The sequence below is a fragment of the Pagrus major genome, chromosome 7, assembly GCF_040436345.1.
Source record: "Pagrus major chromosome 7, Pma_NU_1.0".
Taxonomy (NCBI): Eukaryota; Metazoa; Chordata; class Actinopteri; order Spariformes; family Sparidae; genus Pagrus; species Pagrus major.
In genome coordinates this window covers 8,038,520-8,165,888 of record NC_133221.1, presented here as the reverse complement: position 1 = coordinate 8,165,888, position 127,369 = coordinate 8,038,520, and the positions used below count along the sequence as shown (strand labels likewise).

Sequence of the window (127,369 nt, the reverse complement as noted above, 5' to 3'; positions counted from 1 at the left end):
ACAGCGTTTCAGCATTGGTAAGCGTGACACAGCTGGATGTTCTTTAAGCTGACCTCTGGACCATTTCGAGCGATGTTTGTGGCAACCAAAACAGGTATTTTAAGTCAAAACATGATCTTTTCCGAACCCCCTTTGTGCTTAGCCTAACCAGAGAATAAGCACAGCGTTGTCACAACATAAAATTGAATAGTTGAACCTAAAGAAATGTAATGTTGCAACGTAAAGAAACGTTTTCAACATACAGTATGTGTTTTATTCGAACGATTGGGTTGAAAATAGAGTCTTAAAAAGAGTCTGACAATAAACGCAATAACACGTGTCGGTTTCACAGGATGGAGACAACTTTGTGGTTAGCCTCAAGTTTGCTGTTCTTCTGGACAGGTAAGCTGCTAACTTACTTTTCCTGTTATATTTCAGTGTGTAGTTGCGTGGTTAGGTTTCTCAGGTAGATTGACCAAAAAGGAGGTAATGTGTGTCTCTGTTGAATGTTAGTAATAATTAAGCCTTCTGCAAACTGTAGCCAAAGACTCATGACTGCAGCTATTTCAAGTTCATGTTAATGTAGCCGGCTAAAGCCTCGAATCACATTATGTCATCTCAAAGGTCTTTCCAGGCCCACAGGTTTACAAAGAAAACAGGACAGTAATTCTCATAGATTTGCTGCTTCAGAAAGATACAAAGATATCTGGAACACAATCATGATCAAGAGGATTGAAATGAATAACTTGTACTTGTTTTTTTTTGCCAGAAAACCGCCTACTCCAACTTTAACAGCAACTCCACATAATTATATTCAAACTATTTCCAGGAAATTCATCACAACAGTAACAGAATGTGTGTTTTTTTCTTCTATGTTGAGAGAGCCAATTACGAGCAACAAGTTGTTGCGCACAACTCCATTCCCCCCTTTTGAAAATGTTTATTTTTCTGTGTGCGGCATAATTTATCATTCCTCCTCCTCTGCTCCTTAAATAGAGAAACTGAGAAGAGGGAGGGGGTTGCCTGGTGACGGTTGCTGTGGGACCTTTGTGGGCGATGAGGCAGTTGTTAGGATGAGAAGCGTAGTTGCCATGACAATGTATTGACTGTTATTACCACTGAGGTGGGTGTTGGAGATGCTCCACAGGTTGTGAATGACATTCTACATAATACTTCTTGTTATCAAAACAGACAGAATGTGTGTGCAGAGTGAGCCAGGCAAATACAGGATTGTCTGTAAGTTTACTTTATGAAAAATGAGCGAATAAGAAGAAATTCTGCCTTCCTCCGAGCTGTTTAAAACGGCTCCTATTAAGGAGTGGAAACTAGCCACATGAGTGCCTCTGCACGGTGCCAACAGGTAGACACAAGCAGGGACTCAGCTCCACTGTAACTTCCTGCTACGCACATCAGCAGGAGCAGATGGTATTTTCATTCAACTGAGTCATGGAAACCTAAAATAATTTCAACACGACTTTAAGAGAGCTGTCAGCCAGGTTTTCATAAATCCGCCTCTGAATATTCATAACTGTTTCTTGGATTGATCTGACCCCTAAATCCTTCTGAAACCTCAGCTGTCATCCGTTTCTGCTCACATCTCATAAAGAAGGAAAATAATATCAAGACAAGAGCGATAGTTTTGTGCGTCCTCAGTGATTTCTCCATGGTCTTTATGCTGCAAGACCTGTGCAAGTATCACAGATCTGATTGTTTTCCTCTGAGTGTTAGGAGGAAGTTTTCATGCGGCAGTATATACCTACCAAGAGTCTCCACGTATAGTGAAATATTTGATAAAGAAATAGAGGATTTCTGTTTCACCATCGATTTGACTTTCCTATGCAATGCTCCGCAACCCACCTACATGTGTCCGCATTAAACAAAACTTCTCATTTGGTTTTGCCCGCAGCTAGAGCCAGGCAGCAATATGCGGTGAGAGACAAGGTGAGGATGATACGCGAGTAAAAAAAAGTTTGTTGTATAAAACATGAGTGTGGCCATATCGCAGCTGGCATCTGCACCTCATTACTTATGTAAGAAACCCTGTATTCCTGTTACAGTGCCAGAGAGAGAGGTGCTCTCCAGAGACTCGCTCATAAAGACCAGCCCCAGAGTTTCACTACCTCCAACCATTTAATTGGAGCTGAAACAGATGGTTGGAATCTAATAAACAGGGGAGTGATGAGCTGATGGTGGTGAAAGCGTAAAAGATGTGGGAAGAAACTGACAAGAGCTCCAATGAGGGGAAAGTGAACGAGTGTGCGCCGGCTAAAGCTCAATGTCAACTCCATGCAGTCCCCTGCTGATCATATAATATTGATGTGCTGACAGTGTGCATGTGCGTATGAAAGAGCAGCGGTGGGTCCGACTCTGCCAATCGAACCCTCAGCAGGACATGGAGGCTCGGGGATTAACCTCTCTGCTGCCTGCCAAGGAGATGCCAATAATTGCATCGACCTGTCTGTTGACTCACTTCCACCCGAGCATTGACTCGGTGTAGTTATCTCATATCCTTTCTAATCTCTTCGTGATCAATTTTTGCCATTTGTTCCAAAGATTATCAGCTAATATAAGGAGCCCCAGCGACCCAAATTTGGACTTTGAGTGATAAAAAGGAGCAGAAAGGGCTACAGCAAGATGCCAGCTCGTTACCCCAGCCAAGGAGGTTAAGTTTTCACCTGTGTCTGTTTGTTGGTTGGTTTGTTACCAGGATTACACAAAATATACTGAGCGGATTCCCACGAAACTTGGATGGAGGATGAGTTTTGGCCTGGAATCGACCCCTTTAACTTTTAGTAAGGATCCAAATAAAGGGACAGATCGAGAAATTTTTCCTCACTTACTTTAACAATGAAAGATAAAGTGTTTTTTGCAGCCCAGTCGCCCAGATATAATGTTATCAGTTTCTGCAAACCACAGATACGTCCAAGGTCGACATTTGTACCAAACCTGGCATGGGATAGTGTTGGTGTTATTACAAGCCACGAGGCTGCCAAGTGGGCGACCGCAGTTCGAGTCTGTGGGCAGATTTTCCAGCCCTTTTTGTGGCGACCAAAGGCAGCTGTTTTGCAAGGGAAGGCGGACCATCTCCAACCGTTTTTGTGGTGACCAAATAACCACAATGTTTTACCAACCATAACCAAGTGGTTTTTGCGCCGAAACCTAAGCAGACCATAAGCACAGCGTTGTGATGAGAGAGAAAAAGAAAACCGAACCAAAACAAACTGAAAGTTGTGACACAAGGAAACCATAAAGCATTGATCTTGATGAAAATAATCAGCCTGACATCTGTGAGTGAGTACAGTTTGGTAAAAAAAAAAAATAAAGGCTTGATTGAATTAAATGGGGCTGTTGGGCCTTGGCGGAGGTATGTGTGCAACTGAATGTCATCCTAGTTACTTTGATGATATGATTGAAAAACACAGTGTTTTTCATTTTTCTATTTTTCCATCATGACAAATAAATCAACAAGCTGTATTCTCTCTGTCACATGTTCTCCCATTCTTCCAAGCGGAGAAACTGAAAAGAAACAATCACATCATTCATGGGTCACATCGGAGCATTCCTCCACCGCCAACACTCTTCTGCCACTTCACCGTCTCAAGCTGTGAGGTTCCCATCTCACACACACACACGCACACGCGCGCGCACACACACACACACGCACTTCAATTTCTGTGACCCAGACCCTCCAGTTCAGAGCTCAAACAAGCTCTATGTTTATTTAATGAGTCCAGGTGGTGACAGAGAGGTGCAACTGTATTGTTTGCATTGCTGCAGAGTGATGTAGCTGATATCTGGCAGTGTTTTGTAAGCGTGGAAATTATCAGAAGATCTCTGGCACTGAGGCGAAGAAGAATGAAGAAACAAGTCTTGTATAAACAGGCAGGCGGACGAAATATATAAACCTTCATTACAGAACGATCGTCTGACTTTCGAGAGGCTACCCAGTGACAAACCTGTGATGGTTTTGGCTCGTGCACACATTTCAAAGTGCTGTCTGCAGACCTCCATTCTTGGTTGATGAATCTGCCTCGAGGCCATTCAAACCAACATGACAAAACATTGTAGGAGTGTTTGTTATTGTAACTAATTTACTTGGAAGTTGACATTGAGTTGAAGCAAGTATGGTTATTGTTCTGCAGCTGTATGCTGCGTATGCATTTTCTCAAGAGTGACACCATTGACAGGCAGGTTATTAAGACTTTGATTGGTATGTGATATGTCACCTGGACGGCATGTACACACAGGTGTCTGCCAGTAGCCCATTTATCAGCCCATCCATTGTCAGCGCTTCATTTTAAAACATACCTAAAAAAGCACTTAAAAGACACCATTTATCTGGTATTTCAACCACTTTCCCTGTGTTTTTCTGTCTGTCTGTCTGTAATGATTAATTTTCTTTTTACCAACACACACACACACACACACTTGTGATCCACAATACAAACCACATGTCATACATCACTGAGGTGTAGATGACTGTACAAACATTGGTGTAACAAGTATCATCTCTCACTAAAAGCTCTTTTGTGTTTAGTATGTAAAAGAAAAGTGAAGAAAGCCGAGTTCTTACCATGCTGCTACTGTCAGAGAAAGGTCCCACACTAACTGGAGCAGCGTAATAACAAACACACCCTCCCTCCCTCTCTTTCTCTCTCTCTCTCTCTCTCTCTCTCTCTCTCTCACACACACACACACACTTTCACATTAGCTCTTGCTCGCCCTGAAAAGCTGTACAGGCTACATTCTTGACTTGTCTTTTGACAGCTATGAACTCCACTCACCCTGCCCAGCTCTTTTACCCCCCTCCACCCTCCTCGGCTGCACCAGCTGACACACGCACAGTCACTTTATTACACAACACCAAACCAAACACAAGCACGGCACGACACCACGGACAGTAAGAATAGACAAAGAGACACATGGAAGAGGTGCATTTATTTATTGAAAACAAAAGGGGGAGGAGAAATGTAAGAAGTGTTTTTATCTTTTGCTTTTATATCCCACTCTTAAGTTAAATGTATGAAGGGAAACATCAGTGGTGGGCCTTGATGTCTGCACTGTCTAAATGGCTGCAGGTGAAAGCAAGGGCACATGAGTAGTGGCTTCGTGCGGCTGAGATAGATGACGTGGCTTTTAGTCAGAAAATGAGACATAATGAGTGCGGATAAAATCGACTGCATCTTTCTGTGATATGTGAATACTATGTGTTGTAGATGTTGGTAAATCATGCTCTCTGAACTTCACTAGTTCGTATTGCTGCAGTGTACACAGATAATAAATGTCCTGAGAAACAACAACTGCAAAGGTTTCATTGTAAACCATCAATTGGAAGACTTCATGGATGAATTATTGAATCAAAAGGTAATATTATTTTCAAGGTTTGTTTTTACTCTTAAACGAGTGAAAAAAAAATCATGCCAATAACCCTTTTTCACAGCTATACGTACTATACAGAAATGTCCTCTGCAGTGGACACCATGCATCAATGGTATAAAAAGTGATTCTTGAATAAATGATGGATCCTTTTATTCTTTTATTCTCAGAAAACCAGACAGATAAAAACTTTTTTTTCATCTTAACGACCAGATTTTCACATTATTTTTCTTGTGTAACTTCTTGTCGTTGACTCAGTTATGCACCAAAGTGCTCTAACTATTGAACCTATATTTAGCTAAAATCTGAAGACTATTCAATACAGATATTAAAGTCTAAATTATACCATCATTTCAAATAAAACCTGAAAAATAAGGTGGAATCTAAATGTCAGAAGATACTTTTTGGCGTCTGCTGGAGTGGACACATGTATACTCAGTCACAGAAAACAATGTACAAGACGGATTTTATTCAAATCTGGATGACATAGTGTGAGAACGAAAACAGCAACATATGAAAAACTATAGGGCTCTTTCCTGGCCTTACTACCATCATTACACCCTCTTAATGCCTCTCACATCCTTACGTTGTGTTATATACTTTTCCAACATACGGAGGACCTCACACCTTACTTGATTGTATTCTATTTTCATTGTTCAGTTGTGAACGAGGGAGTAGTTTCTACAATACCAGGGTTGTGGGTGGGCGATGGCTTCAAACAACAAAACTGGAGTAAAGTATTTATTCCAATGTATTTAGTTAATAAATATTTTACCTGTCTGGCTTTCTGAGAATACGACAACTTAACAATTATTCCAGAGATACTTGGCGCATGTCCTCCTCCCTCCGCCATTTCGAATTCATGCCAAAGCTAAAAATGAAGGAGATACAAGCACAATAATCAACTGGAATTGTGAACAAGGCTCTAGGGATCCACCACCTGGTGATTAGGACATGGTGCTCCAACTTTAATGGTTGAAAATGGCCTCCAAATATCTGGAGACCAGGCTTGAAGGGTTTAAACAGTCATCTGGATATGTAGAAAATTGTAAAACTGATTCTCTTACAAAGTTGACACCAGTGGAGACGCCAACTTTAGCAAATAAGCTAATCAGGTTAGCAACAGTATCGGGATACACACTGCAGGTTCTGCAGGGGAAAGCATTCACATTCAGGGTTTATGCGGCTCCACACGATCAATACATAACTTAAAATAGAATTCCTATGATGAATTTTTTTGCGTATGGATGAGTACATTGCCCCGAGGTGGAGATGAGTGAGGTGGGTGTGTGTGAGCGACATTCCAGCATGACTGAAACAAACACACGGCAATTACAGCAACACATATTTCACCTTCAGGCATTTTAAAAAGAAAGAAAAGTGTCTTTAGGAACTAGAGATCTTTATTTTGTTTAGAGTTAAATCAACAAGCTAAATAAATCTCGTCAAGGTCACGAATAAACATGATTAGGAGATGAGACAATAATTATCCGATGTGTAGGAAACAATCAAATTAACATACGATTAATGTCTTTGCATAATAGAAAGAGGCTGGCTCATCTGACATTACATAAAGGTTGGTGACAGGACTGTATGGCGATTTGCACAGATAACAAATGGTGACTACTGAGCACATCCGAACTGACGTGACTCAACTAGAGAACCCAAGATAAGCATGAACGCGACAGTAATGAGCGGACGACGGTGATGCGCTCTGACAGCTTGATATGGCTGCAAGAAAAGGAACAAATAGCAAAGAATAAGGAGAGAAGACAACATCAACAGTCTTAAATTAAAGCACAAACCACGTGATACATGAATAAACCAATGATAGCACAACTGTCACAGAGACCACAAGTTGCATGCACGTCTGTTTTTCCCCCCCCCTCCTCTAAAATGCTTTGAAAAGAGTTTGTTTTTTGGTACACAGTGAGGTCTCCGTTTTTTTCTGGCAGCATAAACCGTGATTGTCTTTTCACAGGTAAATGGGCGAGCGAGTTGTGGCGCGGTCAGTCACACGTCAGCTCAGCGAGAGGAGGGGCTGCTGCAGCCTGAGGCAGGGCAACAGAACTGATGGGCGCCCTCGTCCTCACCCTCCTCTCTTGGAAAGCAACACGGGACGGGTCAAAACAGAAAGACAGAAAAACACAGGACGGCAGACAGACGAGACAGAGAGAGACAGAAGAGAGGAGGACAGAGTGAAAAAGAGCGTGAGACACACGACAAAAGCAGCAGAAAGACAGCAGAGAGCAAACAGGTGGAAACTAGAAAAGCCTGGCACTGTCTGCATTTTTAGCTCAAACAGGGACATAACAGGCTACATTATTAAAAGTGTGGTAGAGTAGATGCACATCACAGCTGTCTAATGCCATTAGATGGCAGTGTTGGAGCATCATGCGCTGACGTGTCTGAGAGCAGCATCAGGTGGAGGATAAATGAGGGAAGGAGAGGAAAGAAAGTGAGAATTTGCCAGGATCACTTGTGACTCAGTCCACCTCGGTCCCATAGCTTATTGAAGATGACTGTGTGAGGAGCTCTGTGTTTTTCAAGCTGGTAGAAAGGGCCTAACTCTAGCTATTACTCACACCTGGGAGTGGTAGGAGACTGAAGCACAGGCTCTTAGTTTGGATTAGGAGGTGGGTGTGCAGAAAAAGGAAAAGCAGGAAAGCAGGCAGACGAAGGATGAAGTGTAAAGAAAGAAAGTGGTGGTGACAGGCCACTGTGTGAGGGAGAGAGATCTGGAGGTTGTTGAAGGGGTTCTTTATTCTCATTGTGTCGTACTCACTGAACTCAGGCCCTTGCAGTGGCCCTTACCTGTCCTCCTGCTGTAAGCTTTGGTCAGTGGAGGGGCAGCAGTACTGATGGAGACTGACGAAGCTGTGAACAGTCAGACTGGTGGGGAACAGAGCGGCATAGGCGGCGCTGCCCGCCGCCGTGGGAGTGGAGGGAGCCGAGGTGGGCTGCCCTGAGATAGACGATGGCCGGACACTGACAGGAAGGACCAGAGACGGACGACACACACAGAGACATGGAGAAAGCAGAGAAAACAGACACACAAACAGTCAGCGGCAAAGCAGAAAGAGAGACACAAAGAAAGAGAGAGAGACTGATTTGAAGCTGCACATTGATAGTGACAAGTCATAGAGCGACAATGGTAGTACAAGGAATGACACATTTAAAAGGAGAAAAGAGAGGAAGATGTGTGACAATTTGTACAAACTGCAAGGTGACTAACATCTGCGAGAGTCTCTGCTGAGTTAGACTCCTCGCAGATAGTCTACAGGTGCGTTAAAGAGTTCAAGGTCAAGGTTCGGGAAAGAAACGCACAGAAATCCTCACAGCCAGAGTTGTTAAAATGAGAGTTTTGTTACATGAGAGCTTTGTGCGAGAAACTCCAACCACTCTGACGGATTATGTAAAGCTCTATACTCGTCTATAGCGGGGTTCTTCTGCGGATCATCCTGCAGGAAAACCACTTTCTGTAATGCATGCAAAAGTGCACATATAGCACAAAAGCCTCTCGGCCGCCCCTCCACTCTGGCAGGAATTAGAGATGTTCCATCTGCAGATTTTGAGTGAGCAGTGGTTGAGATTAGCATGTAAATGGCTGGTTTCTCACTGGGGCCAGCTGCTGTCAAGGACACGCAGTCCCCATCATTTTAGCATGGAAACACTCTCAGAGAGGCACGAGGACGGAGAGGAGACGCAGCAAAGAGAGAGCGAGAAAGGAAGTGAGATACTGTGGCACCCGAGCAGTTCGCTGTAGTTTACTGTAGTTTGTTTTGTCGCCAGTTGTGTGAATTTTCAAACTGTGTTATATTCACTTGCTGGTTGCATCAGCAACACCTAATTTTAAACTGTTAAGGGATACGTTTGGTGATATTTTCTATTTTTCGTACTGTGAACAAATCCCAAGAAAACCAACTGATCTGACTAGCAAGTGTTTCCTGTGTAGACAGAGGCCCAATCCCAATACACTATCCCACTCCTCTGCTTAGGGTGCGAGGGGCTACATGGTCCTCCAAATGAAGCTTTATCAGAGCCACACTTCAAACTGAGGGTTATAAGAACTCCGTCCCTTCAATTCATTACGGTCATTTTCTCTATAATAAGCTTAAACAATTGCTTCTAGATTGCTGAAGTCTCGACGAGCTGAGCTGTAAAGTTGCTGCACTCGGCACCGCTCCTCTAATATCAGTACAGACTGGCAGGGTAGGAGCACGGGTTGCTAATGTTAGCCTATAAAAGCACCGCTAGTGGCCAGGAAACGAAGCTGTGTTCTTTTTTACTCAATGATTTGATTGATGGCGTGAAGGTAGAACCTAAATGTGAGCCTCCATGCCTCTCTATCGGCACAGCTAAATGGCAAGTGGTATTGTTATAATGTGAGGATTGCCATAGTAACGCAGCTGAAGACAGCATATTGGAAATTGCGCCTGCTTCCATAAAAAGCCCTACTGACGATGACTGACGACGTGTGACGTTCTTGAAGGGTCGTCCCATTTCATAAGGGGAGATTTCAACCACTTACCCCTCGTGACTCTGTGCCGAGGGGCAAGCGGGCGTTCAAAACCGAAGTGTCGGGGTAAAAAATTGGAAGTCTCTTATAGCTTCTTTTACTCTGAGCCATAGAGCTCCACTGTTTTGTTAGGAAAAAAATTAAAAACACATCAATAACCCACACTTGCACTGTGTAATACAGTATGTTGCGTCATTACACTTTATTTTTATTTTGAGTCAAACCCACATACACTCTCCTGCTGCTGCTGTAAATACTGACTAGCGCACCAATTCTGCAGCTGAAACGAGTCCCCAACAAGTATTTTACTGCCGTTAGAGTAACGTCTGCTAAAAGCTACACTGCCCAGCTGCTTGAGGGAGCTACAAAGTCTTTTTGGTGACACTTTATTTTACAGGTCCAGAAATTTCAAGGTGAGTAGGTGGTAATTATTAAGCAACATATTTGAAATGTCTCTGAAATTACCCCCAAATTACCAAAATACTTACCTTTAACTTCATTGAAAACATTACCCAATATCATTGTAGAAGCTGACTCGTTGGAAATGAAGCTGCAAAAACTCTCTTCAATTTAGTGGCCTGCTGAGGGGAAGTTAGGCAGAAACTAGTTGGAAGTTTCCTGGAAATGTCTTAAAGAAATTACCAGCTATTTATTTACTGCTTACTGGAAAATAACAGAATATGATGAAATCATGTCAGGGTCATTTCAATAGAGTTTGAGGTGTTTATTGTAGTAATTTAGAAATGAAATTTGTGGATCTGTAAAATTAAGTGTTTTATACTTGTGACCTTTTCTTATATATAATTAATGCCACTGTGTTTCAAACAACAATGTGAAAACAATGTGAAAGGGTTCACTCACTGAGATGAACCTGAATCTGCAGCTCAGCTCGGCTTCATGAAGCTTCACAGCCAGTTTTGGCACGCCGTTCGGCTGTCAGCCTGCAGCTGTACTGTTTTGATTCACTATCAGCACTCTTACAGCGATGACTTTGCTGCAGCAGGCATCTGTGAAGCTCTCAAAACCCACTGCACACTACCTGCTCAGCACCGAACAGCAGAGAGTTAGCAGTAAGCTATCTGTTGAGCATAGTGGAGCATTTAGCAGCTACAGAGGCAGATATTTCCCTCAGGAGGGGGGGGGGGGGAATCCATACAGCTCATCCAGCGTAATCCAAGTCTATGGAAGACTTGATTCGATTGATTAGAAGAGAGGTCATTTACACCCTCGACACACAGAGCTGCTGATGCTTTTAGCCTACTACAGTGAAGATTTCAGATTTTAAAAGGGTGTAAATGACGTCTTTTCAAATCAATTTGGGATCTTGGGGCTTCTGGAGACTTGTTGGATGTTGGATGAGCTGTATGAAGCAATTTTATCTTTTCTTTTAGTTGTTTTTTTTAGATTTTAAAACAAGTCCCCATCTACTTCAGTTGCTTAGGTGAATGCTTCAATGCTGTTTTTGTGAAGCTCCAGAAATGTTTTGCGAAAACACAGAATATCACCATCGTATTCTTTAACACCACTCTTCACACAAACTGCGATACAAGTCCTCTTTAACTAACTGAGTGCCAAACGAAGACACAAGTCTACGACACTGAGTCGGGCTGGTAGAAGGAGTTGAAGGGTTTCTAATCAGAGTGGTAAAAATGAGAGCGTTTAAGGATGTAATCATGAAGGCGGAGCACCCGTTTACTGAGTGCAAATGATAAAAAAGTTCCAATTAGATGAGAATAAGCTGTCAGTGGCTATTTTAACTGTGGCGTGTTGAACAAGAGCGCCTTGCTCATTCCTATTTATGAAGATTACACAGAGGTTACAAGTCAGCGCCATGATGAGAGTTTCAGGCACGGATTTTAGTGTCATATGACCCGTGTGTTTTTAATTTGTCTTTATTAACCCTCTGTAGCACAGAGAAACAGAACATTCTGAACAAATGAACCCGCTGACCTGCTCAGCTTTGGATGGAGATGTGGAAGAGAGGCAGAGGTGCTGTTATGTAAGCCTGAGCCATGCTTGTACACACTGTGCGGTCTTGCGCTGCCAAGATTTGTATTTTACCAGCGGTAACTAATGCCTCCTGTTAAGAGTATCCCCCAGTGTGGCAAAGTGTTGACAGGCTCATCTAAGATCTGATTTTTTTGCTTCATGAGCAGTTGTGCCTGAATCCCAGAGTGCCATAAAATAACAGACACACACACAATGCCCCAAACCGTCCTCCTCCTCCTCCTTCTTCTTCTTCTTCTTCTCCTCCATGGACAAACAAAACACACACACTACCCACACACACGCTTAGTGTATTTACATTTCTCTTGCTGTCATTAGCAGGCGCACACAGACCGACAAAATAATTTTAAAAAAAGAGATTAAGACATGAATCTACACATTGCGGGTCATAAGATATTAGCGTGAGGACACAGGAAGTCCAGGCCAAGAGAGAAAAGTGGTACATTGGGAGAAATGTGTGAGGTGTATTTAAAGCGGCGAGTTGACAGAGGCTGGAGGCAGGAAGAAGAGTGGGAGGAGAGCGAGCTGCATGAGAGTGGGAGAGGTTGAATACGGAGGAGGGCAAGGGTGAAAATAATCAAGAGAGGAGGAATGGAGGGGAAGAAGGACGGCGAGGGGAGGAGGGAAGTGAGATGGAAACGGGAGCTGCTGCTGGAGTCAGTGTTTCCTCGAACCCGTGCAGTGGCATGGGGGTGTGTAGCGTGTAGGTGAGGGCTATGTATAGACGAGCGAGGAGAGTGGGAGCAAGGCGATCACATGCGGCGATCACAGGAAGACATCGCCAGCCTGCCAGCCAGCGGCAGGCTTTTTCAGCGCACTTACGCACACACCACAACAACTGTTTCGTGAAGTCAGAGAGCGCCTTCCATTTACATCCACGTGGTTTTTATGAGGGGGGTATAATCTGTCCGTCCAATTTCAGCCATTGGTACGACCCACTTCAAACTGTGTGTGTTTTTTTTTCCTCTGTTGCCATTGTCTATGAAATAAGAGTGTGGGAGCGCACTGCGTCATCCCACCTCCAGCGCGTGACCCGCCTGACTCCTGCTGACAAACAGAGACGTTTGATAACCACACACGCTGCGTTGTAGCCTAAAGTTAAGTGTGTTTTTATACACAGCACCCCCCCCACCCCATTTTTTTTTCAATTTTTTTCCTTTCCATTGCTTTCCACCAGCTCTTCCACACATACACACCCCCCCCATCTCGCTTTCCACTGTGAGCTTGAGTCTCCTGCTGCTTGGCAACAGTGCGGGCTGCCTGTGTGGGCGTTTGGCGTTGAGTGCCAGGCGAAAGCGCTGACGAGGAGGGGCACAGTTACAGTTACGACTCGACTACGCACGCCCGGCACCTGCTGTATACCCTGTGAGTTTGCGTGCACGTGCGTGTGAGGTGTGCGCGTGTGTGGATATGATTCACTCAAATGAAGAATAATTAGACTTCATTTCAGTGCGAGGTGGGAGACACAGAGGGAGTAATTCATGGAAAACTGATATCCCTGCAGATCACCACGGGGATGTTCTGTAAAGTCTGAAAACAGATCTCCGTCACAAAAGGATGACTAATTGCCTTCGTTCGGAGGAACCACGTCCAAACTTTTTTTTTTTTTCAATGAGAGACAACCTGTAACCCGCGATAAATGAAAACATCGCGGCGCTCATCCGTCTTCAATACGTCTCCTCCGTCCCCATCAAGCAGTCATTCAATCCTGCTTCTGTCTTTCACCCTGCTCCTGCTCCCACTCCTACCCTCTCTTCTCTTCACTTCTCTCCATCTCTCTGTTCGGTGTCTCTCGCCCACAGAGTTCTTCACAGAAGAGCTCACAGCGTTCCCACGGTAACCAGTCTCCCTATTCTGCTCCAGAGAAACGTGTTTGACAAACATCCCGCCTCAAAAGTGCCACTTATCTGCATCTGAACGGTGAAAGACAATGAATAAAGTCATAGCAGCAGCTGGAGGGAGGGAGGGAGGGGGGGGACACTGTGGATGCGCACGTGTGTTCATCACGCGATGACCCACAGGGTTGCGCGTACGACGCCGCGGGGGGTCACCATTACCATGTTCAACCCACTGATCAGCGGACAAGAAGGCTCAGAGCTCGGGCCTCCTCCCTAATAACAAAGCAAGGCCGCTAATCTCAGCGCTAATTTAGCACGGCTGTTGTTGGGACTGTTATCTGCACACAGCTGCCCTTTAAAGCGAAGCTGCTCCAAACTGACAGGGCGGCCAGGAGGAAGAAAAAAAGGGGGAGAAGGTTGAGTCAGGATCTGGATATTTAAGCTGCAGTGCCCTCCCACCCCCAGGAGAGGTGAGGCGAGCTGGAGGTGGAGGTGGAGGGAGGGAGAGCTGCTGGACGGAAATACAATATTACAACTGCCTTGAGGACAGCTTTACAGTTTCCACAGCAACTATAGCTCTCTCAACAACTCCCGGTACAAGGACATTTCACTTCCTGTAAATAACTTTACACCACAGCTCTTCACTTTGTCTCCCTACCGTTTCAGAAATCTCAGGAGGGATGGTAGACACAAACAGAGGGTGAGTAAATGAGAGAGAGAGGCAGGGTTGAGTGTCTGAAGTTCAACATACTGTACAATTCACTTGGAGTTTTCATTCAGACACAGAACAAGCCGTCTGTCTGCTGACGTGATGTTGATGTTTCTGTCACACAGAGTCGTTTTTTATGAGTTTTTTATGAGTTTTTTATTTTTTATTTGCTCATGTAGGCCTATTACACCATGTAATCTACTTAGTTACTTTTAAAATCATAACTGAGTACTGAATACAATATGAATTAATATCTAAACCTTTCTTCTTCATCACAAACAGGCCAATGAAAACCCAGATATACGGACAAACACAAAACTCTGCAGCCGGCGATGGTTTGGTGAAACAGAAACCTCTTTGATTGAACGCTTTCTACTGATAATGCATCAATGGTTATAAAGTAACTTTGAGTTGCATTTGAGAAGAATACTATGTAGTTTTACTTATTCATTACTTTAATACCAGTAGTTTTACTTGTAATTGAGTAATATTTCAGTAATGTAACTGTACACATACTTGAGTACAGGTTTTCAGTACTCTTTCCACCTCTGGTTGTTTGGTTCAACATACACTTTATTTTAATTTTGCAAAATATCAGACACGAAAATAGTTATAAGCTCAAAATATATTTTTATATAACACAAAATGAACAGTACGATTTATTACCGTACATAAGCAAATGTACACGGTTTGATAATCGTCCATTACCCTTATCGGTATATCGCTGCAACCCTACAGTGCCAACATATCAGGGCTCTAGGGTTCGGCTAGTTTGGTCGCACATGCACCCAAAAATCTGTCAAGTGCGAATTGAAATTTTCGTTGGCCGCACCGGTGCCGTGGCATTCATAGTTAAATTTTAAAAAATGTCTAAAAATATTCCTGTTATTGCAATTTCTTGGTGCGTGTGCTGTGATTTAAATGAATAAAATTGTTGACATTGTTGTGTTTACCTAAATGAAAAAGTTGGGCGCACAAGTGCAACCAGTGTAAAAGTTAAGTCTGGGGCCCTGTTGTAGATGCTGCCAAGAAACATTAGTGAGACCACCGTAACATGTCAAATCCAACTTTAAAGCAACATTATGTAACTTTTTTTTAACCTTATAACAGCTTTAAAATCATGTTGATGGTACAGTGTCTTGTAACAGGGTGAACGGTGTTCACTATCATGGTCATGAGCAGGTAGGATCACAGCCTTACATACATGTTTACTTCAACATACAAGTTCTTGTGTTTACCACAGTGGTGTTGCACTCAGAAACTGTGGGGGGCGCCAAACCGCACAAAATTTCTACTTGATGTTGCTTTAAAGCCTGTGAAGCCTTCTCCCTTTACATTAGGGCTGCAACTAATGATTATTTTCACTATTGATTAATCCATCTATCAATAAATCTTGAGATAAAATGTCAAAAAACGCTAATCACAATTTCGTAGAACCCAAAATGAGGTTTTGTCCAACTAACAGTAACCTGTAACATTTATAAACAAGAACCAGCAACTGTTTAACAGTTTTGCTTGAAAAATGACTTAAAAGAGATCAAAATAGTTATCGATTAATTTACCTTTGATCAACTAATCATGACTCAAGCTCTACTTTAAAAAGGTAAAATGTGTTTTTATGCATTAAGCGTAAAAATCCTGAGTTCCTCATTGTGCTGACCATGACCATCTGCAGAGACAGCCAAGGGTCATTGGTCAGTCTTCCCTGGGGACGATTGAGCCACTCATACTTTAAATATATGCATCCTCATGAATCCTGAGCAACACGTGACCAAATATAAACGGAGATTATGATTTTTTTTTCACTTGCGCACACTGCATGAAGCCATGAACACTCACTGCACTCAGAAATGGCGAGGAGAAGGCAAAAAAACACCACCCACGTACACTTGCCTCCCACACACACATCCATCATTTAAATTTACGTCAAGCTAAACTGCATCACAGAAATCATTAGCGCTCCTGCGTTATTTTAATTCGGAGGAGGGGGCCCCCAAAATTAAGCATTGTTTAATCCACTTCGCATCCCAAAAATAGAAAAATGTAAAGGAAAGTGAGATTCTTGAGTGCAGCTCTCACTGTATTTCTTGGAGAAACTCACTGTGAGTCCACAGAGAATAGATTAGCTCCCATCACATCACACAGACTGTTTGGAGCAGGTCAGCACAGGCTCAGCTGAGCTAACCCACACATTCGCCTGGGGCCAGTTCATCTCTGTAAGTTGTATCTGCGCTATCTTATAGCTACAACAGGATGGAACATACAGCTGCAAAAAAACACCCACATTTCTACATATCATAGATGTTTGATTAGCGAAGAAAAACAAATATTCAATCGGCCCTGATCAGGAACAAAAAAGCCGTGCTTCGGTTAATAGCAGGAAAAGGAGCGGGCGAGCACGGAGGGGAAGAGAAAGAGAATAGCACAAAAGTAATTTCTGCAGCTTCTCTGAGTCATATCTGCAGCAGTGGGAAACAGAAACAGCGAGGGGGAGAGAGTGAGTGTGTGTACGTGGGTATGTGAGAGAGAGAGAGAGAGAGAGAGAGTTAGAAAGAGAGAGAGAGAGGGGTGGAGAGGGGGTTGTAAAGGGGATGGGGTTATGTGTAGTAAGAGCTTAGCAGAATTGGCAAATTAAGCTTCTTCTGAAACAAAAGTCCATTTACCGTCCTCCCAAACTGAATTAACATCAATTGCAGAGAGAGAGAGAGAGTGGAGCACATGCCCACGATGGCCTGCGTGGAGAGAGAGCGAGGTTTGGATGGAGATGGAGATGGAGATGGAGAGACGAACATTAGACGCACAAGCACCTTCTCAGCGCTCCTCGGGGAGATTCTCACTGTGTCCGTGAGAGCTGCGAGCGAAGAAGGGGAACGATAGCGCCCTTTTTTTATTCTAGCCCTTATGTAATGAGACCGCTTTGAGTATCAGCACCACCGGGGCTGTCGCCAAGACCTCTAGCTGCCCCTGCCTCTCGGCCTGTGAGCTGCAGGAGGGCACGTATGGAGCGCATAATGAGGGATTGTAATCTCTCACCCATGCTGTTGGATCTGTCACATCATCATAACATGACAGGATGTACGGCAGACTGCAGGGTCACATTAGCTGTCTAATAATGGACATCCCAGGTTTTATCCCACAGTGCACACACACACGCACACTCTCGCTGCAAAGGCGCACAAAGCACACACACTTACACACACGGCAGTAATTATCACCCCTGGGCTAGTGGTAATTATACTCTGGTCACACTAATTAATCTCTCATGCACTCTGTGTGGACCTCCCTCCCTCTTTCACACATTTTTGTGCATATATGATATATAGATACACTGACACACACACACTTGCGTGACCTATCCCAAAATAACAACAGAAAACATCTGCCGCGCTCGCAGCGAGCCGTGGCGATTGCCCTCAACCCCGCTGCGTCTTGGAGGAGAGACTCGACATCAGAAATAATTTCGTCCCCGGGCCTCAGACTCGCATTGTTCACACTGCCATTAACAGGAGGACAGGGACGAAGCAGGGTAGCGTTTGGGACAGCTGTTTACAGCCTGCCTGCCGCTGGGAGGAAGGGGAAGCAGAGAGAGGCGACTTTTGTTTCGGATGCAGTTGCTGCACGCATGGTTGGAAAAAAAAACAAAAACATAAAAACAAAAAAAGGGGGGACGAGTTTATTCAGTTTTTCTTTGTCCGGAATCAAAATTGTTATGTGAGACGCAGAGAGCACCGGGCAGAGATGAGGAGTCCTGCTGGAGGAACAAAAACTAATTGGACAAAAACAAAGACAGCCCTCTGAGCTTTGCCTTTCTGGCCCAGACTCCCCTTTCCTCTCCTCTCTCCCTCTCCCTCTCTCTCTCTCTCTCTCACACACACACTATTGACAGATGGTGAGTCAGTGTGTGTGTTCCACCTTTTCTCTTTTAGACTGGGGCACGCTGAGTGAGGTCGCTCAGTCGCTTTCCTCCCCCCTTGTCACCCTTTTCCTCTCCCCCTTCCTCTCTCTCTCTCCCACATCTCGTCTTCTGATTGGAGTCAGCTGCCGATGAAGAAAATCATGTTCGCGTCTGATCCGTGATCAGAGGAGAGAGGGGTTTTTTGTCGCTGACCTCAGCTAATAGGCCAGTTTTGGTCGAAGGCTGAGTCACAGCCAGACAGGGACAATATGGCTCTGCCGTGCGGGTGACTCTTTATTAAATGTGACACTTTCATATGATCCGCTTGTCTGAGCCTGAATCCAAAGTCAGCTACAGGCAATCAACAAGGGAGGATCAGCAAGATCTACATCTGCAATTCATCACTGCGTTTAACACCTACATAAATCACCAATGTGTGCTTCTGTGCAATGACTAAGTCACCCCCCGGGGATGAAGGGAGGCAGACGAGCGGAGGAAAAAGACGACTCGGATCGATAAGGGATTTGGTCAAGTCTGAATCAATCACCGATAAGAGGATTGGGAGCGTAAGACAAACAGATAGCGAGCAGAGTCCGGTGATAATTGCTGAGATGACTGCGGGCAGAGAAATGTTATCACATGCACAATAAGACTGATGGGTTTCTGTTGCTAGGACTGCAACAATATATTTCACTGTGTACTTTTTTTTTCACATGCATTTGCTGCCTACTCACAAAAGCAAAGCCTAATGCTTCCGGAACAAAAGCCGGCTCTTTCTGTGCGTGGTTAAGTAAAAAAAGCGAGGACAGATGCACTCGCTGTTTGCCAAAGCTGTGTTTGTGCAGCACTCTTACTTCAGGTCAGCCTTGAGTTTGGGGGAGGCGGGAGGGGGGGTTGCAGGGGGGACGACAACCAGATTACAGTCCAGATTAAAGTGAAGGAAAGAAAAACACACTTTTAGCAAACAGTGGGTGGGTTTTTTTTCATACATGGGGACCTCGCTCGGTCCTGAGAGTTCAGATGAACATGAACGAGGCCCCTAACCCTCCTGCCTCGACTTGAGTTTTTCCTCGGCACGCTACTATGAAACTCCTACGCTCCCTCACATAATAGACCGTGATCATTACACAAATCAAACCTCTCTGCAGGCGTAATCACACGGCACGAGGAAATGGACACCTTGAGCACTTATCACTCAACCCATAATTCTCCAGCGCTCTGCAGATCTCCTCGTGGTGGTGGTGTATTTAAAAGATCTCCTCTTAGGTTTGGTCCCATCACTCTGAGGATTATCTCTAATGACTGCAGCTTCATACAGCCTGTCACTTATGTGGGTTTAGCATATAAATGTTCTGTCACATTGATATGAGGAGATGTCACCTGGTCAAGATCACTGACAATCATTCATTGGTGTGAGAGAGGAACTTACTTTCTGCGAATGGTGGAGCTGGTGTTGGTGTCGGTGCTGTCGGTGCGTTCCAGCCGGTCTCGCTCCGTGGTGTTGGAGCCGCAGGAGAGACCTCTGGTCAGCCTGGTGTGGGCCCTCCTCTCCCTGCTGGGCCCTGGAGTAGTGGTCGTTGCGGCTGCGGCCTGAGCCGGCGTCGCACTACTGTTCCCGCTGTTGCCACCGCCACCATGATGGATGGGGAGGGACATAGGCTGGCTGTGGTTGTGGTTCTGCTCAGGGGTGTCCGAGCCAGGGGTCCGCGGGCTGCGCTCCTGCCTCAGGTCCTGGTTCTCCTGGCTGACCCGGTCCAGCTGGCCCTCAAGCTCCTCGATGCGCCGCCTCTGGGTCTCCAGGAGCTTGGCCTGGCTCTCGATGATGTTGTTGAGCTCCAGGAGGTACTCCACAGCCCGGTTGGGGCTCTCTGGGCTGGTCTCCATGGTGGGCCTCTAGGGGTACGACCACCACCAGCCACCACCACAGTTTCGACCCCCCGCGGGGCCGAGATCCACCCCCCCCACCAGCCCTGATGAGTGGGGGGGAGGGAGGGACCTAGGCTCTAGTGAAGCTTAACTAATGTCTTCAGATCTTCAGAAACAGGAAGTAGGCGAGGTTAAGAGGTTGAAGTTGAGAAAGACTACATATCCCCAAATCTGAGGGCGGAAATGAGCATTATAGCATCTTAGTAGCCTTTAAAAACGTCGCAGTGCTGAGAAAAGAGATCAAAACTCAAAAAGAAGCCGCTGATTGTCTGATTGTTTCCTGAAGTCAGAGTCATTTTGAAGGACTCCAGATCAGCACGGAGCAGGTCAAGATTCAGGGGCGTCATGATGAATATTAACTCATAAAGCAAAAAAAAAAAAATATTAAAAAAAAACTGGCTGGAGGGGGAGAGTTACAGAGGTAAGTATTGTCTAAATGAGGCTGATTAAAGCTCAATAATGGACCTCAGCTTGCTTTAATCGTAAATATACAGAAGAATAAACAGAATATCAATGTGTGCTCCGACCTGTGACAGGAGAGCTTTGATATCAGTGATCACAAACCATCTCCTCGACATAAAGGGGAAAGGGGGGGATAGGGGGTGATGGGGGGGTGATGCTGTATATGATCTCCCTCTAACTATCAGGCGCTGTCAATCATTACATAACACAGAAAATTCTGCACCCTCCCACGTTGAACATCCCCGCAGTCTATCATCGTCGCTTTCAACCCATGGCTTGATGTGTCTTTACAGCGCAGAAAGTGAGCTCACTGATAAGTTCATTTTCCAGGTCCAGACCCTCCCCTCCGGTCCGGTCCGGTCCGACAAATAAACTACATCCCGGTGCGGTTATTTCTGATTAGTTCCCCAAACTGTGCGTCTCTGAGCTTTTTCATCCGAGGATAATGCAGAGTTTACTTCCACGTCACGCATTCATAAACACAGGGTCCTGGAGATATATATTTTTTAAAAAACCAAGAAACAAAAACGTGTCTCCTCTTAAAGACCAAAAAAAAAAACTATCCGGAATATTTATGAACAACCCGAAAGTCTTATAATAGCCTGTGGTAAATCTTTGCACTTCGGCGCTGATCTTGAAAAAAAAATCGGTGTTTAATCGAACAGGTTGAGTTGTTTCCTTACTTATCTGAGTCGACCCGCAGCTGCGTCGGCTCGGTAATCCACGCAGGTGAGTCTTCTTTTGCGGTGGCGCAGAAACACGGACGAGGTTTTCGCTGCTTGAGCGTCTTGAACTGCAGCGATGCGTGCGGCTTTTTCCTCCGAGCGCATCACCGTGAAGCCAGCCACAGTGATGTCACCGCTTCCGCCACGGAGAGTTTCAAAGTAAAAGAGTAGCCGGTGACTGCAGGTGGGGGAAAAAACAACAACAACAACAACAAAGAATGCATTTTAAGGAAAACATTAATGAAATCCAAAATGAATGAATGAAGTACTGTGTTTAAGTAGTACTTTACTTAAAGGTGCACTGTGTAGTTTTGGGGAAGACATTTTAAAGATCTTCACTGACTGATTTTTTTTTTTTTTTTTTTTTACGCCTCTCTTAGTTTTCATAACTGAATGAACAAACTGGCCTTAAAAGACAACACATTTTATAATGTTTTACTTTCTTTATATGTGGCGGACCCTGCCACCTTTCTAGCTTCAAACAGTGTCAGGACAGAGTCATGACAATTTTCCTCTGAGAACAGCTTGTTTGTTCAGTTATTGAAAAAATAAATATTTCTGAGTTTGCATTATTACCTTCATCATTTTTTCTCCAAAACTACACAGTGCCTCTTTAAGTATTTCCATTTCTGCTACTTAATATGTCCAAATATTGTACTTTTTTACCCATTACATCTATTTGATATAGCAACTACACTGAACAAAAATATAAATGCAACACTTTTTTCATGAGCTGAACTCAGAAAACCCGTCAGTATCTGGTGTGACCACCATTTGCCTCACATCTCCTTCGCATAGAGTTGATCAGGTTGTTGACTGATAGGAATAAATAATAAATAATTTCACATTTTACATTACATTTATTAGGGGAAACTTACTCAGAGACCAAGTGTACGGATGGTATTTTATTTTGAAGGTAAAATCAGAGTCTAAATCCATCACCTTTGTAACTTTACAGATTTCAGGAGCCTCGTTGGAGCGCCTGAATCCGGAGTGCACATGCAGAAACCAACACTATACTCTGCCATGCACTGTCTGTGTAAGAGAGTGAAACTGCCACATCCTCCTCTGATCATCCTGTTTCCCTATAATAGCCTGATCTGAGGTCTTTTGTACAGTTTACATCTACATATTCACGTCCTTGTGTGTGCAGTGCTGTTATCACTGCAGTGATATTATTTGTTTTTGCGTCTGACTTGAACAGAAGGATGCTGTGGCTTAGGACAACATGAGGCAGAGAGAGAGAGAGAGAGAGAGAGAGAGAGGCAGGCCTCAGAGCGCTGTTATTTTTAGTGGCAGCGCTTAAGTGCTCATATCTGAACTGAGACACTGGCTATAAATCCTCTCTGTGTGTATCAGCGCTCACACAGGTGATGCTGCTCTGCTGTACTGTACATGAATATTAGAGTGAGTGCATGGCAAATGTGAAATCTGTGAAAAAAGCAGGTTTAATAATTGATCAGTTGGATATTATCAGATTTGAATCCTCTTTGAGAATCTGTTTCCAAGGACAGATTTACAGTCTTAATTGTATTTCACTTCTGAGACACAAATCTTATCCTGCTTCTGAATATATTGCTTTTTTTTTATTTTATTTTATTGGACCCTTAAACTCACATCCATCTCTTCCTCACTCAAATCCATTCCCTCATAAATGCACTCCAGCCTATAATGCTGCTGCCATCTGCTGTCCGTTACTGTCTCTCTTCTTCTGCTGCTCCAAAAATAAATAAATAAATAAATAAAAAGCAATAAACAAGGAAAGACATGCATGACCACTGAGGAAATTGGTTCAGCAGTTTATTTGGAGTTTTATTAGAACGTGTTTACAGTCCGGCCATATAATCCCCCCTTAGGAAATGAAAGTCTAAAAAAAGAGCATTAGCAAACGTTATAAAATAAGTCTTACATATAGGCTACCAAGCTACTCTGCTGTATGGGGGTACAGGATGTCGGTTTGGTCGCCGTGCTGCCATTTCTGGTGGCTGCACAGCAATGCAAAACAAATGGGCAGGGCACACCAAGCAGTTCATTTTCAAAAACAGGTACGAATGAAGGGACGACTTCATCTACACAGCATCGATCTTTAGATGATGATGACGATGGGCTGGTAACAAACAGCTGTAACAGTCTGCGTCTTCTGATGTTGCCGTAAAGAATCAACATAACAGTGCTTTGACATTTATGAATCCCACTCTTGTGTTGTGAAAATGGCGTGAAGTCACTTTGTAAGCTCCTCTTTCTTCCTAATGGCTTATCTAGAGCGAAGAGAAAAACCTGAGTATTTCAAAAAAGGTCATTTCATAGAAAAATAACATCTCACAGTATCCATTCAGAGAGCAAAAAACAAAAAAGGATGTGCTATTTTGCCATCTTAGACGCGACACAGCTCAGATTCTGCGGAGGCTTGGATGTGATTATTATTATTTTTATTCTGGATTAACAATAAGGGCCTTTTTTTTTATTTTTGGCATGACTGAAAATTACTAAACGGCCCTCCCCCCCCTCTCTGTCGTATGTATCAGAGACCTCAGAGCAAAAGGGTTTTCACAGTAAGAAAAATCAGTGGTTAGGATAAATTGGTTGATGTTACCAAGGCAACTGTACGTGGCACGATGGGCACAGCACTCTCTAGAATCTAGATAGTGTTTTTTTTCTTTGTGCTGACCCCACATACACGATATTATAACAGTACGTAGAAATATGCACGCTGGATGCATACTTTTGGCATCTTTTGCTGACTTCTTGAAGTAGGGTGCAACACAGTAGAGGATCCTTATCCACACTCAAGCAGCATATTACGAAACATTCATTTATGAATAGGGCAGGTACAATATAGTTCTGTGTTTACATTTTATATACCACTTCTCATCACACGATAATAAATAATTTGAAACGGGTAGCTGTTGTATGTAATATATAGATATACTGCATATGTTTATATATATATAGATATATATATCTTCATATAGACTTTATCATGAGGCATTACAATACAGTCATACAAATCAGGGCTTTGCTCCAGTTAGTATAATATTTACAATAGGTTCTGTCATTTATTTCTCTACAAATATTTACAGAATATAGATTTCACACCTGCTGTCAAAGGGGATTTGCATTATCACAATCAAATATTCAGTTTATACGGGACAACATTACAAGTCGAGGCGAGTGTCCACATAAGACAAGAGAGGATATTGTACAAACATGTTACACCGTTCGCTCTCGGTCCACATCGGCACGCGGCAGCGGAAATGGATTGGCTGATCGTCTTGTACAATTGCATTATTATTGCTCGGTATCTTCATGAGGTATAAGTGAATGTCTGTGTAGTCTTTTGTACAGTAGAGGAGGACACTCCGCTAAGGTGCAGAGATGCAGAAAGACGTGAGTGAGACACAGGGAGGAAGAAGGATCAACAAGGTGTCTGAAATACCTCGTTGTCCTGGAAACAAACGCTGCAAACATAAGGAGAGGAGTTAAATATAGCGAGGGGCAGCGGTGCCTCGGAGGAAAAAACACAACGCTGTTTCACACAACTTTACCAATTTTTACATGTTCAAATGTGATATCGACACTTAACATCAGCCAGAGGTCAGCTGTAAAAAGGCACAAAGAATATGACTTCAGACTACTGTAGATATCAAAGTGACAAAGAGAAAATGTTGGTAGTGTGGGTAGCTGCAGAAAACAAGTCGAGGTCTAACAGTGTGAGACTGACCGAATCTGTTATCATTCAGCTGCTACTTCCCGTCAACGGTCAAGAGACGCCGCTTCTTCCTCCTCCCCGCTCTGTCCGGCTCCCAGGGCGCCTGCTCCCCTGTACCTGAGCCACCCTCTGCTGGCTGGGTGTGAGCCAGGGGCCCGGCAGCACCTTGGCCCTGCGCCCGCCTGCTTCTGCGGGGGCCAGAGAGAGGCCTGAGATGCTGGCAGCAGACACGCTGCCGTCAGATTGGCTGCCTCCAGACTCTGACTCATTGTCCCCCAGCTGCTCTACGGACAGCGTGGAGGTGAGGAAGGAGAAGGGCTTTCTCTGTGACACCGGATCTATCACAGCGACGCTTGGTAAAGGCCTCTCGCTCCGTGCATCGTCATCTCTCTGATCCTGGTTCAGCTCTGTCTCACTATTTTCACTCCTGTCATCATCCCATTGCCTTTCCTGCTCCTTCTCTGTCCTCAGCTCCCTGTACTCTGCTGTCACGTCCCAGTTTTCATCGTTCTCCGCCTCCCAGAGTTGTTTGGGTCTGGGAAGCTTTTGGTTAGGACTTGGAATGGGTAGGAAAACCTCATCATCACTCTCCTCTCTCCCTAAATTGACCACCTCCCCCACCTCCTCCACCTCCTCTACCTCCTCCTCCTGTCTTTCTTCCACTATTTCCTCAACAGCAGGTTCCTCTCGCTCTTCCTCTTGCTCTAAAGTGACTCTCTCCTCCACCTCCTCCATCCTTTCTTCCACCCTTTCCTCGACAGCAGGTTCCTCTCGCTCTTCCTCTTGACCCTTTGCCCTCCTCACCCTCTCCTCACTTCTACTTTTCCTCCCTCTGCTTTTGCTCCTTCCTCTCCTCCTCTCCCTTCTCGTTCCCCTCTCTGTCTCACTATCATCGTAGTTCCTGAGGGCATCTCTGGGTAAACTCTGAGTCTCCCGTTTTCTCCTCCTCCTCCTCTTCCTGTCCCTGTCTTCCCGAGACCCCTCTCCCGGCTCAGAGATGGGGCTTTGTAAACCGGAGCGCCCTCCTCCCTCTGAGCCCGGCCTTCTTCTTCTTCTTCTTCCCGTCTCTTTCTCTGTCTCGCGTCCATTTGAAGACCTGCTTCTCCTCTTCTGCTTGGAGCTGTGCCCCTTCCGCCCGGTAGAGTCTACTGCAGCCAAACCCTGCTCCTTGGGGTGACGCAGGAGGGAGGGGGGTGCGTTCCTGCGCTCACGGCCTGGACACATTAAACGGCGAGGGTGGAGGGGGGGTGAAAGGAGAAGGAGAAAAATGAGTGAACGGGCAAGTTAAATGGAGTAAGAACAAAATATTTGCAGAGAGCATTATGTAATCTGTTATTTAAGAGCTCTCAAATCCAGAAAGTTGCAGAGAAAGTTGTTTTGTTTTTGTTGAGGTGCATTAGCTTACGTAACAACAGCTGCTTTTCTATTTGAGTGCAACATCCGGATTAACCTCGATTAGAAATAATATTTAAATAATTCTGTGTGCTGACAAATTTCTGACGCTGGCAAAGTCTGTTCAGAGGAAGGACTGAGGGGAACTAAATTAATCTACTATTGTAAATTTCGACATCATTACTTAAAGGTGCAATATGTAAGAATTGACCACCAGCATTTTACTTAAGTAACCTCTAACTGCTGCTAACTGTTGCTGTCATTAGCTAGTAAGCTCAGTTAGCCGTGCAGTTAACAGTCCTGTACAGGCCTGCAGAAATGCGTCCTAAAACCTGAAATAAATTGGCAAATCACTAATGGGTTTTTTTAATTGGTTAATCGGTTGATTGGCTGAAATAAGATCTTTGGTTGACACAAGCTTAAAGCTGCACTATCTAGTTTTCGGGAAGACATTTTAATCAGAAGAGAAAAATCTTCACTGGCTGATTTCTTTATGCCTAAACAATCTAAATAAACAAACTCTCTTTGTTTTCATGATTGAATAAACTGAATAAACAAACTGACCTTACAGGACAGTTTGTGTTATTACCTCATTGATACTGTACATTGTAAATATTGTATATGTTGTAAATACAGGGCAGGCGTGAAGCAGGAAATGAGTGTGTGGGAGGTCGGCATCAGAGTTGGTGATTGTTGGAACAGAGCAAAGACTTTCATGAGTTTTGTCTTGTTTCTGTTAAGTTTGAATGAAGTGTTTTTTATGATGAGTAAGCGAGACAACTGAGCATGTGTCAGTTAGATTATGTATGTTTGTATTTTTCTGTTTAATAAGGAAAATTGGTGTAAGAATTGGTCCTTTCTCGACCCTTTATGAGGTTATTTTGTTTATAAAAAAAGCTAAAAGAGTTTGTGGAATATCGTGAACTTGCTGCCATACTCATCCAATCACACTAGCCCCTTCCTGAGGTACAAAGTGGTATTAGGAGACAGAACTGGCAGGGGCTAGCTGGTTAGCATGCTAACTTCAGTAGAAACCACTGCAGCACAATAGGCCGACAAAGACTTCTTTAAAATAATGTCAAAACTGTTATTTCTTCACATACTAGTGATAACTTTGGTTAATGTTTGAATGTTTTTAACTAAAATTCTTACAAATTGCATCTGTAAAGGTGCAGCATGTAAGAATTGGACACCTGTCTGATTCATACTCAAAACTACTAACTGCTGCTAACTGTAGCTGCCAATAGCCAGTTAGCTCAGTTAGCTGTGCAGCTAGCAGTCCGGACTAAGAGCTCAGGGACCAGGGGGTAGCACAGGAGGTTTGGACCTGAATGGGTCTTACACATTGCACCTTTAAGATGATAAAATCTTATCATGAGGAGGTCCAACACACAGGCTGTTCTGGTATCTTTCATCTAAGTCAAGTAAAGACAGGAGTGGTGACTGAGTAGAAGAATGTAGAGAGACAGAAAATGGGAGAACTAACAGGAACCATTACCAACCGCGTATTCTCTGTCCGTCCAATGACATAGAAGCAAGGCTCGCCTAGCTTGGAGTTGGTCATACATAGAGACAAACTGGAGAGCTCCACTGAGAGAAAGAGAAGGAAAAAAGACAAGAAGACAAGGGAGGAGTGGAGCAGGAAGGAGAGAAATGTTTGGAAACAAGGAAAAACAAGAGCGAAAGAGCGGTGTAAGAGAAGCAAAAGAGATCAAATGAACCACAGATGAGTGTGGGTTAAAAGGTGGGAAACACCACGAAAGAATAAAAAGGTAGAAAGTATTTTAGTTAGAATCAATCCCACAGAAAAAGACAGATCATCACACACCCAAGACAAAAGCACGTCATGCACAAGAAGGTTCCCCGCTCTAATATATCACAATCTCCCTTGTAAACACGTGGCGGCTGCCTCCTGAAATGATCCTAAATCCTCCGACTGTGTCTCACCATAGTCGGGCACGTAACCGTTTCCTCTCTTGAGCACCAGGTGGATACGGTGGCCTCCTCTGCGGATCTGCTCGACGGCCTGGCTGTGGGTCATCCCTGCTGTGCTGTCTCCATTTATCTCGACAAGCTGATCGCTGACCTGCAGCCACAACACACAAAAACACTTCTTTAAATATTGTATTTATTATCTCATTAAAATGACAGTGAATCCTGTAATGTGAACATGTAATAGTAACTAATAGAGGTCTTTTTGAGGAGCAGACATTTTGACTGAACACTCAGCATCCCAGTAACTCACAACAGTGTGACAGAGAAACGCACACAGCAATTGGACACACCTGCATTTTTTGGCTCCGTGAGGCCGGTCCCCCCTCCATCAGTCCCAGGACGTAGAGGCCCATGTTGTACTCGCTGCCTCCTCGGAGGCTGAAGCCGAAGCCTGAGGGGCCGCGATCCAGGTCCACACTGTAATACCTGGAGTCACGCTGGGAGACGAAGGAGTGAGTAAGAAGGAGGACTGATGAGCATCACCGCAGGAAATATTATACGTCGATAGTTATGCTGCTGCGCTCACCTTTGGACGCGACCTTTGACCCTTTCTGCTTCTGTGACCAGGTTCATACTCAGTGGGTTCTGAAAGGCTCGAAGAATCTGAAAAAGACGATTACTGAAGTTAGATTCAAAATTAAAAAACATATTATTAACACATTATGTAAACTTCTTGACACTGACATCCTCAGCTCAGTTTAGGATGACATTTAGGATTTTTAGTAGGCTACAGAAACACATTTCATAACTGCACTAACAGGAAAAACTCTAGTATCAGTTACAGAACCATTTCTTAAGTTAGGAATCCCAATTTCGGATGGCATAGACCAAAATAACTGCCAGTAACTGTGTTAGATCTTTATGGCAATGACAATGAAGACAGGGAACATAGAAAACTATTATTTAAGTTAGCCTTGATAACATTGATGTTAGCCTGTTGGAGAAGCTAACACAGGTGTTAGCCTGTTCCCTTAAAATTTTCCAGACCATGTAGCCTATTAATTGGTACAGTAGGTCCTCTCCTCCAACACAATTAATGCATCTGACTTATTCAAAGCTAATATTTAAAGCACATCTTTTATTGTCACTTGCAGCAAGCTAGCTCGCCAGTGACAAGTGAAGTGAGACAGCCGTCGTCATGGATACAGGCATCATCCTCATGGAGCCTACATTCTCAACACAGTTACAGGCCTGACCAGACGAGTGCAGACTGAAGAATCGATTTTACAGTTTTTGTCAGCATTTCTTAAGTTGAGATAATATAAGACATGGCAAAGTTTCCTGCAGTGAAGCCCCATATGTGTCCAGAATGCTTATGTCTGTGCTTACAGGTGCTGGGACGGGGGACGATGGTGAGGCGCAGAGTATTTCCAGCTCGACGAAGGATCTGAGCAAGCTCCCGATGAGGCAGCGTCACCACGGAGCGTCCCTCCACCGCCTCTAAACGATCTCCAGGCCGGATCTGACCGCTCTTGGCCGCCGGGCTGCCTCGACGGACCGTCACGAACCGGTGAGGGAGAAGTGAAGCAGCTGAGGAGAAAACAGTTACAACTTACTTTAATTACTTGTTGCTCGGTCACTTGTTGAGTCATTTAGTGAAGTTGCAGTTGGAACACGAAACGCCATCAAGCCCCCAAAACTTTCCTTTTAACAGAAGGCAGTGAGTAATGAATGGGGTCAGATGGAGACTCATTTAAAAGCTGGGAGATTTATTTCACTGGTGTCTTTGCCAGGATTCCTAAAACAAGCTGCAATTAAGCTTTGGATCATTTTTGGCAGGGTTTACCTTATAAATTACTTCCCACGGAAGCCTTTTCTTTACACCTCCCTCACTGTCTCCTTGAAACACTCTCTTCTTCTCCTCCATCTTCACATCTATCAACCTCTCTCTCCATCCTCCGACACACCGGGAAATGTTTTTTCGCTGTTCAGTGATTTGTCTCCCTCCTCAAGAACAAACTGTCATGGAACACTAACTTTCAAGCAATATTTTTCCTGTCCTGAATCTGTCAAAACTGCTTCGGATATTTACACTTCGGTTTGTACAGCGTCAGTGCTTCTCACACTCGGCTCCGTCTAAGATCCACAAACTTGCGGTCTGTCCGCATTAGTATGCCGCTAGAATACGTAACGCGCACAGACGCAGCAATATTTTAGATCTTTCTGCTGGTGCCACTGAATTTCTACTCCCCCTCGCTGTGTGGGAAAGCGCTGTCCATCTCCTCCCAGGGCCTTACACTGCACATAATCACTCCTGGAAAGTTAATACAGAGGAGAGTGCAGCTGAGGTCGCAGATGAAGTGAAGGGAGGACAATGTGCTTTATGTATCAAGAGCTCAATTTGTCTTATCTTCTGTACAAGGAGATCTCTCACAATTAAGCTTAACTCTGGTCACTGTCTGATGTCGATGGGAAAAGTATTGAGCCTGAAAATAAATTTGCCTCCATTAATCTCCTGCACAAAACTAAAAAAAGCTTCTTACAGTTTTTAGCTGGACAGTTTGTCTCTGTCATCTTCTGTTCCTCGTTTTGTGTCTTTGTAAACTCCCTATTACTCTCTCAATCTGACCCCTCTTTCAGGGTATGCTGTGCTTTGGTGACAGCTGGCCCCTCTAGAGTCTTGCCAGTGGCCTTATGTAACCCATCAGGCAGAATAAACATTTTGAGCTGAGGTACACAGTCAGTCTATATCAGCCCCGGGATAAAAAATAGCATCTTTAAATTGCCAAGACATGATCATTAACAGCTATCAGGGACTAATAATATAGAGATGAAGTGTGTGTCGCGCTGGAATGATAAATCCCATTAAAAGGTACAGCCTATAATTCACAGTGCAGAGACACACACATCTCCAATCTGGGCCTAATCTGGGTGACCCAGGCAGAAACGGCAATCAGGTCAAATCAAAGCCAAGGCAGCTTTGCAAATAGTCTTCTTATCATGCATAATACATCGCTCCGACATCAACAGTCGCCAAAACACATGCATACACATGCAAACGACCGCGCTCACACGCGCAGGGCACCATCATGTACACCACACACACTCACACACATGCACAGTGATTCACACGCAGAGGGATTGGGACAGATGTACTCAGCCACACACACACACACACACACACACACACACACACACACTCTTAAAACCACACACAGATGCATCCAAATGGACTGCTTTATATTAGTGCCTTTTCCTCTGGCTCTCCATGTTCTCCTGTCCAGAGTAATCCCACTGCGGTATGCCCAGCAGCCAGCCGAGCTCTGACGCGCTGCACTGATCACCGCTCAGGAGTGGTAGCGAGCCCCCCCCCCGCCTCGCCCCGCCATCGTAAAATCCCCCTCTGCAGCCCAGATGCATCAGCCGGGTGCACACATCACCACGGCAGCCTGCATCCACAGATGCTTAATGCATGTTGAACACCAGAGAGAGTACTGTTGCATGAATATACAGCAGTGTCTGTGTGCAGGTTAGTTAATTCTAATCTATTGCTTAACTTCATTCATTTTATGCACGTGTGGCTCATGAATGGCTCTAATACACAGACTGTTATCACATCACCACACCGTGATATGTGCTGCTTTAAGCTTGGCTTGGTTTAAAATATATCTTATTCTTTTCCAGCTGCTGTTGACACCGCAGTCTCGTCCAGCACGACCCTTAAAACACATCAATCAAAGGATCAGTCAGATCTGACATCCAGAACATGTGAGCCTGTGGATCCAACTTTCACACTGTCATAGTCAAACACATCTGGCCGAGCAAACTTTAGTGTGCAACACAGAAAATCCTACCCTGCAGCTCATGCACACAGCTAAACAGGAAAACACTGCACCAAACCAGCACCCTCCAGTATTTTTATGGAAATATGAAGCGAGAAGTGGAGCGAATAATTACGTTTGGACTCCTTCACACTTCTCAAAGCAGACTGTAGTCTCTCCAGCATGGCTCTCTGATTAGCATGCGCAGAAAAAAAACAAAACAGAAACAAAAAAAAAAACAAAAAAATCCTAAATTCCCGTGTCAGGCAGCTCGGAGGTGCTGAGATTCACGGTCAACAGGAGCTGAAACACAGGTTTGCTGTCCCCCCTCTGTTGCTCCGCTGCGAGGGAAATGTTCAGTGTAGCATTTCTCTTAAGCATTCAGAGAGCGATGGAGAGAGCAGGAGGTAGGTGGGAGGCGAGGGGAGGGGAGGGAGAGATGGAGATAGAGGGAGAGAGAGAGGGAGAGTTTTAATCTTTTGAATAACCAGACTGGACGCTTTTACTGCAGAGTACAGGGGTGTGAGAGGAGAGAGAGAGAGAGAGAGAGAGAGTGGGCGGGTGCTTGTGAGGGACAGAGAGCTGGAGAGGGGGAAGAGGAAATGATGAGAGGATGAGAACAAGATATGGAGAGACAGAGTGGGACAGCTTGGGTGAGTTAAAATGAAGGGGAGAGCGAGGACACAGTGGAGATTGGAGAGACTGCAGAGACAGGTGCACCTACAACCTTAATCTCACCATGAAAACATAAATGCTTGTTCGCAGTGTCCATAAAGCAAATTGAACTGCATCAAACTGGAACAGAGGGCAGCCAATGCAAGACAAAGGAAGGGGAGAGTGGGTGATACATCATAGGGGATGCTGCGGCTTAAACTGCTGTTCATAAGCACTACGCTAAAAGCTAATAAGGGCGGGATGTGTTCCCTTCACAGACAGGACATAAACAAGCGTCAGTGTCCTGACGAGTCAGAGTGAGAATCTGGTGATACTTTAAGCCAAAAAAGGTCATTTCTGCAGGACACACAAGAGCTGATGAATTGAATTTAAAAAAATGCAGGGCTACAGATAAAACCTGTAAATAGTGTGACATTCAAGGAAATACACTTAATCGCTTAGCTGAGAGTTAGATGAGAAGATCAATACCACTCTCGTGACTGCATGATGAATATAAAGGCAGCCAGTTAGCTTAGCATAGCATAAGGAAAAACCATGGATGTAAAATGAGAACTGGATAAAGGGTCAGAGGCTGCAGACTTCTGCTGGCTGAGATGGCTAACTTCCGGATTAGCCCCTCGGCTATGGATACAATTATCAAATCATGCGACTCTTTTAGACTTTCAAAATGTTATTGGACGAAATGGATCCAATTCTGATAGTTGAACGCTCAAAAAAAATGTATCAACCACTTTACGGACGCTTCTTTCGCCCACCGTGCATCATGCGATGTGATTACACAGTTTGGTCGCTGTGCAAATTGGCTGCTCGTCCTGGCGGCTTGGGAAAAAACAATGGGAAACAGCTATCCGTGCTTCATACTAAGGTAAGAAAATCCGCCAATCAGGACCTCTTAAACTCACTTATCAACACTTTATATCTTTTGCATTTGATCAGTGTTAAAATGACACAGTGTGGTTTTATGCGGGGCAATGTGACTTTTCTTTTGCTGGAACTTTAGGACGTTACATTGCTTGGCTGAGAAATAGCCCTTAAAATAACCCCTGTTAAACTATAATGTGTGGTTTTCACACATCAGTTTTTCATGAATTAAACAAAAAAAAAAGCTAGAAAGTGCTAATTAGTGAGCTTTAGAGGTGCTGGTAGAGGGATTTGTTACCTTTGTATAGAGCCAGGAAAGCTGTTTCCCACAGTCCCCACCATTAGCTCAGTTAATCTGATGCTGGCTCTAGCTTCATGTTTTCGAGTACAGACATGAGAGTGGTATCGATCTTCTCATCTGACTCCTGGCAAAACAGTGAATAATTATATTTCCCAAAATGTCTAACTATTCCTTCTAATAAGCCACTAAATCGGGCGTCACGTGTGAGATTCTGAATATTGATCCTGATGACAGCCTCTCCATCATGAGCCGAGACAGTGAGGTGCAGAAATATAAGCCTACGGGACGAGTATGGGTGTGTTTGTGTGTAAAAAATTAAACGTGGGGCTTTGCAAGATCGTTTAAAAACAGGAAAAGTGATGAATGTGTCAAGAGTGTGGGTGTAACCAAAACAACAACAAAAAACAATATTAGCGTAATATTATTTTTTGTTGTTGTTTTGGTTATTTATAGGGCCTATTGAGATACAACCCCTTTTCCAAAAAAGGTGGGACGCTGTGTAAAACTAATTGTGATAATTTGCTTATTCTTTACCGAGGCACTGTCGATGTGCCCTCGAGCAAGGCAGTGAACCTTCAACTGCTTGAAGCCCCGTCACTCTGACATTTCTCCAGTGAAGCCTAATGAAGAACAATGAGCAGTTCTAAGTTTTCCAAGACGGATTAACTTGTTCGTTGTGGCCAAACAAACGTACGTTGGCATTGAGCTTTTGATAAATATGGACAGAAAATATACATTTTGTAATTGTGCTGGCTGACCAACAGTGTACTCTATGCACAGTGACAATAATAGAGTCAATAGTTGGGGAAAAAATTACCTTACAAGAAAAGGGTTGATGATGCATCATGACTCATCCAATGGCACGTGGCCACGGTGACCACTTTTTAATCTGTAATTATCTAATGGTACGTCTGTCCACAAGGGCATCCAACTGAAATCTGTTTCCCTGGGCAGGTAACCAAGTGGTTTTACTGGGCCAGAAAAGTTCAACTAATGCTGCATAATGCCTGTCCAGTTCTACTTCAGATAATTGGATGAAAAAATACATTTTAAACGCCACAACATGTGCTATATTTATATCATTTAACCTATTCTTGTAAGTCCTCTCCATATGGTGTTTTTTTATATGACGGAAGACATATCATGGGTAAAATAAGCAGTCTACACAAAAAGGCTGAGCATATCTGAGATGAAGGAAGGGATTTAGTGCACCTCAGCAGCTTCACGTGGAGCTGGAAGTCTGTCCGGTGCTCTCAGTGACAGGAAAAAAACGGCAGTCCAAGGTAGACTGGAGCACACGGATACGTGCTCCAGTCTGAGTTGAGTTTTTTTGCTGAGCACATCTGCTTTGGAGCTGCAGTGTAGCAATGACAGTGTCAAAAAAATATGTCAAAGTGTCCTTGGGCAAGATACTGAACCCCAGTTAGCTCCCGGTGACTCTTCCATCGGTGTGGATGGATGAATGCTGATGTGTTGTAAAGCACTTTGAGTGGTTGCTAAGACTAGAAAAAGCACTTAAATACAGTCTGTTTACCATTAACCGTGTCATTAGCATAATGCTGCTGGGAAACGAGCGCTGTCTGAGGAGAAGTCAGGCACGCAAGGTGTGTCGGTAGTTTTGCGTTTAAGCTTCCCGACTTTCAAAAATGACAGAGACGTGCAAAATTAAAAGGAAAGATGGTGAGCGTTCATGCGTTACAAAAGGATCTGAAAACCCGTGAGAAATGGGCGCTGTTTAGGAAAAATCTTGATGTCCTGGTAAACTTCCAAAGAAAACTTGCATCTGCAGTACACATTTTCCAGAGTGCTGTTTTACCCCAAAACAGAGTATCTGCTGATTGTGAACTGTTTGGGAATCAATATTATAATATATATTTGTATCCGACGGTGATCCCACAGTAATGTTTTACAGCAGACCTATTCAACTGGCGACTCGAGGGCCAAATAGCGACCTCATTCTGGCCCTTATTTTGTTAGAAGGCTATTTAGCCCATTCATCAGTTCTGGCCCATAGGAATGTAAAAGTCTGGCCCCTTGGCATTTCCCTTTTTTTTTTGTTTTAATGTGGCCCTTCTATAAAAGTAGTTGATAGGTCTGTTTTACAGTATGGCGTGTCATTATGTACTTCTCTCTCACCTTTTCCATTCTCTACATCCTGAGAGGCAATGACGAACCCAAAGCCCTCTCCTGGCTTTCTCCTCAGCTCCACATCGAACCCCCGAAGCGGCCGAGTGCGTTCACCGCCCTGCCTCTCCAGACCCGAATCAGGCACTGTGACGCCGCCCGCCTCGTCCTCCAGGCCCGTGTTGATCCAGTCTTTGGGTTCCATGGTCAGGGTCACTGGAATCGACTCCAAGAAACTGGTGCTCTGGATCAGAGAGGAGCGCGTGGGGGCCGGGGAGGGAGGCGTGCTGATGGAGGTCCGGGGCACGGGCAGCGCCTCTGGGAGCAGAGAGGTGTTGTCTGATTCAACAGGTGGAGGAGGGGGGCGGAGGAGAGGCGGAGGGAGTCTCCGAATAGAGCCGGGGGAGACGGTTGAATGATAGACGCCTGGTGATGAGAGAGGAAAATGACTGTGAGATGAATTTAGCCACAGCGATTACTTGATTGTCAGTTACTAAAATCACACACTCTACAACAAATGTGAGTCATTTACCTCCTCTGTAAACCAACAGGACGACTTCTCCTTGTTTGGTGTGTTCCTGGAGAACTGACTGTACCTGTCGACAAACACATCGTTAAATTGTGACTCATTTGACACCTTTTCAAAGTGGTGTTCATCCTTCATTCTCTTACATACTTAGAGAGCGATAGCCAAAGGATGGAAAAATATGAACAAACCAAGTATTAATGAAAATATTAAGCATCTATCATCATGTATTGCTATTGAAAAACTAACAGACATTACAAAAGGACAGCTGGGAGAGTTTGCTGGGAGCGGTGGCGCAATTTGAATAAGACTGTAAGCTAAAGTAGTCCATTACTGTACACTGTAATTACTGCAAAAACGTATATTTACCTCTGTTTTAATGACTATGTTTGTATTTATTTGCCTATTTAATTGAATCATTTAATGGTAGACTGCATTTGCTGCCATATGTAATGTTATAATTGAAAACCTCGATAAAGTCAGAGTAAAAAGAGAGATTAAACCTGTTTTAACACACTGAAAATCTGGACTCAAGTACAAGTAGTAATTACATTAATTTGAGTAGTTGTAATTAGGTACTTCCACCCCTGAAGTAACTGTGAATCAACTATGAACTGCTGTTAGTTCACATTACTTCCCCTGACTTCCCTCCCATTACCTGTGCAAAGCTAAGACTCTGGACATCTGCTCCGTTGATTTTGACAACAGCATCCCCTGGCTGCAGGGAGTTGCACTGCTTCCTGTCCCAGACTCTCTTCACTATAGTCATCCTGCCTCCCGGACCTCCAGCCATCACGCTGAAGCCAAGTCCTCGGTCTCCTTCACTCTGGGCCAATGCCACTGGCACCAGCTCCCCTCCGCTGAAGCTGCCAACTCCACTCCCCATGCTCATCGCCCCAGGGGAGGACACACTGCTGGGACTCGCAGTTGGGCTGGTGTTACCATGGAAGCCATTGAAGCCACGGTGGTGGGGGCTGTCAGGGGTGGGAGGTCTGAGGTGAGAGGTCTGAGGTCTGAGGAGGCGGGAGTGAGCGCTGCGGGGGCCGCCGGGGGAGGACATGGGCCTCCTCGGCGACTGAGGCAGGGGCAGCCGGGAGCCCGACAGGTCGCAGGTGGACAGGTCGCTCTCAGATGACTTGGACGTGCCGTAACGAAAAGGATGAGGGGGTGTTGAGAGGGAGTTATTGTTGTGATTACGGATCATCGATGCCCTGATGAAAAAGAATGGAAGGAGTCAGTAATAATTCCAGTAAATATTTGCTTTGACACATTCTGATACAGCATGATTCCCTAGAGCCCTAATTAATGTCTTAAACGTCTAAAATTACTGATTCTAATAAATATTTGCTAGTTAATTGACTTAGAGACAGATGTTACCTGTGTGAACCAATAGCAGACACAACCTCACTGTCACTCTGGCTGGCAAGCGTTGGGTCGAACGACTGCAGCCTGGCTAAACTCCTCAGGGAACGAGGAGGACGCACAGGAGGGGAGGAGGAGGAGGCAGGGTTGCTCATACTGGAGCGTCTGTATGAGGGCGGCGGTCTGGTGGCGAAAGACGTGGCATTTCCGTTAGAGTCTAGAGTCACAGCTGTTTCCATGTAGCTCCGGTCACTGTAGACCCCGTTAAAGTTAAACTGCTGGGACTGGGGAGTGGGCGTTGGGAGGCGAGGTAGTTGGTGAAGAGGCTGAGGTTGGGTGGTGGTGGGTGCTAGGAAGGGGTCCCCGCTGTCCTGTATCCTTGGCGGGGGCTTCTTGGGACAACCGTCGTGGTTGTAGAGCATGGGATACCCTCTTCTGACCTCTACGTCAACACTGTGGCCCACAGGCACCGACTTGAGCATCTCTACCACCTCCTTGTGAGACACTCCCAACACACAAACGTCATTGATGTACACCAAGATGTCCGCTAATAAAGCACAAAAGAAAGCACATTGACAGAGATATAATTAATACAACACTCACCTTTTATACCTATAGGGTCACTTTTGACATCTTTTTTTTTATGTATTAGTGCTTCAACTTGACCATTTTCATGCGCTTGAGTGTGCAGATGAGTGTAGTTTGCAAATGAAAACACTGTCCGTGTGTTTTGTGTGGTTGTTGACTAATCCAACCAACTAATCCCTCTAAACCAGCCTATTAACAGATATGAACTAGATCAGTCCCTGCAGAGACAGCCTGTGCTTCGGCCTCCTAAAGTGGTAATATCTGCCTGTATGGGTATTTGTGTGTGTGTGTGGAAGTGGGTGCATACCGCTGCATATGCGTGGGTTAAGATAGCTTGATTATGGCGTGCTAGCCCTGAGGATTAAGGACTGATTGTGATATACACTTGCTGTTGGAGATCAAAATTCAAGAAGTATAATCCCAAAGAGTGGAGAACTAGAGCGACAGGCTGTTTAAACACACTGCACTGGGATTTTCAATGTAAATATAGCAGCAAATAACAATTTGCTATGTATAGAAAGTGGAGTAATGGCGTCCTGCAGTGAATTAAGTCACACTCCCTCTGTGTGAGTTGTAATCTGAGTTTCTCTGTTATTTGTTTAGCTGCGATTGTGTTTGTGCATATGAGTCCCTGAGAGGCGATCAGCTGAAAGTATTCACATTCAGTGGAAACCATCGAACACAACACGTTCTCATACTTAAACGACTGAATAGTTCGATTTACAGGAAAAAATATTTGGTTATGTTCAGGAAAACATGGTGGTTTGGCTTAAAATAATTATGTTATTTGTCTAATTTCTGTTACAAACGTTCTTCATTTACGTAAAAAGTCGTGACGTAACTTTCCTAAGTTTGTAAGTTTAAATAACCTTTGACTTTTGGAACCAACCTCCTCTGTATAAGGACTTGTCGCTCTTTACACTACTTTGCCTGACTTCCTCCTTTTTTGCCATAAAAATCACTACAGCCACTAGAGGTCGCCGCCGAACAAGAAACATAAATATGGGCTGTAATAAGCTGCTCTCACAGTCGACCTGTAGGCTTACGATCGTTTCTGATGAGGAACGACCTCATTATGTTACACGATTTAGGTCAGAAAAAAATAGCTCCTTACCAAGCTGAATACGTTAAATTAAAAAAAGTGTGGAGACCCAGAATAGTTCACATTTAACTCTGTGAATTAAGGGTTTATTTCTACCAATCCAGAGTTGGTGATTGTTGGAACAGTAGAAAGACTAACAAAGGCGGACTGGGTGAGTTTTATTTTGTGTCCGTCAAGTTGAATGCATGTAAGTGTGACCTGTTTTTGTCAATGGAGTCTGGTGGCTTTAAGGAGAGAAATATAATGGCTGTGTCAACCCCACCATGACATCACCAGCTGGTTTGTGGACTGTCATTTTGAAGCCTTGACTTTGGCGTTGTGGACATCACCATCTTGGTCTTTCAGAGCCAGACGCGCCCAAAAGCATGCCATGTTTTATCATCTATTTTACTCTAAATGGGACCATAATTAACAAAATTGACAACATGCTGATGTTGAGAAATAAATAAATTCTCATAAATTCTTTAGAAAAATGTTTACTGAGGAAATAAATAAAGTGAGAAGACGGGTCATTTTCTCATAAGCTTACATGCAAACAGCGTTCTTTTTGAACAGGTAGAGTCGCTCCCTGCTGGCCATTACAAAGGATGTAGGTTTACTTACTTTTGTTACTCAGTGTCTGAGATGCTGGTGTTCAAGTGCTACATCTAACCACAGTGAATGTTGCATACAGAACCTTTAAAATGCTATATTTTCTGTTCTGCAAGACTTCAGCAACTATAGTTAAAGCTCTTAGTCTGCTATATACCAGTAAGTATTTTGTAATTCTTTGTATGTGAGAATGTGTCCTCTTTATTTGATATTATAGCTAACTTTCTCGTGCGACAATCATCCCCAATTCATTGTATTTTTACCTGTCTTGAGCGCTGTGGGTCCACTCGAAGTCACACTGTAGACCTGGAGGAACTCTCTTGGCCTGCTGCCGCCGACGATATTGAATCCAAACCCTCTGGAGCCCTTGATCAAGTGTGTGTGCACCGGAAAACCCCTGAGCTCATCAGGCTGGTCTGTGAACCCTGGTCAGAGACAAAGGATGAGATGATGATGCTTACGTCCAAGGAAAAGTCGTTAAAGAAAAACATACCACTAGAGTAATATTAGAGAAAGAGAGTAAGAGTGATACGTTTCTTTCCCCGTGTGTTTATATGACTAAATGGATTGAAGTGGCAGGTTTTAAGAGTGAGGGAAAATGGAGAGAGAGAGCCAGAATTCTCCGAACCAATCGCCAGATGGCTTTTTACAAAAAATACTTAGAAATAAATAGACGTGCACACAAACCTAAAGTGTTTGGTGGAAAGATTGCATTAAAAGCAGAATCCATTACAGACTACCTCCTTAAAATCAGCAACATAATCCATTAGATTGACGCAACTCAGTGCTGTAATCTGGATCTTTTTTTATTTACTGTTTACTTCTGTGGAAAATGTACTACAGATTTGATTTTTCTCCTATTTTTACATCCTTTTTTAAGCAGATGTTTTTGTGAAGTGGAGCGGAAATCATTTCAAGTTGCATAAACTCAGATATTTCTCCACCCCTGCGTGTTATGACAGTCTCAGTGTGGATTCAACATGAACCAGATTTTACAGTAATCCTTCCACATGCAGGTAATTGCGGCCATAATGGAGATTACATCACCTTCTGCTGGTGACAGAAGTGTACTGCACTCTACTGAGACAAGCTGCAATCATGGCATTACAGCAGATGGCTTTCTTATAGTTTGCAATCAGCCATGTCAGACAAACATCAAAAACTAGATTATGTCCTTGTCCTTTTAACAGCGAGTCATGTGACCAAATTATAAAATGAAGTTGCCAGTCACATGCCATCCACGTGTCGACCCCGCCAGCCTCAGCAGTGAGTCTGGCCCCTCGCCAGCGGCTCCGAGCTTTAGGCCCTAATCACTTACATGTCTCTGTTCAGCGAAAAGCTCATTCCATCTCATTTGACTCTAACAAGCTGGCTGTCTGTTACTTCCGTTCTTGATTAATATGTAGCTTCATTTAGGGCTGCTCAACAGTTCAACGTGTCACCAGTGTTTCAATAATTACATCCAGAGAGAAAGAGAGAGAGAGAGAGAGAGAGAGAGAGAGAGAGAGAAAGGAAGAAACAAAGAGGCTCACATTCATTTTGGTAGACCGTCTCCCTGCTTGAGGCTCGAGGACTCTGCCAGCTGGTTCTCCTTGGGTTGCGACTTTGAGAGACAAAGGGGGGAAAAGCAAAAGAAAAGCCTTCCTCTTCAGAAACATAATAGCATGTGATATAATATGGCAGCATTGGATTTTCAATACACTCGCAACAGATATGCTTGCCATTGATAATCGTGAAAACTTAGCAGCTCAGAGCATTTTTAAAGGAACAGTATGACATTTCAGGAAACATGCATAATCGCTTTCTCGCAGAGAGTTAGAGGAGAAGATGGTTACCACTCTGGTATCTGTCGATTAAATATGAAGACAGAGTCTGGAGACAGTTAGCTTAGACTCCCTTTACCTCCCTTTTTAAAGTTTATGGGGTGTTCATGTTCTTGTATCAAAGTCTGTTACCCCCTCTAATAGTCAAATAATGTTTCCCTCCCAACACCTTCCTCTTATAAAAAACAGTTTGACACACTGTTTAGGTTAATTGGGCTCAATTAGTATTTCGTATGGATTAAACAAACAAGATACAACCAGTGGGCCGGACCTTTTCAACTGGCAGCCTTAAAAAAACGCATTCGTTTTTTCGTTTGATCATTTCGTTAGCGAGGCCCATTCATGAGTTAAGTTCACTGCTAACCCCGAAAAATACTCTTATTTCTATAAAAATACTCTAATACTCTTGTTTTTTTCCTGTACTTTTGTATAAATTATCTTTCTTTTTCAGTTGTGAAAACTAATAAACAAAGTGCATTGTTTTTGTTGAAACATTTAAACTCTGAGCTCTACAGGTCAGACACAGGGAATGTAAACGTCCAGCCCTTTGACCCTTCACTTTTATTCAGATCCGGCCCTTCTAAAAAAAAAGTAGTTGAATACTTCTACAGTAGGCGATATGAACATTTTTAACAGTGGGGAAGGACCTGTTTCACCAGCTCCTGAGAATATAAGAGAACCAAAACAAAAGTGACAGAAGTGAGATGCAGAGAAAAAACAATTACAGATCTATCTGCTACTTCAGCACCACTGACAGCGCAATGGATTTATCAATAACCAGCCCAGTTAGTCTACTGATTCAGATTACTGATTTCAGATCCATGATCAGGGTCATTGGGTCTAGTTTGCACAATCCTCAGATAAAGGATCAATGAAACAGGCAACCCCTCTAACCATGCACCATCTCTGCTACTCGAGGGTCATTGTGTTAATAAATTGGTCAACTTGCCTACTGGATATAACAGTGTATTGTGTTAATAAATTGGTCAACTTGCCTACTGGATATAACAGTGTTAAACCAGTGAGCTTCAGAGCTGATGGTAGGTTTTACCTTCAGACAGAGCCAGGCTAGCTGTTTCCAGGCTTTATGCTAAGCTATCGATCTCCTGGCTCCAAAAAATATGACAGCTGTATTGATCTTCTCATCAAACTCTCTGCAAGATCAGCTTAATTGTGCTCCTTTAACAGATACTCACTCTATGTAGTGAGACTCTCCTGGGTCACTGAAGGCCAGCTCCCAGTGATCAGGCATCACACCTCTCACCCTGGCACCGCTCCTACCGATGATCCCGTTCTCTACGGCACGACCATCCCCGCTGCTGGATGCCCGGGGCCGACCGGGGGACCGGTGGATGGGATGAACGCTGCTGCTGATACCTGCAGAGCCTCCTGTAATTACAGTATAAACATAGTGTTAAAAATGAAACAGTGGTGTGACATTTAACAGATGCAGGAGGTGAGAAAGTTTATCCTGGATTCTCTAACGACCTGATGCAATGGCAGATCGACTGGAGGCTGTCAGGAGAAAAGACCTTAGGTCAGCATCTCGGCCGGCTTTGTCCTCCCTCTAAGGAGGCAGAGTGTGTGACCATGCATGCCACACGACAAGCAGAAGAAAAATAAGCATATTTTTCTGCCTAGCTGTCCTTGCGGCTGTCCTTCAGCTGTGAGCTCCAGCATGGATCTGAGGGATGTCGGACATAACACGGGCGCCCAGAGTCCCACCCACACAGTATCACTTCAGAAGATGACTCAGCAAAGGTCAGGGTGTTGGACGGCCCTCTCAAACTCCATCCTGCCTGCATTCACCCCCTCCCCCCCAGCCCAGGATACATGCTGCCCTACCTGCCTGTTTGGAGAACGTCTCTAACTATCTGGATCTCTGCCTGCCTGTGATTTTCACCACCCACTCTGCCAGCCTCTCTCTTATCTTGTGCACCATTCTGGCTCCCTGCCTCCACCTTTCCTAACACTCAGCCTCCCTACCTGCCTCTACCACCACCCTATGCCGCTGCCTTGCTCCCTTACCCCTAACCACCTAATCTCGTACTCGCCTTCTGTTCAGCTCCGGTGTTCTAGTTTCTTTGCTGCCATCACTTCTCTAACTCTCCAACAATGCCTTCACCATTTTTTTTTTTTTTTGGTTTTTGCACAGATGACAAGGTGGAAAGTACAATTTTGAGGCACTTGTACTTTACTCGACTACTTCCATTTTTTGCAGTGCTACTTTTTGAACTTCTAAAATACCATGCATTGAGTAGGATAGCACTCAGTAGAGCGCATACCTCCACCAAGGCCCAACAGTCCCCTTTAATTCAAATATGCCCAATCTAATATTAAATAAAATCTAATTAAATCAGCTAAATCTGATTTAAATATGCCTGATTTTTTTCATCTAGATCCATCCATCATTCCCTGAAAAATTAACAAAAATGTAAAAAAAAAAGTCTATTTTGGGCTGAGACCCTTCCTCCGTGCAAGCTTCGTGGAAAGGAGGTAATAATTATTATTAATCGGGCGGCTGTGGCTCAGCAGGTTGTCCACTGATCACAGGGTTGGCAGTTTGATCTCCAGCTCCTCCTGTCTACATGTCAAGGTGTCCTTGGGCAAAACACTGAACCCCAAATTGCTCCTGATGGTCAGGCCGGCACCTTTGCTGGCTGGAATGAAATCCAAATTTGTTTTGGCGTTGGATGAAAGCGCTACATAAATGATTAATATCGTCATTTTCCATTTATTAAAAATGTATTTCAGTGGTTCCACACCTATTTGGCTCATGATCCCTATTAAAAACGTCTTTTTTGAATTAAGATATTAATGTCTCGTTGGAATTGACCCTTATTAAGTACACACTCACTTTTTTGACTACACTTGTGACAATTAGTTTTACTCTGATTGCCTGGCAGCTGACACCAGCTTTGACATACAAGTATCTGTGAGCTGCTACTTGCTTTTATATGCAGCAACAAAGTATGTGAGTTGAAATGCGAAGCAGCTGAGCCCATTTATTAAAAGGCTTTTCAATTTCTGTGATGCAGCGTACCTTGATCTAACCTCTGTTCTCTCTTTTTCTGGTCTCATGTAATGTCCTTGGATCCAAAGAGCACCTGTTTTTGATACCTGCGTTCCTGAAGTAGTACTCTTTAGTCTAAGGAGCACTATTTAATCTACTCTTTGTTGCTCTTTTTTATAAAAGCAAAAGTCTGGTTGGGGCCATGAGTTTTTAGCAGTACGATCAAAGAGGCATTTTCCTCTAATCTTCTCAGATGGTTTCAGTTAAATGACTGTTCAAGACCCAAAAGGCTAAAATGAATTAATATTTCACAAAAAAGGCAAAGATTAGAGAGAAGTCGACAAAATTAATAAAAATCTTTGAAGCAAAACTCGACCTCTAAGTTGGGTATCACTGAACTGAACTACTTACGAATCAGTCACAGGGGACATTTTTCTGCAAAATGGCTGCTTTTACTTTGACGCTTTACTTTCAATTTCCTAAAAAAATCCTTCTGTGCTTTTAATCAAGTGGGATTTTGATGCAGGACATTTATTTGTATTTGTATCGGTACCTTTACTTGAATAAAGGATGTGACACTTCTTCCACCACTGCTGATTAATAAGCCTTTCAAGCCTTTTGTTCAACATAATAAACCATGTCTCGTATGATGAATCATCCATCACATCTAAAGCAAACTGGAAAAACGTTTTTGCTTTTGCTGGCTCTTCCGCTCTGAGGTGAATTAAACACTTTCTGCTTCCTCGTCACAGGACTCCCTCAGTCTTTCCCCTCACCTCCCTGTGTGCATGCTTGCCTATCTGCTTACCTCTTTGGCTGCTCGACCTAAGGCGGCCTGACCTTCCTTTGGAGGTGATCCAGCAATCAATGAGGCCACAGCCCCACTGAGAGTTTAGCGCATACTAATCGTGCAAATGATTGATTAATTTGGGTATCAGAGACTGAAGCTATAGATAGAGGGACAATGCAGTATTTAGCTGCTGGCTACTGTGCCAGTGTCGGGCTTAACAGATCACATTTTCTACAGGCTGAAATACAATAAAATAACTGTGTAATACTCCACTTAAGATGCCACTAACAGCTGACTACCTCTTGGTTTTTCCTTCAGATCTGCAGTTATGACCTTGTTCACACATGCTGTCACACAGAGCAGGTTTAGCGATACTTGCCTGACAGTCCTGAGTCGTCCTCGCTGTTCTCAGCGTCCTCTGCAGCCTTCTCCAGGTTGCTGAGCGATTTGCTGCGTGTGCGGAAGTTTCTGAGCAGGTTGCGATGTTCCTGGTAGGTGACCGGGGGGCTCTCTGCGCTGATGTGGACCGGTCGAGGTGTGCCGTAGTAATTCCCTGAGACGGAGAAGGCCAAGAGAGAGGAGGTGTCTTGTGTTGAGGCATTAATTACTAAATAACATATGATTGTATATTTTCTCAAAACAAAACATCATAACTGATCTTGTAATTAAAGTGGATTTATTGAAGGATGTCTGGCTCTAGATGTTTTGAATGCTGATGTTTTGATAGTTCACGTCTCAGCAGTTTGTTATCCGTCGTCATTTTATTTGTTACATGTTTGATTTATGTCTGCAACTGTGCTGCCGCCTGTCTTGGCCATTTTTAATCCTAATGAAGAGACTTTTTTTCCTGATTAATTAAAAGTTAAATAAAATACAATTAAATAAAACTCTTTTATTTTCTTGTTCATGCCCACAGCGTGCCGCACCCCCGTGGGTTTACAAGACACCAAAAGCACTCGCAGTATGTAGTAATTGGGAAGAAATTTTAATGAGAGGAGAAAAATCTTCATTGATTGGCTTTCATGCTTAAACAAACCAAGTAAACAAACTCTCTTTGTTTTCATGACTGAATAAACAAACTGACCTTAAAGGACAAAACAATTTCACACTGTTTTACTTTTACTGTTTTACTTTATTATATTTGGCGGACCCTGCCACCTTTCTAGCTTCAACATTTTCCTCTGAGAACAGCTTGTTTACTCAGTTGTGGAAAGAAATAAACATTTCTGAGTTTGTATTATTACCTCATTAATATTGTAAATATTACTTTTCTGACTTTCTTTTCCAAAATTACAAAGTGCCCCTTCAAACATGATATTCTGCGTCCTCTCCAAGGCTCCCTTCCTGAAGCACAGCTCAGGTTTTTCATAATCATCCAGCTAATTGAAAGCAGCATAAATGGCGGACATTTTAGATAAAGTAAATCCCTAATGTCCTCGTAGACAGGACAGCAAAACAGAGAATGAAAGAGAAATTCCTGTCCTCCTTTGAAAGAGCATTAAACGTGCACGGTTAATGATAATGTAACTGAAAACCCAGGGATCTTTGCCTTTGGTTAAAATCCCACTTCATCTAAAGGCTTTTCTGTATTTTACATTCTTTATTTATTTTTATACTTCATTGTAATGATGCAAGATCTTACATACCTATGTATGTGATAATGACACACAACAATGATCATGAAGTGAATGAGGAAAGTAAAATAAGTTAGTATCTGTTCTTTATGAGACAATAAGCTTTTAGTTTAAACCGTGTGTCAACAGAACATTTTGCTCTTAATCTCACACATATCACAAAGTGACCTGATCTGGAAAATGAAAGACAAATCATCCAAACAGAAGAAGGATTTCAACTCATTAGCCCATGTGAGATGCCCCAATGAAATATCTTTGTAGTGAGCCTCTGATCAGACATCTTCATGTCCCATACCTCCACTGATGGCCATGCCCTGTGTTGTAATCACAATCTAGCGACATGAACCTAAATACAGTCTGTTAAAGCACAGTCTGCATGAACATGTTGATGAGGAGGTAAATAGGCATATGATTTCATGAGGTAAATAAAAGATTTCATATTCAGATATTCAGCAGCAGAATGGCTTCGTGTCATTATGGCACATATACGTACAGCAGACTTCATGTCTCTATGTTTGTGCATTATGTTTCCCCTGAGATCATCTATTGTATATGTTCCATATTCTCAGTTCGAGCCATCTGCTCCAGCTGCTAAATAAGAAATCAAATTACCTCCACCCCTCCATTTGGCTCACGGAGATCCAAATGGGTTGAGGGGGAAACATTAGATCGGTGAACTCAACAGCAAGGTTACCAGCCGTCACCATTTACTGCGTGCTCTGCAGGCAACTGCACGAAAAAAACCTGCCGAAGCTCCCCGATTGCTTCACAGCGGCGATTCGTCTGTCAATGTCACATGTAAGGCAAGTGAGGATGACATTTATTGCTCCCATTAAACTCTTATAAATTATGGATGCTAATGTATGGAGGCTTTTTAATCAGAGGCAGCACTCTGACCCTCACTGGGTGGGGGGGGGGGGGGGGGGGGGGGAGAGAGAGGAGTCTGCAGGGGAGATAAGAGCTGAGTTACACCTGATGGCATTAATGTGCATGAAGAGACGACTGTCCTCTTATAAACTGTGTTAACCTCATTTATCCCCATGAGTGTTTTTTATTGGTAGGGGTAAACTAAATAGGGAATAGTTTGATATTTTGGGAAATATGCTTTCCTGGTATGAGATCTTGGTTGTGCGGTAAAATAATGAAGCTACAGTCAGGAGTGAAACAGCCTGACTCGGTCTCAAGGTAACAAATACCACCTACCAGCACCTCTAAGCTCTAATTAACATGTTATGTCTTCCACACGTTCCACAACATGTCGTCCTTACACTGCAGTTTGTACATGTGAAACAAACAAGATATAATGTGTTGATTACTGTGCTTTAGAGGTGCTGGTAGGCAGTTTTTGTTACCTTTGAGAAAAGCTAGGTTTGCTGTTTACCCCTGTTTCCAATGCTAAGCTAGCCGACTGTTCATTTTTACCATACAGGCATCATGTTTCCTCTCTCTCAACTCTTTGCAAGGTTCACGGTATCCTTACTGTCACAGGGAAACTGGTTTGCAGCCAGGATCATACTAAAACACATAAACACTGGTGGACAACCGACAGACAAAAGGGCTTAGCGGTTCAGTAGGATGTCATTCAGCGTCCAATAAGCAATCTGTGCAAGTGAACAATCCACAGAAAACAGTTCAATACTATCTACTGTTTAACATGTAAATGGAGGCAGGCACAAAGTAAATCCTGTAACTCGTGGTCCTCACAACTGGCACTTTACAATCTCAACCTGAGGTTAACCGTTAACTATGTCTGACACGGGTGATCTTGGGAGGAGTAGCCTTCGCCCGACACCTGCTTGTGCAGCGGCCCGTGCTCATGGTTATGGGTGTGTGCTGCTTGAGTTGGTGTTATTTACACCATCTATCCGTCTTTGAGGTTGTCAGAGGAACAGACTGATTGAAGGAGCTGATTGCAGTAACCAGGCAGATCTTGAGCACCTGGGTCCAGTGCTCGGGGGGGATATAGAAGTCTCACATCCTCGCCAGTGCATGCACCCTTTTGTTTTGTTAAGTTATTGTTAGTCATCTTGCTGTTTACTGTTGAGTTCCCTATATTTGTTATAACAGATGACCTATGGCTCCATCTGTTATAACAGATAACCAGGCTATGACGCTCGACTCCTTCCTGAAATCTTACTTGCAACTTTAATAAAAGCTACCAACCTGTTTATGTTGGCCGCAGTCAAGTTTCCATACTAAGAAACAATGCAGAGCATTAAAACTGATTCAGTAAAACTTTTACAAAAGAGTTTATTTATCTCAGAGGAGACATTAAAAGACCACGAACGGTGTTGGATCTTTTTTGTCATGGAAGTTTATCAAGGACATTATCACAGTATTTCTCGCCATCCAAAAACTCAATACCAACACCTTTGATGGTGGTTAGTACAGGACAAGAGGGATTCTTTCTAAAATTCATTATCGTGTCGTTTTCACACATTTAATTGGAGGAAAAACTCACGCTCACACCAGGATACAAAGCCCTCAACCACAGGCGATGTTGCTACTCCCCTGTGGTCGATGAATGCAAAAAACAATCTACATTTCATGATGAATCACTGGATATTAAACTAATCCAACGTCTCACCTTTGAACTTTCCACTCTCAAGCAGCGCTCCCGACTCCTCCAAAGAGAAAAACTCCTCGATGGAGACGAAGTTGTAGTCTACCCCTGAGATTTCCCCGTCTCTGGGCTGTCTGGTCGTACCTGGGAGAGGGAGAGAGAGAGAAAACAGGAAATATTACGCCGATCATCAGAGAAATACTGCCGGCTCTAACGTGGATGATATGTCAATTAATCAAGGCCTCTCCTCTCATCAGGGGCCATAAATCCAGAATTCAGTGTTTAAACAAAACAACAATTCAGCAAACTATAAATAGTCCGAGCAATACATCAGTTTGACAAATTATATTGAAGTACTTCAACACACGTTAACAACCTAATGGGTCTGCTTTGGTTGTATTGAGGCTATAAACTATGCACTTTAATTAGAAGATTAATGATAATAACAATAAACAAGTGACCTCTTTAATTACGGCCGGTTCCAGGTCAACAAAGCATCCACCCACAAACCGAAACTTGCCCTTTGGTATGGAGAGCAGGATGACGATGGTACACATTTACCAGGGCCTCTTTGTTATGAACAGATCAATAAGGACAGAATTAAACATTAATGAGGCGCTGTGAAAGTCTTAAAGTCTTTCTATCACCATTGCAAAGATGGAGCACTCGGATGATCAATGGTCTGTCATCATAATTGATTCACATTGACCTTGGCCTGTGAGAGAGCAGTGAGTCCAGAGCAAAGCAAGGAAAAACATCCCGTCACTAAAGAATCACTGAGGAAAGTCTCTGTGTTTGCTGTGTTCTGACCTGACCGTTAAATACATGTGCAGGCATGTTTTTATAAGACTCGTTAAATAAATTCTGGTGGAACCATTTTTAATGTGCAAATTGAACCACAAGGCGCCTGTTCTGACCTTGAGACAAGTAATTCTTCTTCCGAGACATAATCACACCAAGCCCAAACTGAGGACGAATCTCATGTCCTTCTCCTGGAGGACCACATGTGATGTCAGTGAGGGGCCGACAGGAGGGAGTCACACCCAGCTACCCTATAAAACCCATGATTAATGTGCTGCTGTCCTGGGAGCAGCTCTTCCAGCCACAATGACACATGCAGGGCTGCACAGAGCATGCAAGCAAACACACACACACACGCAGACCCCCCCAAAAAAACGGCCGACTCACACACATATGCGCACAGACATTAGAGAGCATGAGGCAGCTCCATCAGCCTGACCTCTTCTTTATAGCACACAGTGTGTTTACTGTACAGTACATGTCCCCATCAGCCGCAGAGGATGAGGCACCGGCCTCATGATTTTGTGCTAGCAGTTATAACCGGCCAGCTGTACAGGCGTTTTTATATTTCCACCTGCTCTGATGCCTTTTATAACTGACCAATGCAAAAGCAATTTCCATGGCTTAAAGGATAAGTTCACCCAAAAATGAAAAATCAGTTGGTATCTTCTCACCCGCATGCCGATGGAAGGTCAAATGAAGTTTTGTGGTCCTCAAAACATTTGTGGAGCTTCACACCAGAACAGCGTTGCTTCGACACAACTGAAGTACATGGGGACTTGTTTTAAAACGTTTAAAACAACAATTTTATCTTTCTGTTGTTAGTTTTTTTTTTACATTTGAAAACAAGTCCAGCATAATACAAGACTCTGGAAGCCGCGAGATCCTAAATTAACTTGAAAATACATTATTTATGCCCTTGACGCGTAGTCTAGCACTTCAGACAGGTTGCATGATAACACTGTTAGTTTAGCAGCTGCGGTGAAGATTTCAGCTTTAGGAAGAGTGTTAAGAATTATTTTTTTATGGAGCCATTTTATGTTTTTCTGTCAGTTGTCTTTACCTTTGAAAACAAGTCCTCATCTACTTCAGTTGTTTAGAAGAATGCTGCAACACTGTTTTGCTGTGAATCTCCAGAAATGTTTTGTGGACTACCAAACTTCAGCCAACTTTCCATCTGCATTGAGGTGAGTAGGTAATGACTGGGTGAGCGTACCCTTAAAGATGACAAAGGTATGCACACCAACCTACCAAAATCACTATGAACAGTATACGTACTGTATGTGTTAACTAATAAATATTTTTATTGCTGGTAAATCTTGATAAATCAATTAATATTTACGTCATAAAGTGTCATAAAATAGTGAAAAAAGCTGGACTCACCGAGTGGATTACAAATGACATACGTAAACACACTTGATCATCTAAATTGTTGCTGACTCATTTTCTGTTGAGGGACTAATTGATTGACAGACTAATCGTTTCAGCTCTTGTTTACTTTTCCTTTCTCGTGCCTTGTGCTTCTGAGGGAAGAGACATCTTTCTCCAGAGAAGTTTGACCCCTCTCTTCCCGGCTCATTAGGAAACTGTCTTGTGGGATGACAAAAGGCTGACGTGATTGGCCATCATTACAGCTCGCCCCAGCTCCACCTGCTGCTCCTCTATAATGTATTCAATCCATCTAGGCGCTTTTTACCACTTTGTGCTACACTGCACCAGGGCTGTGTTTGCATCTCTGGTCACCAAACCTGCACAAATGAACTGAACACACCCATGTGTGCTTGCAGAAGAAATTAGAGGTTTTTGTGTCTAATAAAAGATCTGCTAGCAAATCTCCTGATGACATCTGATGTGTGCGTAATTCTTCTGCTCCCCTCAGGACACACAGTATCTCTCCAGCTGATAAGGTGGGAGGCAGAGATTCATTATCCATGCACCCTCCTAGGAAATATATATGACATGTCAGCGGGAGGACAGGATGGATTATTGACATCTTCTTCCCTGCCCGTCCCTGTAGGCGCCGCGTTCTGATCCCCCGGGAGAAGGGTGAGATAGGGATTGAAGAGGTAATTACACAGAACTCTGTATCAACACCCAGAGAGGAGCTGTCTGTCAAGATCATCGCACACAAATAGCTAACAATGAATCGTGCAGTTGAAAAAGGCCACAGCCTGACGACGCTGGAGCGAGCGTATTAGAATAACTAAATGATGATGTTTCTTATCTCTGACTCACTCTGAAGACAATTAGAAAAGTCTTTTATGGAGAGAGCCAGCCTCGAAACCATGACATTGGCTCTGAATCATCCAAGGGCATATGTGAAAATGGTTAGTGTGATTATACAAATATGGATGGGACAGCTTAGGAGGGTAATGTGAGGTCTGCAAAACCTGCACAAAGAACAAAACGGCACGAAAGAGACAACAAAAAGGATCGTTTTCATACTCGTGAACATAAAAACTGTTTGTCTTGCTGGACTGACCGTACAATATAGACATTAACCTGCTCCCCAAAGGCTATACAGTAAGCATCCGAGCAAAACAGAGCCATTAGGCTGCATCAGCCCCTCCTCCACGTTGGCACCGATAGACATTTGCTTTTAATTTAATTCCCCCCTCTAGATTATTGATACAGTGGCCCGCATTCACTTAATTCTGTCATTCATTTCCATTTTTATGCACTGCCCTCCTGTCTGGGCCTTTGTAATGATATTTCTTGCATCAGTGCCAGCTCCAACATCAGAGAACATTGTCTCATCACGAGGATTCAGGGATTGAGATACTCTCTAAATAGCACAGCGGTACTTAGCCACAGTTTCAGAGGAAGAAATGAAAAAGATCCAAATCAAAACGGAGGCCTCGTCTTAGTATCTCTGTATCCTTACAGTAAGAAAGGGTTTAAAATATCAAATATGGATCAACGGCTAATTAATCCTTATCCGAGGTCATTCAAAGTTCTAATAACTGACAGAAGAAAAACAAACAGGAGGAACATACATATGGTCCTGAAGGGGGCCACAATGAGCCACTGATAAACTCCTCGGCTTTAGGTTCCTGTTACATTAAGCCTCCTCGATGGATCAAACAACAAAAAGGAAGAAAAATTCTGGCCTGAAATATGACGTGATGGTTTCCAAGCCGTGTCGGGATCAGGATAGCATGCGTCTGTTGGTATCGACACGAGAACAACAGCATCTTAGTGTGTCATCTCCAGCAGATCAGAGGATTACACACCCGGGGGCAGAGCCTGCCTTATTGTCACTCTTACTATAAGAAAGCACTTGGAGAGGGGAAGTTGTTGCAAAAGTTTGCCACCGTTGTATAGGATTGTAATAGATTACATTATCATAGGAGCAATTTCTACAACGTTCCCTGACCAAACATCAAATTATCTAATTTTGTATATGACAATCCTCCTTTATCCATTCTGTTCTCTTTATCCATTTCCCAAAATGGCTAAAAGCACTAATCTTTATTTGGACGATTCACTTCCTGAGCAGCTGCTTGTTGATGTAACAGGATGCACACATGCATGGCTAAGTAATGAGAAGCTTGATATGCATAAAACAACAATTATACTATAATATAAATATGCATGTATACTATGAGAGACAGTTTTATCTTTCTTGCATCACCCAGGGAGTTCTGACCTATGCCTTTCTCTGTCAGCGAGTGGGTTGTACGGCACGTTGACAGACTGCCCCGCGTGACCTACTTCCTGGACTAAAGGAGAGATTAGCAGCAACTCCACACAGCCACAGCAAGGTTAAGACTACACACACACAAGGTGGTCCGTCTCCTCCACACGACCGCCCGAACAAGAAAAAAAGAGAAGTGGACCAACGCAAGTCGGAAAATTAAATTGAAAAACAGACCTTCCTCCGAGAACCCTGCACGGCAGCTATATCCCCTTCCCACTGACGTCATATCATAGAGGATTAAGATAGCAACAGATGCACTACAACTAGCTGCCTTTGGCTGCCATTGTGCATGATTTTATTCATAAGCATCAAAATGAAACTGCTCATGGAGACTACAGACCTTTTACTCAAGGGATCCTGCGAAAACTGCACTAGATAGAAACAATAGAGTGACTCCTACCATCACATTTAATGCCATCTTACCACCACCCAAACAAAGTAATACCCTGGAGCAGAGGGGTGAGGACTGCCACTGAGGATAAACCTTAGTGTTGTCACAATACAGACAGTTGCTATGGAAATGTCCAAACTGATTGCACTTAATCTAAGATATTTTAGTCTTACTTCAGTGCCTGAGTTTTTTAATCATGTCGTTAAATCAACCAGTTCTGCTTGCATACACTGACAGAAGGAAGTGTGGAAAGAGTTCTGTAGGCTTAAACACCAATTAACACCAAGATATTCACATGATGGCAACCAGGAGAGGTGTTTTTGAAGAATTAATGAGGTCAGTAACTAAAGAGAGGTACGCCTGGATAGATTAAGTATGAGCATGCTGGGAAAAAAATATATATCCGGGCTTAAAGACCTGCACAAGGCAAAGACATACAAAGACAAGGTGAAGATGTAGAGGGCAAGAAGAGAAGCACAAAATGGGACTCACAAGGTACAGCGCGGAGGTAGAGGTTCTCTCGTATGACCTGCTGAAGTTGGCTGTCCACTGAGCCGGGTGTGAAGCACTTACTCAGATACAACCTGAGATCCTTGCACAATGTGGAGCCTGAGGGAAGGACAAAGATACAAGTGTGGCAGGGAGAGGCAAAAGCAGGGAGAGAGAGAGACATAAAGAAAAATCAGCTCAGTAAGCACATCGATGATGTATATTTACTCCAAGATTTGTTTGTAGCCCGTCAGATAGAGACAGAAATTTATTCAAAGTACTAATCTTTACTGCTGCTGCCAGGCCTGATTTAACACCATCATTTTACAACCTAGACGTCCACATTCACTCCCACTGATCTCTCTATATCACCTCACATAGATCCTGAGTATCAAATGTGTTTTCCGAAAATCCCTCATGCATATATAACAACCTACTGAGGTTAATTGCTGCAGACACAACAGTTGAGGTTGTCACCAGGGGAGGCCGAGCTGATCATCTGGGCTCAGCTTCCTCTCTCTGATCTCTTAATATCATCTCAAGTGCTTTACGGCCTCTGATGACAGGTCACTTGCTGTTATGGATTGGCTGAGAGCATCTCCAGCTTGTCACTCTGACAGACGACCACTCCGTCGGTGCTGCTCCTACAGGCTGCCGCCCAGCTATCCGCCCCCGTCTCCCCCACCTACCCCCCGACCGTCTGTTACAGCGGTTCCGCCCAGCAGCAGACTGAATTTGCTCTGCGCTATTAAAAAACGTCACAGTGGTGTAACTTTGTTAGCAGAGGCAGTCAACTGCGCATGCATATGACTGGCCACATATGGCTGCTGCCCGTAAAGAGAAATTAATCTAGCCAGCTGGCTTTTGGGAGAAATGACGGGCTTTGTTCATCATGTTATGAAACAGCTGCTACTTTTTAAAATAATCAGACCTCAACATCAGCTCTCTGAATGAATACATATACTATATATATCCTGCATTTGTTTTTCAAGAGTGAGCTGACAGGGCGGATTAAATATTGTTACAGTAACAGATGGACCCATATGTAATTTCAGAACAAGAATTGATTAATAGTCATCGAGGAGACTGAAAAACAATATATGGAACTGATTTACATTTGCAGTAAAACATTTAAATCTTAAAAAATTACAACATTTTCTGCTACTTTATACTTCCATTCCACTACATTTATTCATTAACTTTAGCTACCAGTTACTTTGCCGTTTCAGTTTCTTCAATGTTGATAGGCTATTTACTTGTGACGTGTAACCAATCAGATGGTGTCGTGAGTTAGACCTCAGAGTGGTGACTACAGACAGAGAGGGATGCTGTGTCAGAGCCAAAGTAGCACATTTTTAAATGTATTTATTTTATCGCAATCGGGCTAAAGAAACACCAGTGATAATCAAAAAAATGCTCAGTATCAGCCCCGATAAATCGACCAGGCCGATAATCAGTCTATGACTTGTTACAATGCGCCCAACACAAACATAAAAATGCGAGTGACAAACAAATGAGTGAACACAATATCCATCTAAATTGCAGCACAAGATCAGGGTAGGCCTGGGCAATATATCGATATTATAACCTTATCGTGATATCGTCTTAGATATTAGATACCGTTATATCACGATATGACATCAGTGTTTTTTTCCTGGTTTTAAAGGCTGCCTTAGAGTAAAGCAATGTCATTTTTCTTAACCTACCACTTAGTCATTAATCCACATTACAGATGATTATTTACCAAAACTGTCATTGCGTTAATATTTTGTGATAGTAGTCATCCCTACAATATTGTCGCAATATCAAGGTATTTGGTGAAAAATATAAACTTGCCATCCAGTCCAAGAATTAATGAAGAGCTTTAGAGGAGATTTTAAAATATCGACATATATACAGTATTGTGTATTTCTACACAAACTATTTCTACTAAAACTATTATGGTATTAGTGCCGACAGTTACTCGATTTTTAGGGCCGATGCTGAAACCGATATTATGGAATAAATATTTTGATTTTGATACATTGGCCGATAAACACACATCTCTTTTGCAATTATCCTTAAAATGTAGATAACATAGGCAGGATATTTTACAATTCACCAATAAACTGTCTAAAATGACACCAGGGCACTGAAACAGAAAACTTCACTGAGACTTGAATAATATCAAATGACTTCAAGAATCTTTATGTCTGCTGTGGGGCAATAGTGGCTGATGATAAAAAAAAAAAAACGCTTATGACGCATGTGCAATTTTCTAAAATGATTTCACACAGACCAAGAGGACTATTTTCTCCTATGTTTCTTTTAAAATGTACTTAAATTCCCCTGTAGTAATAAACTCTGACAATTTCAGGCCCTTGTGTAGATCCCAGGAGGAAAGATTGAGCCGATCTCTTGCACACTGTGCAAACATGTCCCATACAGGCTACCATCAAGGCAGTCAGATGTCAAGGTTAATAGCAATTCTAAGAAGAGAAACTATTCTAGGGCTCTGCTGTCAGAAACCACTGAAGGAAACTTTGATTTATAAACATTTCATGAATAGATTATATCACTACTCTTTGTTGTTGCCCCTGGAGCACCAGTAACAGTACTAAAACCTTTAAGCTGCTGGCTGCCTCTGAGGAGAGGACCCTGGTGTCCTGTATTTTGAGGACTGCAGCAGAGGGAGTTGTAGTAGTACTGGGAGGCGTAGGAGGAGGTGTGGTACAGCAGCCCGTCGTATCAGCTCATCCATCACTGTCCACACTACACGCAGTCAAGCTGCCCAGGAAGGACCAGGCAGCCCTCAGGAATGATAATGGATCGACCAGCGGCGGAGGGACTGGGAGCAAAGGTCCCCTTTTACACCCCTGCGGCCAAATCAGCTATCAATCTGGCGGGCAAGGCCATCGGGAGCTGTGGTCAGGTGTCACTCTGGTGACATATCGCCCCGTTCAGAGCCAACAAAGACATCCGTTACCCCAGCCCCCTGCTCTAAACATCAAGGCCTCTTGCCGGTAACAGACGGCTATATCGCCACACTCCTGTCATGTGTCATCCGTAAATTTGACCTCCTGCCCACACATTGAGCAATCGCCTTGACATATCCAGACTAATTGACACGTGCAAATTAGCGTCAGGCTGCAGATTTGGCTTGTGAGAGTCAGAGGAGGGTTGTTGAGCAAAGACTGTTGTGGATGACAGCTTGTACGCCAGCGTGACAGACTGTTTGTGCTCTGATGAAGTAAGTGCAATGATGTGCAACATAAACAGCAACAAGTTCAGGAGAGAATTAAAGATTGGATGCATTACACTGGGCTGGGTATAATACATAAATGCCTTGCAGTCTGTGTTCACACCTTGACTGTGTGGTGATTATTTACACATCCACCAAAACAAAGAGCTGCAGGGTGAGTTATCGAGGGGTGAGTTATCGTGCTGAGTCATACCTGGCGACACAGTTTTGATGCGGATAGGATGGGGGCAGGAGTTGAGGACACCACGAACATCTCCTAATGTCATCCCTAAAACAGGTGTACCCCCGATCTCTAGGATGATATCGCCCACTGTGAGTCCGCCCCCCGGAGCCGCCGTGACAAAAGGAAACTCTCCATAGTCTGCTCCTCCACCAATGGCGATCCCCAGCTCCCCCGACGATCCCAGCAAAGGGACGAAGCTGTCCTGCACCTTGGAGCGCCAGTGCAGCTTCTTCACCGCTGTCTTAGACATGGCAAATGAGCTGAGGAGGAAAGGGAACAGGATCGGAGGGTGAGCAGAAGGTGTGAGACAAGAAAGAAAGAAAGTGTCAATTACATAACAAGCTGGGGAATGATCCTGTGACTTCACGCAGAAGGTTATTTTGTTATTTAACCTTTGTCAGCTGTCAGTGTCTGAGGCCTGGGGAGTTGCAGTGTTTCACATCAGAATGTGTAAAAAGACATGAATAATTCCAACTTCATAAGTGTGGATATTTTCTCTGAGGAGTCAGGAATAGCACAGCATGGGAACTGTGTCTTTGTTTAATGCAAACACACTTCAGCAACGTTCATGACGTTTCCTCATGGTCATCACGTTTGCTGCAGGCTGACGTTATGTTTTCATGTAAACACACAAGATAAGTGTTTGTGGACATTCCAGTCGCATGGGAAAATCTAGTTTGTGTTCGTTGAAGGTACGGGTCATTGAACGCTTTGGCAGGAAAGCTAAGAACCTGTAGCTGCAGTTGAACACTGGGTCCCAACGTTGTTTTTGTAGCTACAGTGATGCATGATGCTTTCACACAAATATAGATTTTTCAGTACAATGATTAATTACCCTTTTTTATTTCCATACTGCATTCTCCAGGACACATCCTCCTACTGTCTGCTCAGTCACAGCATGTAAAGACACGTTCTGCGTACTGACGAAAGCTATAGGTTCAGATAAGGTGGCCGGTCTTAGGGCAAAGCTGTATTGGAAATAACGTGTAAGATGTTTCCTGGGGAGCAGCTGTGTGTGCGTGAGTGTGGGCTGAGGATGTAGCTGACATGGTGAAGATTTGTTTGAGTCGACAGTGACTTGACAGCTGTGACGTCCGGGGAGAGCGAACCTCTGACATTATCAGAGCAGCACTGTCACCTTGACACACAGGACAACAGAGATAGGTAGGGGAGCAGAATCCAAAAGACAAGCATGCCATGGAGATTATATAACAGAGAAAGCTCGGTATTAAAGGAATAGTTTGGCATAGTGGGGAACATGTCTGTCCGCTTTTTTGATATGAGTTTGATGATGATTGCTACCACTGATGTCTGTCGGTTAAAATAAAACTGGAGTTTGGAGACTTTTAGTTTACCTTAACATAGCGACTCACATAGTGACTAGGGAAAACCAAGCCCCCAGGATCAGCGCTGGGCTTTGAAGCCATTTGGTCCAATAACATTTGGAAAGTAAAGAAGAGCCGCACCGGTAAAATGTTTCATTCCTGTTCAAGTTAAGGGTGGGCTAAACTCGAAATTAGCCCCTCCACTGGCATAAGTCTGGAACTGCAGTTTTATGGCGCTACTGCATCGGCTTCATTTTAAAGCCCCGAAGTTGCTGCTTGGTTATGTTCAGGAAGCTAGACTGATTGGAGATTGTTTCTTAATACACATAATGTTACTATTGGCTAGCTGTTTCACCCTCGCCTCAGGTCTTTATGCTAAGCTAAGCTAACTGTCTTGTGGTTGCAGGTGTAAGATTGGTGTCAATCTTCTCTTCTAAATCTGGGCACCAACTCAAACCTATTTTTAAAAATGTCAAATGATTCCTTTAATCGAACTTTGGAACATATTTTGCTTAAACAAACCTGCTTAAACACAATATTCTTAATGGACCAGTCTGATCTCCAGCTCCATTGCGGTCAGGACATTAGCAATTAACATCGTTCCGCCAAGATCCAATCCTCTTAAGAGACTGTGTGACTATGATGACCAGTGTCGGCTGGGTGGGGATAACACGCCTAGGGTCTCCCTGAGTGCGCCACCAAGCCCAGTCTTAGCGGGGGCACCCTGGGTCCCTCGGTCCAGCAGGCCTAATAAGACCGCTTTAAAGAGTGAGAGAAGGACAGGATATAACTAATCCTTTCCACTTGACTGGTCATTCGACAGGCAGATCGGACAGAAATCCTCTCCCTCCATCCTCTCTCGGCCAAGAGAGAGGGTCCCTGGTGTTGTTTTCTTTACACAGAGACAGACAGATGAGGAGGATGAAGGCAAAGAGTGAGAGATTAGAAGATAAGAAGCAGAAACAGGGTGAGAATGAAATGTGTTACTATGAAATACATTCAGATTATAAGTGTTTTTTTTGTCTCACACTCTGAGAGAGAAGAGATAAAGAGAAAGTACAGAGGTCAGATGGAGATGGAGAGGCGCCACACAGCCTGAGGTTAGCGTAGGACTCACTTGTTTGACCTTACAGGACTCCAACTCAGGCGACATGAGTCAGAGTTTGGGGGAACGGGCGTGCTGGTCGTCACAACATCAAGAACCCAAAAACACACAACTTGCATTGCAGTCCTGGTTGAAAGGGAATGATTGTCACCGCTTTTCTTGCATAATTAAACAAAATGCAATCAAAGAAGAAGTGCCATTTACTCCTGCATGGTTCCACCTGAAATTGTCACCTCCAGCCCTGCCAAACAGTGGCCCCAGTCCCTCCCCCTCCGCCCCGCTGTGAAACCTTCTGCAGCTCCATTCTCGACCTGCTTTTCCCAAAGCCAGCCAGCCATCCGCCCACACAGAAAAACCCAGAAATACAACTTGCATTAAGCGTGTCGTGAGAAGACAATAAAAACAGAAGCATCAACTTTTCCCCCATCTAATCATACACAGTATATTCCCATGTGCATCAATCCTAAATAATAAATCTATAAGCCGTTAGTCTCTTTGTGCTCCGTCTAAATATTTCTCAGAATTTCACAGCAGTTGGCGGTAATGATTAAAATCCTGGAAATGAAACATCTGATTGGTCGGGGGGTATTATCCTATTCTGGTGGGCCTTCACTGTCGCACTGTGTCTACATTATGCGCATGGAGGCAGAGTGTGCCGCCCGGGCTGTAGCTGTTGTCTTGACCTCCCGCGTCTGATGGGGGTTTAATGAGCCACAGCCTGTCAGGTCCGCTGAAGCCTGGACACGTCCCGCCGCAGACACACCCTGACACTGCTTTGCTCTCACTCTGCTGTTAGTGTTGATGCTACAAACCGGCCCTGCGCGCTCGTCTTACTGTGTTCACTTAAAACACTGTGCTATTTGCCATGGAGGCTGCAGAGGAATGTACTGCCTGTGACAGTTGTGCAATTCTGTGTAATTCAGTGGATTAAATTAAGTAACAGGTAATTAAAAATCTGCAAAGAATATAATTGTTATGTAACGTTGGCTGGATTTGGTTTTGGAACAATTTAAGCTGTCATGACAATGCTAATATGCAGGTATGTTTAGCGTGTTCGCCATCTTAATTTAGCGCCTGGGTCTTCAGCAGGGGCTCTGTGACCCCTAGCGGGTCCCCCAGAGTTACTGCCCCAGGGGCCACCACATTATTGCTTAGTAATATTTGAAAGTTAAATGTTTATCAAAATACTTCTTAACATGAATCCAACATATTATACACAAACATAAATTCCTTTTAAAAAAAAAAAACATTTAATTTACACAGCATCAGCAATGATCCATGATTGATTACATATTATTGAAACATTTTGGCCAGTTATCTGTATTATTATCCCAAGTGTACTGACATTTACGTGAGCCACGATGGATCGTTTTGAAACTCCGACATCCCCTCCACCTCAGAAACCACTGCTGAAAATGTAGAGGCTAACGTGACTAGCATTAGCCATGCTACAACTAAAAAACTCATGGTGGTACTGGAGGAAAACTCTGGTGATGATGGACAGACCGATATTCCGATTCCTTGAGCCCTCATGCCTGCTAGCATGGCTAAAAGCAGCATTTATATTACTCCAGATGAATAACATAGAGCCAACAATATAACTACTAGAGGACACAGTATACGGATTCAAGGATATCTAACCCTATAAAAAGAATGCTCAAGTGAGATTTCTGACCTTTGGGTCAGGAAAGAGCTGACCATTACATATCCAGTTTCACTGACTTCCTCTCCAGCAGCGACCTGCCCAGGATCTCTACAGCTTGCAACTTCGGCCCTCCAGTGTAATTTCAAACCACAGCGATCCGTCAATGGCAAAACACACATCCTCTTGACTTTCGAGGCTATTCTTAGAGGATGTCTTTTTTATTTTCTCACCATATTTGTTGGAATCAGATGGTAAGTACTCAAGGCTATCATGACCTGGTGTGTAGTATAAACAGCTGCGCCGCACAGTGTTTTCTGGTGTGCTTTGTAGCCCCTGAATACTCACGCTCATTTATTGTTACCGTTTCATCTTTTTCTGCTAAAATAGAGGCAAACTGTAATTTTAGCTTCATCTCAACAAACTTAATACACCGACTGCTGTGCTGTAATAATACCTTATGGTGCAGAGGTGCTAAAATCCCAGGTCCTAAGCTATTAAATTCTTCCCAGTGATTAGTTTAAAAAAAACAGCTGGCAGCTCGTAGTCATAGAACAAAACGTCTTTATTACAGGACAAATTAACTGAGCAGTTATTTCAGGTTGGATCTCGAGGGTGTTAATTTATTTAAGTTACACAGATGAGCTTTGCCACAGAGCTCAATAATTCAAAGTCAACTTAAAGGAACGCATCAAGGACACGAGGGAATAGCACTGACATTGGGGCGGAGAGCGTCTTGTAAGACCTTGAGGAGAAAAAGGGGGTGTGAGCAAAACACATCAATTAGACCAAGTGAATAATTTAATTGGCAAAAGCTAAACAACAACATCTTGTCTCGACAGATTTATCCAGCAGGGCGAGGTCCAGGGTGCACACGCTTCCATTTTGAAACAGCACTTAAAGACAATTCTTCAACCACACGACCATTAGCCGTGACGTTCACCTTCATTTCGGCAGCTCCACACCTTTTCTAACATTCCCCTTGTATCAATAACGTCAGTGAGGCTCTCCGGTCTCTCGGTGTCTGTCAGCTCTCGTGATTCTCCCCATGTTCCTGATGTCTATCTAGATGCCGGCCCTCATCCCCATCAAAGCCGTCTCTCAGCTGGTAGATCGCTCTCTGACATAATCGGCTTTGACCACGGCGAAGTTTGTGAAACTTCTGCAAAGACATGAAACTTTTACACAATCCGCCCCTTCGCAGTGAGATGGTGCTCTAATTTAACCCCGGTTCATCTAATTCTACATGTTCATGTCACTGAGCAGCTTTTCTGCACTACATGAGTCGGCTTGCTCTCATAAAAGCTTCTGTTGGTTCGACTTGGTGGAGCCACGCTCGCTCTGTTGTCCGCACTCTGTTTCCGCTCTAAATGAGGTCTACGATAATGAAATTAGCCTGTTCAATTAGCTCAGCTAGAATGCTCTATGAATTTATGTAACGTTACTTGGTATCTTATGCATGCTCACTGAAAGTTCAAGGCAGTGAATAGTTGTCTTTTCCTAAATGTGAATTTCTGAGAATATTGATGGACTGGCTGTTTGTTTTGTCAGCCAGGATGTGACCAGAATGCCTAACCCGCTCCAATCACTGGTCTCCCTGCAGGCACTTGTGAGTAAACAACTGAAGAGACTCGAGGTTCTTTATAAGTCTGCATACGCCAGACCAGAGTCAGCACGACGGATGGTTACATAATAAAGATACTGACCATGTGCACTCAGATGTCAACACGCAGTGGACAGCGTGACAATAACACCAGAGCTGAAGTCATTTTGTTAATTGCTCATTAGTGGAGCCACAGAAGATTAAAGGGTAACTTCACCAACTTTACACATCAAAGTGTGTTTGTTTAGAGGTCTCGGGGAGTTCTACTACATATGTGAAAAAGTAATATAAAGCCTTTATGTGGCTCCAGAGGAAGCTGCATGTAATTGATGAATTACCTCCAGTGATGATAGCATTGTGGGTAATGTAGGCACCAGGTTGTGAAAATGAAGAAGAATGCGTGGAATAAAAAAGGTGAAATCTCTGGTTGTTATTTTACTGTCAATAATGAGTCAAACAGTGTCCGACAAGTGGACTGCTTTTCAAAGGTACCTACATTACCCACAATGCAATTTAGCCACTGAGTGACATCACTGGAGGCAATTCATCAGATTACATGAAGCTTTATGATGTTTTTGTTCACGTTTGCAGTAATTGTCACCTGTAAACACACTTTAATGTGTGAAGTTGGTGGAAGTACCCTTTAACCGGCAACGATTTGGATAAGCGATCATTAAAAAAGGAAAATTACAAAATATCTCCTGGTTCAAACTAGTTTCTCAAATGTGAGCTTTTGCTGCTCTTCTTTCTTGATACTGTAAAATGAATGAGGGCAGCAACTATTAAATATTTTCATTATTGATCAATATGCTGGTTATATTTCCAATTAATCAGTTTATTTGTGAAGTCCACAAAATGTATTTAAAGTCCAAAACTCAAAAATATTCAATAAACTCCTGAAAAGCTGGAACCTGCAGTCGCTTAACATTTTTATACTTGACAAATGACAGGACGGTTGATTGATTAACAAGATAGCCAACTGCTGATTACTCCCCTGTTGATTGACTTATCGACTAATCGACTTAATTGCAAATGTTTTGGCCTGTTGATCAATTTTATAATGCTATGTTGAGCTCTTGGAACTTGGCAGTAATCAACATAAGAAGAGACAGCAATCAGCAAGGCTGTTGTCAGTGTTAATGTGAATAACCGATAAATAAAAATGTATATTGTGAAAACTGTCCATCATAATTTTTTATAGTTCAAAGTTTCATCTTTATACGTCCAGATTTTAAGTTTAATGTCTCATAAGACAGAAGAAAACAGCAAATCCTCAACAAAATTGATCAGCTGGATGTTTAAAAATGATTGAATAGATGAACAATCAAAATAGTTGCAGATTCATTTTTGGTCAATTAACTGATCAGTTCAGCTTTTTTAATATACTGTACAAAACTGCTTCAATCTAAGCTGAACATCATCACATCTTCAAGCACTTCCACTGATTATATCAAAAAACAGAAATGACGTAATGAAAATCCTCGTCTGTCTGACTCTGCCGTGTAGTTGGGGGTATTTAGTGCAAAGTGCAGGCGGATGAGGAAAACAAGCCCTTCATATGAACCCATCCAACACATGGAGCACTGAGCTCATCTCTTCACTCCAACCTGTGGTGAGGCACGCTGCTCCTAATCTTACAGCATCCTCCCATGGGTGGTGGTGCTGCTGGAGGTCAAACAAGTAAGGCATCTTAAATAACCGGTGACCTTAAACTCATCCAAACTAACAGACCGGTGAAGTGGCAGACAGTGGCTCCGACTTTCTCGACTTTCTCCGTCTCATCTGACATCTGTGCCCTGACCTCTCCCGACGAACATTTACACCAAACCGCGCAGGCGACATGGGGTGCCCGCTAAAGCTCCGTGATGCTCACTCGCTTTCAAATCTAGGGCACGGGACTGCTCGACACAAAACAGACAGCAGTGGCAGATTTAAAAATAAAAGATTAAATGCTTGTGGATTGAAAAAAAAAAAACACAAAATATCTCCCTCTGTCACACACACACAGACACACACACACACGCATGGAAACTATTTGCTCTTTTACACACTCGGTACATGAAAAAGCTGATAAGGAAACATGGGATGAAAAGGACATTCACTGTTCTCGGCACGCCATCTATAAATCCAAAACCTATTCCAGTGTGTGATGTTATTAAAGCTGCTCTTGTGTGCATTCAAAGGGACTTAGTGTAAGATTAAATAAATCTATCGAGCAGTGAAGTGACATCCATGCACACGAGCGCACCTTACAGTGATGCTCCCTTTGGGGAATCGGTATCTTTAACGTCACAGGATCAAGGTCATGGCAGGGGGTGCATCATTGGGGCATGTTGTGTGTACACTCTGCTCTTCTGAGGAGTACCACTGTAACAACAGGTCCTCTTACTCAATCTGCCAGGATGCATTACAGCCCTCGCCGCAATCAGAGATGAGCCCTCATCAGGAAGAGAGAGCAGTTTAATTAAACGGAGGGGATCAGCTTCTCAACAAAGATGATGGATAAGAGAGACGCAGAAGCTGGGAGAAATTAGGGAAATTAAAACAGAGGACGGAAAATAGAGCCGATGCCAGCCTGAGAGGAAAACGGAGAAGAAAAAAAAAGTAGTGGAATCAACACAGAGGAGGGTGCGGTAACCTTATGAAAGAGCGGCTGAAATCGTAATAACAAAATGAATTATTCATGAGGAGGAGGAGGGAAGGTTCAGTCCACTATAATGAGCATTTTTGTGAGGTCGCAGCTTGGTAACCTAAGCAGGCCTTCAACTGTGTGTGTGTGTGTGAGAGAGAGAGATACTGCTGATTCAGTAGGGATGGGTGAAGGTGACCCTCGCCTGCTCCTGCTGCCTGTCTCACCACCTGATATTGATCCCAGTTGTCCAACTCCGATCTGACTCAAGGATACATGGATTCATTGCCTTCTTGACATTTCGAATATGGCACTGTGTAAATTGTAACTCCACACACACTATCATTGATTAGTTATTGATTCGCTACCTCAGTCAGAGTCTAACCACTTAACGGCGGCTTAGCCAACCCCAAATTGAATCTCACTGTAGGGGCACGAGTCGTGTGGCTCCAGCATGGGAATGTTGTTGTTGTTGTTGAAATTTTATATCAGACTCCACATGAACTGTTGAGGACTAAGAATAGAGCAGGGCTACAACTGCAGAATCCAAATGCAGTGGCTGGGAGCAAAGGTTTGGACCACAGATGGGAGAATATGCCTGCGTAGCCCTGCCCTGTCAAGGGTAAACTGCCTTGCACACACACACACACACAACACAACATACAGCCCACACACATACACACACATAGTTGTTTTCACCACACCTTAAAACAGCAGCATGAATATGCATGATGCCGAAGGACACAGGAGGTACATAATTAGACAATCAACAACTCCCAGATGACATGCATTACTACGACAGAGGAGAAATGCACCTCGCTTCATCCTCCCTTCTTGTTAGCAGAGCGAGAGCGAAGTCATGTTCCTACGTCGACATGCATTTCCACTTACTGCCGGTTAAAACTTGGGCTGAGGACTGAGGGGGAAATGTAGAATAAAACCAAAAGGCCTTCAGTTAAAGTGCAAAACAGGTGTCGGGGCCCATACATGACCAGACTGAGGACAAACAGACCAGCATGTGTGGACAGTCAAACACCACATGTCTCCTCTTCTCTTCTCTTCTCTTCTCTTCTCCAGCAAATTAATGATTCATAATCGTAACAGCGTAACCTTGACTGCTCTCCAAACCCAGAGCAACGCACAGTATTCAGCCAGGGTCACACATCCAACACTTCAGAACAAGTATGGAGCAGGGGACACACCCAACAGCAGCAACACACGCACACACACACACAGAGCTGCCAGGCACTCGTGCACACATGCATGCACACACACCTGAAAGACAGAGTAGGCTACAATCTGCCAGTCAGTCTGATGGGAAAATGGACACAGGTGCAGTGGACATGGATGTCAGGTGTCAAAAAAAGTTAGAAAAAAATGACAAAAAAAGGGTCTAAACAAACTTTTTAAAGCTAGTCCAGGGTTAATACACACACACACACACACACACACACACACACACGATCACACCTGCTGTCAACAAATCTAAACTTCATTTGTCAAAAATGACTCCTATCCCTCAGATCTGCCTCCATCAACACAAACCCACATCCTTCACTCCCTCTCACTGACTAGTTTACATGCACACACTCTCTCTCTCTCACACACACACACACACACACCCATCCTCTCCCTCTCTCTCACACACACACACACAATTGGATTACACACAACACATTCTCAAATTTCTCACATTTAGGCAAAAAAAAAAAAATACTGACCTGCCTTGTCGCTGACACACACACATTCTCTTCAAGCAGTTGAGCCTTTCAAAGAGGATCCGTTTGAACGCGTCTATATACATTGACCCGACTGAGGTTTCAGGAGCACACCTGCACTTTGTTTTTAAATAAATACGGGTTGCTCGGGTTTTAGGCAGCAGCTGCCCGGTGTATGTATGTATGTATGTATGTATGTATGTATGTGTGTGCACGCGCGCGTATGTGCGTGCGTGTGTGTGTGTGATGATGGAAAAGCAACGTGGGGATGCAGTGATGAGTGTGTGAAAGTCTGAGGCGATGTGCACGGCTGACGGGATATTTGGACAGTGATGCTCTGAGAGCTGTGGTGATCTTGTAGAGAGAGGAGAGAGCGAGAGAGGAGAGGAGAGAGAGGGGACACACACGCACGCACACACACACATACACACTATCGGGCAAATCTGACAGCGTCCGCTTATAAATTTAGCAGCTGCTGCACTGCTATAGGCAAAAAAAAACCAACGTGGATGGATGGATGGCTGGATGTCAGTGGTCCAAACGCGCTGTTTTAACTTGGGAGTCTGTGCAGGACTTTAATCTGACGTTTCTTACCTTCATGTTCGCTTTCTCTCCCCCCACCACCGGCAAATCCTCCCTCCTCCTCTCCAGGCTCCGTTCAGCAGATCGTGCAGGTTAATTAATCACACGCAAACATTTCCTCGGTTGAGTCTGTCACAGCAATCAAAAAGGACGAGCGTCGGTTGCGTCTGTGTGACCGGCCGGAGGTGCCACTGAACTGGAGCCGCGGTGCAATCAGGGCGCGGAGTGTCAATTGCCGAAGATTAGATTAGATTAAGGCAGAGCTGAGCTCGTCTGGTAGAAAGTGCCATCGGGATAATGTTCCTGCGTCCCAGAGCCACTTTTGAAGGGAAGAAACAGTGACTAAAAGAGGCTAAATGAGGAGGTTATGTTAAGTTAAGGAGCACCGTGGGGAGGGAATAAAAGAGTTAAAAGTACCGCCCCTTATTATTCTCAGTCTCTCTGTACCTGCATCAGCAGCATCACTTTTCGCTTACGAGTTATAACCAGGATTTAAAGGCGTGAGAACCGGATCATAACGTGGGGTTTTCAAGCCTGATATTAAACCAGTGGCATTTAGATAGAGTAATGAATCTTAATCTTATACATCGTAAACTTTTATGAGTGGTAAAGGTTTGTTTTTTTATCTCTGCAATGTTATCCTTATGGATTATCTTTGTAAACCGCTAATTCTAATTTTATTTTTACTTTGTGCACTTCTCTGTTTTTAGTTTTAATCTGTATTCTCTCTTTCTCACCCTTTTAATAGTTTTATTTTCCCCTTTCTATTATTTTTTTAATGGATAACTGTAGTCTATGCACTGGATAGTACACAGATCAAGCCCTTCTGAGGGTTTTTTGCACCTCTCCATCACATCTTTTGTTGCTCATGTGTGTATTAATGTGTATTATTTGTATATGTGTAAACCAATAAAAACAAAAAACAAAATAAAGCCTCGTAGGGAAAATAGGTCTTTTAAACAAATGTAATATGATCACACAATGTAAATGTTTGATGCATTTTGACTATTTAATCCACAAAATTAAGTGCCTTTAATTATTATCACGAATAAATAGATTGTCGTATCTTATTTGTAAACTGTTTGTGTCCTGCCTGTCTCTCTTTCTCTTCTCTGCGAAATTATAATAATTTTTTAGCTGAATGTGCGCGACGAGGCTGCGCGGTCCTTTCTCCCCGAACGGGTGGCTGTACCTTTAATTATGATGCATTGTGGGGATTGTAGTACATTGCGACGACCTAAATCGAACAAGTACGGCGAAATCAAACTCCAACTACCAGAATTCCTTTCGCCTACTTTTAATCGGTTACAAACAATCATGGCGTCGCACGGGGAAGATTCTGGTGCCGCTTCCGTGGAGCAGGGAGAGAGAAAAAACCCCGCGGTGTCTTTCGGTTTTACGAAGACAGTTAACAAATTCAAACCTTCGACTGGCGACGCTTTGACGAATAAAGAGGACAAAGATTACTTGACCGGAATTGACAGAAATGAATTACAAAGGTGAGCTTCGTATGCTAATGCTAACAAACACATCATAGCGTTAGCGTAACGGTTACGTTTGTGACATAGCTAGCAGGTAGCTGTTCATTAAATGATGAACGTTGTTAGAATATGCCTCGTCCAGGTAAAGAATATGGATATATATCTCATGTGGGACAGTAATGTTTAGTAAATCGTGTTTTATAGTGGCCCTGCCGGCTAGCTCTCTAAATTATCTCTGTTCCGTAGTACAAAACCATCCGAGAAGCCCAAAGAGCTCATCATCCCACTGATCCAGAAGAACCGCTGGCACAAACCGGACCGACCGGTCCAGAGCGAGGGGAGTGAAGGCAAAACAGAAGCAACAACCCAAGACAATGACTCTGTGGATTCTCAGGCTGTCAAAGAACTCATTGAAGGTGTGTACATTCAGAAGACATGGATTATAGTGTGTGTTTATGCTCTGTGGGAGGCTGAGGGTGTCATTAACTCTCATGCAATGTTTGCTTAACATCTCTAACTTGTGCGTGTAGACTCCAGGAGGCAGCTGGAGCAGTGGCAGAATGGCCCTCAGTCAGAGAGAAACCTGAACCTCAGCATCCCCCTGTTGATGCAAAATAAAGTCCCCGATGGCTTTGAGGATGGAGATCAAGTGAAGGTGGATCTACGGCCTGAATCTGTAAGTTTGGATACTAATTGAGTGATAGGAATTATCTCTAATTTGTAGTAGGGGTGCACAACACACTGGTTGGGTTGAAAAAACAGAAAACTTGCATGAAAATCTTTCTAACAAGTGTTGTAAATATTATCTGTGGTGTTTTAGATGAACTAGAGAGTCAAGTCATAGACCGTACACCCAAACATTAGAGAAATTTGAAGCGGTAAAGGAGACTGGGTGGTTTGCTGTCTCAATTAAAACTCATGACAGAGGATGCCAAAGAAATAACAAATACAAGGAAGAGCAAGATCATATATGGTTAATGTGGTAATTTAGAATTTGTCAAATCAATGATGATAACATGAGCAATAGTTTAACAAGTCTTAACATTTTTATTTCAATTGTACTATGTTAAAAAACAAAAACAATCCTTTCTATGTCTCGATAACACTAGCTGTACTTTATTTTTCAACTAAGCCAACATGAACATTCATATAAATACACATACTTACACCCTTGGAGTTGCCTTTTATGCTTTAGTTTGAGTAAACTTCCTACTGTTGGCAGCTTGAGTTTGCTGCCTTGCTCAAAAGCATTCGATAATAGTTTTTCGAGGAGAGAATGATTGTAAAGCTCTTCGTTTATTCTCATTTCTTTAAATTATATCAGATTATGCAAGGGTGGCTTAAAGGTTAGTGAAGCGAGCTTGTGACCGGAGGGGTTGCTGGTTCAATACCTAGACCAGCAGGATAAATATGTGTGGAGAAAGTGAAAGGCAGGGATGCCCCTTCCTTATTGCACTGGAGCAAGGCGTTTCACCCAAACCTCTCCAGTGAAGATGAGGTTTCACTGAGCAGCTTTCAGGTGTGAATGTGTGACTGTGTGATTGTAACCAGGGTGTTCCTGAAAAACAGAGCATTTCTCTGAGTGAAGCCTCCCAGAATAAATAAATGTTTAAAAGATAGATGTGAAGATCGCAATATAATCTGCCAGAGAGGCATTGCAGTGGACATATGAAAATTCCTGACAGTACAAAATGTCTGGGCTACTTTGACTTAGATTGAAATTTGAGTGTGTGAAAGTGCTGACAGTCAACTGAGTAGAATAACACCCCTGTGTGCATACACAGATGTGCGCATGCGTATGGGCACGGATGACTTTGTGAGTACAGTAAGGTTTGGGTGGCAGACAGGCGTCAACATTCTCCCCAGAGACATGCGGGCAACCAATCAGATTTCTCTCTGTTGCTTTTCATCAGAGGCCTCACGCCTCGTCGCTGTCATCCCATCCCGCTCTCCATCACTTTAGATGTGACTGTCAAAATATGAGAGCCGGGGGAACCTTGCTCACTGTGCCCCAGAGCTCATTTTAATGCAGTCTCCTCTGTGAGAGCTTGCTCCCAGCTTCCCTCAGAGGAAAGCCTTCAGTGGAGACAGAGATGAGCCGGGCCATTGCTCTGATGGAGGCTGCTGTGGCTGCTGCCTGGTGACTGTAGTCAGCCCAGGCTGAGTCTGACAGCCTGGAGCCAAAAGGCTGACTAAGACTGCCATCACAAACTGCGTCTCTCTCACAGTTGGCACTAACAGTTTTCTGCGTTTCAGAGCTAAAAGATTACGTAAGCTTCTCATTTAGCCCTGATGCACATTTTAAAACAGAGTATAGTGTCTGTATTCCTTTGGTTGTTTGTGTTTTTAAGGCATGTCTCTTGATTATCAAGAAGCTGATGTCACTGTATGTGTTTGTCAGTCGACAGAGGCAGATTATGACAGAGTTCCTGTTGAGGCTTATGGACTTGCTATGCTTAAAGGGATGGGCTGGTCGAAAACAGAAGGTATTGGACGCACATTTAAACAGTAAGTAACACACTGAGCCCTTGCTTTACCATTTTGTCTCCTAATTTAATATTATGCTTGACCTGCACCACTGTGGTGTTCAAATCTGAGGTTAAACAATTGATTAATCAACTGGCAACAATTTTGATAACCAATTAACCGCTTAAGTTTTTGAGATTTATACCATTTTAAATTAAATAAATTGAATGTTTGGATTTTTGACTGTTAGTTGGACCAAACAAGACATTTGAAGGCATCAGCATGAGCTCTTAGAACATATGACGGATGTTTTTACTTTTTTTTAATTACTAAAAATGATCTTAGTTGTCACCTTGATTGAAAACCTAGTAAATCAGTGTTGTAAATTGTAAATTTGAAGTAATTTAATGTGTATGTTCTGATCAGGATATTGAACTTTATTCGCTACTGTAAATATTTTTACAGCTAGTGTAATCTGACTGTTTTTTCACATCATGGACTTCAATTGCATTAAAGCACTAGCCACAGGAAACTTTGACTTTTTCTTTTAGTGTTCATAAAGCAACTGACAAGATCACTCATTTTAAACAAAAGTATGGCTCAAGCTGTATCCAGCTCTAGCCTCCTTTATATACTCCATGTCCATCTCTCTACTTTGTTTATTGATTGAATGCTGTTGTTCCCTGTCTGCCACAGAGACGTGAAGCCGATCGAACACCAGCTCCGTCCAAAGGGTTTGGGTCTTGGAGCTGATCGTTCAGCAATTAAGGACCTGGAGCCAGGCAAACGTCAGCGTCCCCCCAAACCAGGAGAGGAGCGAGCGAAGGAGGAGGAACTAGTGATGGGTCCAGGAGGCTGCGTGCTGGTGGAGTCCGGGGCACATAAAGAACTGTATGGCAAGGTAGAGTTGATCTGAAAGGCGTTTGCACCCATATTCATCATTGTTTACATGCAGTTCATGTGTCGCACAACAACGGGTTTTGTTTCTATGTATCGTTTTCTCTGTATAACTTGTCATAACTTTCATTCATGTGTTGCAGATTGAGGGCGTTGATCCAGATAACGCTCGAGTTATGGTGAAGCTGGCTATTGGCGGCAAGACTGTGACAGTCAGCCAGTATGCTGTCAAACTAATTGGGCGCAAGGAATATGACAAAAACAGCAAAGACCTCAGTAAGCAACTCTGAACAGTTAAAATGGAAAAGGTTAACATTCATGGAAAATGATCTGAATGCTAATGAACTTTGAGTTTGTTCCATCTTAGATGATATTTCACTTGGTAACATTTAGAGGTCAGCAAATGCCAAAATTCTGTTCGGCCAATGTAATTGAACAGAAATGATCAGGAATGAACTTCAAGTTGTTTGTAGCAATATTCTTTGTAATTTGTTATTTGTTTGGGTGTTTGCCATATATGCTAACTAGATTTTTCCACCAACCAGGTCGCCTCAGCAAAGCCCACAAAGACAAGGAAAAGGAGAAAGAGAAGGAAAAGGAGCGGGAGAAGGAACAACAGAGACGGGAGGAGAGAGAGAGGAAAAGTAATAGCGTCGAGGGAAAACACAGGAAAACGAGGGAAAAGTCTTCAGAAAGAGATGGAGGAAAAGATGAGAGGAAGAGGAAACACAGAGAATCAAGTCAAGACAGGTACATCTCCATTAAAAGATGAAGATACAGCAATGTGCTTTTCATGATTCTTATTTTACCACGAGCAGTATGTTTTTTATTTCCTTTTATTGGTAATAACGTGTCAATGTTTTGTTTGATTAAACATATTGTGTATTTGTTTTTCTTCTGTTTCCTCTGTAGAGAGAAGCCTCCAGTGAAAGAGGCAAGGCGACCCCCGGCTCCCCCTTCCTGGCTCCAGAGAGACTTGAAAGTTCGCTTTATAGACAAAGCCTTCAAAGGGGGCAGATACTACAACTCAAAGGTACTGATACACCTCTTAGATTTGCCGTGATCACTAGACATCTTTGCTTTCCGTCAGTGGAATCATGAAATATTGATGTTGTAATCAAGTGGTTTGTTTTTGTTTGAAGCTGTTAAACTCACAAGGCTCTTAAGCAAGTTACTTTTTTTGCATATATTTGATTGGATGGTCAATATTTGTGTTTAATTGTTTTTTATTTATTCCATTGTTTTGGATTAAGAGCCTTCAACATACAGCTTAAAAAAAAGTCATATCTTAGGCTGCAGTGTTTCATTAATTAAACGTGCCGAGTTTTTTAACACAGTCTTGTTTTCTTGTTCTAGATGCATGTGGAGGATGTCCTGACACCAACTACCTGTGTGTGTCGAACTGAAGAGGGAAGACTGTTAGACGGTGAGTCATAAGTGGCATCTCAGTCTCTCTGTGTGTTAGGTCTCTTACTCTGGCATTTCTTTTTATTCCCTAATTAGAGCTGTGCAAGAAATGTGCAATCGTGTTGTTACTGTGCCTGTTGCATCTAACTAGCTTAGGTGTTATAATGAAAACAATGGAGCCGGGTACCATGGTTTCTCCTGCACATACAATATATCTTGTGTTGTCTATGTTCATCATGGATGATGGTATATTAACATAAGTTGATAAACAGTATACAATAGCAAAATATCGTCTTGGTTGTTGTAGGAAGTAGACATACAAGGTGATTCGATAGCAGCCATTCATAATTTAAAGGAATAGTTTGATATTTTGGCGTAGATGAGAAGATCGATACCACTTATGTCTGTTTATAATGAAGCTACAGCCAGACGGCTGCTAGCCTAGCTTAGCATGCAGACTGTCATTGAAAAATGAAATATAGTGTGTTATCTAGAGAGGTCTAGAGGTGCTCTAGGCTTAGCAATTTTTTTCCACATTCAAGCAAAGCCAATTTAAGCATTTCCCTTTGATACCAGTCTTTTTGATAAGCTTAGCTAATGGTCTGCTGGCTGTAGGTCTATATTTATAGACATGGGAGTGGTATCAATCTTGTGATCCAACTCTGCAAGGAAAATGAATATGCACATTTCCCAAACTGTCAAACTATGACTTTTAATTTTCTGATATTCAATGCATCCTTTTTAAGTTCATAACCTGTAGTTTATGCACACCAGAGGGTAGAAAGGCAGTATTGCATGCTGCCCTTGTTCTCTTTTAGTAATAAAAGCAATTTTGCATCATATTATAGTCTATTTATCAGCTAGTATTTCCAATTATTTATCGGGCAGATATTTCGTGCATCCCTGTTAACTTGCTAGACATACATCGTCTTGATAGGGTGACATTAACTATTTCTAAATGAGGATGCTTCTGTTACTTTGCCAACGTGTTTGTGTGTTGTCACTGCAGAGAGTCAAAATTGCAAGCAGGTCATTCTTGTATTAAAATGGTGTGTTGTCAAACTCCACAGCTTCAGGGATTGTTATATTTATATATAAATGGCCAGTGCCTTATTGGCTAAGATTGTGTTGATACAGAGACATTAGTGGCATTTAATATCTGCTGAATTAATAGTGGAGAGGTAACCACTCTACCCCTGATTGTTGCTATAGTAACACAGATTAAAAATTCTTGAATAACCTGCTGTTTCTTCTTTCCGTGGCAGATGTGAATCAGGACATGTTAGAAACCATTGTTCCAAAAGGCGAATATGATGCTGTAATGGTTGTACTGGGCGAGCACAGAGGACAGGTAAGCAAAGGATCACATATCCTGCAGGATGTGTGTACTGGTTTGTACTGTTACTAATCAAAGTATTTAAATGTGTTTGTCCAGGTTGGCCGTATTCTCCAGCGGGACAAGAACAAGTGCAAAGCGATGGTCCAGCTCGACAGATACGAGGAGAAATTGTTCACACTGGAATATGACTGTATTTGTCACTATGTTGGAGCAGCAGACCACTGATCCACATCAGTTTGACTTGCATTCAAATATCCTTTGTCTGTTTTCATCCCATCTGAACAGTTGTTTTTGTAATATTCACTAATGGATTCCACAAGATTTTAACACATTGCAATTTTGTAATAAAACATTGTCAAGATTTTTATTTGTACAGATTTTATTACAAGATCTACCACCACAACATAAAGAAAAGCTGCAATGAGTCCTTTTCACAGTTATCTTTACATTTATTAGCAAATGATGTCCACAGATGGCCCTAGTGACAACAGGAAAGTCAATCTTAAGGTCATATAAAAACATATTTACAACAGGAGTATGAATGCGCTGGTGGTATAAAAGCTCAGCACTCAAATTTCTGACATGTACAAACACTTCAGAATGAAAACTTAAAAGATGTCAGTCTGTAACGGCGGATGTTTAAATGTGAGCAAAGGGAAAACAAACTGTACAGCCGCGTCTTTGTTAGGACCCAGGAGCTCAGATCACTCTTTGGGTATTTGGTTTGCTGCGTTGGCCCGAAGCACGGCTCCAGGACTGGGGTACGGCCGCTGCTGGAACAGAGGCCCTGCAGCTGTGGTGTCTGCACCCGTCTTTGCTTCATTACGCTTGGGCAGACCGCTTGACCATGTGCCCCTGGAAAGACAAATGAGTTTGTTTTAATAAAATGTTTGGTTTTACACATTCAATTCATACTTCAAATGGGGACTGAATCAATTTTATTAATCGGAGTGAGTTTACTGAATATGTTTAGTCATGCCTGTAATAGTATAATGTCTCCTCTGGCTCGGGAGGAACTTTGTAATATACCAATTTTACACCAAAATTAGCAAGTATATGCAGGGTATTTGTTTTCTTTGTATCACATTCAACATTATAAACACGCCGGAAAACAGAACATTCAACGCCAACTGCATGATTTTCAAGCGCTGCTTAAACAGAGTCGAAGGTAAAAGTATTTAAGCACCAACAGGGCTGGGTATCCAACTTCACTACTTTTATGGCACTGACCGCATTGCTTCGATACTATCAAGTATCATTGAAAAAAGTATTGTTAAAGAACTGGTATTGGTACTGGTATTGACATTTTTTTTTTTATTATGACCCAGCCCTATGCACCAACATCTGTGACCTCAACATATGTCATAGCATCGTGCTGGTGTGGTCAGTTATCAGGCAGGGTCTAATGAAAAGTTATGGTTGCATTACAGGAATTGTAGGATCTTGAATTGTTGTTCTGTTTATCTTGACCAGTACTGGTGTCCGAATATCTCTGCCTGTACTGTGCAATTCTGTTTGATCTATTTTGGCCTGTGTCACATAAGTCTGAACTTTATGGAAGGGGAATACTTCATTTCCCAAGTTCTCCTTTAAAGAAAGGATTATTATCATAATGTAAATATGTATATAAAATACCTTGGGGCATCAGAATAAGCACTTGGATCCATGGGGTCCATTTCATCATCTTTCCTCCCTGGAACAAAAAGTATCATCCATTCATGTAAAAAGCTTCATTATTTGAAAATGCTTGTGTCAAATGATACAGATGTAAACGTTACCTCTTTTGTTCTTATTGTACGGTGCCATGTCTTCTCTCCGCTGCTTTCTTCTGTCTCTTTCCCTCCCTTCATCCCTCTCTCGGTCTCTTTCCCGGTCCCTTTCCCGCTCTTTGTCTCTTTCCCGCTCTCGCTCTCTGTCTGGCTTCTCGAACTGCCTCTCGATTCTTTCATCTCCTCCCTCGGCTGAAAAATAAAGACGACTGTCATAAAATAAATCACTGCCAGAATTTGGCAAAAAAATGGCATTCTGAGATTATTTGCCAAATGACGCTCAGGCCTGTAATGATATGTGTGTCATACATGAGTAGTATATGATAATAGATGTGCATGGTGATGAGGCTGCCAATCATCGTATACGCATCATCAAAATGTTATAGAGGCTTTATAATCGCATACCTCTAATTTTCCTAGCAGGTTTTGTCAACACTGCAGTCGGGTCGTTTGGGGACAGCCAGGCCACCAAGTCTGTCTCCACATTCCAGTAATAAGGAAGACCACTGTGGATTGAAGGAAAAAGAAAATACATTTGAGGAATTTTTAGAAAAAAAAACTGAATAATGTCATTAGAAAATCAATTATTTTGACTTAATTGATGATTAGAAATACACTACAACTCCTCATGAGGTAGTTATAGTGTAGTGAAGCAGTAGTACACTCAAGGATAAAAAGGCAGTATGACTTATTTAAAATATGGTCCTTCAACAGGTAGACGTCCATGTATGCTTACCAAGCAGGGTCGAAGACTTTGTACCAATTTGGTGGAAGATTCTCCAGTCTGGTGGCTTCGTAATCTACGTTGTTGTCGTCGTAATCTTCAGCGATGATCTCCTCATCTATCTCTGAATGATTTGGAGGCGAAAAAGTCATTAAAGGACACATGAAAAATGAATGAAACAGAGAAAAATGTCCCACACAGAGTTTCATCTACTACCTTGCTCTGATGGTTTAACAATCCCCCTCTTGGCCAAACGGGCCATCAGTGCCGGAGGTAGAGGCATCCTGCTACAGAGAGAAGAGAGGATTAACTCATGAGTCCCAAATATCGGCTTTCAGTCTCCTTGATTTCAAAAATTCGGTATTAGCCGTGAAAAACTTCAGCAACTGGAAGCAGGTGTACACAGATAACGGCCTCTGTACACCCAATCATTGAACTGCAATACATAATATTATGTATCAAGGTTTTGTCTTGTGTGAAAGTGAACTGACTGTCTTCAGGTTTTGGACTGGTGGTTGGAGAAAATGAGCCATTTAATCACAAATTTATTGGGCTTAAGGAAACTGTGATGGGCATTTTCACAAATTTCTATTATCCTGCAAAAAACAACAGAATTGACTGCTTTATTGGGAAGATAATAGCAGGATTAGACAATAATGGGAATGGCTCTGATACCAACATTAATTCTCCAGTACTGGTTGTATGCACAGTGTGTGCTGTGCATCTACTTTTACCACAACAATGAATGCAGAAAGTCAAACTATGGTGTTTAGTGGTGTGAAATGACCTATTTAACTTCTCAACATTAAGATAACTGTTTAATTTCTCACAAAGCAACAAAGTTTGTAACTTATTATGCAACAGAAATGCTGCTGTGAGTCCCCTGAAAGTTTCCCTGAGATGTAATAAAATGTCCCTTGAACTGGATTGAAGCCTTCCTGGCTGAGAAAACTTCATTGTTGGCAGTAAAATGGAGCACCAGTCATTTCGGTGTTCAGCGTTAGTTCGTTGTTTTATGCATCTGTGACTACTGCTAGCTCTTCAGACAAAGTTTTCTTTAGCAGAAGACGAGAAACTGAATTTTGAACATATATACGATAACATGTTTCATCCCCAGCAAAATAACTGCGACCACAACGCCTGCTCGATGAGCTTCATGGTAGCAGCAGCACGACTAAAGCAACAAATACACACCTGCGCGCTTCCTACATCCTCTTAAACTACACTAACGCGAAAACACACACTCCTTTAGATAACTAAATGAATACAAATCGATTAGACTTTACCTGTTTTTAAGAAAATCGCTTCTTCGATCGTCGAGGAGGGTGAACGATGCGACTTCCCAAACAGCACACGGCGCGCACAATGATGACGTCGCACTGTTCTCTTGACGACAACAAACATGGAGGAATATGCCCGTGAGCCTTGGTGAGATTAGTTTTAAACCTTTCTCTGTCGTTATATGTTTAAAATTATACACCTCGTAGGTAGTTTTGTCTTCTTAATATTTTATTTAGGTCGTGGTGAGAGTGAACATGGAGGCTCTGTGGGTTAGCCGGCTAGCTTAGTGCAGGGTCAGGGATATTAAAAGATAAAGCTGTGGTCAGTATGCACCCATAGCTAACATAACGTCAGCAGTCTTAACTTCAGCAACCTTTTACATAAATATATCAGTGTTTAGAAGTAACAGCTGGGGGTGTAGTACAGAAAAATATCCTCTAAAATATAATTCACATATGTTAGGGTTGTATAGCTCATGTCATGTCATGTTAAACACATTTTATTCTGGACCAGCTCCCAGGACAGAAACTCTGACTATGATCTTACTGGCTTCTTCTTGTCAGACTTCCTGGCTAGGATTTTAAATTAATTGTACTGACTTATTTTGTGAATTGTAGGCTTAATTTGTACATTAATGTGTATTTAACACCCCTACATTTTGCTGCAATTAAGTATTAATTTATTATTTTCATTGTTTTCTGTGTCTGTGTTATATAAGATTAATTTGTTATTACTGTCATCTATGAAATGTAAAAAAAAAATACCTATTTGATATTCTTGCTTGATAAATGAGTTTAGCAATTAATCACTTATTACAAATAGTTTTGGATTACTGTACTGCTGATTGACTAATCGATTGATCAGCTGTTTTAGCATAATTGTGATGTAACTATTAAAATCATGATGGCGTGACTTTTGTGAGATGTAAACAATATTTTCTCAGCCAGGCCATCTCTGCTGCACTACAGTACTTTATCCAAATTGCAGCTTCTGCGATTTGGATATCGCACTTGGCAAAATTGTGATAATATTTAAATAATTGTGCAGCCCTACTGACAATCCACAATCATTGCAGTAGCACATTGTGAATTCTGTTATGGTACCCATTTTTTCACCATTATTCAGACAACTCTTCTTGATTATGTCAATTTGTGTCAATTGTTTTCACATTGCATACTCTGTCCTATCTTAACATTTTATTTCCCTCTCTTTTAATGCACTCCTGCAGTCCCTGGAGGATAGTGGATGACTGTGGAGGTGCTTTCACCATGGGTGCAATTGGAGGAGGGGTATTCCAGTCGATCAAGGGCTTTCGTAATGCCCCAGCAGTGAGTTCACCACATGATGATAATGATTATTATTATTTGCTTTCACTCTCCCTGAGTTTTAAAGGCAGAATTTAACAGCGCTCTATTGTTTCAGGGTGTCGGACACAGACTGAGAGGTAGTGCCAACGCTGTCAGAATAAGAGCTCCACAGATTGGAGGTGAGGAGGTTGATTTTTGTAACAGTGAGCGGTTTCTTTTATTGTAGCTTTTGGAATTTGAATGTTTATGATACATATAAAAGTTAAATACAATCAACAGTTGTGAATATTAGCTGATTTACCTGCAAAAGGTTTTGTTAAATTTAAGCATTTAGAGCCCAGTTATTTCACAGAATTACTGATGATTACATTTTCATTGCCTAAAACTAAAATCATACATTAAACCAGACATGCAAACACTCATTAGCTTGTTTTTGGTGGTTTTGCAGGCAGCTTTGCTGTGTGGGGAGGGCTCTTCTCCACAATCGACTGTGGTTTGGTTCGCCTGAGAGGGAAAGAGGATCCTTGGAACTCCATAACAAGTGGTGCACTGACCGGGGCCATCCTAGCAGCGCGCAGTAAGAGGAAGCCTGTATAGCACAATGAACTTGATACCACCTTCCTGTGTCACTGACCACATCAAATTAATTTGTGTCTTTCTCCAGGTGGGCCATTAACGATGATGGGCTCTGCCATGATGGGGGGAATTTTGCTCGCTCTCATTGAGGGTTTTGGGATCCTCCTAACCAGATATACGGCGCAGCAGTTTCAGAACCGTAAGTGAAGCAGATTGAGTTTTACAAGTGAGATTTTAAGCTGCTAAATCAATATTTTTATATAAACAATGGATCACATGCCTACTTGTCTGTGGAAGGTATCACTTGTAGCCATGAGCCCACAGAGAATTATCACCTCTATGGTTCCCCTCAGTGTTTCAGCATTTGCATCTCACAGTTTTTTTTGTTTGTCTGTGTTCAGTTCACTCTCACCTCTTCCATAGCGTTGTTTTCAGCAAAAAAAAGCTGTAAAAACCAACTGCACACTCCCTGTCTAGCACCAAACAGCAGACAGACAAAGGTGACAACTAGCTGGTGAACGTAATGAAACAATTAGCCAGATATTTCCCACAGAAAATGGTGTGAAAGGGTAGATATTCAACCTTTGCCAGGTGGACAGAAACTTGACTCCAAATGCTAATAAATGCGAATGTTGCTCTGTATCTTATGGGTGTGTAAATAGGCAATTTAGTAATTTAGTATTGTGTTCAATTACAACTAAAAATCAATTTTTGCAGGTGAAAATAAAGAAGAGGAAAATGATTTCATCCCTCACAGTACTCCTGCAATGTAATTAGAGTCTCAGGTTTCATCAAGGCCTCTTGAACACAAGTATTCTCACCGCATTACTGCTAATAACCCACTTATGCAAAATGATAACCATCAGTGAATGACCACAATTCACAAGTGGCCGACCATTGTGGTAGTCCGCTGCGTTGTGTGCTGCTCAAATGTAGAAACTGAGGTATCAATGAACCTCCACAACAGCCACAATGGTATGAAATAAAAATATTTTTGTCAAGGGTGGTTTGCTGGCAGACTCAATCTAATCTCCTTCTTAATCAATCTTTTGTTTTCTTCAGCTATTCCCTTTGTAGAGGACCCAAGTCAGTTACCTCCAAAGGATGGAGGTCAGCAGCAGCAGCAGGAGGGAAAGGGGCAGTTTCAGTAGAGAGCAACATGGACTGAGGCCAGCTGTGGACACAGTGAGTCAGAGCAGAGAGTAGGGGGGACACCAAGCGGGTACCAGGATCACAGGGAGGTGGACATACTGGTCCTGACAATGGTGTCAAGTAGTTGCACTAAATACCTCAGGGGTAAATTACTGTGATGTATAGTTATTTATGAGAATGTTTGTATGTGAAGAAAATCCTGACGAACCTCATGTTTGCACCTCCAGCATCTCGTGAAACGTTTCCTCAGTCTTCTGTGACCTGTCTGGGTGACATATTCAGTTTTGAAATGTAGAAATAAAATCAGTTTGATTATTGAACATCTTGCAGACATATTAAAGGAATAGTTTGACAGTTATTCGTTCTTTCTTGCAGAAAGTTAGATGAAAAGATTAAAAAAACTGGAGCCAGCAGCTCTTAGCTTATCATAATGATTGGAAACATAAGGAAACAGTTATTCTGGTTCTGTTTCAAGGTAACAAAATCCACCTACCAGCACCACCGAAGCTCACTGATTAACATGTTGTACGGTGTTATGTGCCAGACTATTTCTTGGTCGGTTGCAGTTACTTGCTGGGGTCTTGTCATCACTTCACAGGAGATGGCATCTATCTTCACATGTAACCAAGAAATAACCAATAAGTAACCAAAAGCCAATACGTGTATTCCCCAAATTGTCGACTATTCCTTTAAGCTTCCGAAGATTTTATACCTGTGTGCACAGATTTAGATTTCTAACAGTGAAGCCAGTGTTTTATTGGCTGTAAGGCAGAAAGTTAAGTCGATTGAAATGGCAAATAGATGGCTTTTTTGTACCGCTTTTCTTGTCTGCTAACCGCTCAAAGCACTTTACAACACATGCCACATTCACCCATTCAGACACACATTCATACACTGACACAGAGGCTCTGCTATACAGGAGCTTTGAGAGCTTTCTATCCAACGCTCCCTGTAATATTCACATCGTTATTCACAAACACATTTGCCAGAATCAAGGACACTTCCACGGCCGCTCAGGAGGTAATACCGTAAAATGAGATGTCTGGAGATTGGTAGTGAAAATATTTTTCTAGGTCTTTAATTATGTGTCAACTGTGACAATCAATGCAAAATCTGTCTGTTGTTAAATGAAGTGTGTGCTTCAGATGGATGAAAAACCTCATTACATTCTTTGTTTGCAGTATCTCTTCATAAGATCTTTCCTCATCTGAGAGCTTTTGTAATTTTGAATCTTTGTTAAATAGTCATTATGTCACATATTTGAAGTATGAGCTCAAACCATGTGTTTTCTGGCTTTAATTATGTATACTTAGGCACTTTAGTTAGCCAGTTATCATGCATCCCTCATCACTTTGATCGCTGCACTATCCATCAGGCAACCAAGCACTTTTTAAGCTTCATCGCTCTGTTTTTCTTGAAAGGTTAACTTCACCCAAAAATGAATATTCAGTCATTATTTATTTATCCTCATGCTGATGGAAAGTCGGGTGAAGTTTCATACCCTTAAAAATTCCTGGAGCTTCACAGCAAAACGGCTTTGAACAATGGCTCCACGCAGCTTGTCTGGTGAACTCCAAGTCTCTGGAAGCCCCAAGATCACAAATTGTCAGTCGAGCTTGTGCGCCCACTTCAGACTTTTTCCATAACTGAATAAACAAGCTGTTCTCAGAGGAAAATAAGGTCCCCAGAACACTGTTCGAAGCTAGAAAGGTGGCAGGGTCCGCCAAATACAAACAAAGTAAAACAGTATGAAATTGTGTTGTCCTTTAAGGTCAGTTTGTTTATTCGGTTTATTCAGTCATGAAAACTAAGAGAGTTTGTTTATTTAGTTTGTTTAGGTGTAAAAAATCAGTCAATGAAGATCTTACCCCTAAACTGCAGAGTGCACCTTTAAAAAAGAGTGTCATTAATGTCTTTTAAAATCAGTTTGGGATCTCTGGGCTCCTGTAGACTTGGATTACACTGGATAAGTTGTTTATTTTGCTTTCAGTTGTTTTCGGTCCTCATCTGAACCCCCAGAAATGTTTTATGGACAACGAAACTTCACCCAACGAGTGGATAACGACTGAATTCTCATTTTTTGGGGGTGAACTCATCCTTTAAAATTGTAGCATGCGCACAAAGCAGAGATGATGCAGTGTGATCGTCTGTTCTGCTGTCAAACAGTGTATCGAAAGAATGTTTATTTTATGTAATGTCTCGATATATTTATCTCGCAAGAGTTGATAAAAACAATAAAGGCATCAGATGTTCTTTAAGACTTGAGCTGGTGTTGTTTTTCTCACATTGTCCTCCTTTTAATAAACTCCTGCAGTGATGTAACATAATAGCAGTGGCATTTCAAACATGACCAGCAGCTGTCTCTCTATTTCCTGTTGAAGCGCGCCCCCCGCTGCTTCTCTCTGGTACTGCACCCATCGGATGCGTCTGTCCAAGGTCCTGAAACAGGCTCCTCTAACTCACTGTAGTGAAGCACCCTAACATTTCTATCCTGACGGTATTTTTTATTCCTCTATTCTTTTTACCTTTACAGTAAAGCCCCAGAGAGCCGCAGGGTTCCTCCCGAGGCTTCCTCCACCTTCCCCTCGAAAGATTTCCTCTGTCATCCTTTTAAACGGCTCAACTAGTTTAATCCCGGCGGCTGACCACCGCGCATACCGGGACGCGTTTGGTTTAATATTCGTCACCGTTATGCGCCTGCACAGATAAAAAACCAAGAAGAGAAACTTCCAGAAACTGGATTCCGCAAATAAAAACTGGATTAATTGGATTTCTAGGCTACAAAGCAGGAGGTGAGCAGGATGGCCCGCAGCCTCTCAGCTGCACCGGCGTGCTGCAGGTGGATGTGAGATGACAGGCTGCAGACGGTCACTTTTCATTTGCACCCCTAGAAAGATCTCTCTTTTCCTATCTGTGATCCATTACGCATCGCAGACCCCACTCAGGAGTTGATGGTGGGTTTTCTGAAGTGATCTCGTGGTGGTGAACTGCGGACATGGATGCTGCAAAGAAAGGTAGGAACTCCTGACGATGTCTCTGAGCGTTTGTTTGTAGGAATGTGCACAACGTGTCTTCAGAGAAAAATGGGAAATGCTGAGTAGAAAGCATATAAAGTTGCAGTTGGAGCAGGTGGAAGATTAATCTTTCCCTGTCTATGGCTGATCAGACAGTTCATCCTGATAGTAAAGCATAATAAAAACATACTGTGTAACTTTCACAGTTATTAAATTCACAGCTGGCATCACATTCAATATTTCCACCATAGCTTCTGCTCATATCCGTCCATATTTTCTAGCTTCTACCCTGTAAGAGATAATAAATGTACCCGCAGGCTTATTCAGTGTGCAGGGCCTTGTCAACAGGTGTTCACAGGCCTTCATGGGGATAGTGCTGGGCTAAGTGCCTAGCTGCTCCCAATAAAGAAGTAGGTCACATCTGGTCTTATAATATGAGGCCTTCAGGACAGAATACCTGTCTGTTACTGCAGCCATGTTTTCAAATCCTCCCCTAACTGTGTTGGATAATAAGATGTGAGCTGAAATAAGCAGTGAAATAATGACATGTTGTGATTGAATGACAGTAAAGGTGTCCACAGACAAAACAACACATCCTTAATGTTTTAGTTCTCAGACTCAGGATGCTCCAAACACAGAATAATATAATTGTTTGTTTATCTTTTAACAGAAGCCCCTCCTGGGGGCGATGGAGGAAAATCAGACACCCTGGGGTCGACTGGCTCGGCCAGAAAAAGGGGAGGGGGGGCCAAGAAGGCGATGCAGGCGAACAAGTCTGCCCTCAGAGCCCCCCGAGCCCTCTGCTGCCTCACCCTCAGCAACCCCATCCGCATGGCAGCACTGGCCCTTGTAGAGTGGAAATATCCTTCTCTAATGTGATGCAGATGTGTGTGCTTTCATGTGAGTGTGTTGAACCTTTATTATGCTGTTGTGTGTATTTTCCACGAGGCCTGTTGGAGCCTTAACTGCAAACCTCAAGCCCTTCGATATTTTCATTCTACTCGCCATTTTTGCCAACTGTGTGGCCATGGGCGTGACCAAGCCGTACCCTGACGATGACTCCAACGCTACCAATCACCAGCTGGTGAGTTTCTAATAGAAAGATGTATACAGGAACTAGACACATATATGGCCAGAGACACAGAAACTTCAAAATAAAAGTACTTCACAGTAAAAATGATCACAAAGTTACAAAATAGATCACAAAAAGAAGATAAATAAAATGTAGAAACTGAATATTCTTTCTACATTGAAGGACAGAAATTAACTTAAAAAAAAGAAAGTACTGCGGGTATTTTTAGTCTTATATCTTCCGTTCATTCCCTTATTTGTACGACTTGTGCTCTGCCCTTTCAAAACATGCGATTACAATTTAAAATCTGGATGATTAGATCTGTACTTTCCGAGCTGGACCGCGACAACCAATGAGAGAGGCACCCTGGGGCAGCTGAGGGTGCTGCCCTTGTGGCTAATGTTAGCTAGCATACTACTGTTGATAGAAATTCAAAATCTCACGTTCAGTTTTTGCAAAAAAAAATAGAAAACCCGTGTTGACCGCATCTCCCTGCTCACCCAGATTTGTTTAACCTCCTGCTTTTGATTTTTTTTCTCACTGCTATGTGTTACTGCAGCCAGTTGTTTCACCACTCTAATCTCCATTTTGTTTATGTCTGCTTCCCCATGAGATGCATCCAAATTGCCAAATTTGTCACTGCACTTCCATCATTTCTCAGCAACAAACCTGCCAAATGTGAAGTAGATCAGATGAACAGTACTCGAGATATGCGAATCACAGACAGACAGACGGACAGAGATTCCTGGCTTTATAGTTAGATTGATGCAGCTGTACATACTTAGCTTCAGTAATGCCTAGCCAAAAGGATACTTAGATCAGTCGGTGAGAGGACATCTGAAAGAAAAGTGTTTGAAGAGAGATCTTAGACGAGCCCACATGGAGAATATCACATGAAGTGTGAACTTCAAACAGATGGTGGCGCTTTGATCGTACCAAACCTTTTTATTTTTTTAGCAGACCTGCAAAAGCAAGTCAGTCTTCAGTCAAAAAACTGAAGTTAGAAAAGTGTAGGACAGCGACTTGACCCTTTTAAAGGGAATGAATAAAGCTGTCAATGTGAAGTTTTTTGTTCTCCTGAGGTCATTTTCCTCCTCATGTCCTCTGGGTCATCTGAGGACAGTGACAGATAGATAAATGCATGATTTGTGATGAACGTGTCAGAAAACAGTTTCAGATTGTCATGAAGAACAGCAGTCATTAGGTATTTTGGAAGACAGTTGCAACAATTAGCGAGGAGGTTAATAGTGATCTGTTGGATGGTAATGGTATTAGAGGGGAAAAGTTGTGGCGTGACATCACTTGGTGACCCTGTCAGGGATCATGACTTACTTAAAACACCCACCATCTGTCTCATCTCTCTCTCTCTCTCTCTCTCTCTCTCCCCCCCCCCCCCTCTCTCTCTTTCTGTTATTTTTTTTCTTAAATTACAAATTACCTAGTGAACAAACTGAAATGAGCCTGTTTTTCTGTAGTGCATTGGAAATATGAGCCAATATGAGCCAACAACAGCTTTATGTGTATTTACAAAAAGCCACATTTGTATTGTTTTTATTGATATTGCATTGTTGGAAACAATCTTTACCTTGTGAAAGAAAGAAAGTGACCCTCATGTTTGAATTTGATTTGAAGTAATTTTAGTAAAAAAGCAGAGCAGACACACGCATCTAAACCTGCAGCGGGATAGATGTTAGTCGATCCCTTTATTGGATTGCACAAAGGAGGTAAGCTGACAGTCGGACAGACACTTCCTGACCAGACTCGCAGTACTATCGGCCTCCAATTTGTTGGATCAAGTTTTGGCAAATGTTTCTGAATTTTTGTGAATTCTACTCAGCTTACACTAAACCACATTATGCATAGATTATTGTGTCAGCCTTGAAGTAAAAAGACACAGTGACAGTGGTAGCAGTGATTAGGAGCATTAAGCTGAAGGGTGCAGAAAAAGGATCCGGTGGCGGGCTTAAGCATGTGCTGTTAGGCAGTGGGTTAAGAGGTTACAAAAGCCACAGCAGTCAGCCTTTAATGATAACACACGTGATGTAAAGAAAAGAAAAAAAGTCAGTTAATGCCGCTTGAGAAACACTTCCTGAACGTCTTTGTTGAACCCTGACAATAACATTTATTTTCTTCAGCGCTCGTCTATATTTATTCCTTTCAGACGCACTTGCTGACGTATGAAAAAGGTCAGTCCAATTTAGCCAAACATCCCCACATTTCCTTTTCTTTTGTTCTCAGGAACAAGTTGAATACGTCTTCCTCGTCATCTTCACCATTGAGACCTTCACTAAAATTCTTGCCTACGGCTTAGTCATGCACCCCAGCGCCTACATACGCAGCGGATGGAACTTGCTCGACTTCGTTATCGTCATTGTCGGGTATTTTTGGTGCTTCGTGTATTGTCACCGTTTGCAATCACATGTTCTGTCTCTGGTAAGCGTTTGACAGCTTGTATGTGTGTCTGTGCAGGTTGTTCAGTGTGATAGCAGAAGCTATGACAGACCATAAGCCAGGAGAGGCCCATCACGCAGCAGGAAAACCTGGAGGCCTGGATGTCAAAGCCCTCAGGGCGTTCAGGGTGTTACGACCTCTTCGGCTCGTATCTGGAGTGCCAAGTGCGTTCATCATTTGTTGCAGTGTGTTTTTGAATTCACGTTCCTGTGCTTCATCCCACATGCAGCATTGTAAAGTGTGTGTTTGCCTCGTCAGGTTTACAGATTGTGTTGAACTCCATCATGAAAGCCATGGTCCCTCTTCTGCACATCGGTATGTTGGTCATGTTTGTCATCATCATCTACGCCATCATCGGCTTGGAGCTGTTTATCGGCAGGATGCACAAGAGCTGCTTCTCCATGAGCACAGGTCCCTGCTCTCTACACTGCAACAGATTTTACACAGCGTCCATATTTTATAGATGGTGTCAGCTCAACGTCTCCTGCTGCTCTCTGCTCTAGGTCTCATGGTGGAAGACGATCCGTCACCTTGTGCGTTTGCCGGCAGCGGCCGCTTCTGTGTCGGGAACGGAACCGAGTGCAGGGGCAAGTGGGAGGGCCCCAACGGCGGCATCACAAACTTTGACAACATTTTCTTCGCCATGCTGACAGTTTTCCAGTGCATCACTATGGAGGGTTGGACCGATGTTCTCTACTGGGTACACCTCTCAGTTTTACATTAGTTTGGGCTGCAACTAACAATTATTTTCATTATCGAACAAGCTGCTTATTATTTTCACGATTAATTTAGTCCAGGCCTATTCAACTGGCGGCCTGTGGGCGGAGTGCGGCCCTTACACAAACTCAGTCTGGCCCTCTGATAATTTTATTAGCAAGATGATTCACCCGTTCATTTGTTTCATCTGCCAAGCACAGACATACTCTCATTTTATATAAATATTTACAAGCCTGGATGTTCAAACTGAGACCCTGCTTCTACGATTCAAAAGGTTGAAAAGGTACACTTTTACCTGCAATTTTGTATATATAGTGATTATTATTTAATTATGGAAAAGTGATAAACAAAGCGAGAAAAAAATTAGCAAGTGCATAGCTTTCTGACACATTTAAATTCATAGCTTTACAGGTCAGACATAGGGATGGTAATGCATTTCTGGCCCTTCTAAAAATGTCGAATAGGCCTGGTTTAGTCTCTAAAATGTCAAAAATGCTCACAACAATTTCTTCAAGTTGCTCCTTACGTCCAACCAACTGTCTAAAACCCAAAGATTCTTCATTTAATTGATTAATAATAACCTGTAGCTACTTTCTCTCTCTGTCTCTCGGCACAGATGAATGATGCCATCGGCTTTGAGATCCCGTGGATTTACTTTGTTTCTCTGGTCATCTTTGGATCCTTCTTCATCATCAATCTCGTATTGGGTGTGTTGAGCGGGTGGGTCGCTGCTTCCACTTTTTTCAACAACATGAATCTGTAACATTTGTCTTGAATGTTTCTCTGACTCTCTTGAGGTTGTGTTTGCGCACAGAGAGTTCTCCAAGGAAAGAGAAAAGGCCGTGGCCCGAGGTGAGCTGCAGAAGGCGCAGGAGAGCAAGCAGATGGAGGAGGACATGATCGGCTACATGGACTGGCTCATAGAGGCCGAGGATGTGGATGAAGAAGGAAACAAACGTTAGTTTACTTAACACATATCACACACACTCAAACCAGAACATCTACATTTAGCTTTTCCATTTATACATCATCGGCCTGTGTTTGACTTCAAAGGTGCTGCGATTGCAAAGAAGAAGATGATGAAGAAGTTCGGCTGGTACAAACACAGCGAAGATGGTGGACGTACGTCAGCTGTCACTGCTTTGTTATCATGTTTATCTTTACGTGATTATCTCTAACAGCGAGTGCTTTATCTCTGTTTTAGCGGAGTCAGACTCGGACGATGATATCGCATACCTCGATGATGACAGCGGCTTCTGTGCTTCTCTCATGTAGGACAACAGAGAAATAATAATGTTGTTTTGAATCAGTTCATCAAGACAGTTTATCATTTGCACTCACGTTTTCTTGTTTCCTCAGGGCGAAGATGATGGCCAATAGCTTCTGGTAAGATTTTCCATTTTATACTGTATTTATGTGACGTGGACTTTAGTTTAGTCTTCCATTTGGAGTTATAACAATACATTGTACTATCTCCATATTTTATGCCATCTCGCCGCGACAGTCGTGGCCAGAGGCATTATGTTTTTGTGTTGTCTGCCCATTCTTGTGAACGCAATATCTCAACAATGCCTTGAGGGAATTTCACTTGGACTTAAGGATGAAATGATTAGATATAACAGGTCAAAGGTCAAGGTCACTGTGACCTCACAAATCTTTCTTTCTGTCTTTCTTTTTTAGTGACCAGTTGTGCCAGCTGAATCACACAATGAGAAAGAACTGCCGCGTGGCTGTCAAGACCACAAACTTCTACTGGCTGGTGCTTCTGCTGGTGTTTCTCAACACAGTGGCCAGTGCGTCTGAGCATTACGGACAGCCAAAGTGGCTCACAGAAATGCAAGGTTTGTTGATGTTTTGTTTTTTTTGGTCCTGAACCCGACCAGCTGTACACTTTGACTCAGATGGATTTAAAAACACAACTTCTTCTCTGTTTGTCTCTCAGAGCGAGCCAACAAGATCCTGCTGCTGCTGTTCACTCTGGAGATGTTGATGAAGATGTACGCCTTTGGCCTGCAGATCTATTTCATGGCGCTGTTCAACCGCTTTGATTGCATTGTGGTGTTCGGCGGCATCCTCGAGACACTGCTTGTAGAGATGGAGTTCATCCCGCCCATCGGCATCTCTGTGCTGCGTTGCATCCGACTGCTCAGGATATTCAAGATGACTCGGTAATTTGTGCCAGAGTTTAGTGATTAGAACATCTGGAGCTTTTCAGTCAACTACATAAGGAAGGAACCGGTGATATAGAGTTTTTTTTCCATCGTATCTTCATAAGATGTCCAGGTGTAATCTATGCGTTTTGTGATTTTGTTGTCTCCAGGCACTGGGCTGCTTTGTCTGACCTGGTCAACTCACTGCTCAACTCCATGAAAGCTATCTGCTCCCTTCTGCTCCTGCTCTTCCTCTTCCTCATCATCTTCGCCTTGTTGGGCATGCAGTTGTTCGGAGGCAAATTCAACTTTGACGAGACTCAGATGAAGAGAAGTACTTTTGACTCCTTCCCCCAGGCTCTGCTCACTTGCTTCCAGGTGATCACCTCAGTTTCTCACAACATTCCTCCCCTCTGTACTCAGTTATTGAACATATTCTGGTATTAGTTCAATGTATCTCAATTTGTCTTTTGTATCTCTCTTTGATGGTCTTTCTTCACAGATTCTCACTGGAGAGGACTGGAATGCTGTGATGTACGACGGCATTATGGCTTACGGAGGGCCGATTTTCCCCAACATGGTGGTGTGCATTTACTTTGTCATCCTCTTTGTCTGCGGTAACTGTATCCTTTTCCAGCGTTTGTGCACTTGCTGTGGGATTCCTGTCACAATCTGAGAATGAAATGTATGGTCTTTAAATCCAGATGGAACAAATTGGACTCCTTAATTTTGTAACCAGACATTCTGCTCAATGTGTTCTTGGCTATCGCTGTAGACAACTTGGCAGGAGGAAGCGGAAAGACAAAAGTCGAGTAAGTTTGTTACAGTATAAGAAAGCATGTTAGAGAGCAGCGGATCAATTTATAACTGACTCATCCTTTTAATTACCTGCTATTTGTTTGTTTGTTTTTTCAGAGAGAAAAAGGAAGAAGAAGAAGATTGGGATGAAGATGAAGAGAAAGAGGATGAAGATGCAGGGGTAAAGAATCTTTTTTATCTTTATGCCTCCACCAAGGAGGTAATGTTTTCACCCTGGTCCGCTGGTTGGTTGGTTGGTTGGTTGGTTGGATGTTGGTTGGTTGGTTGGATGTCGGTTTGTTGGTTGGTTGGTTGGTTGGTTGGTTGGATGTTGTTTGTTTGTTGGTTGGTTGGTTGGTTGGTTGGTTGGTTGGTTGGCCAACAGTTATACACAAAAACAACAGAACAGATTTCCACAAACCTTGGATGGAGGATGGGTTTTTGGCCCATAATATGCCTCCACCAAGGAGGTAATGTTTTCACCCTGGTCCTCTGGTTGGTTGGTTGGTTGGTTGGTTGGTTGGTTGGATGATTGTTTGTTTGTTTGTTTGTTTGTTTGTTTGTTTGTTTGTTTGTTTGTTTGTTGGTTGGTTGGTTGGTTGGTTGGTTGGTTGGTTGGATGATTGTTTGTTTGTTGGTTGGATGATTGTTGGTTGGTTGGTTGGTTGGTTGGTTGGTTGGTTGGTTGGTTGGTTGGTTGGTCAACAGGATTACACAAAAACAACAGAACAGATTTCCACAAACCTTGGATGGAGGATGGGTTTTCGGCCCAGAATAGACCCCATTAACTTTTGATGCAGATATGGATAAAGGGACAAATCCAGGAATCGTTTGCGAGATGTCAGGGAATAATGCATGGATCTTGAAAAAAAATCAGCTGGAGGTGGCTGGTATCTAGTGAACAAAATCTGGTAAGGATCATTGATCTGGTGAGCTTGGATAATAATTATCGATAAGCCGTTATGGCTGGTTTAAAATTTTGAGTGATACAGGGCAACCAAGTTTGATATTGTATTGTATATGTGTATATGTATATGTATTTGAAGGGGACTGTTGGGTTTTGGTGGAGGTATGCGCTTCACTAAGAACCATTCTAGTCTCTATCTGTATTTTTCCTGCATTATATTGGACATTTTAACAATTGATCTTTGTCTCGTGTAGAACGATGAGGATGACTGGCAGGAAAACGAGGAGCTGAGGGCCATCGAGGGGCTGGAGGGTGAGTCTGACGCCCTGCAGGAGGAACAGCAGACACACTGATTTAGATGTAAACTGTCTCTTATATCTTTCTTTTTACTCTTAATTTTATTGTAGGAGTTGCTCCATTGAAGCCGGAGTTCTCAGGGCCCAAAGAGAAGATCGTCCCAATCCCTGATGGAAGCTCCTTCTTCATTCTCGGAAAGAAAAACTGGTAATCTGAGAACAGGCACCAAACTAACCTAATTCTACTATACTATACTAATCTATAACTCCCAATTTTTCTGTTGCATGATTTAACATGAAAACATCCACTTTTCTTTGTAATTTCCTTCCCATTCTCAGTTTGCGAGTTGCCTGCCACAATCTCATCCATCACCCATACTTCACCAACTTCATCCTCATCTTCATCATCCTCAGTAGTATTTCCCTGGCTGCTGAAGATCCAATCAAATCCCACTCATTCAGGAACATAGTAAGACCGACCACATCGGAGCCTCATTAGCGTTTCTCGTTGCACACGGACCATCTGCTCATCATTACCCGCACAACAAACAAGTCTGAATACTGATACTAATTTCTCTCATCCGCAGGCGCTCGGTTATGCCGATTATGTTTTCACCTCAGTTTTCACAGTGGAGATCGTGCTAAAGGTAACAGCTGCAGAGGCTTGAAACAAAATATTTGCTATAATTTCTTTAACATTAAAAAGAAAAAAACTATCTTTGTTTCTTCACTTCCTCGCTTGTGTCTAGATGACAGTCTACGGAGCTTTTCTGCACACTGGCTCCTTCTGTAGAAATGCCTTCAATCTTCTTGACCTGCTAGTCGTCAGCGTGTCGCTCACGTCTTTCTTCTTACAGTGAGTAGATACCTGTCTCACACAGAAAAATCAATAGTGTAGCCTTGATGTGCAGTTGCAGTGATGTCTTATTAATGTTTTGAAGTTTGACGGTAACTCTCGCATTGAGTCAAAAGAAATTATGTAATTGTAGTGTAGTTTTGTACTTTTTACTCTTTATTTCTCAAACTAATCTGCAATATTTTTTTTTATCCTTTGGTTTTTGGACTCTAAAATGTTTGTATTGTTGCTCTCAGTTCAAGTGCGATCTCTGTGGTCAAGATCCTCAGAGTGCTGAGAGTGCTCAGGCCTCTTCGAGCCATCAACAGAGCCAAGGGACTGAAGGTAGACGGCTCTCTTCTGTTTATCTTTCAATCTATCTTCTCCAAACATCAAATGAGTCTGTGTTTATTGCGGGGTTGTTGTGTTATTCTGTACATGTATTGCTGTGTTTCATTCGTCATTTATTTGGTGTATATAACATTTGTTGCTGTATAAAGACAACACATGTTGTTTGTGTGCTCACAGAATGTGGTTCAGTGTGTGTTCGTGGCGATCCGAACCATCGGCAACATCTTAATTGTCACAACACTCCTTCAGTTCATGTTTGCCTGCATTGGAGTTCAGCTCTTCAAGGTACAGGAGGGATTTCTACACTCAGTGTCCACATTATCAGAGTTGGGAATGTTACTCCAGAAATGTAATATGTTACAGATGGTTTGTTATCCTGTTAAACATTTATTAAGTTATGTATTTTATTGAGTTTATCAAAAATAATGTAACTTAATTTCTAACGAGAAAAGCAGATGAGAGGCGGTGATGGTGTTGCACTTAAATTTGAATAATGCCAAAATTTCAACACATTTCTGCACAGAATAAACATCATTTTCTACTTTGAATTCTACAAAAAGAATATATTCTGTGGTGACACCTTCCTAATTACCAACATTTTATTTAGTAACCGTAATTTGATTACATAATTTCTCTCAGTTATGTATATAAATAGGAAGAATAAATGATATAATGTAGTCCAGTAAAATACGACCTTTAACTATGACCTCAATAACGAACATATAATTGAGTTTACCATCAATATCACCAAAAACATTATGAGCTTCATATGTCACATTGATATATGGTGAAGTATTGGACTGCATTAGATTGAACAGGAGCACGTAAATGTAATTTTGTCTTCTCCTCCTGATTTAAAGGGAAAGTGACCACTGATGGTTTCCAATGGTTTAACTTTCCTGTGTTTAATGTTACAGGGCCGATTCTACAGCTGCACAGATGAAGCCAAACACACCCCCGATGAGTGCAAGTCAGTTTTCTTTCCCTCATCTCTCTCCACGATTTACAGCACCTGACAGCCTCTTAACATGCCGTCACAGGGCGTAAAATGTGTGTTTGATTTCAGGGGAACGTTTGTGGTCTACAAAGACGGGGACATGAACCACCCCATGGTGAGAGACAGGATTTGGGAAAACAGCGAGTTCAACTTCGACAATGTGCTGATGGGCATGCTGGCTCTATTCACCGTGTCCACGTTTGAAGGCTGGCCGCAGTGAGTAGTCACTTTACATCGTGTCTAATGCAAAGGATAGTTTATTATTATCAATAAATCCCATGAAAATAAATAAAATCAAGAATGTGTTTTCCCGTCTCTCAGAATGTTCCAACTTCTCTTCTCTGTCTGCTGTTTCTTATCGAAGATGTGTGGGTTGTTGGTCACAAATGATAAATGACTCAATAATTCCCTTAAACAGCAGCTCTGCCGGCTTTTGTTAGGGAATATTTTCAGCTGTGGATAAATTGTGTATGTGAGATGGACTCAAAGGAAACCACAGTGTCAATGTTCACCATAACAAAGAAGCATTATTGACTCAGTGCAACAGTGTGACTCATTCATGTGTTTTTGAGAAGCCCTGTGAGAACCCACTGTTGCGTTTTTTGTCGAAAGGCTCCTTTACCGGGCCGTGGACGCCAATGCCATAAACCGAGGGCCCATTTACAACTACCGAGTGGAAATCTCCATCTTCTTCATCATCTACATCATCATCATCGCCTTCTTCATGATGAACATCTTCGTGGGTTTTGTCATCATCACATTTCGAGAGCAAGGAGAGGCTGAATTCAAAAACTGCGAGCTCAACAAAAATCAAGTTGGTTATTTTCCGACCTTTTAATGTGTATTTTCCAGTCAAGCGATTATTTACGTGAAATGCATTTGTGTTGTTTTTTCTTCTTTTTTCACAGCGTCAGTGTGTCTATTACGCGCTGAAAGCTCAACCTATAAAGATCTACATTCCTAAAAACCCGTCCCAGCTCAAATTCTGGAAAATCATCAACTCCAGTCAGTTTGAATACATCATGTTTGTGCTGATTCTTGGAAACACGCTCACTCTGGCCATTCAGGTATCATTTCACTCGACCGTGCCATAAAATACAGGAATATCAACCTGTTCCAGTGTTGTGACGTGACGTGACGTTTTGTGTTGTTGTTGTTTCCCTCTCAGCATTACGAGCAGTCTAAAACGTTCACTTCCGTCATGGACATCCTCAACATGATCTTCACTGTGGTTTTCACCATAGAGATGATTATCAAGTTACTGGCTCTGCGGGCTCATGTGAGATTTCACTCGTGTACCTTTTAAAGCAACATTTACAACAACTGCCTGTTGTTGACTCTCAATTTCGTTATTTCTTTCCTTTGCAGCATTATTTCATCGATCCGTGGAATTCATTCGATGCTCTGATCGTCATTGGGAGCGTGCTGGATATCGCAGTCTCTGAGTTTAGTGTAAGTTTGTTCATACTTTGATTTCCATTAGCTGACCGTGAAAAATGAAAAGTTACAAGATCCACCCGTTACCTGTTGTGTCATCTCTGTCAAAAACCCTCCGATTAGAGACATAATATGCAAAAATTCTGCATTAAAACATCTAGGCTTTGTCATACATTTTGTTGTGTTGTGAGATTATATCACCCCAAATGTTTCCAACAATCTTCAGAGCCAGAGAAATCCACAAGTTTGCTCAAAGTAATGGTGTGTTTTATGTCAGTATGACCTCTAGGATAGAGTGAGGAAGGAAGTCTACAAATGAATTACCTACCGCAATGTGAATAGAGCTAGAACATGACCTTATCCGTGAACAACCGAGGCTCGCTGCTGTAGTCAGGTTGATAAAATCAGGTTGATCCTGACAACTTTTTTAAATCTCTTTCATCTCACATGGCGGCTCTGCCTGCTGCTGCTCGCCTGAAACATCGATGCAGGGAGGAGGCGGTCATGGTGAGGTGAGAGTTCAACACCGCAGCTCCAAATATGTCTGAGGTTTTCATGCTTATGGACTGTAACATATATCCATTTACCTGTTATTGTCCCAACACGTTTTTGTCTTTAGGGTAAAGGAGAAAGTGGAAAAGTGTCCATCACATTCTTCCGTTTGTTCCGAGTCTTGAGGTTGGTTAAGCTGCTCAGCAAAGGAGAAGGCATTCGAACCCTCCTCTGGACTTTTGTCAAGTCGCTCCAGGTCAGTGCAGCGTAGAACGAGGAATTTACACGTCACAAAGTGTTGTTTACTTTATTTTGTAATTGAGCTTTTGACTTTATTCTACTCAGGCTCTGCCTTATGTCGGTCTGCTCATTGCCATGATCTTTTTCATCTACGCTGTGATTGGCATGCAGGTGAGTCTCTCTGATCAATCAAGGCTTTAAAATGGTTTCATTTCTACCAACTAACGTGCATTTGTTATATAATTAAAGGGTAATTCCACCTATTTTACACATTAAAGTTAGTTTACAGCCCTTTTTGGCTCCAGAGGAAGCTGCATGTATTCTGAAAAACTACCTGATTGTTTCCTAATGCCACTGTTCTCCTTTCAGACATTTGGGAAAATTGCCGTTGACGACAACACACATATCAACAGAAACTGCAACTTCCAGACTTTCTTCATGGCGGTCCTGGTACTCTTCAGGTGAGCCACTTTAGCCGGAACAAGACAGCTGCTACGTGTGTTTTTAAAGATTTTTAACACATGCTCAAATATTATCTTATTTTCATCTTTCCTCCAAATGCTTTCATTCCCCTCCTCTAAAACAAGATTTCAAAGAATCTCAGAAGCTCACATGGAAATGCTGCCCTCTCTCTGTGTACTTGTAGATGTGCCACTGGAGAGCAGTGGCAGGAGATTATGCTGGCAGCTCTGCCCGGTAGACGCTGTGACCCAGAATCCGACACTGAGCCTGGTGAAGAGTTCAGCTGCGGTAGCAACTTGTCCTACATCTACTTCATCAGCTTCTTCATGCTCTGCGCTTACCTGGTGAGCGAAGCCGAGGAGGATTAAGGATCCTTCCACTCTGTTTTTTTCTAATCGCTCAGTCCTCAGATCGTTTGTAGTATCACACTTTCTCTCCTTTAATGAAACTTAACACAGCCTTCTGACTCCAAATTAAATTTAGACATAATTAATTCAGACTTGTGTTTTACAGGCTGTCAGGTCAAGTGGGATCAAAGTCAGATGAAAGTAGAGAGGATAGTATTACAGCAGCTGAGTAGGAGCAGTTTTAAAAAGCTAACCCTGTCTTCTCCAATTCCCAGCTCGTGGATTTTGTTAATCCAGACAACAAAATCCTGATTTTAAAGGGCACAAATATTTTGCTAACATTGTTATCACCTTAGTGCTATTTTAAGACACTGAACAGGTAAGTTGGAAGTAACTTTAAACTTAGAGGTCTTAGAGAGCAGAACAGGGTCTAATCTGAAGTATAGAGAAGGAAAGTTGAATAATAATCTTTTTAGCTTTTGCAGATCTGCAGAGAAATTCAGCAAAAACAGTATTGCTTCTCATAGTATAATTCAATATGGTGCTGAGGACCTTTAAATTTAAAAAGTCATATTAAGCAGAGGCAAAAAAAGGCAAGTGTGTGTAATATTATGATCATTATTTTGAAAAGCCAAACTCTAGCCCTCTATGATTTGACAATTATCTCAGTCGAAGCTCTTATGTGTTCCTTGAAACCATATTTACAACCAGGCTAATGTTCGCTAAGTGTGTCTTGCATTCCTTCTATGGTTTCTTCTCATGTGGACAGCTGACATCCATCAGTCTTTTGTGTGGTCTCTGACCTTTAGCTCAGACCCACCAGGACCCTCCTGGCTGCTAAAATAGACCCGGGCCCCTTTAGTCCGGCTGGGTTTTCGCAAAATTCACAGAACTGGATGGCTTGACATGTATATAAAGACCAGTGTGATAATCACATGTATTTAAGAAAAAACAACTACACACTAAGGAAATGAATGGCTTGTCCATTTCTGACGAGAGTAATCTAACTACTTTTAGTCAGTTAGGTATATCAGTTTGCCAACAAAACACATTCAGTGCATACATTTCAGTTGATACATTATTTAAAATGTTTTCTAGGGTTATATTATAATCATAAACCAGAGCAGAGGGAGTTTCAGATTTTGGACGCAGCATAAGAGAAGGACCTGGCACCCATTGTGCTAAGGCCTGAGTAAGACTTCATGGGGAGTATAAGTCTGAAGGAGGAGTCTTATCATGTCTTGTCACAATTCATTGTTGTGTTTCTACCTTTCTCTCTCTCAAGATTATCAACTTGTTCATTGCCGTCATCATGGACAACTTTGAATACCTGACTCGAGACTGGACCGTGCTCGGTACTCACCACCTGGATGAGTTCAAGAGAGTTTGGTCCGACTACGATCCAGAGGCCACGTAGGACTCATATCTCTTCAGTCTCTCTTTCTTTTACTGCATCCAGAATATTCTCATCTTACATTAAATGTGGTGTTTTTCCTCCTCTCGCAGCGGTCGTATAAAGCACATCGATGTTGTCACTATGCTGCGCAGGATTCAGCCACCGCTTGGTTTTGGAAAACTGTGTCCTCATCGTGTTGCTTGCAAGGTAAGTCAAGAAGAATTCAGTGCTGCTTGATACTAGGAACACAAGCAAATAGATGGATCTCACTCCTTCTGCTTCACCCTCTCATCCTCTCAGAGGCTGGTTGCTATGAACGTCCCGCTACACTCGGATGGGACAGTCACCTTCAACGCTACTCTGTTCGCTCTCGTGCGAACCTCACTCAAGATCAAGACTGAAGGTTAGACCTCACACAGACATATGTGAGTAGCTCACTCTGTGCTGTTAGTGTGCTGTTTAACCTGCTTTTGTGCCCTTCAGGTCCCATCGACCAGCAGAATGAAGAGCTGAAGGTGATCATTAAGAAGCTCTGGAAGCGCACCAAACCGAAGCTCATTGATGAAGTCATTCCTCCCCCTAGAGGTAAATCAAAAACTTGCATTGCTGACAGGCATGATGAAAACAATGTTACAGGAGAAATCAGAACAACTAGTGAAATACCATACCTGCATCAATTTTCAAAAATGTACAGTTTGCTTGAAAACAAGAAGAATTTAAGACTTCATCATCCATCAGTCCCTCTTGTCCCTCCATATTTTCATCACTAACTTTTTTTTTCCATCTTAGGGGATGAGGTGACTTGTGGGAAGTTTTATGCCAGCTTCTTGATTCAGGACTATTTCAAAAAGTACCGCAAGAGAAAGGAGAGGGAGAGGAAATCCAAAAGGAAGGACAAGGCGGCTTCTCTGCAGGTGACGTACATATATTTTCACTGGACTGATCACTTGACTTTGACTGATATCACAAAAGTTTCACTCGTATGCACACTTCTAAGGTCCTAGTTGTTGCAGTGTGTAACGCACTGTTGGCACAAGTCGGCCCTTGTTGGCAGCTTTTTGGCCAATCGAGCACGTAGAATCAATAAGATGGTCGGTGAGAGAGACAACTGGCTGTTCAGCTAAGCAAATGAATCCACAAGAAGAATAACGGATAAAGAAAGTGAAAGCCCGTCGAGCCTGTCACTGTTATAGAGACGTGAGACGACACAACACGTAGCCGTTGTTGCCACTAGTTCTTTTATGTCGGTTTGGTGTGTCTGGGCCATTAGATATGAATAAAAGATCCAGTGTGTAGGATTTAGTGGCATCGAGTGGTGAGGTTGCATATTGCAGCCAGCCAAACAGCCCTTGTCTTACCTTCCCCTACGGTTAAAAAATGCTTAAAACCATAAAGCCCTCTCTTGAGCCATTGTGGGTTTGTCCATTCTGGCTACTGTAGAAAAATAGTGATTCAACATGGCAGACTCCATGGAAGACGACCCTCTCCCTCTGTAGATATAAAAGGCTTGTTGAAGTTGAGCACAGGCAAACCTTCCTCTCTCAACAGATGAATGTGAAACCAACCTTCCAGAGTCAACTCTGCACATACTGTATATCATTCTGCAGAAAGACATAATCCAAATGAAATAACAATAAGCAGCAACTCATTTTTGAGTGGAGGCTGACTTTATGGACGTTTACTGGGTACTTATTATTAACATGTGGGGTTCATTTTGTGTGGCAATGTTTAGCAAGGGCTGCGGACGCTGCAGGACCTGGCTCCAGAGATGCGTCTGGCGATGGCCTCCGACCTGGAAGACGAGGAGGGTGCAGAGGGAGAGATGACAGGCGATGACTTATTCGGCAGCGAGGCCGGAACTTCAGTGAACACCACGCCCGCCACCACACCGCTGCCGCCCATAGACTCGCTGGTGGAGCAGACGATTGTGTTCCTGGAAAATGAGCCCAAAGCAGCCGACGAGGGCGTGATCACAGAGCAGGTGATGGGCATGCAGGAGCACCACAGACCAGGATCAGAGCTGGCAGGCATCAGCGTTGTAACAGAGCAGCCTGTGAGGGCCGAACCTCTGCCCATCATCAGGTGTGTTCCAGCTGTACATTTTAAGTAAATTCACACATTTGAACTATAGTTTTTAAAAAGTCCTAATGAGTTGCCTGTTCTCTCCTGTTCAGGGTGGACTCCATCAGCGAGTTGCCTCCTCCTCCTACCCCAGAGATACCAGTTGTAGCAGAGGTTGTAGCAGAGGTTGTAGCAGAGGTTGTAGCTGAGGAACCAGTTGTGCCAGCTACACCAGGACTACCTGAGCCAGTTTATAACACTGAAGTTGATGCTGCCAGTCTCGCATCAGTAGAAAGGTAAGTAACAAGCAAGAGAGTGAGGAGACAGATACAGTTATCAGTATGTAAGCAGTGATGTTTAGAGGTGCTGGTAGGCAGATGTTTTCTGCCTTTGAACAGAGACAGGCTAGATGTTTCCCCTCAGTCCTTTTGCTAAGCTAAGCTAACCATTTCCTGGCTCCAGCTTCTTATTTTAAGGCCATTCACAGTATTTTTAAACCTGGGCCCTATATTTACATGTTTTGGTGTGTTACTGATTCATACTTACCAAAACCGGAGTAATTCCCAAGCAACGAATCAAAACTAAGTACAAATCAAAACGCAAATAGTAACCAGAATAACACGAGGACACGGGCAGCAAATGCAGGAAAACACGACGGGAAGACAGGACAGAGAAACACACGAGACACAGGAACAAAACAGTACTGACGTGGGGAAACAGACACACTGACAAAGAGAGAGGGACAGACACACAAGTGAGGAAAGACTAATAAGAGAAAGGTGAAACAAAGAGGGTTATCAATAAAAGGCGGAAAGAAACACAGACAGGAAGTGGAAACTAAAACATGACATGAGGATAAATCATTATGACATCGCCTAAGAATATGCCTTACACTGAGGTGGTACAGTTTCCTCCAAACTCCTCTCTCCAACTTTCAGAGCGTGACTTCTCCTGGAGCGAGACTTGTGTTTCTGGTTACAAAATGGATCTTTATATTTAACAAAAAAGTTGGAATAACACCCTCAGGCTGTAAGTGACAAAAATGCACTTTTAGTCGATGAACTGACAGTCAGAGTTTCCCCAAAGGAAGGCTGCCAGCTGAGGCGATCTACTGGAGCGATTCCCAAACTTTTGCTAAGTATGAATCATCACCAGAACATGAAAATATAGTGCCCAGGTTTAAAAATACCATAATTCCCCTTAACAGACAGACATGAGAGCGGTACTGATCTTTCTGTCTAACTCTCTGCAGGAAACAAGCAACGATTCCCTTAAAAAAAACACAAAATCATGCTAAAACTCTTGGTGTGGATCTTATAGGTACGTGTATCCGGAAGCTGTCTCTCCTGTACCAACTGAGACAGGCTACATCGAACAGAGCCTGGAAAGAGCCAGCAGCATTGGGGAGATACCCTATGATACTCACGATGCCAACGGCTACATCAGCAACAGTTATTCCGACGCCAACATTAACGGAGGGAGTGTTGCGACTAGCCCCACGCCCTATTCAACAGATGGATATAACGGGAACGGATACAATGGCTACAATGGAAACAGCATCAGCAACAATGGCAACGGAAGTGCATGCAATGAAAATGGCAGCACTGTCAACGGTTACAACGGGAACAGTTACAATGGAAGTGAGAATGGCGCCGCGCAGTTTGTCAGGAGACGACTACTTCCTGCCATACCGAGAGGTGAGACACATACATTTTATTTTGTTTTTAATTTTTTTTATCCTCCTTCTTTTTTAGGTCATAGTGTTGGTAATGTAATTCTGTACATTAAACACTTCTGTAAAGTCTGCGAAGTACAAAATGACCTTACTACAAAAAAGTCATTATCAAGCAAGATATAGAAAATGTTTTATGGTTTCAAGTTCTCAAATATGAGGGTTTGCTGCCCTCTGGTCACAGTCACACGGAAAGGACCCAAACGCAAGACATACGGGCCAAAAAGTGCTAACAATGAAAAAAATGAAAGAAAAATACGAAAGTAATATAAAGAATGAGGACAAACAAAGACCAGAAAACCATGAGGAAACCATGAGGAACAAACCAGGAACTCGGGGAACGTATGAAGACAGGGAAACAGGCACACGAGACACGTGGACGAGAACAGAAGAACCAACAGAGAGCGAGGGAACAACACAGGCTTAAATACAAACTAAACTGAAGAGGGGATGAGGTGCCGGTGATGAGACACTGGGAACAGGGCAGTGCTAACGAGGCTGATGAGAGACAGCTGTCGGGGGGGAAATCAGCCTGGAGAGGAGCACGAGAACACAGGAGGGAAACAGAACACAGAGTAACAAGACACAAGACCATATAACTGTGTGTCATTTGGTTTGTGATAGTTTGATTATGGATTTTCACCACTAAAGCAGAGCATCAACTTAAATAATGACTTTGAGCCAATTTTATCTTGAACACTCTCGCTGCATGGTATGAAAAAAAATCTTTTTGCGAATATTTTGACAGATTTACAGTTGTGCTATGATTTACCATTTGTGGGAAAGATCATTTTTTTATCACAACTTTTCCCTTTAACCGAAAAACACACATTAAAATCATGATAATGTGCCAAATAACAATGTTTTCTTACGTTTGGAGGACAATATTTGTTCATCTCTGCCTCAGTAAATCATTACAATTCTGTTTTGTGACACATTTTACCTTTATCAAAACATTTTCAGCTTCTGCGATTTGGATTATTGCACTTGGCCATATTACAATTTCAATAATATTTTTGATTCAAGGTGTCAAGATTTACACGGTGCTTAAATTTGTCCCGAGACAAATTTCCTCAAACAGGGGAAGCCCCCTAATGGCTAATACAGCCGTGCTAATGCTAAATCCCTCCACATATGGTTATTGTCGTGCATCCTGGCCAGCTTCCTAACACTTTCCTGCTCATTGTTTCAGGTCATAAACCTGCCTTCAACTTCCAGTGTCTCAGGCCACAGAGCAGTGTAGACAACCACCTCCCCATCCCGGGGAATTACCGTGGGAACACATCCCCAACCAGATCCCGTCTACAGGTAAAACAATGGCAAACACACACACGGATACACACACTCTCTCAAAATGTTAGCATTCATACACTGAGTGGGTCTAACTGGTCCTCTGCTCTCATGACAGAACCAGCACAGCCTGGACTCCCGGCCTAGCAGCGTGTCCTCGATGTCCTCCGCCTCCTGGGCAAACACGGCAGCAGCTGGTGCCACTCCTCTTCCAGGAATAATCAACCCCTCGGGACGCAGGGGAAAGCTCATCTACACCCCCATGCTCCTGATGGACGGGTCCACTGGCACCACCCAGCCGGTGTGGAGCGACGGCTCTGCCAGCCTCCCTGTAGGAAGCCGTCAAGGCTGGTACCCCGGACAGACCAGAACCTTCACCAGCGTGAGGATGCCACCGGTCAACCAGGGCTTTGTAGACAAAGGCAGTGCAGACAGCCTGGTGGAGTCGGTGAGTAATGATGCAGCCGGTGATTTTTGTAAGCAACCAGCAGCAAGTACAATTTATAAGCATATACACTGTTGTGAACTACCCTTTTTTAATTTCTGACTAAAAAATGTCTAACTGAGGAAGATCCTTCCTTGATCTGATTAAATCTAACCTCATAGTAGCAACAGATAATCTTTGGAGTAGGCTTTGGCACAGAACAACATTGGATGTTGTCCTTTATCTAAGGTGGCCCAGAGAGCTCAACACACAGACAAACAAATTAAAAAACATTATCCTCCATTTTACAATACATGCGCATGTAAATTTGAAATAACAGAAAATAGAAATGTGCTGCAGAGTGAGAAAACGTAACCAACAACAGAAAGGCTGCAAGTAACACGGACGACAAGGGAAAGTGTTTCCAGGGGACACTAAAAAGTGATGAACACACCCGGACTCAGCTGGTACAAACAATAGGCAACAACAAGCATGTCCCAGCCACGTTCATCACTTTTTAGTGTCCCCTGGAAACAGTTTCATGACATCTGTGCTATCTGCAGCATTCCTAAGTTGCAGTGCAATAAGATTTCAGGGCCTCTCCGTACCCGTCACTTTCTATGGGAGCACGATAGGAGGACGGCATCTCTTCTGAACAGGAGGGATGATCACAGAAAGCAAAACGTGTATCAGTTTATATGGACACATGACGATTGTTTTATGACAGATTGGACATATTAATAGAAACAATGAACAATTCGTCAATCAGCCATATCAGCAGTAAAAAAAAAGACAAATTGATTTTTAATTCTGGTACTGGTATTGGTGCAGCACTGAGAGAAATTCCTCTTATTTAAATGTTTAATTTTCTCATTCTCCTAAGTGCGCCGTAAATCCAAGTCCATTTGCTGCAACTGAACTGTAAAGTTACTCACTGGTGACCAGACGGCATTTTAATTTGGCTAAGTGATTCTTTCAGCTGATAGATTTCTCTCTGCATTAGACATAATGATCGACATAATCAGATAGACATGCATGTTATGTTATGATATGTCATGCATGTTACAGATAGAGAATGAGCCGCTGGAAACATAATCCATCTCTTAAATCATTGTTTTTTTTGTCTTGTTTTCTCTCTAATGTCAGATCTTGATCTCCGAGGGTCTCGGCATCTACGCCAGGGACCCGAAGTTTGTGAGCTTTGCCAAGCGGGAGATTGCTGAAGCCTGTCACATGAGCCTGGACGACATGGAGAGCGCCGCAGCTGACCTCATAGCTCGCGGAGCCAGTCAGTCGATTTCTCGCTTCGAGGACGAGCTGGCCGATGAAATGAACTGTGTGATTTCATACTGAGATCAGCAAAACTGAAATAACCGAGCGAGAAAGTGAGAGACGGAGTTTGTCGACAGAACAAAATCTTATGAGGTGTGTGTTTATATCTGCTGTGGAGAGAAAAGACAGTGGACTGGATGGCATGTGTGTAAGAATGATGGGATACAAATAAGACAATAAGTCAATTTTGTCTTCTTTGTTGTCCCAAGGTAAGATGTTGCGTTGGGTAAGATATGCTTTTATTTATGAATGCCAAAACACACACATACGCACACACAAATATACACATAAGCACACACACAGTGATTTAAAGAGCACATGTGGCAGGACTCGACAAGGTAACAACTCGACGACGACGTGTTTCGCAAAAGAATCTGTATCTGTGCGGCTGCATGTGAAAGAAAACTGCTATCATCATAACAAAAGACCATTTTTTGCATTGTATTCTCATTTTTTACTTTACTTGAATTGTTGTCATAATAACATATGTAAATATATTACATAATATATATAACTATTAGATCAATAAGACGTTTTTACTTTGTTACACAATGATATTCAGTTGAACACATCGATCGGTGAGTGCCCAACAGCATTCACTATTTTAGAGAAATATTCATATATACTAAAATATCTCATATCTTCAAATATTAAATATGCAAACTCATAGAAATGTTCTGATTTGTGACTATAAATAAAGCATTATGTTTTCTCAAATGTATGTATTTCTTCATTTGTCATTTTGCAACTAAATGTAAGTTGTATTCCTTTTATGTCACACAAGAGAAAGTACCATTTTTTTTATGGTGAAGTGTGGATAATGAATCACAGCCTGAGGAAAGAAGCTGCTGTGTAGTCTGGTGGTACAGCAGCAGGGTGAACAGACTGTGGCTGGTGTGGGTGTTTTAGTATCCTTCAGGCTCTGTGCAGACATCTCACTTCAGCGATGTCACTGATGCTACCAGTGATGATCTCGGCGCTTTTAATCACCCGCTGTAGAGCCTTCCTGTCCTGGGCCGTGCATGAACCATGCCAGTTTGTGATGTTTCCAGTCAGGATGCTTTCTATTGCTTCTCTGTATAAGTTGACATCTGAATCTGGCTCCAGCCTTACAAGTTTTTCTCCTGGTTTTGGATAACTACATTGGCTTCCAGATATGACTGGTCCTCGGCCTCCAGTGGATAAGTCAATAAAATGCTACACTAGCTCTAGTTTTTAAAAATGGCAGTCATTAGCGACTTGGCACTACTCCAGAGCAGGTCCATCGCGGGCGCGGCTCGGTGCAGTAAAACTGGTGGTGGAAAAGCAAATGATTCAGTGATTCGGTTTGATTCAATGGGATCCTCTTTTTGGGAGCATTTTGCCTCGGCCAAAGAGGTTATGTATTCACTTGTTTCCATTTGTTGGTTGGTTGGTTTGTCAGCAGGATTACACAAAAACTACAGAGCAGATTTCTACTAAACTTAAATGGAGGATGAGCCTCACCCCAGAATAGACCCCATTTAATATTGGTGCGGATAAAAGGACGGATCCAGGAATTTTTGTCACATTTCAAAATCTGTGTATTTAGGCTGCTGTTATCTATGTATGAGTACAAAAAAGGGCTGTTGGGCCTTGGCGGAGGTATGTGCTCTACTGAGGGCCATTCTAGTTATTCATGTGCAGTAATAACACACCAATTCAAACAGTATCACTCAGCTGAAAGGTCACCGCAGCGCTGAAAACAGATGTTGAAAACACAAAAGACTGCATTATGTAATCAGCCGTTAATGGAATCAGCAGATGGACAACATCTGTGTTTCATTTCCCCTTCAAGAGAAGAAGAATCATGCAAAACTAACCCGGTGAGAACCCGTGCTACATTAAACATTCATCCTGAGTGGGAGCATATTTGCATGAAGGTATAGCAGAACAACCTGAACTCTCCCTGAACTTCCCTCCAACGTGTTATGTTGAGATCTACTAAAAAGGGAGAACATATTCATCTAAAAATACAATCGTGCTGCCTGTTAATGACCAGCAGCACCGTCAGCGACCTTTTTACTTCCCCTCTACATCACTCCTCCTGTCTACTAAAGCGTGAACAGTCTCCATGCGCTCCTCTCTGCATTATAACCCCGCGGGCGGCTCTCAGCCTCCTCAGAATAAAGCTGCGCCGCGATTGGACAGACGGCTCGGCTCGTCTTTACTCCACGTCCAATGGCTCGGCTGACGTCACGACGTTTCGCGCGTCCTCGCCCTGCCCGTGACGCAGTGCCAGCTCTTCCTCCTTGTGCGTCTTCCTCCCCTGGGCTGTTCCGGATGAGACGCCTCCTCCCCCTCCGCCCCTCTGATCCTCTTATCAGCGAGTAAGCGGCCAAGATGGATGTTGTAAACCAGGTAAGGCTTTGGGGGGAAAATCATCTATTTCATGAATGTTTTGTTAGGCTGCGGGTGTAAATATTAAATCTTGCTTGATTTGCTTCATCGTGCGCGCAAATATAGATTTTTTTCCCTCACATTTCCGCCGACCTTATGCTTATAATGCGGCTGCTTTCGATGCATTGGAGTCGAAATTGTAAATCATGCATTCATCTGTAAAAAAAAAAAAAAAACAGAAAGAAAGAAAATGCAGCGGTGTAAAGGCACGATGGGGCGAGGTGTAATTGGACGATTTTCCACGAGTGATGCTGCAGTCGATGTGACGGAGCGGCCCGCTGACAGCCCGAAATCTGTGTAGGGTGTCCACAGATTGCTGCAGCAATGACATTTAGCAAAAGCAAAGAGAGAGGACGCAGCCTATTATCTCCGGGGATTCTGCTAATTGATTTAGACCTCTCACGTTTCAATTAGCCTGCTGTTGCTAAGATAACAAACGGGAATCTGATTAATTTCCAAGGCCCTCGGTGGTTTCCGATAGCCGCAGTAGGCCCCGACACAGAGGACGGGCTCCTGCATCTCTGTGGCCACGATCGGCTCATCTCACACATAGCTGTGGTTTGTGATAAAGCCAATAAGACTTTTCCAGACAAATGAGCGGACATCAGGCTGTCAGGGTGCGATGAAACGTGATTTCAGTTCATGCGTCATCTGTTTAACATGGGTGTTGGGCATCCAAAGCGTTGGCAATGTGGAGGAGAAACAATGAGCCTGAGAGAGAAAAGCCATCACTGCTGCTGCTGCTGCTGCTGCTTATTCCAGTGCGGCCATTTATTGATGCAAGCAGGGACACACCGCCTTCTTTGCGGTGTGTCGCATTCACCTGCGCACAAATGCTTCCTCCCTTCGCCTCGTCAATTACTCAGACTGCGCGAGATTTTCCTCACGGATGAATCAAAAGACTGGCGTGAAGTGTGCAGCGGAGAAAAACAGCCAGTTAATCAGCTTTGTCTAATTGTGGTGCTGGAAGGAGCTCCTCACACACACACACACACACACAAACACACGCTCACACGCATGCTTGTACTTCTATCCTTGTGAGGACCCTGACATATTGCACGAGTGTCTAGCCCCGGTCCCAACCCTAACCCCCGTCCAAACCTAATTCTAACCTTAACCATGAAACCAAGTCTTAAGCCTCGAACGGACCTTTAACGCTCTGTTCGAGTTGGAGGACGGGCCAAAAAACGTCCTCATTTTACAAAAATGTCCTCAGGTCTGAAATTCAAAGTGGTTCTCACAAAGATAGCTGTACAAGAACACACAGGTTAGAGCCCGACCGATACCACATTTTTGGAGCTGATACTAGGTTTGAACGATACCCAAAATTTTAAATCCTGATATTGTCCTGCCCAAATATCGCGATAGACGATTTTATCATAATTATAGTATTTTATTTGTATTATATGTTGATTAATAGTATGAATAAAAACTTGGAGGTCGATACTCTGTTAGCAACTTTACTCTTTTAACACTTATGAATAACAAAATAATATTACGTAATGAGCGCGTTGCCTCCCCTACCACAACAGCGCCGTGTGCATTTTCTTTTCAAAATAAAAGCCTGAAGATGCAGTAACAGCTGTTTGATATTCGATATTGTGAAAAATATTGCATATGATGGCAGATATCTCAATATTCAATAATATATTGATCGGTCCTAGCCTAGCCAATACCGATATTATTGGATGAATAATTGCGATATCGATATATAAGAAAGTAATAAAATTCCAATGTTGATATATTGGCCGATATACATACATTTTTTGCAGTGATCCCTTATTTGTGGTTATCTAACAGTTGGGACAAAAATATGTAATGGAGGCAGGATATTTTTACAGATTAACAATACATTTTATCGTCTAAAAAATGACTGAAACAATCAACTTCACTTGGAATTTAATAATTGAAAATGACCCAAAGCATATTTTCCTGCATTATAATCTCTGAAAAGAAAGGTTTCAGAATCAGAAATACTTCATTGATTTCCAAGTGGAAATTACTACATTACAGTAGCTCTCTCTAGAATGGAAATGTCACACTGTAGAGAGATTTAAATGAAGTATAAATAGACAGGAAAGTAACAATTTAATATACAAGTAAATTAACATAAAATAACTGTAAAAACCAATATATCAGTTGGCTGATATTATTGGCCGATAATTCCCTCTCACAGATATATCAGTATCTGCTTATATATTGGCCGAATGACATTATAGATGATAATGCAGAAGGGCAAAGATGCTTGGGATAACTTTTAACCATTAATTTCCTGGTGAGTTCAGTAAGTTTTGGTGCTTTGGTGTTATTTTAAACAATAAAGTTTATTGTTGAGCTATAATATATCCTGCCTCCGCTGCATATCTCTGTCACAAGTGCTTGAAAACCACATTTGAGGCATCATTGCAAAAAATGTGTGTATATCGGCCGATATATCAATATTAGAATTTGTTACTTTCTAATATCAGCATCGGCCCCTAAATTCAAGTATCGATCGGGCTCTAACTTACATTCATATATAGAAATGCTACAAGAAAAAAAGATGTAAGATAGGTGCCTAGTACTACACTATAACCACAGTGTTGATAATATTGATTGATACTACAGTATGTAGCTGTTGACAGTAGTTAACAGTATGAATAAATGCTACACATACCAGTAGAATACTGCACCTGATATTGCACCGAAAACACTGGACAACATATACTCTGATACCAATATATTTCAGATAGGCCAATATCAGTCTTTAATATCGGGCTCTAACACACACATGCACACACGTCATAGCGTTTGAAGTCAATATCAAAATGACTGTGCATTAGTTGTAGCATCTCGTAGGCCCACAAAGACGCCAGCTGTGACAGTTGAGTCACTATATTCACTGGCAGATATTCACCACCGTGTAACAAACACCTGCAGGTGCCAGCAGTAGGCCAGGCCTGTGGGCTATGAGGCTGAGGTAATTAGGTTTATGTGTTTAATCAGCAGCATCATATCACCATCATGGCTGGTCTGCTGAGACAGGCTGTTTTCACAGGAAGAGTCGGTGTGAAAATGTTAAAAAAGAAAACTAATTTCTGCTTTTTCTGTTCTGGCAGTTGGTGGCCCAAGGGCAGTTCACCATAATCAAACAACCTCTGGGATTTATCAAAATTCTACAATGGGTGAGTCTCCTGTTTTTTCTATTTATTTGTGAGTGCAACAAATAATGTGTGACTATTTTCTATTTTAATTTTTAAAAAAGAATACAATTATTACCTATAAACAGGCTTGGGGAGTAACAGAGTACATGTAACGGGATTATAGAATTAGGATACAAAAAAAAGTAACTGGATTCTGTTAAAGTTACAGAAAAAAACGATGAAATTAGATCACAGATACATTTACTTAACAAAAGGGGGATTACCAACGGGATTACATTTTTACAAAAAGAATGATGTAACCATGCAGCACTTCACGAGTGTCACACAACATCCATCTGGCCAAATACACAATTGTGTATTCTGTAAGGGAATAAATAAAAGTACTCTTATTGATATGTATTTTCTCTTGTCTTTGTTTGCATGTTTGGTATTGATGTAATCCAAAAGTAACAGAAAGTAATCCTATTACATTACTTTAATATTGTGATACTTGGATTAGTTTACCAACTTCATTTTTTAACACATAATTAGTAACTGTATCTGAATATATTTTTAAAGTAACCCTCCCAACCCTGTGTTTAAAACACTTGGAGCTTTTACCACTTGCTATAAATAATGTCTTCATGTCTCTTACTGACAGATTTGTGACCTTCTGTCACACAGAGGTCATAAAGCTGTACAGGGCTTTACAATGGATGTGTTCACAGTTGAACCCTCTCCCACAAGATGTCTCCATAAATATAACAATAACTCCACTTGCAGTCTTGTAATTCCTCTCTTAAATATATTCAATAATGAGGATGATATTGAGTTTCTTGCATCCTGATGGGGAAACTGTCCCAGCAGGCCTGAGCAGGAGACACCAGCAGGATGTGTTACGTCATACTCGTAGTAGCATTGTGTCAGTCCACTGAGGGATATAATGACAATTTGTCAAATCCTTCTCAGAGGACACGACCTCTGCATGCATGCATGTGTGGTCGATTCTCCATCTCTGTTTCATGTGCTCAGTCTGCTCCACCAGATGATGGAGCCAGAAAACTATTCAGGTGTTAGTTCGTGTATGAAAAGAGCAGCATAAATTGACTTACTGCTCAGGGATTGTAACATTTCTGCACAGTAAGGAGAGAGGCTCTTTTTTTTGTTTATTTTTTGGGTACGACTATCATTAACAGGGCCTACATGAGATATATTACCTTGCAAAAAATGAGTAGATTGAATTTTTTGGGGTGAAACAATTGTGTAAAAAAGGACAGTTTAGATTTTGCTTCTCTTCATATTATTTACTGTTCGCTCATTCTTCCATGAGTTGGTCACTGCACTAGGTGTGGCGCCATGCGTATATGACAAATACTAACCTTTGTATATATTACAGAAAAGAGCATTATGTCTTATAAATAAGGTGTATGCACTACAATATACCAGCAGACAGTTTTTCAAGTCACGTGTAGTAACATTTTAAGATTTAGTTCATTTGAAAACAAAAATAGTCATGTCTAAAGCCAGAAATTGACTATTACAAAGTAATCTGCAAAGGTTATACAATATTAAGATCAAATGATGAGGATCATAGAAGGAAATTTAATTTCTAAAGTCCGTCTGCACGCTCTACATGAAGAATTCAGGACTCCAGGGTGCAACTGTTTTAGTTGCACATGCGCCAAACATTTTCATTGGTTGCACCGGTGTGCCTCAGAATGAAGCCCACAATTGGGGGTAAAAGAGTATTATTTGTCTAAATAAATATGAAATTAAATTAAATCAAATGCATCATTTAGCAACCATGGCAACTATTTTACTAAGCAAAATAAACAACAATCAATAATCAATAAACATCAATAAACAGTGGTCAACATTTTCACTATATTCTGACATATTGTAGCCCAAAGGGGTTTTGTTGATCTCTCCCTAAGGATGATCGTAGCCATTTTTAGAAGATTACACATTTAGGATATTGTTCTCAGATCTCTCATAATGTTTTATGATCCACACTGTTTGTCCTCTATCAGCAGCAGCAGCCTGCTCACACTGAAGAAGCTGCAGGGTGAGTGGTGCCTCTCTGCAGCTGGGGCACCACAGTGTTGGGAATAGTGGTACTAATTACCCATGCAGGCCCCGCAGCTTAGTGAGGGCCTCTTTAACATGTGTCTTATGTGATGTTATGAACTGGTTCTGGTAACGGCAGTCAGTTAGCATTATCAATGTAGTGGCTGAGAGGATTTATAGAGCTGCAGCGATTAGTCGATTCATTGACTGAAAAACTGTAACGTTTTAGTCTCTTTTCAAGCAAAATTCCCCAAATGTTTCATTCTGTTTCTCAAATGTGAGGATTTTGTGCTTTTGTCTTTGTCATATAAGATAGTAAACTGAATATCTTTGGCTTTCTGGCTAATGCTACAACTAAACAAGCTATCTGAGGAGGTCACCTTGGGCTCATGATGGGCTTTTGTCACAGTTTTCTGACATTTTCTGACAAATAATACATATATTAATCAAAAAAATAATTGGCAAATTAAATAAATGTTAGTTGCTCTATATTTGTGATAATTGATCAATAAATATATGCATGCAATATAATTATGTATACATTTTGGGAGGGTAGGATTGAGGAGGGGTTGCCCTTCCTGCTCATGGGACCATTAACTCTTAGCTACACCCCTAATCCTCAGTACGAGACCACACTTCACACGCCCCAGAGGAGAACGTGCATGCCAAAGCATCTCTGACAGAGTCCCACACTGTAATGGGCTCTGCAGATATGCCAGAGAGCAGCCAGAGGAATGAGTGTACTGCATGACTCTGTAGTCCTTCCCTGGAGCTGTGTGAGTGTGCCAGCACCTCATCACTGCCTCCCTGGGTCACGGCAAGCACAACCACCAATCAGGAGCTCCGCTCAGGAGGCCAGGGCCCATGAATCATCTGTCAGAGAGCCTGCGTTCCTCAGCGTCAGACTAGAGGTGGAGCTGCTGGAGCTGCTGCTTTTTCTGGATTAATATGGGCATGCACAACCAGCAACACGATGCTGTTAGGAGGGTAGAGAGGAGCCAGTGGAAACAGGCAGCGAGGACAAAGATGCTTCTGTTTAGTAGAATCAAACCTTTTTTGGCTCTTTGTTGTGGCCAGTTATGTGCTTTCATGGAAAATACAAAGCAGCATTTGTGTTAATATTCATATTTGAGACCAGAGAGAAGTGAAATGAATCAGTATGTGGGCTGAGGATGTGTGAGCTCGTGATTTAAAAAAAAAAAAAAATCTTCTGAAATGATGAAAACGACTTGCGAAAGCGTCTGAGCACTGGTTTTGCTCCGTGTGTGAGATTTAAACAGCGTTCTGTATGTGTGACTCATGTAGTGTTAGCCCACCTCCCCGCCCCACCCTCCCTCTCTCTCTCTCTCTCTCTCTCTCTCTCTCTCTCTCTGGGGAATAGTGCTGACAAAGCCTAGATTTGATGGATGTTGTAAGACATTGAGTTCCCAAATAAAGCTGATGTGGAGCTCCACAGAGAACAGCCTCCTCCTGCCTCTCCTGCTTCAGGATTGCACCGCTATGTTGATTTTGATTTGCATTCAAATTTCGCTTGCTGACTCATTCGCAGCAAACATAAAAAGGCTGTTTTGTGAGAACATGAAGTAAGAGCCTTATTCACTTTGGTTGAGTCCCTGATGTGTAATAAAGGCTGTTGATTTTGTTGTAGCTCAGGGGCTTCTGCTGTTCAGGCGCTCTCTGTGGTCGTTACTCCAGGGCCTCTGGTGACGGCTTACACAGCTCGTGTTTATTTTTGCACTGTGCAGAAAATATAGTGTATGTTGGCATGTCAGGAGCTGCTAACCCTGCTATTAGTTGCATTTGAGCTAGGGATTTGATATGTTTTCTTTAGGGCCTATAACTATATCAGTTATTAGTAATCAAGGAAACAGATATCGATATATATTTGTAGTAAAAATAAAAATCTTAGTGCCGCCATTTTCGAAAAACTGAGAAGTGTGTGTGTAGATATATTTAATGCTATAAGTCGACCGATTACCCATCTGGATGATTAATCCAATCCAATATTCAGCATTTTTCTGATGATCAGAGTGTGATTTTGTTGTTGATTTTTTTGCTTGTTTATTTTTTAATCAGATTGCCAATAAATAATTGTATTTAAATGCAGTATGTAATCTGAAAAGTAACTAGTAACTATAGTTCAATCAGTACAATATTTGCCTGCAAATTGTAGTGGAGTGGAGGTATAAAGTAGGAGAAAATGAAAATATTCAAATAAAGTATCTCAAAAATGTGCGTCAGTACATAACTTGAGTAAATTTACTTTGTTACATTTCATCACTGTGTGTAACCAATCAGATAGTGAAAGAATGATGCATCAGAGCTAAAGTATAGCATTTTTAATCGCAATCAGACACAAAAAACCCTGATAATCAGAAAATTGCTGAATATCGGCTCTGATAATCTGCCTGGCCAGTAATCAGTCTATCTCTAATTTGAACCTGGAAATAATTTAATATTCTTGACATAAAATAGTCAAATTTAGTATTGAATATCATAACAGAATATTGACTAGAACAACATAAATACAGGCTTATATATCAGACAATATCAGTTTATTGCACATGTACGGTATGTATGTATTGGCGTAAATGTCAGCTCACTAAAATGCCAAAGATAATTTAAAAAAAGTATTTATGTTACGTAGTTTTCTCACCAGAGAGCGAAGTAAATTTTTCAGCTGTTAAAAAACAAATCCTTCAAAAGTGAAATACTACAAATGACAATGTTGCCTGTTATATTATATCCGGATTTTTCTACCTTACAGATATCAATATCAGTATCTGCTTCAAAAATCCATACATGCTCAGGCTCTACAGTTAGTTTTATTGATGCGTGGATCAGACAGACACACAGTGAGAGAAAAGCAGTAGCAGGCAAATTGGTTGTGTCTGATTGTGTCAGATTGTGTATCTTCTCAGCACAGAAGAGCTGACAACCATCCAGCATACCAGGAGGGTAGAGACCAGCCTCTGCCTCCTCACTGTGTCATGCTGCCAATAGTGTTACCATGGCACCTAACACTCGTGTGCCACCATTTCTCCTCTCAGTCTGGCTGGCCCTCTCCTCCTCCTCCTCCTCCTCCTTTATCACTCCTTCCACTCATTTATCACCATAAAAGTACAGCTCTTAGCTGTGGTATGCAGCCTACTATTTAGATCCATTTATCTGGTCTTCTTGGTCTACCACGTTGATCCAGAATGAACTATCTAACTTAATAATAATAATAATTAGTTGCACTGGCACAAGATTTTGTTCATAGCTCGCAGGAGATGAATCCTAATGTCTTTGGTGATTCCGATTTTTCCTCTAGCGCCACAGTGAGGTTGACATTCGTAGTTTTGAGGGAAATGTCTCAACAACTCACTGCAAAAACTCAAAATCTTACAAAATATATTTGTCTTATTTCTTGTTGAAATATTTAATTCACCTAATATAATGCATAATCGATTTAGGAACTTTAGAAACACAAGCAATTGTTTATTGTAAAGTTGCAACTGATGTTCATAATACTTTGTAAATGGTTAATAAATACTGTGTAGTTTATTTATAAGCATAATTTGGATGGCCATTATGAAGTTGAAACTGATGTTTATGAACCTTTAGAGTTGCTTAATTGTTTATGAATTGTTACCTATGCTAACTGTTGGGTTGTTATGAAATCTGGTAAACACTTTAATGTCCCTGTCCAGTTGAATATTAATAGCTTTAGTGATCCTGCAACAAAATCTAGCACCACCATTTGGTTTATGATGAACCTGCAAAACCAATGAAAGTCCTACAACCTCAGCGTTAAGTTTAAGTTAAAGTACACAAACTTAACAACGATGATCAGCCTATATTCTTCTAAAGGTTGACAAAACAGACTGTACTGACATTAAATAATAACATCAAATGGACGTTACTCAGTTCATACATGCAGGCACAAAATTGCAATGAAGCCACAAATATTACATAATGAGATTTGTGACATCAGCATCCAAAGCTCCAAGTGACATCGTGACAATAATGTAAAAACCTTTTTGTATTTTAGTTTTTTAACTCTAAAGCTCTACTAATTGCTTAAAATGTATAATAAAATGTGTTGTTTCTCAGCAGTCCCACACAATAATGCTGCCACAGTCACCACATCTACAGTCATTTGCGTGGTTAATAAAACGTGTTAACAACAGGAGGAGGGGTGTTTGAATTGTTAGAAGAGGACAGAAGAAAAAGCCCACAAAGAACAGAGGAGGATGAGTAAAGCGATCACAATGAGGCTCGCTTTCGGCAGCAGGTGTGTGTGTGTAAATCCAACAAACGAGCCGTTAGCTAAAAGATTACTCTAAATAGTTTGGTGTGTTGATGCCTGCAGCCACTAGACAGTACTAGAGTTAAGAAGAAAGTGACGTGCCTTTGTGTGTGTGTGTGTTTGTGAGTGAGTATGTGCATATGAGCTCACGTTTGTGTGTGTGTGTGTTGTGACTGGCTTTGCAGGAGCTTGTATTAGAGTATTTGGTGACAGATGGTGGAGCACCTCCGTCAGATTAATAGTTGGATTTCCATCCAATCGGATCTGGCCCGCAGCGTAGGGAGGGTGTGGTAAAAATAGTCTCATTTGTCTAATCTGTGTGTGTGAGAGCGTGAGATTATCTCCACGCATGTCTGTTTGTGCCATTATACCAGGCTGTAAGCAGGAGCTGCAGAACAAGACTGAGGTGTGCGCTCCTGAATGAATGCATAATCAGTGTTTCACCACAAAATACAAAAAAAATAATCATCCACAGAAAAGCAATAAATGTTAATGTTAACCATGGCAACAGGTGCAGCCTCTGCTGTGTAATCTGGTGATAACACTGCATTGATTTGCACTCTGTGCGCATTTCTCAGCAACCCGCCGTGACTGGTGGAGCATCAGTATGCTTCAGACACTACGAGGAGCGAGAGCACAGTCTGCAGCTTTCACTCGTTTTACACTGGAGATCTTTACAGTTACATAATCTAAACTGTTGAATACAGTACGAAGGATGACATGAAAACAATTATTCTATGTATTTTGTGTCACTGGATGAGTCGTCGCATCCTCATTGTGTGTTTTTTCTTCCACTTTCTCCCACAGATCTTTGCGATCTTTGCCTTCTCGACATGTGGCAGTTACTCCGGCATGTTCAAGATGAGCGTGGAGTGTAAAAACCGGTCAGAGAGTGACCTGGGCATAGAAGTAGAATTTGAATATCCGTTCAGGTACGTATTCTGTCGTTCACTCTGTCACAACTGTAGAAGAAATATGAAACAAATATGAAAAAAAATACTTGAGTGTAGGCTCTTACAAACTGTAAATACACACTTGATGTTTGTTATAGCACAAGTAAGATCCAGTTTTGTAATGAGCTTTGAAAAGATTATATTTTCACACACAAGGATGAAAATGATTCTCACAAAAGGCCACCTGTAGCTTCATATTTAACTGACGGATATCAAATTGATAGATCTGTGGGTTTCCACAAATTTTGAACTACTCCTTTTAAAATTTTGCCCTGAGGAGTGTTGAGGTATTACTGTCATACAGACAGCGTTAGCAACATGGCTAGCGCTAGCAGCCTCCCTACTGTACAAAGCAAAAAAACAACCACAGGAATTCAATTTGACCTAGAAACCCAAATCTTAGCGTTATGAAAAAGCAGAGTTAAACATCCGGTTGTATTAATAAGTAGGCAGGTGTTTCTACATCCTGATCTACTAGAAAGAATGCCAGTTTTGAACCATCTCAAATCCTGGTGGTCAGAGGAAACACATATCGACGGGGGAACAGACTTCCTGTGCCGGGTTCTTTATCTTTTTAGACTTATCATAGATATTTATTGACAGTTATCACAGTTATTCCACCATTACCAGGGAAAACAACATCTCTTCCTGTGTTGGTTGAGCAATAGACCATATTCACATGGCGGCCATTTTCCTCTAATATCACCTTCAGGATGGAGAGCTCAAATGTCACACTGCTGCCTTCTGGGGTGCAAGTCATAAATGTAGGCAATCTGACAAATTGTTATCATTTCACTGCTTCCTGAGTGATTACGACAACATTTGTCATATTACCTACGTTAACACGACTTGCAACTTGTAACACAGCAGCACCTCATTAACCCAGTTTCCCACCCTGAGCGTGACGTTGGGGGAAAATGGCCGCCATATGAATAACATCTATGGCAGGCAGATGCCTTGGTTGAGCCTGTTGGCAGGCCGAACAGCATAGTGAAAGCGAGGTTTATAGGGAGTCAATCTATATGCTGATGATGTCATTTTCTTATGGAATCAGTATTTACTTCAGAATAACAAGTTCAAGTTGTCTATTGCCACTTTAAAGATAAGTGAAAACTGTAAAAAAAAAAAAAAAAAAAAAATAAAAGAGAAACAGCACCTCCTCAGTGATATCACAAGGTGTTTCACATATGAGAATTGTGTCTCCATTTACCTTTTTGTTTAATTTTCTTTCACTCTTTCATTTCTCTCTCTTTGTGTTGCTGTCCTCAGGCTCCATCAGGTTTACTTTGATGCTCCGACCTGCAAGTCAGGGGAACCCGAACGTCTATTCCTGGTTGGGGACTACTCCTCCTCAGCTGAGTTCTTTGTCACCATCGCTGTCTTCTCCTTCCTCTACTCGATGGCAGCCCTCTCTGCATACTGTTTCGTACTGGAGAAGTACCGTGAGAACAACAAAGGACCCCAGATCGTGAGTTTGTTTATACCTCACACCTTCTTGGCATTCAAGTCCTACAGCAGGTGTTAAAATTAATAACTAGTTGTTTTTATTGGTAGTAAAGGTGATTGTGTTGTTTTTTTTGATCGACAGGACTTTGTTGTGACGGCGGTATTTGCCTTCTTTTGGCTGGTGTCCTCATGTGCATGGGCTAAAGGCCTGTCAGATGTGAAAACAGCCACCGATCCGGAGAAAGTCATCACTTACATCTCAGCCTGTGAGGAACCAGAGAATCGCTGCCGTGAGGTTTACGACCCCAAGGTCTCCGGCCTCAACACCTCTGTGGTGGGTCCCAGATTTCGTCAGACCGGAGAATCTGAACCATATAAAGACTTACAGTAAATTACATGAACCTATCTTTAAACACCTCTCTGCTCCACAGGCTTTTGGCTTCATCAACCTGATCCTGTGGATAGGAAACCTGTGGTTTGTGTTCAAGGAGACCGGCTGGATGGCTGCCTTCTCTGGAACATATGTCCCATCGCAGGAAAAGCAGCCCGCCCCCGATACCTTTGGCCAGCCAGGCTACGGTCAGCAGGATCCCTACGCCGGCTCCCAGGGAGGGTACCAGCCAGAGTACGGCCAGCAGGGAGGCTACAGTGAGGAAGGAGGTTACAGCCAGGGCTATGAGCAGCAGCCCACCTCCTACTCTAATCAAATGTGAGCCTGTCCAGCCAAACCACAGCTGAAGGATGGTGAGTGTAAACAGACGTAGGACATAAGGACTGGGTAGAAGAGGTTGAGGTAATGATTTAAGCTAATCTTTCATTTTAAGCACAGTTTAAGGGTTACTTGTAAAATAGTGATTTATGAGGTTTACAATCAGCAGGCAATTTCAGGTTAGCAAAACAACCAAAATGCATTCCCCTCGTCTACATTCCTTAGCAGCAGAGCGAGCGCAGGGGCAGAGGGGTTGTTTAGTATGAGTATGTTATGTCTGCCTGACTCAATGATCCTTTATCTGACTGAGGTTTGTGCAAGTCTATACCTCTACCAACAGTCGTCCCTTCAGTGTTATGACAATATCATTATATCGAGGTATTTTGACATAAATATTGAGATGTTTGATATTGTGGCCCAGTTCGAGCATTTATTAAGTGTTTTTGAGGATATTTCAAGAATCAAAATATATATCATGTATATATGTATAGCTTAAAGATATCGCATTATTATTTTAAGGCCAGCCCCAATGTCAATCAGACCTGATTAAACCACACCCACACAGAGTTTTTAAGTGTTTAACTAAAAAACCAAAAAATTAAAGATGCTTTCTTCAACATACACGATTGTTGCTTATGATTTTGCTTACGATTTCATGACTATTAAATGTCTATTAAAGAGCAGGGGGCCCTGAACCTTTCTCTCTTGGAGAGCCAAACTGAAACTATGTTGGGCCACGGACCAAAAGCAAACACCTATTGTATTGTATTGTTAAGATGTTATGAAGATCCCAGGTTTACGGTCGCCCTGAAGTGCAAATCACAACGGCAAATCAGAAAGCACAACAGCAAATCAGAAAACACAACAGCAAATCAGAATCTGTGTACAGTCTATGGTCCAGTCCCAGTAGACCACTGGAGTCCAACTGTGTTTTCTGATTTGTTGTTGTGTTTTCTGATTTGCCGTTGTGTTTTCTGATTTGTTGTTGTGTTTTCTGATTTGCCGTTGTGTTTTTTGATTTGCCGTTGTGTTTTCTGATTTGCTGTCGTGTTTTCTGATTTGCCGTTGTGTTTTTTGATTTGCCGTTGTGTTTTCTGATTTGCCGTTGTGTTTTCTGATTTGTTGTTGTGTTTTTTGATTTGCCGTTGTTTTTTCTGATTTGCCGTTGTGTTTTCTGATTTGCTGTCGTGTTTTCTGATTTGCCGTTGTGTTTTTTGATTTGCCGTTGTGTTTTCTGATTTGCCGTTGTGTTTTCTGATTTGTTGTTGTGTTTTTTGATTTGCCGTTGTTTTTTCTGATTTGCCGTTGTGTTTTTTGATTTGTTGTTGTGTTTTCTGATTTGCCGTTGTGATTTGCACTTCAGGGCCACCGTACGGGTTCCTTTAATTGACTGACTTCCTGCACAAAGATTATGAAAAAATAGTTAATAATTAGGGATCCTACATATTTAGAGACCATTTTTACTTCATAAAAAATGACATTGTTCTATTTCTTTATTTCATTTTTAATTGATTTTTGCTTGAAACATCTGGTGGTCCAAATTGAAACTAATTGTGGGCCAGTTTTGGGCCATGGGCCTCTCTTTGATCTGCCCTGCTCTAGAGGAGTGCATCAGATTGAAACCAGTTTTTCAACTTTTGAAGTTTAAACTTCAGTTTTCTTTAATGTTTTACTCTGCATATACAATAAACACTGACATATTACCAAACAGTGAATATCATCGCGTTTTTTTAAAATCCCATATTTGTTCAGCCAGAGCTCTGTATATATATTCAACATGTGATCATATGTTTGTTTAACATTTTCCTCCCCTCTGTCTCCCGCCTCTCTCCCTCTTTTTTTCCTCTCCCCAGGGTGACCTTGTGATTTTGGAGGGTGGCTCTCGACCACCACCTGCATTTCCACACTCCTCTGTTTGTCTGTTTGTGTATCTGTGAGTTGACAGGCGGAGGGAGGGAGACCTGGAGGGCAGAAACTGGTGGGGCTTGGGATGGGGAGCGCCAGTTGGGGAGCAGGATGTGTTGGGGGTGGGGGGGTGGGGGTGGGGGTTGTAGGGGGGGAAATGGGTCTTTGCTGTAACATGATGTTTATTCTCGTGATGTATTTAACTGTAGAAGACAACAGAGGATTGTCTGTTTGGTTATACGAGAAAAACTTGAATACAAATACCAAAACATTCGTTGACGAACATTTAAGAGAAATCTTGTAATGGAAAAGACTTACATTTATGGAAAAAAAAAAACATTGTAGTAATATTTAACTTGGGAGAATGTATTTGTCTGTGCTGTGTAAATATCAACATGCTGATATATAAGATTATATGTACACAGTTGAATAATTGTGCACTCCATATAAGTTGTTATACAACAAATGTTGAGCACAGATTTATTCAATTGCATTTACTTTGGTTCTGTTTAGGAGCTCACATAGTTTAGCCTTTGCCCTACAATTCCCTTAAATTATTCATACCATAGAAATGTTTTTAATTTATTAATCTCAGAGTCTTCTAACATCTTCTTTTTTTAATTTTCTCATCATGTTTTTATTCATTTGCTCAGCATTACAGACAAGATTTGAGAAATGGGGTTGGGGAAATGCTATGACAAATATCAAAAGAAGAGAATTATTCATATATAAAAAGTAAGCAGAGAAAGAGTGATGTTTAGTAACAACAGTGGATAGTTGATAGTAGTCGGTTGTTTGAACTTTATGTTTTTATATATATTTTTCCATCAAATATCATTGTCAAGCAAGGACTGACTCTTGCAACACACAGAAATATTTTAGATCCCGACATATAAAATCAAAAAATCGTATAGGGTTAAGAAAATTAGTGATCATGGTAGCGTCTCATGTTTGCCGTGCTGTTTTCAGAAACTGCTATAGTGTGCTGTCAGTATGAAAAATTGTGAAATCGGGGCAGTGAACAACAGTTTTAGCGACGTGTGTTTGTTTTATTCGTTTATGTGACAGGCATCAAGCAAAAATGTTGTCGATGAAACCTCGTCCTGTTTTGATCGCCTTTTATGTGGTCCAGAAAGTTGTAAGACAGAGTCATATAGTTTTTTAACTGGTGTTTCTATCACAGTGACGTACATATTCACATTAACATGAACTTTAGGTAAATGAGAATAAAGTATATTACACTTTAAAGACCTTGGTTACGCCATAGAAAACACATATTATTGCGAGGCCGTCTGAACAATATGTCTCCATATATTCTTCTCCTGCATCCTCACTCCTTCTTTCTTCTCTTCTCTCCCTCCGAAGGCAAGCGAATTTACTGCATGCATCCTTATATCCTAAAGCATCCCTAAACGTATTCGAGAGGCTGAGGCTCAAGGCTGCAGGAAAAGTTAGACTCCACACAGTAATACCGTAGTATGTTTGATCCATCGTAGTGGTTACTGCACAGCACATACAGCAGCTCTGCTATATTTTCCTTAAAGCACAAAGTGAGTGCTGCAA

The 127,369-nt window shown here is 42.5% G+C and overlaps 6 protein-coding genes across 7 annotated transcripts; 4 read left to right on the top strand and 2 right to left on the bottom strand.

Moving 5' to 3' along the window:
• Positions 1–26,290: 26,290 nt before the first annotated feature.
• On the bottom strand, positions 26,291–69,199 carry magixb (MAGI family member, X-linked b). Its single transcript, XM_073471020.1, has 19 exons — positions 69,117–69,199; positions 59,062–59,351; positions 55,631–55,747; positions 50,271–50,390; positions 46,429–46,602; positions 43,443–43,632; positions 41,956–42,026; positions 40,687–40,848; positions 38,158–38,689; positions 37,439–37,991; positions 36,787–36,850; positions 36,256–36,680; positions 32,430–32,484; positions 29,862–30,062; positions 29,059–29,135; positions 28,823–28,969; positions 28,485–28,623; positions 28,024–28,127; positions 26,291–26,359 (listed from the first exon to the last, which is right to left on the bottom strand). The coding sequence occupies exons 1-19, from the start codon at positions 69,197–69,199 to the stop codon at positions 26,291–26,293; spliced, it is 3,573 nt and encodes a 1,190-aa protein (XP_073327121.1).
• Positions 69,200–71,003: 1,804 nt separating this feature from the next.
• Positions 71,004–77,650, top strand: gpkow (G patch domain and KOW motifs). The gene is made up of 11 exons (XM_073470353.1): positions 71,004–71,194; positions 71,423–71,592; positions 71,707–71,852; positions 73,578–73,684; positions 74,339–74,543; positions 74,683–74,815; positions 75,085–75,289; positions 75,452–75,572; positions 75,896–75,965; positions 77,212–77,297; positions 77,382–77,650. The coding sequence occupies exons 1-11, from the start codon at positions 71,013–71,015 to the stop codon at positions 77,508–77,510; spliced, it is 1,554 nt and encodes a 517-aa protein (XP_073326454.1). The 5' UTR covers positions 71,004–71,012; the 3' UTR covers positions 77,511–77,650.
• On the bottom strand, positions 77,647–81,149 carry pqbp1 (polyglutamine binding protein 1). 2 transcript variants are annotated; one of them, XM_073470354.1, is made up of 7 exons: positions 81,065–81,149; positions 79,995–80,065; positions 79,791–79,902; positions 79,460–79,560; positions 79,064–79,246; positions 78,921–78,978; positions 77,647–78,140 (listed from the first exon to the last, which is right to left on the bottom strand). In XM_073470354.1, exons 2-7 carry the CDS (start codon positions 80,059–80,061, stop codon positions 77,990–77,992), a joined length of 672 nt encoding a protein of 223 aa, XP_073326455.1. In that variant the 5' UTR covers positions 80,062–80,065; positions 81,065–81,149; the 3' UTR covers positions 77,647–77,989. The 2 variants fall into 2 exon arrangements, with proteins under 2 accessions (XP_073326455.1, XP_073326456.1); XM_073470355.1 differs by having other exon boundaries at positions 79,995–80,062; positions 81,065–81,146.
• Positions 81,150–81,165: 16 nt separating this feature from the next.
• On the top strand, positions 81,166–86,352 carry timm17b (translocase of inner mitochondrial membrane 17 homolog B (yeast)). Its single transcript, XM_073470351.1, has 6 exons — positions 81,166–81,206; positions 82,288–82,387; positions 82,482–82,545; positions 82,815–82,943; positions 83,031–83,141; positions 84,005–86,352. Exons 1-6 carry the CDS (start codon positions 81,181–81,183, stop codon positions 84,091–84,093), a joined length of 519 nt encoding a protein of 172 aa, XP_073326452.1. The 5' UTR covers positions 81,166–81,180; the 3' UTR covers positions 84,094–86,352.
• Positions 86,353–87,089: 737 nt separating this feature from the next.
• On the top strand, positions 87,090–109,315 carry LOC140999410 (voltage-dependent L-type calcium channel subunit alpha-1D-like). Its single transcript, XM_073469779.1, is given in 47 exon segments — positions 87,090–87,108; positions 87,779–87,996; positions 88,088–88,192; positions 90,419–90,558; positions 90,650–90,795; positions 90,890–91,042; positions 91,135–91,331; positions 91,965–92,068; positions 92,163–92,305; positions 92,402–92,470; positions 92,553–92,619; positions 92,708–92,734; positions 93,029–93,189; positions 93,291–93,516; positions 93,669–93,876; positions 94,001–94,121; positions 94,238–94,310; positions 94,414–94,477; positions 95,458–95,515; positions 95,611–95,707; positions 95,839–95,973; positions 96,014–96,146; positions 96,249–96,355; positions 96,592–96,679; positions 96,863–96,970; positions 97,603–97,655; positions 97,752–97,898; positions 98,295–98,496; positions 98,591–98,749; positions 98,851–98,961; positions 99,051–99,134; positions 99,611–99,637; positions 99,739–99,867; positions 99,957–100,022; positions 100,221–100,312; positions 100,498–100,657; positions 101,946–102,073; positions 102,167–102,263; positions 102,357–102,459; positions 102,540–102,641; positions 102,846–102,970; positions 103,789–104,140; positions 104,209–104,413; positions 105,438–105,814; positions 107,042–107,157; positions 107,258–107,587; positions 108,710–109,315. Coding segments are annotated over 47 exon segments (6,339 nt in total). The 3' UTR covers positions 108,917–109,315.
• A 1,941-nt stretch (positions 109,316–111,256) lies between these two features.
• On the top strand, positions 111,257–123,905 carry sypb (synaptophysin b). Its single transcript, XM_073469778.1, has 6 exons — positions 111,257–111,274; positions 114,412–114,477; positions 121,601–121,725; positions 123,016–123,214; positions 123,335–123,526; positions 123,624–123,905. Exons 1-6 carry the CDS (start codon positions 111,257–111,259, stop codon positions 123,903–123,905), a joined length of 882 nt encoding a protein of 293 aa, XP_073325879.1.
• Positions 123,906–127,369: the final 3,464 nt, after the last annotated feature.

Bases quoted from the DNA above. Each gene is read 5' to 3' on its own strand.
- pqbp1 (XM_073470354.1), bottom strand. From the start codon at position 80,061: ATGCCTCTACCTCCGGCACTGATGGCCCGTTTGGCCAAGAGGGGGATT. The intron at 79,903-79,994 runs GTAGTAGATGAA...CAAATCATTCAG, and splicing joins TGTTAAACCATCAGAGCAAG to AGATAGATGAGGAGATCATC. The intron at 79,247-79,459 runs GTATGCGATTAT...TTTATTTTTCAG, and splicing joins ACCTGCTAGGAAAATTAGAG to CCGAGGGAGGAGATGAAAGA.
- magixb (XM_073471020.1), bottom strand. From the start codon at position 69,199: ATGTATATAGACGCGTTCAAACGGATCCTCTTTGAAAGGCTCAACTGC. The intron at 30,063-32,429 runs GTAATTATTCGC...TTTTCTCCTCAG, and splicing joins AAGTGTGAAGGAGTCCAAAC to CTGCTTCACTTCTCCCTCAC. The intron at 29,136-29,861 runs GTAAGCACAGAC...CGTCTTTTTCAG, and splicing joins CGTCCCCCGTCCCAGCACCT to ATTCTTCGAGCCTTTCAGAA.
- gpkow (XM_073470353.1), top strand. From the start codon at position 71,013: ATGGCGTCGCACGGGGAAGATTCTGGTGCCGCTTCCGTGGAGCAGGGA. The intron at 75,966-77,211 runs GTGAGTCATAAG...TTTCCGTGGCAG, and splicing joins AGAGGGAAGACTGTTAGACG to ATGTGAATCAGGACATGTTA. The intron at 77,298-77,381 runs GTAAGCAAAGGA...GTGTTTGTCCAG, and splicing joins TGGGCGAGCACAGAGGACAG to GTTGGCCGTATTCTCCAGCG.
- sypb (XM_073469778.1), top strand. The intron at 114,478-121,600 runs GTGAGTCTCCTG...TTTCTCCCACAG, and splicing joins TTATCAAAATTCTACAATGG to ATCTTTGCGATCTTTGCCTT. The intron at 123,527-123,623 runs GTGGGTCCCAGA...TCTGCTCCACAG, and splicing joins CCGGCCTCAACACCTCTGTG to GCTTTTGGCTTCATCAACCT.
- timm17b (XM_073470351.1), top strand. From the start codon at position 81,181: ATGGAGGAATATGCCCGTGAGCCTTG. The intron at 82,388-82,481 runs GTGAGTTCACCA...CTATTGTTTCAG, and splicing joins GCTTTCGTAATGCCCCAGCA to GGTGTCGGACACAGACTGAG. The intron at 82,546-82,814 runs GTGAGGAGGTTG...GTGGTTTTGCAG, and splicing joins AAGAGCTCCACAGATTGGAG to GCAGCTTTGCTGTGTGGGGA.